At 33.0% G+C, this 128,289-nt stretch overlaps 10 protein-coding genes and 3 long non-coding RNA genes across 19 annotated transcripts in view; 10 read left to right on the forward strand and 3 right to left on the reverse strand.

Moving 5' to 3' along the window:
• LOC117691337 (uncharacterized) overlaps positions 1 to 2,124 on the reverse strand; it is a 4,741-nt gene extending 2,617 nt beyond the window's left edge. The window contains exon 1 of the long non-coding RNA XR_010710140.1: positions 1,766 to 2,124. This is a non-coding gene — a long non-coding RNA (uncharacterized lncRNA). The remainder of the gene's footprint in view (positions 1 to 1,765) is intronic.
• Positions 2,125 to 9,592: 7,468 nt separating this feature from the next.
• On the forward strand, positions 9,593 to 46,116 carry LOC105331234 (tripartite motif-containing protein 2-like). Of its 3 annotated transcripts, none has more exons than XM_066073476.1 (2): positions 9,593 to 9,689; positions 44,391 to 46,116. In XM_066073476.1, exon 2 carries the CDS (start codon positions 44,425 to 44,427, stop codon positions 46,087 to 46,089), a length of 1,665 nt encoding a protein of 554 aa, XP_065929548.1. In that variant the 5' UTR covers positions 9,593 to 9,689; positions 44,391 to 44,424; the 3' UTR covers positions 46,090 to 46,116. The 3 variants fall into 3 exon arrangements, with proteins under 3 accessions (XP_065929548.1, XP_065929549.1, XP_065929547.1); XM_066073477.1 differs by lacking the exon at positions 44,391 to 46,116 and adding an exon at positions 9,904 to 12,276 and having other exon boundaries at positions 9,599 to 9,689; XM_066073475.1 differs by lacking the exon at positions 9,593 to 9,689 and adding an exon at positions 44,049 to 44,172 and having other exon boundaries at positions 44,391 to 46,113.
• Positions 29,273 to 31,568, forward strand: LOC136269705 (tripartite motif-containing protein 3-like). The gene is made up of 2 exons (XM_066074101.1): positions 29,273 to 29,381; positions 29,606 to 31,568. Exon 2 carries the CDS (start codon positions 29,640 to 29,642, stop codon positions 31,302 to 31,304), a length of 1,665 nt encoding a protein of 554 aa, XP_065930173.1. The 5' UTR covers positions 29,273 to 29,381; positions 29,606 to 29,639; the 3' UTR covers positions 31,305 to 31,568.
• On the reverse strand, positions 35,191 to 37,608 carry LOC136272376 (uncharacterized). Its single transcript, XR_010710366.1, has 2 exons — positions 36,999 to 37,608; positions 35,191 to 35,700 (listed from the first exon to the last, which is right to left on the reverse strand). It is a non-coding gene; the product is annotated as an uncharacterized lncRNA (long non-coding RNA).
• A 4,012-nt stretch (positions 46,117 to 50,128) lies between the features above and the next one.
• Positions 50,129 to 52,370, forward strand: LOC136269730 (tripartite motif-containing protein 2-like). Its single transcript, XM_066073923.1, has 2 exons — positions 50,129 to 50,212; positions 50,418 to 52,370. Exon 2 carries the CDS (start codon positions 50,452 to 50,454, stop codon positions 52,105 to 52,107), a length of 1,656 nt encoding a protein of 551 aa, XP_065929995.1. The 5' UTR covers positions 50,129 to 50,212; positions 50,418 to 50,451; the 3' UTR covers positions 52,108 to 52,370.
• A 2,579-nt stretch (positions 52,371 to 54,949) lies between these two features.
• On the forward strand, positions 54,950 to 57,195 carry LOC136272309 (uncharacterized). Its single transcript, XM_066073721.1, has 2 exons — positions 54,950 to 55,095; positions 55,310 to 57,195. Exon 2 carries the CDS (start codon positions 55,647 to 55,649, stop codon positions 56,991 to 56,993), a length of 1,347 nt encoding a protein of 448 aa, XP_065929793.1. The 5' UTR covers positions 54,950 to 55,095; positions 55,310 to 55,646; the 3' UTR covers positions 56,994 to 57,195.
• A 4,289-nt stretch (positions 57,196 to 61,484) lies between these two features.
• LOC105330526 (uncharacterized) lies at positions 61,485 to 64,537 on the forward strand. Of its 3 annotated transcripts, XR_004599204.2 has the most exons (8): positions 61,485 to 61,747; positions 61,849 to 61,946; positions 62,048 to 62,172; positions 63,060 to 63,214; positions 63,346 to 63,458; positions 63,601 to 63,740; positions 63,891 to 64,106; positions 64,210 to 64,537. It is a non-coding gene; the product is annotated as an uncharacterized lncRNA (long non-coding RNA). The 3 variants fall into 3 exon arrangements; XR_010710211.1 differs by lacking the exons at positions 61,485 to 61,747; positions 61,849 to 61,946; positions 62,048 to 62,172 and adding an exon at positions 62,488 to 62,563; XR_010710210.1 differs by lacking the exons at positions 61,485 to 61,747; positions 61,849 to 61,946; positions 62,048 to 62,172 and adding an exon at positions 62,663 to 62,782.
• Positions 64,538 to 64,786: 249 nt separating this feature from the next.
• On the reverse strand, positions 64,787 to 68,011 carry LOC105330527 (uncharacterized). The gene is made up of 5 exons (XM_066073516.1): positions 67,814 to 68,011; positions 66,979 to 67,119; positions 66,353 to 66,503; positions 66,003 to 66,106; positions 64,787 to 65,682 (listed from the first exon to the last, which is right to left on the reverse strand). Exons 3-5 carry the CDS (start codon positions 66,386 to 66,388, stop codon positions 64,938 to 64,940), a joined length of 885 nt encoding a protein of 294 aa, XP_065929588.1. The 5' UTR covers positions 66,389 to 66,503; positions 66,979 to 67,119; positions 67,814 to 68,011; the 3' UTR covers positions 64,787 to 64,937.
• Positions 68,012 to 76,457: 8,446 nt separating this feature from the next.
• LOC117683830 (tripartite motif-containing protein 2-like) lies at positions 76,458 to 108,766 on the forward strand. Of its 3 annotated transcripts, none has more exons than XM_066073712.1 (2): positions 76,458 to 76,769; positions 106,661 to 108,766. In XM_066073712.1, exon 2 carries the CDS (start codon positions 106,695 to 106,697, stop codon positions 108,357 to 108,359), a length of 1,665 nt encoding a protein of 554 aa, XP_065929784.1. In that variant the 5' UTR covers positions 76,458 to 76,769; positions 106,661 to 106,694; the 3' UTR covers positions 108,360 to 108,766. The 3 variants fall into 3 exon arrangements, with proteins under 3 accessions (XP_065929784.1, XP_065929782.1, XP_065929783.1); XM_066073710.1 differs by lacking the exon at positions 106,661 to 108,766 and adding an exon at positions 76,991 to 79,605 and having other exon boundaries at positions 76,479 to 76,769; XM_066073711.1 differs by lacking the exon at positions 76,458 to 76,769 and adding an exon at positions 106,323 to 106,440 and having other exon boundaries at positions 106,661 to 108,765.
• On the forward strand, positions 85,025 to 87,936 carry LOC136272535 (E3 ubiquitin-protein ligase TRIM71-like). The gene is made up of 2 exons (XM_066074287.1): positions 85,025 to 85,106; positions 85,332 to 87,936. Exon 2 carries the CDS (start codon positions 85,366 to 85,368, stop codon positions 87,007 to 87,009), a length of 1,644 nt encoding a protein of 547 aa, XP_065930359.1. The 5' UTR covers positions 85,025 to 85,106; positions 85,332 to 85,365; the 3' UTR covers positions 87,010 to 87,936.
• Positions 89,169 to 91,845, forward strand: LOC105331244 (tripartite motif-containing protein 3-like). The gene is made up of 2 exons (XM_020068531.3): positions 89,169 to 89,251; positions 89,474 to 91,845. Exon 2 carries the CDS (start codon positions 89,508 to 89,510, stop codon positions 91,176 to 91,178), a length of 1,671 nt encoding a protein of 556 aa, XP_019924090.3. The 5' UTR covers positions 89,169 to 89,251; positions 89,474 to 89,507; the 3' UTR covers positions 91,179 to 91,845.
• Positions 94,855 to 102,930, forward strand: LOC136272003 (tripartite motif-containing protein 2-like). The gene is made up of 2 exons (XM_066072657.1): positions 94,855 to 96,435; positions 102,706 to 102,930. The coding sequence occupies exons 1-2, from the start codon at positions 94,855 to 94,857 to the stop codon at positions 102,928 to 102,930; spliced, it is 1,806 nt and encodes a 601-aa protein (XP_065928729.1).
• Positions 108,767 to 111,618: 2,852 nt separating the features above from the next.
• Positions 111,619 to 113,283, forward strand: LOC136272004 (tripartite motif-containing protein 3-like). The gene has a single exon (XM_066072658.1). It carries the CDS (start codon positions 111,619 to 111,621, stop codon positions 113,281 to 113,283), a length of 1,665 nt encoding a protein of 554 aa, XP_065928730.1.
• Positions 113,284 to 128,289: the final 15,006 nt, after the last annotated feature.

The raw sequence follows: 128,289 nt of genomic DNA on the forward strand, positions 1-128,289 counted from the left end.
TAAGATGTACATTCGGCGGGAATCTGGGCGCACACAAAGAATGAAAATTCCATCGATCAATTTTGCACATTTTCCGAATTAAAGCGGTTATTTGGTTTATGTTGGACGTGAAACGGGTAAAAAATGTTTGTAATGCAAAGGTTTCATCATAATATGGGTCTACATGTTAATATAGCAACGCGATTCAATTCATGCAAAATCCTACTTATTTATTGCTGTCTTTGAATAATTTTGTCGTCTATGGGTCTTCTCTTTTAGTAATAATAGTTATAGTTGTTTACGTGCTGAAAAGTTGCAATTCACGTGGCTTAATAGCTAAAGCTAATTTTTGAACTCATTAATCTTACTTTCACAAGGTCTGTGGATATGTTTGTACATGTACCATCGATATCTCAAGACAAGTTTTTATTTAAAATCCTCGTAATATCTCTAAAAACCGTTAACCGACCACTGAAAAAAGTAAGCTAAATTCACGTGCAGATCAAGCGTCGTCATTTATACGTGTGAACAAACTACAATACTTCACTTACATGTCAGTTATTTTGGCTAAGCGAACATAGTGGTTAAAATATAATGATTTAGTTTGATTGATTATTCCTGTCTTCTTTTTTTATTTTCCCATCTTTTCCCTGATTATTTTTGTTTCAAAGTATAGTAAATGAGAAAATAGTTTTAGGCATATTATATTTAAATTTCACTGCACTGAAACTATAGAAAAAATAGCTATGTATACTTACACTAGTGATTATATGAGCATATATTCTTTTTCAATGGAAATCCCTACATATTTTTTCCATTGGTCACCACTTTACATATGGTCAGTGAATTTAAATTGTACATAAATTTTATTTTTATAATTAAACTTCATATTCATTGAAACTTTTATCTCCTCTTTGATAACGTGTTGGATCCCGCAAGTGACATTCAGATGCTGAAATCATTCAATTATGTTTAAGGAAATTATCAAGGAGAGCATATCGCTGAATATATTTTTTGATATCATATATATCCAACCCAACCCATTTATTACGGCAGGCGAAGGGATAGATTAGTGCACCTTCTCGTTCGTTTCTCTTTGAAGAAAGGTGGTTTTGAGACATTATTATGTCATCTATATATAGGTCTAGTATTTATTTCGCGCGTGTTTTAAAAAAGACTTACATTTAGAACAAATAAAATCAAAAACACTTAATATTTTTAAAAAACCATTTTGACAGCAGTTACAGGCACGTATCATCGTTATTGAAAGTGTGTGGGGGCAAACTCATCCAAAAAATCTTGACAAGCAAAAAAAAGGAACTTTCAAAATCATAAAAATCCTAATCCGTGGGAAGGGGAAGGGGGGGGGGGGTCAGAACATAGCATACAAATGTATCTATAACTTCATATAACATCAACTTCCTTTCAATTAATTTTTTACATTCTCCCAAAAAGGGGGAGACAACTCCATTTTAATTTCCCTCTTTATATGTAGATTTAAAAAAATGTATACTACGCAAAAAAAGCAAAAAAGCAGGGAGGGGGGGGGGGTTGCTGCCACCCTCATCCCTACTCCACCCCCGATGCTACGTGCCTTAGCTACAAGGTACTTCTTTGAAGGCCAGGTCAATGATACAGATATAGCTGTTGAATTTGTAATGTTTACTTCCATAGCTTTAGCAATCGTCATAACTTCGCATTTTTTTCTGCAGTTAATTGTGGACACGGTTAAGTAACATATTCACAAACATTCCAAGTATTCATGTTGATGTAGTGTATAACTTACCATAACTAGGCAAACTTCATTTGTTGTCTTTATTTCTTTTTTTCTTTCTTCATTTATCCAACCATCGGCATCCATATATATAATTCTTTTCTTCTCTTTCACACACAATATCCAATATTTCGGTCATTATTCAAACAGATGAATCATTATATTTCGTGGTAATTCAAAATTCCGTTGTTGTTAATCCGTATGTCCTATTTTAGAATGTTGATCATTCGTACTGTAAACTGTTCTATGCATGCCCCATTCACCCAGCCTTCCATTGGTTGATGGTATAATGTTTCAGAGGAAGGCACAGCAGGAAGTCTTTATGCAACCGTTATTTGTTGACTTTGCCGTACATTTCAAATTCAAAATAAATAAAATACTATATCTAGCTACATGTGTACATTTAACTGTATTTATTTGTTGGATAGTGCTAAAAATAAGCGCAATATTTTTCAATTATGCGATCAATTGGTTCCTGTTTTACAAGTTTTTCCGACCCACTTTTATGAACCACGTTAGTCCATAATACATCATTCTATTCATAATGATAAACTACATGTAACTTTAAAGGGAAACTTGTTAATCTTAATTTAGGATTAAATCGTTACAAACAATTAATTGTCATAAATTTTCTAAACACTGTTCTCCTAGAATAAACAGAAATTTGATTAGATCAATACTCTCTCTCTCTCTCTCTCTCTCTCTCTCTCTCTCTTTTTTTTTTCTCTCTCTCTCTCTCTGCAAATTATCTATGCACTTTTTTTCTTTCTTTATCTCTCTCGCCAATCTTGCTGACTTTGACATGTGTCTATCTGGGAATTTTACGACATCCAAGAGCAGTGAAGAATTCTCTCTCTTTCTTTCTCTCTCTCTCTCTCTCTGGGGAGGGTTAACTATTACCATGACCTTACAAACAGACTCAGGGAAGCCGCCACTGTCTAATGTTGGCCGCCCCGAATACGACACCGAGTGCTGATTTTGAGGCGGAGAATTTCATCGGATAAAGTTCGATTTCTCTGCTTCACAGGCGGGTCCGATTTTTTAAAATAGTTTTCGCTTCGTTAAAATACATTTTGTTACCGTTCAAATGAAAACTTGTCAAATAGATAGAGTTGAATGACAAAGTCATCATATCGTACATAAATTGCTTTAAAAGCTTATCATGAATTAAGTGTCTGGTAACTGGAATGGGTTCTTTCATATCAATCGGATTGTTCATCTATTTTGAGTACAAAGTATCATAACAAAGAGACATGTTTAGAAGTGCACTGTTTAAATCAACATTTTTTGTATTTATTTGAATTAATCAGTTAGCAATGTTTCAGCGTTCCTTCGCTTTTTGTTGAGACACTCATATCACATTGCTGAAAAATGCCACTAAGAAAACATATGCATGTATATAACCAAAATATATACTTAGAATTCTTAGCACTTTCTTCAAATATCATTTTAAAAAACTTCAAGGTGGATTTAGGTCATATAATATTTTTCAAATTGTAAACACACAAGATAAGGTCGCTAGGATATACAGGATATTTTGAATTGACATAAGGAGACACAAAACGCGGTTCCTCTTGTCCTGCACAAGGTCAGCAAAGTTTATCCTCCCGCTGGTGTGAAGACCCAGCGAATTCAACAGAATGTAGCCTCCCGCTGTGCCGACCAAGAAAGTGATCTTACAGGTGTTTGTAATTATTTAATCAAAGACCTCCCTCTTTGCTGAGCTTCTAGCACGGAATTATTCTGAAATTCTCAGATATTGCTGAATTTTACGTAATTTACATTACGTTGCGATGTTCTAATGAAACATGCTCCTGGAAAGTGACTTATAACTCAATGAATATAAATATATATCTTTTCAGTTGAATAATTGGCAAATTTAGAAGCAATTATTAAAAGTTTTTACGTAAAAAAAGTATGTACCTTACAAAAATACGATTGAAATGAACTGACTGAGCACCCACAGGAATGTTTATGACGCTATATCTTATAAATAAGAAACTTTTGAGAGGCGGGTATGACGCATCTTACATGGAGGTCAATGTGCTGCTGAATGTTTGTCTATTCTTAGGACAACTTCTGATATTTTATGTACATGAATGATGTAGTTATTTCTTTTTTATTTATTCGCCGTCGCATCAAATCCAACAGTTTGAGTAAAATATCAAATTTGAGAATAAATCGATGGATTAATTTTTATTCATTTAATGAAAATGATGTTTATTTAAGATATGCATTAAACGGATGCATAATCTTTTCCCCACACAAAAAACAGAATTGTTTCTGATGCTTTTGATAAAGATTCGCACATACGAATGCGTTCTGTCCGCTGCCACTGTATTTTTCAGAGTTACATGTATATGTATGTCCGCTGGTACATACATGAACAGTGTATAGTATTGAATTAGAACCCCCCCCCCCCTCCTCCCATCATCCTTGGGAATATAGAAATATACCAGTATAGTATAAAACACTCTCTCCTACCGTTGCCACCCCAAATGTTTAGTTCTATGTACATGCACATTTTTCACATACATGTACATGTGTATTTCCCTTTTTAAAACCAAAAATCCTGCATTCGCGCCTGAATAGAGAGAGAGAGAGAGAGAGAGAGAGAGAAAGAGAGAGAGAGAGTTCACATAATTTTGTTACTTTCGCTGTTAGTTAACTACTGTATGACGTGCTGATCATTTATCTATACTTATTAATTGAGACTTTTTGCCAATAGCAAAAAAACAAAAAACAAAAAAAACAACAGCAAAAAAAAAACACCAGTTGCAATGTTCATGAAAGTATCTTAAAATCTATATTACGACATGTCCTAGATGTAGGATGTCGTAGGACATATCTTATGACCACTCTAAGACGAATCATAAGGAGTAAACCGAAGCTGTCTTATGTATACTAAATCAATTATTCTTAGATTGACCAAATCTCCTATTAAACAATGAAATATCAACAAAATATAATGTGAAAAAGTATTTGAGCATTGTGAATGTTTATCATAAGCATACTTGAATATTAAGCACTTTCATTTTCAAAGATTTCTAATGTGTTATTTTATTCACCAAGGACGATTAGAACCATTTTAACAACAGCTTGGACTTTGGGTAGCTGTGTCAAACGATAATGTGACGTAGGCCTGTTTATTTTAATGTAGGGCTCTTTGAAATTGACAAGATTTGCCTGGCTTTTCAGCTAAGACTACGCGATCGGTGTGTATTTCGCGTGAAACCATTATCATTTTTTAACTTGTTTTGACACAAGAAATAGATAGTTTCGTCCTACTGAAAGTCCAAGGCCTTAATAAAATGGTTCTGTTATCGTTTTTGGCTTGGTTTTTGATCACTCATTACATTTACAACGTTAATACGTTTAGTAAAATACGTGCCTTATATATTTTTATCATCGCTAATTTTAAATATCAGCGAGCCATGGTCACCTTACTTAGAATCAAATTCTCCGCGACAGAGAGTTTCCACCATCATAGAAGGTAATGGTACAAAATCGAACTCATGTAATTCCATCGTGGGGATCGGAGGGGATAGATAGGGGTTTTCAAAGCAGAAAAATAGGAATGGTTTCTGCATAGTGTATAAACTTTCAATTCTTCACGTGATCTGATATTTAAAATTATACTTGTTTCTTGCATTTCTTACCCAGGTAAATATAGACAATAGTGTGTACATGCATGTACATGTACATGTATATACATGTATGAATACATGTCATAATACTTATCATGTTTATATCAAATTTAAATTGCGTGTATTGTTTTCTCACACCATAAGATTATTTGGATCTATAAATGTTATTTTCGATCATATATAATTTTCCGCATATTAGTTTTTTTTTAATAAAATGGAAATTTGCAAAAGGCTTACTTCGATCTACATGTAAATATTAGACAGGTAATCTTCTTAAAATTTAGAAAACGGATTTTGTACTCAATGTATGTAACACAAGTTATGCGTGGATTGGGAAGAATGAATTTAATTTGAAGACAATCACACAGTAAAGTTACTGAAACTAGTGCTCGGAACCTCCACCCACCTTTTGCAGACATACAAATTTAGATATGATCAATAAAATTGTCCTTGTTACAAACCCTGAAACGTTATACTTTCCCATTTTTTGTGTGTTCACCGTGCGCTCATAGTGCGCTCAATGTGCGTTCACTTGCGCTCTCCGGTCCGCTCCGTTCGCGCTCACCGTTCACAATTAAAGCTCGCATAGTGCGTTCTCTGTGCGTTAACAAAGCGCTCACCGTTTGTTCTGAGTTCACTAATCGTTCAGTCAGTTTTCATTCGGAACTCCAAAATGAAAGAAACGGTCTTTGCATGCGAGACACAGCAAAATGCAGAGGTTGTTGAAAATAAATTCTAAAAAGTTCGTCTTCTGCCTCATATGACATTTTATACAGCTAAAATTGTCTTTATACGATAGAGAGCTCCACAATTATAAAAAGGCGAAGGCGAAAGTGCGAAGACGCGAAGGCGAGAGTGCGAAGTTTGTGAAGGCGAAGAGCGATAGTAGTATCGCTCCTTCGCCTTCGCAACTTCGCACTTTCGCCTTCGCATCTTCGGGCTTCGCCATCGCATCTTCGCACCTTTGCTCCTTCGCGATCGCAGCTTCGCACTTTCGCATACGCAACTTCGCACTCTCGCATCTTTGCCATATAGGCGAAAGTGCGAAGGTCCATGTGGCCCCATCGGAACACCATAATTTTGTCCTTATTACCGACGAAATACAATGTAAAGAAAATCTCCGAGGCACTCCAAATATATCGTTTCTTTTGCGTTCACAAAGCGTTCACATATCGTCCATCGTGCGTTCACCGCTCACTTTCCGCTCCGTTTGCGCTCTGCGTTAGCTCATCGATCATTAGCGTTCACCAAATTCCGTTCAGTGTGCGCTTACCGTTCGCTCAGAGTGCGTTCACCGTTCACGTGGGAAAGTAGAAAGTTTCAGGGACTGTAACACCCCCCCCCCAATCCAACCCCCCCCCCCCCCCCGCGCTATGAAAATATGTACCGCGCGACGGATTGGTTGTCCGCCTTATGCATAATTTGTAAACAATACACAAATGGTGTGATACGTCTTTATGCATATGGATAAATTATTTATGCACAAAACGGGGAAGATGAAGGGGAGGGGGTGACCCCCTATCCTGATTTTTTTTTTCGAAACAGTATTTTATCTGAAGTTCTTATTTGGTGAATGATAAAAATAAAAGGGACCTAAATCACAATATTTTGAGATACAATGCATAAAATATATACCCACTTACTGGTTTGATATAAAAAAAAAATATTTTTAAAAGTCAGCTGCATAAAAAGAATTATGGCCACGTACATTACATAAATCATGAATTGAGATTTTTCAACCCTATCCTCTCCTATAACTTTTCATTTTGCAATTGCGTTAATGTTATTTTAATTTTAAGAAATATGTTAAGAAAGTTATGAAAAAAAATTGGACACGATATGTACAAAATTAACTAAATATTCAAGAAATTAAAATATTACGCATTTCATCATATCAATGTGTAAGTGCTACATGTAATATTTGAGCTTGTGCGGGATATCATCTAGTTTTAATGCAGGGACTTAGTATCGGGGGGGGGGGGGGGTGTTTTTTCGCATCAATGATTTTTTTTAAAATTACATATAAAAAATAGAATTTTGGGACCATGTAAAAAATAGAATTGAAAATAAGGAAATGAACAGTAAAATCCACGGATTGGGATTTCACAGTTACAGCACCTCCTCAGTCTCCATCACCACAGAGGACGTAGCCACCGCCTCAGTTACCATCACAACAGAGGATGCCACAGCTATCAACTTCACCCCAGAGGACCCAGCCATCTAGACCCATGCCAGGCACTCCAACTCTAAGGCCACCAGCACCAAGGGCTCCGGCTCCTCCGGCTACATCTGGGATCCCTGCAGCTGGACGTCCTCCAGTACCTCCACGAGTGACAGTCCATCTGGCACCGTACAATGGACTGTCATCCGTTGTCCAGTGGTGGCTGAACTTCCTGTCGTATGTTCAGCTATATCAGCTAACAGACGACCAAGCTATTAACATATTACCATTCTACTTCACAGAGCCGGTAAAACATTGGTTTTACCAACTTGAAGCCAACGCTAGGAGCTCCCTATCCCAATTTAAACTGGCCTTCTTCTCCAGATTCAGGAAGAATGACAAAGACCTGGATCTGGATGACATCAAACAAGGTCAGGAAGAGGATATTGATTCCTTTCTCTTCAGGCTACAACAGGCAGCTTCTGACCTCAACATCACTGAAGTTGAACTGACCAAAAAAGCAGTCAAAGGGCTCCGGCAAAACATCAGGGGCCATGTATACATGAGAAAACCGAGGACCATGGAAGATCTACGACAGGAGGCCAAGCTGGTGGAGCGGGGACTCAACATGTCCAACCCCATAATCTAAGAGAAGAAGAGAGTACACAAAAAAGGATTTATATGTAGTATAATAAAAATCAAACTCATCGTGCTCCCAGTTGAGTTTTTTTTTAAAGAAAAAAATATTTAGATTAATATCAACTTATTCAAATCAATGTTTTGGATCTGCATGATTGGATTAATATACATATTCAAACAATTTATTTCAAACTGAATACTGTCAATCTGAACAAGTGGTTGCCTGTCTGGCTAATAATCTGCTATAAATGATTATCAATCACAGAATCTTCAGATTCATTCTAATCTAATTACTTTTTTTTCAATTTCTATTACCACTATCTTATGTACACAAAATTTCTCAAAAACTCCATTAACCAATAATACAACATGTAATCTTGTACATTCTATAATCTTCCTACTTTGTTTTCAGGAGAGGGTTCATACATTAAACTTTTCAATAAAATATGCTTTTAATAAATTCACTTTATTTCAAAAGCATCATTTGCAACACAAATACACTATCCTGTACGTGTAAATAAATCATCGTCCATTGCTCTGTTTACTATGTAGCCGATAGCTGACTATGTCATCTTTGACGAATAACGCACAGGGGTTTCTTATCTCATTAAAGATCGGCAAAACTCGGAGATCTGTTGCAGCTGGGATTTTCAGCCCATCGTATAATTAGCAAAGACTATTTTTCTGCATTTAGGAGACCAACGAAATCTTGCAATATTGCAAAAAATCTGTGTGTTCTTATCTGCTGCTAGTCAAATAGAAAAATTGTTATAAACTGATTTATATTTATCATAGAAAATGTTTTTAGAAGAAAATTATTTTGTGTCACCTGTCCTTTATGTACAAATTTATAAACATTAAACAGCCATATAAAACAAGCTTACAGGGATTCGAGAGTAAATTCATTAAATAGAGAAATTGAAATTTATTTTTCCAAATGAATATTTTTCAGATAATTTGTTCCACGACAAAGTGTATATTACTTCAGTCGTACATGTAGAAGTGTTGCACATTTATATATTCGAGGAATGAGCCCTGATAACAATGAAGGAAATGTGTAAATTGCGGTGTTTCAACACTCCTGATTATGGCAAAATATTAATAATATATGATCTGACAAAATATGTATAAAAAAAATCCCAACAGAAACTGTCTGAAGTAAAATGAATAATCAGGCACATTCTTAGGTTAAATGAAGAGGAAAAGGGGTGTTAAATACTTGCCATGGGACGTTGAAAAAAGTTGATCAATTCAGAGTCAAATAACTATTAATTTTGTGTAAAAATCGGAGATACATAAATTATAAGAGGTGTGATATAGTTGGAAAAAAGAAAAATAGAGCGCTCCCATAGATCCACCACTAGCCTTGGCATTAAATTGAACACGTGATAGTATCGATAGACCTGGAATAAATTCGACAGTCGCCATGTTACACCAGAGGTTTAATGCCATGTTTGTGATGAAGGAACTGATGGGAAAGAGATGAAACGTAAGAAATTTGTAAATATATTTAGTATCATAAAAATTAACAGTTTTATCAGTCGTCGAGTAAAACAACTAATCTACAAAAAAGGTCAGAATCAAAAACTTTAACACTATTTGTGTCCTACTTTCAGTTTACTGGATTTTGCTGAAGTTATATCAGTTATTTTGTGTAAAAAGTTTTGAAATCTTATTTTGATAATTTGATTTCTGTTTTGCAGAATCAATAAATATCCGTTACGGTACTTGACCATGGACCCTCGACGTACCGCCCAGGATGTGTTACGGTGTGATCTCTGTGAGACACCGGTTGCCCCTATGTACTGCGACATTTGCCTGATACATCTGTGTAAAGCATGTGTGGGGGAACATCTCTCCGAGTTTGACAAAGAACACAAAATTGTACCATTTGAAAAGCGGGGATCTTCAACTAAATGCCCAAATCATTCTTTAAAAATATGTGAACTTTACTGTGAACAATGCGACATTCCAATATGCGTGCAGTGCACTTCTTCCACACAACATCAAGGTCATACATTTGTCTACATAGTGAAAATTCTGGAAAAACAGAGGTCAGTTTTACAGAAAGATTTACTAGAATTAGAGAAGTTTATTTACCCCAAATATCAAGAGATTGCATTAAGTATTCCGGTTCAGAAAAGTACCCATAATACAACTTCACAGAAGATTGCCTCGGATATCAGCAAACATGGAGAAGAAATGCACAGACAAATAGATGTAATTATCAAGAAACTAAACTCTGATCTTGATGAAATGGACTCCAAATACTTGGCTGCCTTAAATAAACATGAAGATGAAATCAAACACATGCTATCGGATATCACACAGACAATTGCAGATCTGAAAAAAATGTTAAATTCCGATGACGTCGGCCTTGTCTCTGCCTACAAATCCAGAAACGCGGAATTCAGAAGATTACCACCTAAACTGACGGTAACTTTACCAAGCTTTTCTCCCCAGAAAATTGACAAACAACAAATATCTGCACACTTTGGCTCTCTATCAGAATTATCTATCGAAACAAAAGAACAAAACTACACAATGGATTCTTCGAGTACTGTGCACTCTACACCAAAGAGGTCCCTTATTGATGTGCCACAGATCATCACAGAGATAAAAACCGATTATAAATATGCTGAAAATGTGTCCTGTCTGAGTGATGAGGACATCTGGATTCGGGGTAACAGCAACATTTTGAAACTGTACAACCTCCAGAGAGGGCTACTGAAGTCTTTCAAACCCAAGTCAGGTCACTGTGCAGATGACATAGCAGTGACAGGAAACGGGGATCTCGTATATACTGATGAAAGAAATAGAACTGTGAACATTGTGAAGAAAAAAAAAATAGAGACAGTGATCACACTACAGGGATGGATACCTCGCGGTGTCTGTAGTACCTCCCGTGGTGATATCCTGGTTGCTATGAACAATGATAATTGGCAAACACCATCAAAAGTTGTGCGTTATTCTGACTTCACTGAAAAACAAAGTATACAGTACAATGACAATGGACAAGCTCTCTATTCATCATTTAATTTTGCTAAATACATCAGCGAAAACAGGAATCTAGATATATGTGTGTCTGATTGGGGAGCACGTGAAGTAGTGGTAGTCAACCAGGCAGGCAAATTCCGATTTACGTACACTGGTCTTCCCTCTTCTGCAAAGAAACCATTCTATCCATATGGCATCACTACAGACAGCCAAAGTCATATCCTGATAGCAGATCTTGGCAACCACGATATCCACATTGTCGATAGAGACGGCCAGTTTCTCCGATTTATTGACAACTGCCATTTGGAGAATCCTTCCGGTCTATGTGTAGACACACAAGACAATCTCTTTGTGGCTGATAGCAAAACATGTAAAGTAAAGAATATTCAATATTACAAGTAATCATAGTGTTCATATTTTCCAAAAGCATGTTAATTGACCAGGAATATACATATTGAACGCAAAAAACGACAATGAATATGTTTAAGTTTTAAACATGTCAGCACATAGTTATGCTAGTGTAAACGTACTAGTATACTAAACCGTATGATCAGGCTTGTTGTAATAACTAATGTGTTATCGTGTGCTTCTTTTCATCAGTTTAATTGACTAAACTATCCACCCATTTATGATTTATATATTACTAGTCAACATATTGTATAAAAAGAATAATATATTGAAAAATGAAAGTTTTTAATAAGTTATTAATTGTTTTATTACATAAGTTGTGGTTTGATGCTCTTAGCCATACATTTTTTTCAAGTAAGATAAAAATAAATAAGCTGAGTATAATTATCTCTAACCTAAGTACATGTAGTTTGATAAAAAAATTTCATGAAGCCTTGATATCATATCAATTATTTTCAAGATTAAATTTAACTGATTTACCTGTTAATTTTATAGTACTGCCATAAATAGTTCATTGAAACAACATTTTAAAAAGATTGTCATAATTTCTTCTCTTTCTTCAAAAGTCCAATTTTCTCTCTATGTGAAAAATGTAAATGAACTGAATATGTTTTATATAACTTTGTATAACATTCATGCATGCCTTAAATCTTATTTTCACGCATTACATCAATAAAACAGTTTCAATAAAGAATTGTGACAACCCCTGTGTTTTTGTATTTTTTGTACAATGAATGCTTAAAACATGTCAATGAGTATATTGGTTATACATGTAGAGGGTTGTTCTGCTTTTCGGTAGATATTTTTGGTCACCTGTACTTTAAAAGGTCTGCACATTCAACATATTTTGGATCATTTATCATACAGTGTGTTTAATAATTTGCAGAACATTTGTTTATTTTATGCGATATTCAAAATTTTAAAAATGACTAATAGTTTTAATTTTTTTTCTTCATTAATAAGATTTTTTAATCTTTAATTATTTGAGTAAAAATGTGAGACTTTTAAAAAATTATATTGCTGGTTGAATTTTTGTGCATGAAAACTACGTCGTATTAGGACAAAAAAGTCAACATTCAATTTTTTTTCTACCTTTATTTTTAATCATTTTTTTCCTATATGCTCGATTCGGAAGTAATACAATATCTCTGTAAGTTGCACTTTGAGGACAGAAACTTAAGGTCAATTTAAATGCTTAAGCTATGTGTGTAGATTACTAAAAATACTTTCGCAAAAAACCTTTTAGACTTTTTTAATGCAGGGAACAACCTTCAAATGTGAGTAGTAATAATAATCCACGGACTTGATAGTATTTTGCTTATATAATTTTTGTATCAAACTGAATGATTGTATTTCGTACGATCAAACCTTTATGATAATGAAACCAAATATTTTTATAAATGTTTTATATATTCATGTTTTCATTAATATCTTTATAATATATATATATATATATATATATATATATATATATATATATATATATATATATATATATATATATATATATATATATATATATATATATATTTATATATTTATATATATATATATATATATATTATTTAGTTCAAATGAATGCATATTTTCATCTTCAAACGTTTCGTTTATATACTGTTGAAATATGGAAGAAGAGCGTGAAGATTTCAGTCTCTTCTGTTTCTATATGAATTACAAACGCATTTTTTCAGAAAGGAGTAATAAATACCTATCTAGTGAATATCAATTTATTGTTGTTATATTAAATCCATATAATATCGTACTAATGAATATTTTATAGAATTTTTTTTCATTAAGCTATAGAGGTTTTTAATTTATGCAGGCAAATAAAAGTTAGTTCTCCTGTGTTTACACCAGGATATGGACAGATAAGGCATCACCATGTGATATCATAAGCTAAGTAGTGAAGTAGTTGGGGCTATATATGGACGCCGTACGGAGTATTATCAACTATTATAATCTAAAAACCATTAGAAAAGAGGGGGCTATTCACCTGATCCACATATTCCAACTATTATTTACAATTGCAAATATGTTTATTAATACCAAATTACAATATAATAATCAATTATGATAATTATTTATTTATCTACAATATATAAAGAAACTTTTTACAAATTTAATGCCTTATTATGCATTCTAATATTTTGAAACATGTAGCTTACACTGAAGCATATTACAACTATTAAAATAAGCGTGGTTGTTTCTCTTGTTATAAGCGGTGTGTTGTTGCAACGCTGTAATTGTCCGACATTATCATTTGTAGCAAAAACTCTGTAAAGAAATTCATTACAGAGACGTATATGAAGACACTGAATTAATAAAAACAACATGCCCCCTCAATATGTAGGGTATGAACAACAAACAGACACGAAAGCTTAAATAAAATCAAAAGTAAATTTACATAATAGAGAAATGTTCTTTTTCAGTAACTCTCAAAAAAGTGTCAATCCTTCAGCTGTGTTGTACCAGATCTATATATTCGCGGAGAGAGCGTATGATATGAAGAGAGGGGTGCCATTTGCGGGTATTGTCACACTTGATTGGAGAAAATATTAAATCACCTAACAAAATATGTCTATAAAGACAACTGAATAAATTAAAAAAACCTTATAAAAGACAATGGGCTACGTCAAGAAAAAGGAGTGTCAGTTTTTTAAGACGTTGAATAAACGCGAACAATTTACAGTTACATGTATAAAGATAACTATTTTTTTTTGTGTAGAAATCGGAAAAATTATCAGGGGTGCGACGCCATATCTTCCAACTTTGTAAAGTTGGCCATTTTAAAAGAGGAAGTGGGACACCTTAATGATCCACCCCTATCTTGGGCTTTTAAATTTAACACGTGATACTATCATTACCGTCTTTCTTGGAAGACGGTATAAAGAGTTGAAATAATTTACAGTCTCCGGGCTGTGCACTTCCTCTCCTTTGTGATTGGTAGAAAATACATGATGTGAAAATTTACATTTATTTCATTGGTTGATATACTGTTCGGCACAAGGGAGATAATTTTCTCATGATTGATTTTACGTACGACTTAACAATTTCGTAGATTTCAAATCTAAAAAAGTGAGAAAACGAAAGAACAAGAAAAATGGCTCTTAGTGAAATTCAGGCTTTCATTTTTCTGTTAACTATTTGAAAGCAATATTCTGTAACATCTCTTAAAATAATTTGTTCTTTTTGTTTTGATTATACAAATACCAATAAAATTTGATGCGGTATGGCTAATATCAGTAAACAAGTTTGTATATTAGATACGGTGGAACTAATATCAGTAAAAATGAATGATACTAAATGCAGTTGTATTAACTTTGGTTTTATTACAGTGATACAACCCTTCCTAAGATCTCATTTTACTTACTACAGTCTATTTCAAATAAATAACACGCTGTAAATAATTTTCAATTTTAAGCACGCACGCTTAAAAGGGACATGTTTTTAAAAAAAGTTCGGCACACTATTGCATGGAGAAGAAGGCGACATTTATATAAAAAATAATTAAATTGTCTTTGATATCTTATTGCTGTTAAGAGTTTGCTCTAAAGACGGTAAGCTTTTTAAAAAAAGCTAAACTTGTTAGATATGTCAGTCATGTAACAGTAGAAAGATTGCAGCCATGTTTGTGATTCAGGATCCGGAATTTGTGTGGAAGAGATAAAACGTAAGAATGTTGTATTAATTCATCACAAAATAGACCGTTTTATCAGTAAATAACACGTTAAGATAAAAATTGATCGATAAAAAAGGTCAAAATCGAGAACTTAAACATATTTGCGTCCTACTTTCATTTTACTGGTTTTTGCTGTAAGTTATATCAGCTTTTGGTATAAAATGTTCTGAATTCATAACTCGATAGTTCATGATTTCTGGGGTTTTTTGCAGAATTCTCAATAAACACCCGTTACAGTACTTGACCATGGACCCTCGTCGTAGCGCCCAGGATGTGTTACGGTGTGATCTCTGCGAGACACCTGTTCCCCCTATGTACTGCGACATTTGCCATATACATCTGTGTAAAGCATGTGTGGGGGAACATCTCTCCGGGTTTGCCAAAGAACACACAATTGTACCCTTTGAAAAGCGGAGATCTACAACTAAATGACCAAATCATTCTTCAAAAATATGTGAACTAAACTCGGAACAATGCGACATTCCAATCTGCGCGCAGTGCGCTTCTTCCACACAACATCAAGGGCATACATTTGTCTACATAGTGAGATATCTGGAAAAACAGAGGTCAGTATTGCAGAAAGATATACAAGAATTAGATAAGTTAATTTTTCCGAAATATCAAGAGATTGCATCAAGTATCCCGGTTCAGAAAGCTATCCTTAAAACATCTTCACAGAGGATTGCCTCGGATATCAGCAAACATGGAGAAGAAATGCATCGGGAAATAGACGTAATTACCAAGAAACTAAAATCTGATCTTGATGAAATGGACTCCAAATACTTGGCTGCCTTAAATAAACATGAAGATGAAATCAAACACATGCTATCTGAAAAAAATATTAAATTCCGATGACGTCGGCCTTGTCTCTGCCTACAAATCCAGAAATGGTGAATTCAGAAAATTGCCACCTAAAATGACGGTTACTCTACCAAGCTTTTCTCCTCATAAAATTGACAAACACCAAGTATATAAACAGTTTGGCTCTCTGTCAGAATTATCTATTGAAACAGAAGAACACAACTACACACTACGCACTGAGCACTCTCCAGTGCGAGAGAGGTCCCTTCTTGATGTTCCACAGATCGTCACAGAGATAATCACCGATTTTAAATATGCAAAAAATGTGTCCTGTCTGAGTGATGAGGACATCTGGATTCATGGTACCGACAACATTTTGAAACTGTACAATCTCCAGAGAGGGCTACTGAAGTCTATCAAAATCAAGTTAGGTCACTATGCATCGGACTTAGCAGTGACAAGAAGTGGGAATCTAGTATATATTGATGAACAAAATAAAACTGTAAACATAGTGAAGAATAAAGAAATACAGACAGTGATCACACCACTACAGGGATGGAGACCTCGAGGTGTCTGTAGTACCTTCTCTGGTGATATCCTGGTGGTAATGGCTAGTAATGAAAGAAAAACACCATCAAAAGTTGTGCGTTTTTCTGGCTCCACAGAGAAACAAAGTATCCAGTACGATGACAAAGAACAACCTCTCTATTCATCAGGTAGTTTTACTAAATACATCAGCGAAAACAGGAACCTAGATATATGTGTATCAGACTATGAGGCACATGCAGTAGTGGTGGTCAATCAGGCTGGCAAACTGCGGTTTACTTACAATGGCAACCCATCTACTACCAAGGTATCGTTCTATCCATATGGCATCACTACAGACAGCCAAATTCATATCCTGATTGCAGATCTTAACAACAACCGTATCCACATTATCGATAAAGACGGACAATTCCTCCGATTCATTGACAATTGTCATTTAATGAAACCATACGGTTTATGTGTAGACACCAGAGACAACCTCTTTATGGCTGAGAATAATACACGTAAACTAGAGCAGAGCTCGTGGCAAAGCCACGAGTAGGTCTTCCGTTGTTGCTGCGAGATGAAAATTTATGTGATTTGGTGTCAAACGATTATAATGACTAATGACTAAAATTTCACTTCTGCTTTTGTTATAAAAACATGCTGTGATTGAAAGCCTGTATAAAGACAGGAAGAAAATGTTTTAGGAAAACTATTTGTCGAACACAGTTTGTGTTATTGTTTTGAAAACTCTTTAAGGCCCTGTCACACAAAGTTGCGTTCCCAGTGCGTGTTCACGGCGTTATTAATGGATTAATGGAATCGCCGTAGGATCGCAAGAAAAATTCAGAAAGGCGTTCTTACAGAGCTCCCAACTACGTTTCCACAGAGTTCTACTTGGCGATTGACTGCCCTCTAGCTGGGTATCCGCCGAGCGCTCATGACGTGCTAGGAATTTTTACCGCGCATCCACAGCGTGCTCTGCGCGCTGACTGCGTGCACATGCGCTGTTGGAGACTTTACGGCGCTGTCATGGCGACCTTTCTCCACTTCTACGGCGTGTTTATCGGAACGCAGAGCCACGGCGCGTACTTTGTGCATGTTCAAAGTACGCGCCGTCGCATGGCGTTCTAAAATGTTCTAGGCTAGGATATCCCACCGCGGCGAACGAAGATGCCGTTGAGTTGTTACGGCGCTGTAGAAGACTCTAATTCGTTTACCATGGCGTTTTACATAATTCAATTACGCAGCGGGATCGCTGTGAGGACGCAGCTCCAGTGTGACAGGGGTTTAAACAATGAGAAGTTTAATGGCGAGTTAAATTTTTCAGGGTAGCATGGATTGTTATATGTTACACGTACTCATGATTCATGTAAGGAAATGTAATAAAAACGTGCATAAAAACACGTAACTTCTGTAAATAAATCTTTCTAATTTTTTGAAGACTCTGTGCAAGTTTGAATTTGTTTCGTGCTGTCAAAATTGGGTAAATAGCCAAAATTGATGGCATCTATGAAAATTTATTCAGGGCTGATATTATTTGATAATACGAGTAGACTTGAACATTTAAAATGATAATCAGCTATCTAAGATCATCGGGAGAATTTATGCATAAGTGAGCGTCTAAAATTTTCTTCTCATATACAGACACCGCTATGTAACGTAAAATTTGATATTAACATTATTTACAGAAATGAATATTACTTTTCCCTACAATGCAATAATATTCAAAATCCCTATTTTAAGTCAGTTTTTTCTCCTTTATCGGATCAACAGTTATTCTCTCGGAGAAAGTTTACGTATGTATTTAAAAAAAAAAAGGAGAAACTTCAATAAAAATAAGCGGAAAATAATGGTGTTACGGTTTTTATTTTCAGTTAATTTAATTAAATGTGACAAAGGCGCATATTCGGTCGGATTTTTGGTAACATGTACATGATGCAAGTTCCATGTTTGTTTTTTGTGGGTTTTTTTTTTTTTTTTTTTTTTTTTTTTTTTGCTTTTCTCTGCTTTATCATAAAGATATATTAAAAAAAAACTACGTACATGTCACAAGCAATATTTGCCTTCTCTATTTATCTTGTATTTTAATAGATTGGGTAATCATTGTCAGGGGCGGATTCAGGATTTGTAGTTAGGGCGGGGGGGGGGGCGGTGATAAAATTATTGAGGCAGGGGGTCTGGGGACCGCCTTGAGGCCCCCCGTGGGTCCCGGGCAAAGCCCTGGTGGGGGCCCAGGGGGCGAAGCCCCCGGAAGCTCCTGGGTTTTCATGTATTTTGAAGGTAAAACCAGGCTCAAAATAGTGGTATTTTTCAGTTATGTACACTTTACACAAAAGCCTTTTACATATATATAACAATTTGACACATATTGTTACTTATACTTAATACCTGTATTGGATTAAAAACAAAAAATGTTGGGCATTTATGAACTCCCAAAATTAACTAGGTTATCAAAGTTACAACATTGTAATGTCGTTACGGTATCCGACCCCCTATTAGCTGTTAGAAATATCTGATGCATCAAATCTTCAATATTCTTATATTAAAATAGTCTATTTACCTAGAAAAAAATTCAAAAAATATACAGTTATTCAGAAATGTCTGCTTGCGTCGCAATATGGAAATGACAGCGCAGTCTACACTTGAAACAAAACTGCTGGGATTTCCAGTCGTTTCTTGGTCGAAGCCCCAAGTTCAGGGCCCTGGGGAATTTGTTGCAGCCACCATAATGAAATGACCAACACTGCTTGTTTTAAACACAGTTTAATTGGTTTGTTATCAGAACCTGTCAACATGCATTAGGATTAGATGTTTATAGATGTTTATAGAGCAGCAGAATTACAGTCAGCATAGCACAGCTAATGTATCGATGAGGTGTAATATTGAGTCAGGCATAATTATAAATAAAGTGAAACACAAAATCTAACTTTTCTATGTAAAATTTATCAAAATCATCTACAGTCATGCATACTTTGAAAATTTTAGGGGGGGGGGGCGATGATTTCTATGGCGACCACCTGCATAGCATAATGTAGTCGTATTTCATAACATCTTATCCCAAGAAAACATTACATTTGACTTAAAACTTTTAATTATAATATATATTATTCTGTTCATAACTATATATAATAGAAGTTTAGCGTGTTCGACATGTTAATTTATTATAGCCACGTTCTCAGATTACGATCCCGCACCTTTAATGTGAAAATGAAAGTCTTGTTGTTTGAAAATTGACCACTTTGAAGAAAGCACCCTTCGAACTGTTGATGAATTACATAACAATTGATGATAAGCTTGGGCTATATATGTTCTGAGCTGTTTGCGCTGTTCAAAGTGACACAAGATTTTCGGTAGCACGTAGCGATTGAATTTACACAATAAAGAAAGTTGAAATTTACAAAGACTGTCCGAATAAAAAAACGGGTGGGAAAGAGAAACACGCTCAGGAGAAAATGTTACACATAAGAAGTCACTATCAAATGATTTTCGACAGATCTGGAATTTAAAAAAAAAGAGAGCACTTGGCAGCGGGACGGTGGGAGGGCAACACAGAAATAAGTTCGTTTTCACAATGAAACTAACGACCATGTAGAAACAATACAGAAGTTATTAATATGTGACCGATAGAATCTAAACAAAACTTGTTTCAAAACTCATGTGAATATTCTTTAAAATAATCACCGAATGCCTTAATTCAGGGCATTCTCTTATTGTGTCAGCACCTACCGCAAAATTTGATTTGATTTTTTCAATTACCTTGTACGCTGTCGTATAAGTCAATGCTAAATCAACTGTACGAGTAAAATAAATTTATCGGGTCCGGGTGCGAATCTTGTGTATTAGATAACCGTTTACCGCTAGGTAGTGCAGCCGTGGATGATTTCCTCGGCCGCGGGCGAAGGATAGATTACATAAAGGTTTAACGCATACACACGCACAGCTCAGAACCTAGGAAGATTTGAAAAGGTTGCAATTTAATGACTAAATTCTATCAAATAGAAATTCTTTTTTTACTTAAAACCCACAATTGATATATATGTCTGATATTGCATTAGATTTAGAATGGCATTGCTTTTATTAATTAACTGAACGATTTCTTAATTGACACCCTATCGTTTAATCCAATTGAAGAATAAACCTTTATGTGTAATCAAAACTGAAATAATTCTTCAGTTCGCAGCTAGATTAACTCATATATGAGAGACGCAACTCTCGTGTATTAGATAACCGCTGACCGCTAGGTAGTCCAGCCGCGACCATGGTGACCGATTTTCTCGGCCGTGGGCGAGGGATAGCTTACGTAATAATACACATCTCTGATTCAAGGTGGATTTTAAATGCATGCAGTATGATATCTAAAATGTAATGCACAGAATTTTTTTTCAATAAGTATTTTGTGTTTTACTAGAAAAGAAAAAGAATGTGTTGTTTTTCGATTCTCGTCTTTAAGGATTGTGCACTATAAGAACTAAACAACAATGACTTTAACTTCTATAAAAAAAAAAGCATGTGTTCTAATTTTTTTTCTCATGAATTGAAGCCTCCTGTATAAACCATCATACTTTCTGTGGTAACTTTTTGCCAGTTTTACGCGCAAAGACTTTCGTTAACTTGCCAAATGAAAGCAGGTACATGTTAACATGTAAAGCTTTTTACACTCACACTACGCAAATCACTTACAAAATAACATTGTAACGACCTTTATGAGATCCCAACAAACAACTTTTCCAGCGACAGCAATATCGAAATGCTAACCGTTTTTGAGTTATTAAGCAAAATCTTTTGAGGGCTACTGGCCCTTAATTTAAGGGACCAGCCCTTTTTTATTGGTGTCAAATGAAAGCCCTTAACATTATGCACAACTTTTGTTCTATATGTATTTAAGAAATATTTCAAACTAAAAAGGTACGAAGCTAAAACATGAGAAAAATTTCGCTATTTTAAAAACATAGATTTCGATTGATTAATTCGAGTGGAATAATTGGAAGAAACTAAAATAAAAAAATCAGAGGACAATATTCAAAGTGTCAATAATAAAGATTTTTAACTATAAATTATTTGCTACGGACCATTTCGGAGCCTTTGTCTGGAAACTAACGCCCCTAAAATTTTAGAAAAAGGGGAATAACTCAAAACCGGAAGTTGCGATTAACAGTAATTTTGCCGATTATTACTAGTTAATATATATTGTGTGTAAAATGAAATATACATACTGTGGTTTCATTAATATTCAAGGGTATCAATTTTCGTGGATGAAGTGAAAATCACATTTTCAAGGCTAGGAAAATTCGTGGCCAATCACCTTATCAGTACAAACTGTTAGTATAACTTGCGCTTTAATGAACATTTTATTTCATGGATTAACTTAACAACGAAATACATGAAAATTGGTATTCAACGAATATTGATGAAACCACAATATTAAAAAGTTTTAAAATGCTATTGTTTTTTTTAATTACATTATTCATAATCACGAAGGAAAATGTTCATTTGGAACAAAACACAATTAATCAAGATATAGTAATGCCCCTTCGACTGCATGAAAAAAAAACGCAGAACAAATCCAATGATGTATGCTACACGGACATATCCTTTTTCCCGAGGTAGATACAATGTAGTACGAATTAGCTCAAATTTATTTATTTTTACCTTAGATATTTTGATAAAATTTCTTGCATTTAGTCTTATTACAGTCTGAATTGTTTTAATTAAGATTTAAAATAATTTATTTACCATCCCAGTTATCGACATGATCAGGATCGTTGCAAAATTATTCAAATTGTACAACAAGACACGTTGTAAATATGTTGGTAAAGTGCTAAATTTCATCATATTTTCGTATTGTTTTATATTTCTGCCCTTTTTCTCAAAGAAACATTAGCCCTTTAGGTTGATCAAAGGATTATATTAAAGTTGATTTTTTTTTCAATATCAAATCCCTGTTTATTTGACATATTGCGGTTTACATATTGGTGTAAAAAAATAATTTTAAAACTTAAATAATTCAGAATGCTTATAGATTTCCTCTTCTGGTGCCCTTTTGATAAATTTCAACTCAAAAATTCACAGTCGTCTCAATTACAAGAGCAAGTTATACTTGTTACTCGGTTTGAAGCATAGTTTACATTTTGAGAATAAAGCTGTCAAAAGCGCGATTTTACATTTTACCAGCTGATAATTGTCGTAAATTAAAAATGTTAACTGACAAACGCCAATTTTACATTAAAACACAAGGTCAATTATTTAATAGGAAGAAAATCAAACTATTTAACTTTCGGATTCCCTAAGAATCAGTTTTCCAGAATTTGTACATTCACAGATAGGCGATATTAGGTTTATGATCGTTGTTTTTTTGGTTAATTTGTTAACCATCCAGCCTCCTTAGTTTAAGACGAAAGCACTACACCGGCTGATTGTAGCGTACGGTGTCCGTGCTACATTGGTCGCATGTAGTATCTATTATACGCATGCCCAATCTAGCTATGAGAGGAACATTGTACATGCACTGTACAATGTAAATCTATACTTATAAATTAAGACATTTTGTTAATAAACTACAAAAGCCTGCACCGTAGTACTTGGTTACACCTTTGGTATTTCAACACATGCGTGATGATGTCCTTAAGGAATAATTGAATATTATCTGATACATTATTTTTGTGAAATTAATCAAAAACCTACTTTCATTTTCGATAAAGAAGCTCGAAATAGCGTAAATGAGAGCAAGGTGGTGGACACGCTTAGGCGGATCAAAGTCAGGGGTAGTTTGCATCAAAATATTTTCTTGCAATGAAATATTGAATGATTACGTAAAGAGTGAATACATTTACTAAGGGCCTATTTAGAGAACACATAGAAGTTAAGATTTGACAAATGTTGAATAAATAAATTGAGTCAATTCGTTTCTTTAGATGGCGATTTTAGTTGTGATAAACATTCGCTTGCGAAGCATGACCTGGTCAGAGAATGGGATACAGCTTTTATGCTTCATGATTTTATGATGCAGTTTTCAGGTTTTTTTTAAATTCAATTTACTTAACATCTTTTATGCCGACTCTCAGGGAAGAAAAAATATAAACCATTATTTAAAAAAAAACAAAACAAAAAAAAAACTAAGTGCCTTGATTTTAAAATTAATCACTGTTATTTTCTGAACTATTTGATGTGGATGACTCTTAGTTTTTAATGCCCTTGTTTTCTTAATTTTAAGGGTCTCCAATTTGCATTTGTGTGTCATGATATGATGATTATTACCCATTTATTGTGTTGTGGGTCCTGCTCTAATATTAGTTGAAAAACTGTAATATTAGTATTGTTGTGGGATTTACAATGAAGAGAAAGTTATCTTCCTTGGGAGATAAATTGTTATTTTGATCTAGTGTTCAGTGTTTTTAATGTTTCATCTTTGTTTAAAATAAACAACATCAATCAACCAGACTTGATATTGAATTATTAGGACCCGACACTCTAAACCACACCTGATTGTTGCATCATGATAATATTGAAAAAATACATGTAGTTATAATGGTAGTTGTAGAGTGTTTCGGCGGTTAAGTGTTTAAAATAAACAACATCAATCAACCAGACTTGATATTGAATTATTAGGACCCTGTTTAAAATAAACAACATCAATCAACCAGACTTGATATTGAATTATTAGGACCCAATGTTTAAAATAAACAACATCAATCAACCAGACTTGATATTGAATTATTAGGACCCCGTTTAAAATAAACAACATCAATCAACCAGACTTGATATTGAATTATTAGGACCCGACACTCTAAACCACACCTGATTGTTGCATCATGATAATATTGAAAAAATACATGTAGTTATAATGGTAGTTGTAGAGTGTTTCGGCGGTTAAGTAAGCCTCATCAGGGGTCCAGATTTAATGTATCTACTGCAAGCGAGATTTTATCAAAAGATCTCCGATATTTTTGTGTTTGCTGTATGCAATGATAGGTTCCGTGTCAAATAACTGTTTGCAAGTTGAGTCCGTCTTCAAAATGTTCCAGTACTTTAATAAACGTTTTTTTAATCCTTTGATGCGGGGGTTGAATTGTGTAACCATGACGTGTGGATGCTTGAGTTTAATTTTTTCCTCTGTTTTACTCAGTAAGAGTTGCCTTTCTTTTCCTGAGATGTCGTCAATGATCGGATTTATTTCCTTTTCAGAGTAACCCCTCTTTAATAAGTGCCCTTTGAAGTCCTCTAAAGTTATATTGAGGGTGGATGGATCGTTTGTGTTTCTTGAATGCCTGATACATTCTCCTTTGATGAAACCTTTAAATACTGATGCGTTGTGAGCGCTATTTCTATGAAGGTATTGAAAATTATTCGTTGGTTTGATAAAGGATTTGATATCCAGTTTTTGACATTTGCTAAATCTTAGGCCTTTGTAGACCGTTGTATCAAGAAAATCCACGGATGTTTGAGAAATTTCAAATGTGAATTTAAGATGCCTGTGACAGTTGTTACTGATGTCAAAAAACTTAAGGATTTCTTCTTTCGATCCATCAAAAATGATAAATCCATCATCTCTAAATCTTCCGTGAAATAGTATTTTGTTAGAATACTGAAATTGAGATTCTATGTATCGAGTAATTTCGTACATTCTCATATCTGAAATTTCTGGCGAAGGTATTGCACCCATGCTACATCCTATAATTTGCTTGTAGTATTTCCCGTCAAATTCGAAGTAATTGTTTTCTAATACGCATCTGAGCAGGAAAATTAAATCTCCGACATCTGGATGCTGTATGTCTAAATTGCTCTTATTAGCGTTGGTGTACGCATGTTTAACAGCGTTAAGTAGTTCTTCAAATTCCATGTTTGTATACATACTGGTTACATCATAAGTGATCAGTAGCGCATCAGTAGGGAGTTGTAAAGATTCGATCTTATTGATAAAATCAGTTGTATCCTTGATATAGGTTGATTGTTTTTGTACAATTGGGATAAGAAAGTAATCACAATATGCCCCGATTTTTCTTGTTGGTGTATTGCATTGAGCAATAATTGGCCGTCCGGGGGGTAGCCGTCTGATGCTACATAGGTCATTAAGGAGGGCATTTCGGACGTTGTCCTGAATTTTGTGTATTTTAGGGAGCAGGTAGAAATTACCGCATTCAAGCAGCGGCTTTTGTTCCTTAAGAAATCGTAGAGTATCTTTATCTATGGAGCCCCTTGCGTGCATTTCAATAATTCTCTTTTGAATTAGGTCGTGCAAGTGTTGTAAGTCAGGTTTTTCTACTTGCATGTAATGTTTTGAAAGTAATTGACGCTCCGCCTCAGAGATATACTGATCTCTGTCCATTATAACTATAGTATTACTTTTGTCAGCTTTTTTTATGACAATATTGGAATTGTTCTTTAGCGAAGAGAGTGCGTTTCTTTCACTATTTACCAGATTATCTCTGAGTGTTTTGGTTGTGATAGACGACAATTCTAATTTCGTTTTGTCAATGTATTGTTCGAGCTCATTACAAGTTGTAGGGGGTTGATACCCATATCTGAAATTTCTGGCGAAGGTATTGCACCCATGCTACATCCTATAATTTGCTTGTAGTATTTCCCGTCAAATTCGAAGTAATTGTTTTCTAATACGCATCTGAGCAGGAAAATTAAATCTCCGACATCTGGATGCTGTATGTCTAAATTGCTCTTATTAGCGTTGGTGTACGTCTTGCCATTTTAATAGAGGAGTTTGAACTCCTCTATTAAAATGGCAAGACGTTTTAATAGGCGGAAAAAAGAATCTAAATCAAAACAACGAATCAAGCCTTACGCTGCAAACCTCAAAATTGACAAATCATGTCAAGATTTAGCAGAGGCACGCAAATTTGTCTTAAACCTATCCAGACATAAGCTCAATGACAACGAATACTCACTACTTGCCAAAGGGCTCAAATTTATTCCATCACCAAAACAGAAGAATATAAAGAGGCGTATTTTGAAAGATTTTGATGAGTTTGCAAGAAAATTAAGATGCAAATATCACTTTGATACCGGTGCGGTTTCAAAACTTCACCCATTTAGAAAATCGTCGGGGTATCAACCCCCTACAACTTGTAATGAGCTCGAACAATACATTGACAAAACGAAATTAGAATTGTCGTCTATCACAACCAAAACACTCAGAGATAATCTGGTAAATAGTGAAAGAAACGCACTCTCTTCGCTAAAGAACAATTCCAATATTGTCATAAAAAAAGCTGACAAAAGTAATACTATAGTTATAATGGACAGAGATCAGTATATCTCTGAGGCGGAGCGTCAATTACTTTCAAAACATTACATGCAAGTAGAAAAACCTGACTTACAACACTTGCACGACCTAATTCAAAAGAGAATTATTGAAATGCACGCAAGGGGCTCCATAGATAAAGATACTCTACGATTTCTTAAGGAACAAAAGCCGCTGCTTGAATGCGGTAATTTCTACCTGCTCCCTAAAATACACAAAATTCAGGACAACGTCCGAAATGCCCTCCTTAATGACCTATGTAGCATCAGACGGCTACCCCCCGGACGGCCAATTATTGCTCAATGCAATACACCAACAAGAAAAATCGGGGCATATTGTGATTACTTTCTTATCCCAATTGTACAAAAACAATCAACCTATATCAAGGATACAACTGATTTTATCAATAAGATCGAATCTTTACAACTCCCTACTGATGCGCTACTGATCACTTATGATGTAACCAGTATGTATACAAACATGGAATTTGAAGAACTACTTAACGCTGTTAAACATGCGTACACCAACGCTAATAAGAGCAATTTAGACATACAGCATCCAGATGTCGGAGATTTAATTTTCCTGCTCAGATGCGTATTAGAAAACAATTACTTCGAATTTGACGGGAAATACTACAAGCAAATTATAGGATGTAGCATGGGTGCAATACCTTCGCCAGAAATTTCAGATATGAGAATGTACGAAATTACTCGATACATAGAATCTCAATTTCAGTATTCTAACAAAATACTATTTCACGGAAGATTTAGAGATGATGGATTTATCATTTTTGATGGATCGAAAGAAGAAATCCTTAAGCTTTTTGACATCAGTAACAACTGTCACAGGCATCTTAAATTCACATTTGAAATTTCTCAAACATCCGTGGATTTTCTTGATACAACGGTCTACAAAGGCCTAAGATTTAGCAAATGTCAAAAACTGGATATCAAATCCTTTATCAAACCAACGAATAATTTTCAATACCTTCATAGAAATAGCGCTCACAACGCATCAGTATTTAAAGGTTTCATCAAAGGAGAATGTATCAGGCATTCAAGAAACACAAACGATCCATCCACCCTCAATATAACTTTAGAGGACTTCAAAGGGCACTTATTAAAGAGGGGTTACTCTGAAAAGGAAATAAATCCGATCATTGACGACATCTCAGGAAAAGAAAGGCAACTCTTACTGAGTAAAACAGAGGAAAAAATTAAACTCAAGCATCCACACGTCATGGTTACACAATTCAACCCCCGCGTCAAAGGATTAAAAAAACGTTTATTAAAGTACTGGAACATTTTGAAGACGGACTCAACTTGCAAACAGTTATTTGACACGGAACCTATCATTGCATACAGCAAACACAAAAATATCGGAGATCTTTTGATAAAATCTCGCTTGCAGTAGATACATTAAATCTGGACCCCTGATGAGGCTTACTTAACCGCCGAAACACTCTACAACTACCATTATAACTACATGTATTTTTTCAATATTATCATGATGCAACAATCAGGTGTGGTTTAGAGTGTCGGGTCCTAATAATTCAATATCAAGTCTGGTTGATTGATGTTGTTTATTTTAAACTATTGTTGTGGGATTTACAATGAAGAGAAAGTTATCTTCCTTGGGAGATAAATTGTTATTTTGATCTAGTGTTCAGTGTTTTTAATGTTTCATCTTTGTAATCAGACTGAATGAGGCAGCTGAATTATTTGGTGACGTGTATTGGCTTAATTTTGCAGAATTTGAGTTTTCATTGTTGTTTTGCTATATTCTATTATGTTGTTTTATTTTAGTGTTAAATCATATTTCCTCTTCATGCACAATGCATTTGAGTTTAATTTCGTGAAATGTCAGGAGCCGTTTCAATGAAGAGGGGGAATATAACCAGGTATATAATTTGTATATTAAATTACAGCGCTAGCGTGTTTGATTGGTATATGTGTCTAGAGTGAATGATTATGAATGAGAGTTTAATATCTGTAACGTGGACAATGACAAGTTCTCATTGCGTCAAGTATTTTTGGTGATGGCAGGAACATGCACGGATCTGGAGGCGCGGTAATTTACGTCACTCTTGACTTGGTGATTCCATGGCGGGGAAGGGTGCATGCAGAGTTAGTCGTGTGACCCTATTGTCCAGTCTTGTCATTGTCCACGTTACAGAAAAAAACTTTAAAAGGACAGTGGGTAATGTGAAGAAAAAAAGGTGGTGTCAATTTTTTGAGACGTTGAATAAAGGCGAACAATTTATAGTAAAAAAGATAATTAATATTCTTATGTGAAAATCGAACAAATTATTAGAGCTGGGATGCCTTATCTACCCATATTGTAAAGTTGGCCCTTTTAAAAAAGGAAGTGTGACGCCCTTAATGATCCACCCCTATCTTGGGCCTTTAAATTTGAACACGTGATACTATCGTTAGATACGTCAGTCGTCATGTAACAGTAGAAAGATTGCAGCCATGTTTCTGATTCAGGAATTGGTGTGGAGGAGATGAAACGTAAGAATTGAGTAGTAATTTATCACAAAATCGACCTTTTCACAAGTAAATAAAACGTTAAGATAAACATTTATAGACGAAAAAAGGTCAAAATCGAGAACTTAAACATATTTGCGTCCTACTTTCATTTTACTGGTTTTTGCTGCAAGTTATATCAGCATTTATTTGTAGAATGTTCTGAAATCATAATTCAATAGTTCATGAGTTCTTGGGGTTTTTTGCAGAATTCTCCATAAATACCCGTTACAGTACTTGACCATGGACCCTCGACGGTGCGTCCAGGATGTGTTACGGTGTGATCTCTGTGAGACACCGGTTCCTCCTATGTACTGCGACATTTGCCACATACATCTGTGTAAAGCATGTGTGGGAGAACATCTCTCCGAGTTTGCCAAAGAACACAAAATTGTACCCTTTGAAAAGCGAGGATCTACAACTAAATGTCCAAATCATTCTTCAAAAATATGTGAACTTTACTGTGAACAATGCGACATTCCAATTTGCGTGCAGTGCACTTCTTCCACAGAACATCAAGGTCATACATTTGTCTACATAGTGAACATTCTTGAAAAACAAAAATCTGTTTTACAAAAAGATTTACAGGAATTAGAGAGGTTAATTTTCCCCAAATATCAAGAGATTGCATCAATTATCCCGGTTCAGAGAGCTACCCTTAATGTATCTTCACAGAAAATTGCCTCGTATATCAGCAAACATGGAGAAGAAATGCACAGAGAAATAGATTCAATTATCAAGAAACTAAAATCTGATCTTGCTGATATGGACTCCAAATATTTTACTGTCCTAAATAAGCATGAAGATGACATCAAACATATGCTGTCTGATATCACACAGACAATTGCAGATCTGAGAAAATTGGTAAATTCCGATGACGTGGGTCTTGTCTCTGCCTACAAATCGAGAAATGCGGAATTCAGAAGGTTGCCACCTAAACTGACAGTCACTTTACCAACCTTTTCTCCCCAGAAAATTGACAAACAACAATTATCCGGACAATTTGGCTCTCTATCAGAGTTATCTATCGAAACAAAAGAACAAAACTACACACTGGATTCTTCAAGCACTGAGAGCTCTCCACCAGAGAGGTCCCTTATCGATGTGCCACGGATCATCACAGAGATAAACACCGAATATACATATGATAGAAATGTATCTTGTCTGAGTAATGAGGACATCTGGATTCTTAGTAATGACAACATTTTGAGACTTTACAACCTCCAGAGAGGGTTACTGAAATCATTCCAAACCAAGTCAGGTAACTGTGCAGCGGACATCACAGTAACAAGAAATGGGGATCTAGTATATACTGATGTAACAAATAGAACTGTCAACATAGTGAAGAATAAAGAAATACAGACAGTGATCACACTACAGAGATGGATACCTTGCGGTGTCTGTAGTACCTACTCTGGTGATATCCTAGTTGCTATGAACCAGATTGATTGGGGATTGCAATCAAAAGTTGTGCGTTATTCTGGGTCTACTGAGAAACAAAGTATACAGTACAATGACAATGGAAGAGCTCTCTATTCATCAGGTGGCTTTTCTAAATTCATCAGTGAGAACATGAACCAAGATATATGTGTTTCTGATTGGAAAGCACGTGCAGTAGTGGTGGTTAACCATTCTGGGAAATTCCGATTTACGTACACTGGTCTTCCCTCTTCAACAAAGAAACCATTCAATCCATATGGCATCACTACAGACAGCCAAAGTCGGATCCTGATAGCAGATCTTGACAACCACCATATTCACATTCTCGATAGAGATGGTCAGTTTCTCCGACTTATTGACAACTGCCATTTTAAAGAACCTCACGGTCTATGTGTAGACACAAGAGATAATCTCTTTGTGGCTGATAGCAAAACATGTAAAGTAAAGAAAATTCAATATTACAAGTAATCATAGAGTTCATATTTTCTAAATGCATGCCAATTAAATAACCAGGAAAATACATATTGAATGTAAGAAACGACAATGAATATGTTTATGTTTAAAACATGTCAGCACATACTTATGCTAGTGTTAATGTACTCGTGTACTAAACCTTATGATCAGGCTTGTTGTAATAACTGTGTTTTCGTGTGCTTCTTTTAATCAGTTTAATTGACTAAACTATCCACCCATTTATGATTTATATATCACTAGTATACATATCGTATAGAATTAATATCATATTGAAAAATGAAAGTTTTATAAAAGTTACTAATAGTTTTTATTACATAGGTTGTGGTTTTAGGCTTTTAGCCAAACTGCATGACATTTTTTTTAGGGTAAAATAAAAATAACGAAGCTGAGTCTAATTATTTCTAAACTAAGTACATGTACTTTGGTGGGTTTTCTTTTTACATGAAGCTTTGATATCATATCAATTATTTTCAAGATTAAATATAACTGATTTACCTCTTAATTTTATAGTACTGCCAAAAATAGTTCAATGAAACAACGTTTGAAAAATTTAGTCAGAATTTCTTCTCTTTCGCTAAAAGTCCAATTTTGTTTGAGGCTGAACTTTTTATGAAAAAAATCTGAATTAACTGAATAATTATGTTTTTATATACCTTTGTATAACATTCGTACATGCCTTAAATCTTATTTATACGCATTACTCATTTTAAAAAGAACATGTTCTGTCACCACGGAGCACGGTAACATTCAAAACATGACGTCAAGATGACGCACGCAAAACTTATAAAAATACCCAATCTTTATAGCTAGGTTAGTCTGTTGTGCCTTTCACCTTTAAATTGAAAATGGCACTACACCAGATCACACCTTATTCCCTCATATTTTCTCGAGAATCATAAATCAGTAAATCATAGTTTTAACTGTCTACCGTATCTATTTTCGTCTACAGTAAGACAAACCCTGGTCATAAGATGACATTCCTTATTCTTCTGACTAAATATTTAGGGATATTCTATTTTGTCGGACTCTTTCATGTCCAAAAGACAGCAACCACCAGGCCGACAAAATGTTTTAAAAGTTAACACAAATGAACGAAAACATTTGACATATTAGCTACACCTTTGATCATTTTTGCAGTTTCCTTAGGGTTTTGTATTTGTTTTAGTTGAATTAATTTTGTTTGTACTTCTCGTTGCGCCGTACTTTCGACATTATGTGATTTATTACTGACATAACTAATATTTTGTCCAGATACCATGATCTCAGATTTGCATGATTGAATTTTAAATAGTTCCTAATAATAAAGAAAGATATTTATTTTTTTTGATTTTAAATTATTAAGTACAGGTTCACGTAAGAATCAGGCAAACAGTGATAAGTCATATATTTCATATTGAGATGATAATTTACTTTGAGAACAGTATATAAAAGTGTTCTCAAAAAATGATAAAATTTTTAGTGAATCGTGCATAATTGTGAAGCTGTGTTACTAAAAATAGATCCACTCTGTCACAGTTTTTAAACACAATGAAAACACTATGGTATGAAGATCTGACAGGATTTTCAGAAATTCAGTGTCAATTCATTTATTCAAAAATGTTGGTATGAAGAGAAGACAATGCCCTCTTCTTTTTTCTAATGTTAAAGATGTAGTATCCCATTGGTTTCCATGGCAACCACGACAATAATGAGCCATACAGTCTTTAAAATTAGAGAAAAACGATCACTTTTATGTCTCTTTTTAAAAAAAACAGCAAACATATATGACTGTGTATTATAAATAAATGAATAAAGGATATTCTGAAATATTTTTTTACATAATAAAAAGTTTTGAAAAATTAACAGACGGTTTACATAATCTAAGCAATCATGTGGGATTCCTAACAAAATTTTAAAAATCTTTATCATTTTTACATGTATCTAAGAGTAATAATATAATTATATTGCATATTCATAGTTTCATTTTAAAACAAGGATTAGACTTTGATTTCATTGATGTGTAAATGTTATTGTTTTAACCCATTACCTGTGAAAATGTGATCTTACATCATTATTGATCGGGATCGGAATACCAAATATTGTGTTTCAAATTTATACCGAATTTTCTCAGACTTCTAAAAGATACGTTCATAAAGTTATCAAAAGTTTAGTTTTCAACAATATTTAATGATGTATCACAAGTCTTAAAACAATATATAAGTATGTCTATCAAAAAATAATGGAAGTAGCCAAAGTTAGCAAGTCTTACGATAACTAACAGGGAAAAGGAACAATATTAACTGTCCGACCTGCTGTATATCATGGTTATAGTGAGTAATATGTACAACCATTAAAACTTATATACAATATTGTTTGTCTCGGTGGTCAATAATACCTTAACCTACATGTACTTTTGAGGAATTCATATTATTCTTACGTAATTTGAAATGAGGTTGTTGGGGATGTTGATTTTAAAGAAAATAACACAATTCTTTTTTTAACAAAGACGTCTGCAGATTTGTTAAATACCATGTACACCATATTAAGCAATTAAAATGAATTTATCATATTATTTGGACCCTAAGCCCAGCCTTTCCAATCAAAAATAAATATATTTTATACTATTACAATGTACAGTAAAACAGGCTAGCTCATATCTGATATATAAATTTAGAATATGTTTGTAGACTATATGGGGGGGGGGGGTCCTCAGTAAGCATCAATTTATTGTAAGCGTAATTATTGTAACCCTGTATTAGTTTATGTAATGTGCATTGGATGCAGTTTAATCATTAAGGGCATGCTTTATATTCCAGAATTTAACAAAACATATAAGCATTTTTCACTCCCTTTATATATATAGATATAGATATACATTTTTAGATATTTATTCAAATATACTACAAGGTAGTATACTTAATAAAAACAACCATATGTAGAAAACAGGTGTGACACCATAACAAGTACTTTATTAAACTGACTTCCAGTCATACATATAATAAACAAGTTGTACATGAATAACTCAATATACATGACACCATACATGTCAAAATGTATCACGTGACACATCCTATAGATGTATATCAAACATCAACCAATAGATTATATATTGATTTTTTCCCCCTATTTGGACCCTGGAAAGGCTAAAAGTTTACAATTTTTAAAAAAGAAAATCCTAAGTGAACGATTGCACACAAACAAGACATGTTTGGGAAACAATTATGCCCCCTCATTTGGAAACATCTGAGAAGAAAATGCTAATAATTGGAATTTTTTTAAATTCCAAGGTCAAAAATTGCTCAATCATACCCAAAAAATAACTTTGCCTAGATCTTATTCAGATAAATCTGTATACCAAATTTCATTTCAAAATGTGGAACCCCTGCGTGCAGTGCATACAGTAATAGTGCATACATTTATATGAATGTGCAGCAGTTGGATAAATGCTGTGTATACAAATTTATGCTATTAGAATATTCCTATATACATGTATATGTAGTCCAAAAATGAAGCTACCATCATGGTAATTACATAAATACAAAATATGAATTTCATGAAAATGCATTAATTATAGTGCATATCATGCAGTACATTTCATCAGATGGTTATATTATTTTTACCCGAAGTGATTTTGCCCCGTTGTGGGCCCTTTAACGCTGCATCGTGCACCTACTCTGACAAATTTCCCCCCATGCATCAAAAATTTTCTGGGGAAAACACTGTATGTAGTCCAAATAATGTAGCTACCATCATGGTAATTACATAAATACAAATATTAGTAATTAAAGATGAAATCATGATATATCATGATAAGTACATAGTATTTCACTAGTTATCTTATTATATAAATATCATAGCATTCTGAGATTCTTTTTTTATATTAGAAATTCAATTAACTTAATCATAAGTTATTGTTCTGTCTTCCTTGGTTATTAACCATGCAGCTAAATTTGTCTTTCTTAATGCTAATTACACATAATTTTTCTTGAAGTAATGAGATATAAAATTTCTTTCTTCTTTCTATACATGTATAATGGACAATCAGTGAGAAAGGGACATACATATATGCACTTATCTTCTACATAAATTAGTTATACATGTACATCTTATTACTGTTATATATATTAACATAGTTTTTTTGACATTGAAAAAATTTGAGTGTGAAGTTCAAAGTTAGTTATTTCTTCATATACATGTAGTTTGTAAGCTCTTTATCTGTTGGAGTTGTTTTAGGTCCTAACATAATCAATTGTTTTAATTTCTCTGATTGCCCTGGTGCAATCAGATTAAGCACTGAGTCAACACATTCTTCGACTTTTCGCTTGTTGAAACATTCCGTAAGATATATTCTGCCTCATCAGTTCAGTTTGATGTTATATGACAGGGTCTATGATTGTCAAAGTTCTGAGCCCTGAAATAGAAAGATTTAAAAAGTAGAAATATTGTTACTTTTCATATGTAATGTAAAACAACATATAAATGTTAATACACCAGTCATGTCAATAAAGCCTAGATAAAACATTGATTCCTATTCCAGTCTGAAAAGAAAAAATCAGAAGATAGGGAAAGTTGATGGTTGGGTGGATTGGTCTATGTTAATAAAATTGAAGGTAGGGCCAATTGTGGAACCCTATTAGACACTATTAAATCAATGTAATCTTAAATGAATTAATCTAAGAAGATTTGAACTTCTGCAATGGGATCTCAATCCATGACCATTTATGATACACTGAATGGTTTGGAATAGGGAAAAACAACAGGGGATACTTGCCAAACCATTACATAGATTAAATAGATCTTCAAATACCAGCAACAAATATAATTGTTAAGGGTTGGGGTGTAAATTGACCAATGAATTATAAAAATATGGGATAAGAGATAACCCTCGGGCATTTGCATACCAAAGTAATCGCCACGTCTTATCATGAGCTGTATCAAAGAATTTACATGTACCCGTACATTTAGGGGTGGGGATCTCTACTGGAACACAGCGAATTACCAGTATATATTGAGGGGGTGGAAATGACCTAATCATTATTTTAACCTTTGCAATTATTTTATAAAATTATATTATTGGTCAAATATTGTTAAAAAGAAATTTCTAAAAGAGTGAAAGTGTTTTGATTATAATATACGTTTATCCACATCAATACCGACAGGTGTTCCATACCCCCAAGTTTAGTGAAGGAAAAAACCACACCTTATTTTGACCCCACAATGAAAACAGCTGTAAAAAAAAACCTACAATGTGGAACTTTTCATTCAAGATTGACTGGTGTTTTGTTTCAATTGTTGATTGAGGCATGAACATATATTAGTTTCTAATATACATGTACATGTAGGGATACATCATTTTTCAATGTATCTGAAAACAAAGGGCAGTGTAAGGCTACTGCAGTACATTTATTCAAATCAAGATATGAATATAAGTTATAACAACGCACCTTTTATAATTAGACTTGTAAATGAACAGATGAAAGCATACATTCGTAAAGTATGCAGTTATATTTGAGTGTCCGGATAATTGCCAAAATCAATCGCTTTGATGTTCTAAAAATAGATTCGGGGAAAACCAGTATGATCACCGATACATGTAGTGAAATATGCCAATAAAACGAAAACTTCACTGCAGATGTTAGTTAACTTATATCACTGTTTGAAAAAGCTTATTTCATTCAACATGTATAGCGTGGATATGCAATAATATACCTGTATATAATGTGGGGTATGACTTCCTTCGCTGTCCGCGGCTGGGTTGACAGGTTGTTTGTCGGCCATCACTAAGTTTTAAACTTTGCAGATGTCTTGTTATGTCTCTGCAACAATTACAAAGGGTCACTGGAGTTGTTTATTCTCGATCGGCTTTATACAGACTTGTGAAACTGTTTGCGTAGTGTCCCGAAACCGTGTAGTCTTCTCGAACTTCCATTTTCGCGCACAAGCGTACGTAGCAACGAGGCGCCATCTAGCGACGATATTGTGAATCAACCAAGAAAGACAACCAGATTTCACTCGAATTTGCTAATTTTAACGGCAATTTAAACTCAAAACTCAAACTTTTCAATACTTTTTAAAATTGGAAATCATTGTGCTGAGTGAGTTTAGTTACTATTTATAATCAATTTTTCTCGTAAGGTTTGCTGTTTTTAGTAAATTGATAAAAATATATGCTATTTTACTAAGACTTGCACGGCGTCAAAATTGAGCGCCTTGTCAATATATCGGGCCCGTATTCAAAAACGAAACGGAATATTTCAGAATAATTTGGCATATACATTCTAAACATCCCAGTTTCTTGCTGGGTAAAATTTCGTTTTATTTTGCGTCTTATCACTTAGCACAAAATTTCGATATTGCCTGATTCTTACGTGAACCTGTACTTAACAACTATTGCTAAATTTTGTCGATCAAATTTAGTTATAACATCAAGACGTTTGGTAAAATAGCAATTATAAAAGTCTTCGTATATTTTTAATTGCTTTCATTAGCATTGTAACCCCAGTACTTACCTGATTCCAAATATCTAACCGTAATTTACATTTACAACTACATTTCCTAATATAAAATTACACTGTTGTAGTCAATACTTAATTAATCATCTACAATATATAAAGGAAGAAAATTGTTTTTCACATCAAGTGACTTTCATCACCCTTCTTTGTGATCATTATGCTTACAAAAAGATTTCAAAACCAGTAGCTCACGCTGAGGTGTATATAATAAGCAGGGGTGTTCAAGCAGAGTTATGCCTCTTGTCAGTAGTTGGTGCGTTGTTGAGACTATATTGCGCCCCCGGCATTCTGCATTTCAAGGACGCAGCAGGTTAGCTTTGAGGACGTACCCCCAGTGTGACATGGATTTTAAACTATGAACGATGCTACATTTGTATATTTAATCAGAAATTAATTAACGGTCTAATTTTGATGGGGCAACGGTGAAAGATATAAACTTAATATAAAAATTCATTAAAAATAAGCAGCTAAAATAGACAGGCTTACAAGAATTTGAAAGTACATGTGTGAATAGAGAGATTGAAATTTATTTTTCCAAATAATTTTTTTTAATTATTTAATCCACGACAAAGTGTACATTACTTCAGTCGTAGAAGTGTTGCCCATTCATATATTCGAAAAGAGTGCACAGATTACAATGAAGCTAAAAATGTCAAATGGGTATCAAGACTCTTGATAAGTGGGAAAATATTATATGATCTAGCAAAATATGTTAAAAAGAAATATTCCAACAGAAACTATATCAAGTTAAAAAAAATAATTAAAGACTTCATACTCCATTTTTATCCGTTTATACTGCAGCTAATGCTAGTATTTATGTACGTGTACATGTATTATATGCATCAAATTAGGTTTATGAATATTAGTTAAGAATGGAGAAGAGTAAAACGGGTGTCAAATACTTGGGTCTTCAAATTCATGGTGTCAAATAATTGGGACTTCAGAGGTACGATGCCTAATCCACTCATATTGAGAAGTTGGCCTTATTAAAAGTGGAAATAGAGTAATATTATAGATCCACCACTAGCCTCGGTATTTAAATTTGAACACGTGACAGTACGTTAACAACATTTCTGTCCAACTTTCCATTTATTGTTTGGCTTAATATTATGTCGCATTTTTGTGTAAAAAGTTGTGAAATCATCATTTGATAGTTCATGATTTGCTTTTGCAGAATTCTCAATAAATACAAGTTACAGTACCTGACCATGGACCCTCGACGTAGCGCCCAGGATAGGTTACGGTGTGATCTCTGTTCCTCCTATTTACTGCGACATTTGCCACATACATCTGCGTAAAGCATGTGTGGGAGAACATCTCTCCGAATTCCCCAAAGAATACAAAATTGTACCCTTTGAAAAGCGGGGATCTACAACTAAATGCCCTAATCATTCTTCAAAAATATGTGAACTTTACTGTGAACAATCTGCGCGCAGTGCACTTCTTCTACACAACATCAAGGGCATGCATTTGTCTACATACCGAACATTCTGGGAGAACAAAAATCTGTTTTACAGAAAGATTTACAAGAATTAGAGAAATTAATTTTTCCCAAATATCAAGAGATTGCATCAAGTATCCCGGTTCAGAGAGCTTCCCTTAATACATCTTCACAGAAAATTGCCTCGGATATCAGCAAACACGGAGAAGAAATGCACAGAGAAATAGATGTAATTATCAAGAAATTAAAATCTGATCTTAATAAAACGGACTCTAAATATCTTACTGTCCTAAATAAGCATGAAGATGACATCAAACACATCATGTGTGATATCACACAGACAATTGCAGATCTGAGAAAATTAGTAAATTTTGATGACGTGGGCTTTTTTTGTGTCTACAAATCAAAATATGCGGAATTCAAAAGATTGCCACCTAAACTGACGGTTACTTTTCCACGCTTTTCTCCTCAGAAAATTAACAAACACCAACTATAAAAACAGTTTGGTTCTCTATCAGAATTATCTATCGAAATAAAGGAACACAACTAAACAATAGATTCTTCAAGCACTGAGAGCTCTTCCCCAGAAAGGCATTTTATTGATGCACCTCAGATCATCACAGAGATAAAAACCGATTACATTGTATACATATGCTAAAAATGTGTCCTGTCTGAGTGATGAGGACATCTGGATTCGGGATAACAGCAACATTTTGCAACTGTACAACCTCGAGAGAGGGCTACTGAAGTCTATCAAAACTAAGTCGGGGAACCGTGCAGAGGACGTAGCAGTGACTGAAAACGGGGATCTAGTATATAATGATAAAACAAATAGAACTGTAAACATAGTGAAGAATAAAAAAATAGAGACAGTGATCACACTACAGGGATGAAGACCTCGCGGTGTCTGTAGTACCTTCTCTGGTGATATCCTGGTGGTTATGCATAATGATGATAGGGAAACACCATCAAAAGTTGTGCGTTATTCTGGCTCCACTGAGAAACAAAGTATACAGTACAATGACATTGGAAAAGCTCTCTATTCATCGGGTGATTATACTAAATACATCAGCGAAAACAGGAATCTAGATATATGTGTGTCTGATTGGGATCCACGTGCAGTAGTGGTGGTCAACCAGGCAGGGAAATTCCGGTTTACGTACACTGGTATTCCCTCTTCCTCAAAGAAACCATTCGATCTATATGGCATCACTACAGATAGCCAAAGTCATATCCTGATAGCAGATCTTGAAATCACGGTATCCACATTGTCGATAGAGACGGCCAGTTTCTCCGATTCATTGACAACTGCCATTTTGAGAAACCTTTGGGTATATGTGTAGACACAAGAGACAATCTCTTTGTGGCTGAGAACCTTATGATCAGGCTTGTTGTAATAACTAATGTGTTATCTTGTACTTCTTTTGATCAATTAATTAACTAAACTATACAACCATTCATAATTTATATATCACTAGTAAACATATTGTATAAAGTAAATATTATATTGAAATATGAAAGTTTTTAAAAAAGTTTTTAATTTTTTTTATTACATAGGTTATTCTTTTAGTCATACTGAACATTTTTTTTTTCGAGTAAGATAAAATATCGAAGCTGAGTCTAATTATTTCTAAACTAAGTACATTTACTTTTTTACAAGAAGCTTTGATATCATATCAATTATTTTCAAGATTACATTTAACCGGTTTACCTGTTAATTTTATGGTATTGCCAAAAATAGTTCAATAAAACAACGTTTGAAAAATTTAGTCAGAATTTCTTCTCTTTAGCTAAAAGTCCAATTTTGTTTGAGCCTTAACTCTTTATGTGAAGAATGTAAATGAACTGAATAATTATGTTTTTACAGAGCTTTTTATAACATTCATGTACGCCTTAAATCTTATTATCACGCATTACATCAATAAACAGTTTCAGTAAAGAATTGTGACAACCCCTGTGTTTTTATATTTTTTGTACAGGTCTACTTACAACACGTCAATGAGTATATTGGTTATACATGTAGAGGGTTGTTCTGCTTTTCGGTAGACATTTTTGGTCACCTGTACTTTAAAAGTTCTGCACATTCAACATATTTTGGATCATTCAGCAGATAGTGTTTTTAATGATTTGCTCAAGATTAGTTTATTTAATGCGATTTTCAACACTTTAATAATGACTCATACAGTACCCGCAACGTTATTTTTTTACAATCATATCCTATCGTATCGTGTATCAATCCTATGGAATCGTGCGTGTATACTGTTCTATCGTGCGTTAATTCTATCCTATCGTGCGTTAATTCTATCCTATCGTGCGTTTATTCTATCAGGTTTATCGTTTAATTTCAACAATTCTTCCGTTTATCCTATCGTGTTTATCGTCTCGTGCCTTTTCATAAGCAAATAAATTTATTACTAAGTTGCAACTCGTTCGGTGCGCCGTATACAAATATTTATCGAACAAGAATTGTAAAATACTATTCAACATTCCGCCAGGATACTAATATTAAATTTTTTTTGATCAAAATTAACCAATATTATTTGTGAATCATATCTGTTAACATTGAAAATGAAACACGAAGTTCTTAGGAACAAGGTAATCATAAAAAGTTTAATATAACAACCATAAATTGATATTCAGTAGATAGGTATCTTTTACTCTATTTCTGAATAAATGCGTTTGTAATTAATAAAGAAACAGACAAGACTGAAATCTCCACACACATTTCCCATATTTTACCAGTATATAAACGAAACATTTGCATATAAAAATATGCATTCATTTTAACTTAATAATTTTTATATATATTAAAAAGATATTAATGAAAACATAAATATATAAAACATTAATAAAAATATTTGGTTTCATTATTATAAAGGTTTGATCGTACGAAATACAATCATTCAGTTTGATACAAAATTATATGAGCCCAATACTATCAAGTCCATAGATTATTATTGCTGCTCACATTTAAAAGGTTGTTCCCTGCATTAAAAAAGTCTATAAGGTTTTGGCGAACGTATTTTTAGTAATCTACACACATAGCTTAAGCATTTTAATTGACCTTAAGATTCTGTTCTCAAAGTGCAACTTACAGAGATATTGTATAACTTCCGAATCGAGCATATAGGGAAAATCCTATCATGCGTGAATCCTATCCTATCGTTTAACTTGTAAAACATAACGTTGCGGGTACTGTACTCATTAATAAGATTTTTCCGACAAGTCTTTAACAATTTGAGTAAAGGTTTGAGACTTATAACTAATTTCATTGCTGGATTTTTTTGCCATATGCTTCATTCGGAAAAAAAATATTTAAGGAAATGCAATATCTCTGTAAGTTGCACTTTAAAAACAGAAAATTGTATTTAAATGCTTAAGCTATGCGTGTAGATTACAAAAAGTACTTTCGCAAAAACCTTAAAAAAATCACAGTGACTGGCGTTTGTCATTTTTACCAATATGATTAAAATCAGCATATATAAAACGCTGCATTGCAATACGTAATGTATTTTTCAAGTGCGTAAAACTGTGCTGCTCCAGATTGGGGGTGATTAGAGGGGGATCCGAAGGATGATATTCGAGGCCTATGTTCAGTAACTTTACTATATGTGAAGTTAATAAGGTTGAGTTTCAAACATCCCGACCCCCTGCTAGATCCACGCATGAATTTTAAGACCCACGATTTATATGATTATCCGTTTTCAATTTTATAAACTATTTCTAAATCCAATTAAACATTTTGTAGCTTCTGCTTGTATTTAAGCCCGTAAATTATATGCGATGGATTATGTTGGAATATAATCCCAAATCAATGACAGAAATATTGGTGATTGTGAAAGAAAATGTATATTTTTTATTTTTGGAAAGCGTGCCTACACTGTTCTTTTTTTTAATAAATGGGTGCAAAAGCAGTTACTAAAATGCAATTTTAAATCAATGAACACAAAATAAATATTATGACTTGTACATACCATTGGCAAAACAGTTTTAAAGGCGTATACGTAGAAACGGTTTCTTTTCCTTTAGTTTTAAAAATTCTAATTTATCCTTTCTTGCCCTTACCTTGGAGTTATAAAGTTTGATTTTGATCTTATAACTAATGTTTTGAGTGTTTAAAACTCTCTCCCGAAAAATGTTGATTCTTTTTAATAAAACATATCATTTTGAAACATATTAATCCTCAATGGATGATCAAATACCACATTAGCAAGGCATTCACAAAGCTATTTAACATTTGTATTTGGGGAAAATAAGGCATCCTAAATAAGAAACGTCTGAAAGATTGAAATTTTTTTGTACAAATTTATAAACATTAAACAGCCACATAAAACAAGCTTACATGGATTCGAGGGTAAATTCATTGAATAGAGAAATCGAAATTTATTTTTCCAAATGAATATTTTCCAGATAATTTGTTCCACGACAAAGTGTAAATTACTTCAGTCGTACATGTAGAAGCGTTGCACATTTATATATTCGTGGAAAGAGCCTAGATAACAATGAAGGGAAAGGTGTAAATTGCCGGGTATCAACACTCCTGATTATGGCAAAATAATATATGATCTAACAAAATCCCAACAGAAACTTTCTGAAGTAAAATGAATAATCAGGGACATCCTTTGGTTAAATGAAGAGAATAAAAGGGTGTTTAATACTTGCCATGGGACGTTAAAAAAAATTGAACAATTCACAGTCAAATAACTATTATTTTTGTGTAAAAATAGGATGTACATAAATTATCAGAGGTGTTATATAGTTGGACAAAAGAAAAATAGAGCGCTCCCATAGATCCACCACTAGCCTTGGCATTTAAATTTGAACACGTGATAGTATCGATAGACCTGGAATAAATTCGACAGTCGCCATGTTACACTATAGGGTTAATGCCATGTTTGTGATGAAGGAATTGTGTGGAAAGAGATGAAATGTAAGAAATGTGTAAATATATTTAGTATCATAAAAATTACCAGTTTTATCAGTCGTTGAGTAAAACAAAACTGATCTACAAAAAAGGTCAGAATCAAGAACGTTTACAATATTTGTGTCCTACTTTCAGTTTACTGGATTTTGCTGTAGTTGTATCAGTTATTTTGTGTAAAAAGTTTTGTAATCTTAATTTGAAAATTTATGATTTCTGTTTTGCAGAACTCTCCATAAATACCCGTTATAGTACTTGACCATGGACCCTCGACGTACCGCCCAGGATGTGTTACGGTGTGATCTTTGTGAGACACCTGTTCCGCCTATGTACTGCGACATTTGCCTTATACATCTGTGTAAAGCATGTGTGGGGGAACATCTTTCCGAGTTTGCTAAAGAACACAAAATTGTACCATTTGAAAAGCGGGGATCGTCAACTAAATGCCCAAATCATTCTTCAAAAATATGTGAGCTTTACTGTGAACAATGCCACATTCCAATCTGCGTGCAGTGCACTTCTTCCACCCAACATCAAGGGCATACATTTGTCTACATAGTAAAAATTATGGAAAAGCAGAGGTCAGTTTTACAGAAAGATTTACAAGAATTAGAGAAGTTTATTTACCCCAAATATCAAGATATTGCATTAAGTATTCCGGTTCAGAAAGGTACCCTTAATACATCTTCACAGAAGATTGCCTCGGATATCAGCAAACATGGAGAAGAAATGCACAGACAAATAGATGTAATTATCAAGAAACTAAAATCTGATCTTGATGGAATGGACTCCAAATACTTGGCTGCCTTAAATAAACATGAAGAAGAAATCAAACACATGCTATCTGATATAACACAGACAATTGCAGATCTGAAAAAAATATTAAATTCCGATGACGTCGGCCTTGTCTCTGCCTACAAATCCAGAAATGCGGAATTCAGAAGATTGCCACCTAAACTAACGGTCACTTTACCACGCTTTTCTCCCCAGAAAATTGACAAACAACAAATATCCGCACTCTTTGGCTCTCTATCAGAATTATCTATCGAAACAATGGAGCAAAACTGCACAATGGATTCTTCTTGTACTGCGCACTCTACACCAGAGAGGTCCCTTATTGATGTGCCACAGATCATCACAGAGATAAAGACCGATTATAAATATGCTATAAATGTGTTCTGTCTGAGTAATGAGGACATCTGGATTCGGGGTAACAGCAAGATCTTGAAACTGTACAACCTCCAGAGAGGGCTACTGAAGTCTATCCAAACCAAGTCTGGTAAATGTGCAGAGGACATATCAGTGACAGGAAACGGGGATCTGGTATATGCTGATAAAACAAATAGAACTGTGAACATAGTGAAGAATAAAGAAATAGAGACAGTGGTCACACTACAGGGATGGAAACCTCGTGGTGTCTGTAGTACATCCTGTGGTGATATCCTGGTTGTTATGAACAATGATAATTTGAAAACACCATCAAAAGTTGTGTGTTACTCTGACTTCACTGAGAAACAAAGTATACAGTACAATGAGAATGGACAAGCTCTGTATTCATCAGGTGATTATACTAAATACATCAGCGAAAACAGGAATCTAGATATATGTGTGTCTGATTGGGAAGCACGTGCATTAGTGGTGGTCAATCAGGCAGGGAAATTCCGGTTTAGGTACACTGGTCTTTCGTCTTCTACAAAGGAACTATTCGATCCATATGGCATCGGTACAGACAGCCAAAGTCGGATCCTGATAGTTGATCTTTACCACCACCGTATCCACATTATCGATAAAAACGGCCAGTTTCTACGATATATTGACAATTGCGATTTGGAGAAACCGTTTGGTCTATGTGTAGACAAAAGAGACAATCTCTTTGTGACTGACAACAATTCACGTATAGTAAAGAAAATTCAATATCAAAAATAAACAAAGTGTTCATATTTTCCAATTGCATGCCTATTAAATGACCAGGAATATACATATTGAATGTAAAAAAGTGACAATGAATATGTTTATGTTTAAAACATATCAGCATTTACTGTAGATTCCTAATTAAACGCGAGGAATTAATATCCACATAATTTTGCGAGAGCTCCCTCGGCAGATTTTAAAATCTCGCCATTATATTCTGAGAGTTAAGATCAATTCTATGTAAGAATCAAAGATTTTTAAAAGGTCTGGCCACACATAGTCACCAATTTTCCTTGTATTTCATACATGGACACACAGAGGTGTAAAACGCAAAAAACCACTATAAGTTGGTTGCTAGGGGAAACTGTTGCCAAAGTAACCGAGGCTTAAGATGGAAAAATGGCAAAACTTACCTACTTTCAAGCCATATTAGAAGGTTTTGCCCACCAATGTATAGGCTACTATCAATAACATAAAACAACCTTTATCCTGATTTCAATTCTTTAAATATATCACAAAATTGACGGAGAAACCAAAACTTTTAAAATGTTACCATGGAAACCGTAAAAAGTATTTGAAATCAGTTTTTTGCGTTTTTTTAATAAGCCGAAATGGGAAACTGTTGAATTTTTACATCAATATCAGTGTCCATGCAATATATATTTTATCATGAAAATCACACAGAAATTCTTACTTTTTGAAAATTCCATAGCAACTGCAGTAATTTTTAGAAAATTTCAGATTTTTTTCAAGTGTCATTATATTAAGGACATACTTTATTTTTTCTTACAAATTGATTTTTTACATTTATTCATTTTATGTGAATAATATCCATTCAAAGATGCATAAATATATATTATAGTTTTCCTTATTTTTAAGCCTGTTACCATAGCAACGGTTCTCAATTTTCATATTTAAATTATTAATTGCACATTCATAATAGTGTTTACCAAAAAATCCAAAATTTGCACTTTTTATTCAAATTAAATGCAGAAAACAGATTTTAGAATTGCTGTTTTGTAACCATGGAAACGCTCTGAAAATATGCGTTTCTCCATGAATTTTTTTCTTTCCTTTGAAAAATCACAACTGCTTTAAATAGTTAATTCTACTCTGGTCACCCCAAGTTGTGCACATTACTAACAATATGTTCTCAAAAAAGCATGAAAATGCCATTTTTACATCTTTACCCTTGGTTACATGTACCATGTACCATAACAACAAATAAATGGTGTTTAGCTTTATTACTCACCAAAGTCTATCAAATTGTCAAGTATGAAGAAAATCTGTGACTATGCGTGGCCACCGAATTTTGATTCTTACATAGAATTGATCTTAAGAACCAGAAGAAATGGAGAAAAGAGTTCCACGTTCGCGACTTTATGTTCCCACGATATGATACAAACCAATGGGATCGCGGAATTAAGTACTCGCGAAATATTAGGAATTTACAGTAGTTATGCTAAGTGTTAACGTACTAGTATCCTATACTTTATGATCAGGCTTTTTGTAATAACTAATGTGTTATCGTATACTTCTTTTCATCAATTTAACTGACTAAACTATCCACTCATTAATAATTTATATATCACTAGTTAATACATCGTATAAATGAAGAAATTATTGAAATATAAAAGTTTTTAAAAAGTTATTGTTTTTGTTATATAGGTTGTAGTTATATGCTTTTAGCCATACTGAATTGTTTTGGGGTTTTTTTTGAGTAAGATATAAATAACGAAGCTGAGCCTTATTATCTCTAACCGAAGTACATGTACCTTGGTGATTTTTTTTACATGAAGCTTTGATATGATATCAATTATTTTCAAGATTAAATATGACTAATTTACCTGTTAATTTTAAGTACTGCCAAATATAGTTCAATGTAACAAGGTTTAAAAAATTTAGTCAGAATTTCTTCTCTTTAGCTAAAAGTCCAATTTTGTTTTAGCCATTTATGTGAAGAATGTAAATGAACTGAATATATTTTATTTCGGTTTGTATAACATTCATGCATATCTTAAATCTTATTTTCACGTATTAAATCAATAAACAAATTCAACAAAGAATTGTGATAACCCCTGTGATTTTATATTTTTGTAAAATGTCTGCTTTAAACATGTCAGTGAGTATATCTGTTATACTTGTAAAGGTTTGTTCTGCTTTTCGGTAGACACATTTTGTTACTTTTACTTTGAAAGGTTTGAACATACAAATATTTGTACCAAGTAGTGTTTTTAATAAATTGCACATAATTTTAAGAAGATGACTCATAATTTTTTCTTCATTGATAAGATTTTCCCGACAGGTCTTTAATAATTTGAGTAAAAGTTTGAGACTTTTAACTAATTTCATTGCTGGTTGAAATCGTGTGCATGAAAACTACGTCATATTAGGACAAAGAAGTCAACATTCAATTTTTTTACCTTTATTATTAATCAAATAAGGTTGTTTTGCCATATGCTTCATTCGGAAAAAATATTTAAGGAAATGCAATATCTCTGTAAGTTGCACTTTAAAAACAGAAAGTTTTATTAAAATGCTTAACCTCTGTGTGTGAATTAATTAAAGTACTTTCGCAAAAACTTGAATGCAGGGAATAACCTTCTTATATGTGAGTAGTATTAATAATCTACAGACTGGATAGTATTGGGCTCATATAAATTTTATATATTATATCAAACTGGATTATTGTATTTTGTACGATCAAATCTTTATAATATCTAAACCAATTTTTTATAATATAAATGAAAATTATAAAGTTAAAATGACTGCATATTTTCATCTTCAAAAGTTTCATATATATATACTGGTGAAATATTAAAGAAGGATCTCGAGATTTCAGTCTTGTCTGTTTCTATATGAATTACAAACGCATTTTTTTCGGAAATGGAGTAATAAAAACTTATCCACTGAATATCCATTTATTGTTGTTATATTAAAAAGTTGTAATATCGCACTAAATTAATATTTTATAGAAATCTTTTTTTTTTCATAAAGCTATAGAAGTTTTTAATTTATGAAGGCAAACAAAGGTAATATTTCCTGTGTTTTACACCAGGATATGGACAGGTAGGGCATCACCATGTGATGTCATAAGATAAGTAGTGAAGTAGATGGGGATATATGAATAGAGGGCCGCCGTACGGAGTATTATCCACCATTATAACTTAAAAACCATTAAAAAAGACCATTTACCTGATTCCTATATTCCAACTATTATTTACAATTGCAAATATGTTTATTAATATCAAATTACAATATGATATTCAATTATAACAATTAATTATTTATCTACAATATATAAAGAAACTTTTTACAAATTCAATGCCTTATTTTGCCTACTAATATTTTAAAACATGTAGCTTACTCTAAAGCATATTACATGTACAACTATTAAAATAAGCGTGGTTGTTCCTATTGTCATAAGCTTCTTTGTTGTTGCGACGCTGAATTGTCCTCCGAATATCATTTTTAAAAAACTCTCTAATTAAAGTAGTAACGGAGACGTAAAAGAAGACACTAATAATTAAAACACCATGCCCCCTCAATATGTAGGGTATGAACAAGAAACAGTCACAACAGAGATTAAATAAAATCAAAAGTAATTTTACATAATTGAGAAATTCATATTCTTTTCAAAACAAATTATATAATTTACAACAGAGTGTCAATCCTTCAGTTGTGTTGTAGCAGATCCATATATTCGCGGAGAGAACACTTGTTATGAAGAGAGGAGAGCCATTATCATCACACTTGATTAGAGGAAAATATTATATCACTTAACGAACAATGTTTGTAAAGGCAACTGAATAAATTCCTTAAAATTATAGAAGACAGTGGGTTACGTGAAAAACATTTTGAGACGTTGAATAAAGGCAAACAATTTACAGTAATAAAGATAACTATTATTCTTATGTAAAAATCGAACAATTTATTAGAGGTGGGATGCCTTATCTACCAATATTGTAAAGTTGGCCCTTTTAGAAAAGGAAGAGTGACGCCCTTATTGATCCACCCCTATCTTGGGCGTTTAAATTTGAACACGTGATACTATCGTTAGATACGTCAGTCGTCATGTAACAGGAAAAAGATTGCAGCCATGTTTGTGATTCAGGAATTGGTGTGGAGGAGATGAAACGTAAGAACTGTGTATTAATTCATCACAAAATCGACCTTAATAACACGTTAAGATAACAATTTATTGACGAAAAAGGTCAAAATCGAACATATTTTGCGTCCTACTTTCGTTTTACTGGTTTTTGCTGCAAGTTATATCAGCCTTTTTGTGTAAAATGTTCTGAATTCATAACTCGATGGTTCATGATTTCTAGGGTTTTTTTCAGAATTCTCAATAAATACCCGTTACAGTACTTGACCATGGACCCTCGACGTAGCGCCCAGGATGTGTTACGGTGTGATCTCTGTGAGACACCGGTTCCTCCTATGTACTGCGACATTTGCCACATACATCTGTGTAAAGCATGTGTGGGAGAACATCTTTCCGAGTTTGCCAAAGAACACAAAATTGTACCGTTTGAAAAGCGAGGATCTACAACTAAATGCCCAAATCATTCTTCAAAAATATGTGAACTTTACTGTGAACAATGCGATATTCCAATCTGCGCGGAATGCACTTCTTCCACAGAACATCAAGGTCATACATTTATCTACATAGTGAAAATTCTGGAAAAACAGAGGTCAGTATTACAGAAAGATTTACAAGAATTAGAGAAGTTAATTTTTCCCAAATATAAAGAGATTGCATCAGGTATTCCGGTTCAGAGAGCCACCCTTGATACATCTTCACAGAAAATTGCCTCGGATATCAGCAAACATGGAGAAGAAATGCACAGAGAAATAGATGTAATTATCAAGAAACTAAAATCTGATCTTGATGAAATGGACTCCAAATACTTGGCTGCCTTAAATAATCATGAAGATGAAATCAAACACATGCTATCTGATATCACACAGACAATTACTGATCTAAAAAAATTGATAAATTCTGATGACGTTGGCCTTCTCTCTGCCTACAAATCCAGAAATGCTAAATTCAGAAGATTGCCACCTAAACTGACTGTCACTTTACCAAGCTTTTCTCCTAAGAAAATTGACAAGCACCAAATATACGAACACTTTGGCTCTCTATTAGAATTATCTATTGAAACAGAAGAACACAACTTCACACTAAGAACTGAGCACTCTCCAGCAGAGAGGTCCCTTATTGATGTGCCACAGATCATCACGGAGATAAAAACCGATTATAAATATGCTGTAAATGTGTCCTGTCTGAGTGATGCGGACATCTGGACTCGGGGTAGCAGCAAAATTTTGAAACTGTACAGCCTCCAGAGAGGACTACTGAAGTCAATCCAAACCAAGTCAGGTAACCGTGCATACGACATAGCGGTGATAAGAAACGGGGATCTCGTATATACTGATGGAACAAATAGAACTGTAAACATAGTGAGGAATGAAGAAATACAGACAGTTATCACATTAAAGGGATGGAGACCTTTCGGTGTCTGTAGTACCTCCTCTGGTGATATCCTGATTGCTATGTGCAGTGATGATACGCAAACACCATCAAAAGTTGTGCGCTATTCTGGATCCACTGAGAAACAAAGCATACAGTACAATGACAATGGACAAGCTCTCTATTCATCAGGTGGTTGTAGTAAATTCATGAGTGAGAACAGGAATCTAGATATATGTGTATCAGATTTTGGAGCCCGTGCAGTAGTGGTGGTTAATCAGGCTGGTAAACTTCGGTTTACATACAATGGCAATCCGTCTAATACCGAGGAATCGTTCGATCCATATGGCATCACTACGGACAGTCAGAGTCGGATCCTGATAGCAGATCTTGACAACAACCGAATCCACATTATCGATAGAGACGGACAGTTCCTCCGATTCATTGACAATTGTCATTTAAAGAACCCATTAGGTTTATGTGTAGACACACGAGACAACCTCTTTATGACAGACAACAATTCATGTAGAGTAAAGAAAATTCAATATTGCACGTAAACAAACTGTTCGTAATTTTCAAATACATACCAATTAAATGTCCATGAGTATACATGTACATATTGAATGTATAGATACGACAATTAATATGTATAGTACAGAAGAAAACGTGTCAGCCCATAACAATGCTAATGTTTATGTATACTATACACTATGATCAAAGTTTTTTGTAAATATTAATGTGTTTTCGTGCACTTTTTATAAAACTGTCTAAACTATCCACCTATTTATACTTTATACATTAATAGTAAACATACTGTATAAAATTAACGAGGCCGGGTCTAATTTGTTCTGCCCTAGATTTTTTAATAAATTTTTTTACCTGAATTTCTACTGATATAATTATTATTTTAAGATTAAAAAATAAGACATTTACCACACCGTTTGTTTAGGGGGTCATCTCAAAGTTTGTTAATCTTTAACATAGGACCCTATGGGATTTCGCTTGAAATGTATCAATTTTGCACATTTTTTTAAACTTCTGCCCTAGGGATTTCTTTTTCTGTTCTACATATTAAAGTTATTGCTAAAAGGCATCAAATGGTCAAATAAAAAAAACCTTTTACCTCCTTGTTTGTTCCAGGGGTCTTATCAAAGTTAATTTTTGTATGCCCAATTTCCCAGATTTGTCAGATAATGGCTATTTTTTATTTGACAAAGGCTGAAAAGGTGCTCTTTATAGTATTATTAAAGCATTCAGACATATTTAAGTAATAAAAAAATATATAACATCACATATTAAGGGTAATTAATATAAAATACATGGTTACTGTCTTGAAATATATGAATTAAGCTATATTTAGGCGGGTTAAGAAAACGTGACAGAGGATTAGGCCTGATGAACCCTCTTCACGTTTTCGACCATAGCCCAAATATAGCTTATACTTCGAGACATTTATGTTAATTCCACAATATAACATTAATTTTACGCACTAAACGAGCCATTTTCATCAAATTTCGCTGAATATCTGCAGTTGAAACCGTCACGCCATGGCGTCAACCAAGCAAAAAGATGACGTCACAATACAAATGAAACGCTGCGCGAAAGCGTGCGTACTCGTTCTGTACTCGGCCTCGTTAATAATATTTAACTATTAAAATATTTTAAACAGTTTTTAATTTTTTGTTATTACTTTAAGTTAATGTTTTTTATGCTTTAAACTATACTGACATATTTTGCAAGCACGAAAAAATAACGACATTGAATCGAATTATCTCTACCTTAAACATTTAGATGAAATTTCTTACTTGAAGCTTAACTACCATATCAATTATATCAAGACTATTTGTCACTGATTTGGCAAAAATGATTTGGGAAAGGGGGAGGGGGTCGTCAACAAAACAAATTTTACTGCAGGGCCGTATGGAAATTTGCAGAAAGCGCAGTCACATTTTTTCCCCATAATTTTGGGATATTTCTGCCTTTGTTGTTTTTCATTTAGTTAACTTTAGCATTATTTTTTATACTACTTAGAGGTTACCAAAAAAGGTTATCAAAAATGTGAATTTTTCACAAAAGGTGACAACCTGTTTTAATGAAGCGATTTTTTCATATTAGCATTTCCTTCAAGACAGACTTAAGGACGCAGTCGTTGTGTGACAGAGTTAAAACTATGACTGATGCTACATTTTTAAGCAGAACGATAAGATTTTGATGTTGCAAAGCTGATAGGGTTTAACTCCACATCACCTCCTACAATCACTTAGACATACCGCTTCAACGATTTAAAACGAACATAAACACAAAAGTCTCGTGACACTTAAACAAGTTCAATACACACGATAAAAAATGACAATATTTCAATGAATGATATATACAAGTTTAGTTTCGGTTGTTAGTTGATTTTTTCAGGAGCTTCATCCTGATTTTTATTTTCATTCTAGTAATATATTCTATGCATTTGGATAAATGCATAGAATATATTACTAGAATGAAAATAAAAATCAGGAATAATACCCTGCTGATTCTAATGCATGATGATCGAGCTACATCAACTGCTTGCAGTGTCTATACATGTATTTTATACGTATGCCCAATCTAGCTATGAGAGCAACATTGTACATGTACATGTACATTGTACATGTATTTATTTAAACATATGTAATAACGCAGATGTTAATTAACAGTAATAACAGACATGTGACTACATGTATATATAAATGAACAATCTTTGTCCTTGCCAAATGAGATCATCCAAACTTATTTTTTTTATAAAACACATACTGAAGATGGAAACAATAATTAAATTAATTGTAATCCCTTGATAAAAATACTTTTTGACTCATCATTTTCAAAATATGTATCACAATGCCTTTTCTATAATCAACAGTTCATAGAAAGATAAAAAATTATATATATTCGTGTAGTGTATCTATGCCATGTCCGATATGAATTCAGTTATTCAAGTCAATATTTTTAGAATAAAAGGGGACGTATTTGAATGCCCTTAATGGCGGCTAAAATTGATACCTCTCAAATGTACATCTAGACAAACAATATCGGTGCTAGAGAAACAATTTATAATCATCAGATCTATCAAAATTTCAAAATATGATTTGTTTAACTTTAAAATATTATTAACTAAAGAAAGAACCCTGTGCATAAATTCTGACTGTAATTTTTTTTTGTATTTTTCTATATCTTTGTATGGAGCTTTTCTTCACATAAAAGGAGTTCGAAAAAAGGGAATGTCAATTTTTCATGGGACGATGAATAAAGGCGAGCCATTCACAGTAAGATAACGATTATATCTGTGTGATAATCGGACAAAAAATAATCAGAGGTGCTATGCTTTATCTACTCATATTGGGTAGTTGAACTTTTTAAAAGAGGAAATAAAGTGCTCTAATAAATCAACCACGAGCCTCGGTATTTAAATTTGAGCACGTGATAGTATCTATAGACCTGACGATTCAACACTCGCCATGTTACACTAGACGGTTAATGCCATGTTTGTGATTTAGAAATTGATATGGAAGAGATGAAACGTAAGTAATATGTAAATATGTTTAGTATCATAAATATTGACAGTTTTATCACTAAATAACATCTCAAGTAAAAAAAAGAAATTGATCTACCAAAAATGTCAGAATCAAGAACGTTAACAATATTTGTGTCCTACTTTCAGTAGTTATATCAGCTAATTTGTGTAAAAAGTTCTGAAATCATAATTTGTTAGTTTATGATTTCGGTCTTTTGCAGAATTCTCAATAAATTCCCGTTACGGTACCTGACTATGGATTCTGAGTACAGCCTGCAGGATGTGTTACGGTGTGATCTCTGTGAGACACCAGTTCCTCCTAAGTACTGCGACATTTGCCACATACATCTGTGTAAAGTATGTGTGGGGGAACATCACTCTGACTTTGCCAAATAACACAAAATTGTACCATTTGAAAAGCGGAGATCTACAACTAAATGTCCAGATCATTTTTCAAAAATATGTGAACTTTACTGTGAACAATGCAACATTCCAATTTGTGCGCAGTGCACTTCTTCAACAAAACATCAAGGTCATGCATTCGTCTACGTAGTGAAAATGCTGAAAAAACAAAAATTTATTTTACAGAAAGATTTACAAGAATTGGAGAAGTCTATTTATCCCAGATATCAAGAGATTGCATCAAACATTCCGGTTCAAAAAGCTAATCTTAATAAATCTTCACAGAAAATTGCCTCGGATATCAGCAAACATGGAGAAGACATGCACATGGAAATAGATGTGATTGTCATGAAACTAAAATCTGATCTTGATGAAATGGACTCCAAATACCTGACTGTCCTTAATAACCATGAAGATGAAATCAAACACATGCTTTCTGATATCACACAGATAATTGCAGATCTGCGAAAATTAATGAATTCCGATGACGTCGGTCTTGTCTCTGCCTACAAATCTAGAAATGCTGAATTCAGAAGATTACCTCCTAAAATAACGGTTACTTTACCAAGCTTTTCTCCCAAGAAAATTGACGAGCACCAAATATATAAACAGTTTGGCTCTCTATTAGAATTATCTATCGAAACAGAAAAACACAATTACACACTACGTACTGAGCACTCTTCAACAGAGAGGTCCCTTATTGATTATCCAAAGATCGTCACAGATATAAAAACCGATTATGAATATGCTGCAGCTGTGTGCTGTCTGAGTGATGAAGACATCTGGATTCGGGGTAACGACAACATTTTGAGACTGTACAACATCAAGAGAGGACTATTAAAGTCGAACAGAACCAAGTCAGGTTACTGTGCAGCAGACTTAGCAGTCACAAGCAGTGGGGATCAAGTTTATAGTGATGAAACAAATAGAACTGTGAACCTAGTAAAGAATAAAGAAATACAGACAGTGATTACATTGCATGGATGGAGACCTTGCGGTGTCTGTAATACCTCCTCTGGTGATATCCTGGTTGCTATGAACAATTATGATTGGGAAACATCATCAAAAGTTGTGCGTTATTCTGCCTTCATTGAGATACAACGTATACTGTACAATGAAGATGGACATGCCCTCTATTCATCAATTGGTTGTAAATACATCAGTGAGAACAGAAACCTAGATATATGTGTATCAGACTTTGGAGCCCGTGCAGTCGTGGTAGTCAGTCAGGCTGGTAAACTACGGTTTACCTACAAAGGCCACCCCTCTACTACCAAGGTATCGTTCTTTCCACATACCATCACTACGGAGAGTCAGAGTCGGATCCTGACAGCAGATCGTGACAATCATCGTATCCACATTATCGATCAGGACGGACAGTTCCTCCGATTCATTGACAACTGTCAATTAAACAAACCATTTGGTTTATGTGTTGACACGTATAGTAAAGAAAATTCAATATTACATGTAAACAAAGTGTACAAAATTTTCAAATGCATGTGATCAAATTGCCCGTGAGTATTTATATTCAATGTAGAAAATAACAACAAATATGTATATTATGAAAACATGCCAGAACATAATAATTCTATTGTTTATGTATATTATGCACTATGAGCAGGCTTGTTGCAAAAATTAATGTGTTATCGTGCATTTTTTACATCAGTTTAACTTACAAGACTGTCAACCCATTTATTATGTTATTATGCCGATTATTACTTGTAAATAAACATTCTGGAAAAATCTCTAGATTATTATAACTACAAACTCATAGGAAATTAGAAAGCAAGACAAATAGTTTAAAAATTAATAAAGAAAAAACTTAAAAGACCCATAGAGAAGTTTGCACGAAGATCAAAAAAGTATGGTTTGGTCCATCCAATAAAAAAAGCAGAATATATTTTTTTTCTTGGTCTCTTCTCATTTGTTAAATTTTGCACATAAAGCTAAAATAGATATAGGGTATAGGACATACCACTCTATTTTACTTATTGATATTGCTTTCTCACATTTTGTTAGAGGGAAGAGATTTTGGGAATTTAATAATTCTATGTTGAAAGATAAAGAATATGTAGTTGGGGTGAAAAAAGTTATAGTTTCTCTAAAACATTAGTATGCAGAAAAATCAAACTCACTGGAATTTATTAGTAAGAAATTATAGATAAAAGGTTGGTAAACATACTTGATAGTACTATGGGTGAAAACTAGAAGGAAAAATAACCTACACAGAAGCCTTAGAAGCGCTTAAAATTATAAAAACGATATATCACTAGGTTGAAATGGTTTTACCGCCGAATTTTTAAAATTTCTCTGGAAATATTTCTTTATTTAGTGCAATCACTTGAAATATGTTGACATACAACTTATTTATGTCAACATGCAACTTCTTTATGTCGGCATGCAACTTCTTTATATCAACATGCAACTTTCTTATGTTGACATGCGAGATAAATATGTTAACATGCAACTTATGTATATTTACATGCGAGATGAGTATGTTGACATGCAACTGTATGCCAACATAACTGAGTTGCATGTCGACATATATATGTTGCATGTCAACATATTTATCTTGCATGTTAACATAACTAAATTGCATGTCGACATAAATATTTTGCATGTCGACATTAAGAAGTCGCATGTTAACATAAATAAGTTACATGACGACATAAATATGTTGCATGTCAACATATTCATTTTGAATGTTAACATAAATAAGTTGCAGGTTGACATAGATAGGTAGCTTCTACCATCTTTGATGTCAGATGTGGGCGATATTTGATATTTTTTAAAGTTTTTTAAAAAATCAAATCAAATTTCATTTAAATCTTTTTTGATTGCAGTTTTCTTGCCTCCAAGAAATGTGAGAAAGCAATATCAATAAGTAAAATAGAGTGGTCTGTCCTATACCTTATATCTATTTTAGCTTTATGTACAAAATTTAACAAATGAGAAGAAACCAAGAAATAAATCTTTTCTGCTTTTTTTATTGGATGGACCAAACCATACTTGTTTTTGATCTTTGTGCAAATTTCTCCATGGGTCAGTTAAGTTTTTCTTTATTTATTCTTAAACTATTTTTCTTGCTTTAGGATTTCCTTTGAGTTTGTAGTTATAATAATCTAGAGATCTAGAGATGTTTCCAGAATGTTTATTTACAAGTAATAATCGGCATAAGAACATAATAAATGGGTTGACAGTTTTGTAAGTTAAACTGATGGAAAAAATGCACGATAACACATTAATTTTTGCAACAAGCCTGCCCAAAATGTATATTATACATAAACAATAGAATTATTATGTTCTGGCATGTTTTCAAAATATACATATTTGTTGTTATTTTCTACATTGAATATAAAAACTCATGGACAATTAGTTCACATGCATTTGAATATTTTAAACGCGTTGTTCACATGTACATGTAATACACAGTATTGAATTTTCTTTTTTTCTTCATTGATTTCAATATGTTATGCTATGGTGTATGTTTTAAAATATATGCTTGAACTGACTGTATACTACTTGCCAGAGATCCCAATTGTTTGCACATGAGAACGATAGGGATGTAATCTACACATAACATATAATGACTAGTAAACTTTGCATATTTGGAATATAAAAAATAAGAACAAAACATATGACACACCTGGAAAAAATCTGAAAAAGGGGCTTTAAATGCCCATGTTAACAAGCCAAATGGTAATTGTATGAATGATTATCAATTAACATAAGTGTACAAATATAGAATTGCTTGTTAAAGCCCTAATCATAAAAAAAATATGGAACAAAAAAGAACTGGTACAAAATGTGTTTTTGACCGCGATGAAATTATCAAATTGTACACACTATTTTAAGCCAGGACAATACAGCAAAACTCGTTTATAACGAATTTCAAGGGACCATAGAAAAAACTTCGTTATAGCCGTAATTCGCTATACGTTTATAACGAATTCGTAAAAAATATTATAGCGAATTCGTTATAAAAAAATTAAGGGTTTTTCCGGCTAACAGTTTTCTAAACTATCGTAAGTTATAAAATTAGTATTACCGTCATTTACAAAAAAATGTCAATATAACCATTTCATTTCAATTTTTTAAAAAATTCCGTATACCATTTGAATTTGAGTATTTTATATATGCATCTTAAAATTGCATGTTTCTTCAATGAAATTTGAAATGGAAAAAAATCGTTATAAAAATGATAAAATACGTTAAAATTTTGCCAGCGGGGGTCTTAAAATTACTTCGTTATAGCCGTAAATTCGTTATAACCGTGTTCGTTATATACATCAATTTTCTATAGGTTTATATAAGAAATTTGCCGGGACATGAATAATAATTCGTTATAGCCGTAAATTCGCTATATCCGTGTTCGTTATATTCGAGTTTTGCTGTACCAACATTAAATACATATGTTGAAAATGTGTCCTGTCTGAATGATGAAGACATCTGGATTCATGGTAACGACAACATTTTGAGACTGTACAACATCAAGAGAGGGCTACTGAAGTCAATCAAAACCAAGTCAGGGAAATGTGCTGAAGACGTAGCAATAACAGTAAGTGGGGATCTAGTATATACTGATAAAACAAATAAAAATTGAATAACCATAGTGAAGAATAAAGAAAAACAGACAGTAATCACACTACAGGGATGGAAACCTTGCGGTGTCTGTAGTACCTTCTCTGGTGATATCCTGGTTGCTATAAACAATGATGATAATAACACAACACGTAAAAATGAATTAAAATAACCCGTAAGGGTCATCATGAGTGTAATGAAGAATAAAGGGGTGTCAGTTACTAGGGACAGAAAATAAAGGATCACAATTTACATTAAGATAACTATTATTTTTTTGTGATCATGAGAAGAACGGACACCATTTATCAGAGGTGGGATACATTGTCTAACCTTAGTATAAAGTTGGCCTATTTTAAAAGAGAAAGTAGGACAACGGATTAGATCCACCACTAACCTGGGGGTTTAACCTTGAACACGTGATAGTATCGTACTTAGATACGACAGACGCCACGTAGCATGCCATGTTTGTGATTTAGAATTTGGTGCGGAATATACGAAACGTAAGAATTATGTACTATTTGTTCATCACAAATCGACTGTAATATCAGTAAATAACACTTTAAAAATTTCAAAAATTTCAAAATTGTTTGTTTACATTGACAACAGACGTTCACAGAGGAAAGAAATGTGCTGAATTATCAATGTTAAACAAATAGTAATCTCATTATGTTTAGTTAAAAATAGTGTTATATAGTTGCTCTTTTTTCATCAATTTCCTTTTTTATCAAACATTGGGTTCGTTCAGAATGTTTCCAGTGGTACCAATACCTGTTTGCCAATGGTCAAAATGTGCCATTGGACCCATATGCGGAACAATTTGTAGGAAATTTACCAGTGTTAAAAATGGTGAACAGTTAAGTATTTTTTCCTGACTTTTATTCTTCTCCTGCAAAACGTGCGAATAGATCTTTGAAAAACATATCTAGAGTGAGTCATTACTATGCGATTACTATAATACCATCATATATACACCCAATGTTTTTAATACCGTTTGTCCATGGACTTATTTGAAAGTCAATGCTATGGTTAATGCCAACAACCATCTAAAGGGCCCTACCCCTAATATTTAAAAGAAACTGTTGGTATTTTGTGGAAACTACTTTTGAGAGCTTTTGATGTATGTTTTAGAACAAATATAAAAGAAAAATTTTATAGAGTATATTCTTCTCCTTAAAAAATATTAAAGCCGGATAGACATCACAAGCAAAATGTTTTCAATTTCAAAATGTTTTGGTGCTTTAGATTCATATTCCAACCAATGCCTATAAAAACTTGCAACATGCCTACATTAACAGAAAGAAGTTTAATCAGTTGTATTTTGGTATTTTGGTATGTTACAATGCTTATAAAAAATTGTTCAGCTACAAGAATATTTAAGGTGGAAAACGCCGTTGTCTTCAATGCATACACAATAGGGCAGGAAAGCGGAAACGCGTCATAACACGAGATTTAACGAGAATTCAGCCGTTGGAGATAAACAAATACACGTGGTTTTGTAAATGGCTTTTTCGATTCTATATTGGCTGAACTATGTGTCCGGCACAAAAAAACTTCAACAAAAATCAGAGCTGGCGGTCAAAGCAGATCATGTTTTGAAGTTTTGTTTTGACCCCGAACTAAATCACGTCCAGGGAAGAGTCCAGGCGAGTATGAGAAATCGGAGTTACCATGTCAATGTAAGTTCACGACTTAATTCCTGAATCATTCCCACTCTAATAAAATCAGTAGAAATATTGTAGTAAGATTTTGTCTGAAAGTATTTAATTAATCAATGTAGATCACGCTGGGAGAAAATAACACAGTTGTTGACGGTATATGTGACTGTGTGAACGGCCAAGACAAGTGCCATCACAAGGCGTCTATTCTTTTATATGGGTATAGTGTTTTTAATTAAAGAAAATATATATGCACACCTTGTCTAGTTCATCTTTTCAGTTGAATAATATATGTAATGATCTTGATTGTATTTTACTTAGATATAAGAATGTTAGCAAAACAGACGTGAGAGCTTCTTGGATTCAGCATCCAAAGCGAGCTCCACCAAAACAGACACTACAATGGAGGAACTATTTCCACCCTCACCAAATATAGCCAATTACAGGTATGTATCAAGTCATGTTAAATTTAAAATAAATGAATTAGCAGGAATTATTAGTTTTCACAAAACGTGTTTCACATGGCATTACATGCAGTTGTATATCATAATACATGTACAATGTACATGTATACTGTGTACAGTACATGTAGCCATTGATAAATCTGATTATTGTATCCTCAAATCCTCAAATGTCCAGCCGTAAATAATATCTTTATTACAGATAATAACTAGTCATAAAAATTATTTTTTCTTATCTTATCCTAGATTAAACTTTGTGTTCAGGAGATATATTATTCTAAATAATCATATTCTGTTAGGGCAACAACAAGACCTGTAGATGAGACAGATGTAGCCTTCCTGTGCAATAAGCTTAATGCTCTTGGTCAATTTTCAGGTTAAAAGTTATGCTTAAAATTGAGGGTTTTTTTTTTTTTTTTTTTGAGTGATTTTCTTCAAATTTTATTAATGTTTGTGTTGGTAAAATATTTGAATGAATGTGCCTGACGCACACAGTGCAGGATTTTCAGCTCCAAGACTGTGACATTAGTGTTACGAGGAATTTTTATGTGCTGCTTAAAACTCATGAAAATATTGGCTTTTAGTGCAGCTTTGGGTACATATTCAAATACTAGCATTTTCTTATTGTTGTTATTTTAAGAAAAAAACGTTTTACTTAAAAGTTTCTTTGTTCTGAAGTTAGTTTTCTTTTTCTTTTTCAGATTTTCATGCACTAATACATATATAGAAACAAAATTAGATATATGAAAACATACTACTTGTAGTAACGTACATGTACATCTGGCATGTTTTGGCAATATCTTTCCTAGCATAGTAAAGTGTAGTAATGTTGTATCTAATTATTATAATTTATTTGATTTTACACATTTTAGCTATGCTATGGATTGTATCTAAAGAGCCTCCATCTCCAACACTGGATGTTCCAACTGTTGAAGATTTGCTGCTTGGGGAAGGCTACACAGGAGCTACAGACAAGATAAAGTGGCTGAAGACAAATCTTGCAATCTCCAAAGAGAAAATAGAGCAGGTTGATTTTACTTTGTTTATGACATAACGTGAGGTTTCGAAGTTGATTTGATCAAAATATTAATACATATATAATGTGTATATTTATATCTTATTAAGTCGAAAAGTTAATAAAATTATAATCAATTTTAGGTTGCACAGATGACCACAGGACAGAGGAATAACCACCTCTGGGCATTGGTTGGAAAAAACCGTTTGACTGCATCCAACTTTGGAAAAGTGCTAGCTGTCATCAGACGAAACAGGTTAAAAATTATGTATTAAATATTTTTTTCTCTCAGCACACTCAAATGTTTAATGTTGATCATCCCGTGTATTGATGTGTATGTAATACATATGACTTTTTACTTTAGTAAATTTTGTACATGTAATGAATCATTTTTTCAGGTTCCCACCCTCATTGTTTAAACAATTTCTTGCCTCGTATGACCTATCTATAAAAGATGCTATTGTATGGGGAGTTAGCAATGAGTCAGTTGCCAAAGCAAAGTATTGCTCTTATGGAGATGCAGTTGATGAAGACACAGGTAATATGCTACACCAGTATCATTTTCATATGATGATTATGTTGAGGTAATTTTTATACAAGTACTGCATAAATCACTAAATACACTAGCTGTTGGTATACATGTACTTTCAATAAAATAAAGCACTGTGTTTAACTTTTTTACACTTAGGTGTATGGTTGCATGAGAATGGTGTTTTAGGCGCAAGTCCTGATGGCCTCATTCGGCGGGCAGCAACCCACAACTATAACCATCAAGCAGCAGAGATGACTGATGTGCTAGAGGCAATGCAAGTGAGGCCTGAAATTTTGGAAGTGAAGTGCCCCTTCACTGCTAGAAATATGACAATCCCTGAAGCCATTAACTCAATCAAAGAGTTTTGTTTAGGTATTTGTATTTTTATATTACCTGCATTTGATTTCATTTAAAAAAAAACAATGTAAAAATGTTGAAATTTTGATAATAAGATATATATTTTTTGAATTGCTAGAGTACCAGGTTCATGATGGCAGACAGATGTACAAGCTTAAAGAAGATCATATCTACTACGACCAAGTATAGGGGCAGCTATACATCCTAAACAAATCAGCCTGTGATTTTTTGTGTGGACAACTCGAGACATTGCCATTGTTAGAGTTCTCCAGGACGGCTTGTGGGGCCAGAACATTGAGAAACTTACCAACTTCTATTTTGCTCATTTGATCTCTGTTATTCAAAAATGACTGTCACAATGTCTGGGTTCCTACCTTAAAACTGATAAATAAGCTTGTATCAGTTCAGCCAACCTTTTTCTTAAAATAAACAGACCTGGTACTCCTGACTTGACCCAATCAGTGTGGGTTTTTTTCAATGATAGTGTTATTTATTTTAGAAGATAAAAAAACAAAGGTTTGTATTGTAAAGTTAAATCAACAAATGACAAAGAGAAAAAAATGTTGCTGTTACATTTCTAAATTTAATAAATTTTAAAATTAGTTGACAAAAAAGGTAAAAAAAACAATCTATTATGGTTTGAATCAGACTTATTAAATAAAGAAAATCCATTAAGATTGATGGGGGTATTTATAAACATTTAATGACATATAAATTCACTGATCAAAACTGTAATTATTTGCAATTTCTGCAATCATGGGATTTTGAAAGTGTACAAGCATAGCACATACTTGAAAAATCTTAGTACTAATGTGGCGGAATTGCTGAGGAATGTGTGACAGAATTTCAAAGTTTTTTTATCCGCTCATTCACTCTCTCAACATGGATTCTTGACCGCGCTATCTTCCTGCAGACTTGGACTTCTGCTGGGGTGTACTGGCCTTTATCTTTAAGGAAGGGAGGGATGTTCGGACGAATACCCTGAGGGAGAATAGAATGGATCGTAAACCCTTTGTCTGCCAAAATCATGCCTCCTGGGGATAACTTGGCAAGCATGTTGCTATGCTTTACTATAGCAACATCTGAGGTGCTGCCAGGATATAGTTTGCTTGCGTACACAACGGCTCCATTAGGAGCAACACCAGTAACAGACTTCACAGTATGTCTATTTTTGTAGGAACTGTAGGTCTGTGACTGGGCTGTCATGTCTTGACCGGGAACATCCTGTGTAACCTCAGTGGCGTCAATCACAAGGCGACAACAGTTAAAATCTCCAAAACTTGCTGGCATTGAAGCCTTGCACTTAAGAAGGGAAGGAATGTTATTTTCCATCATACCTTCAAAAAAAACTTCATGCAGAGCAAAGACATGGGTAATGATGATATTATGAATGGTTGCTTTGCTGGTACAAAAGCGTTCTGCAAGGTCAAGGAAGGGACAGTTCAGCTTAAGTTTCATTAATGTCATGAAAAGTTGGTCCGTCCTTGAAAATGCACTTGGAGTCCAACCATCCACGTATACCAAAGGAAATCGCTGTAAGGTTGAGTCGATGATCCTAAACATCTGAGGTTTCAATGAGGTGTACATCAACATCTACAAATTTATAATAGGTCAACTTGATAATTGAAGCTGTTAAATGTTCTTGTAGAGAGTAAATTTAACTGTAGATTTAAAATCTATAATGTATTTTGGTACAAACATGATCAAAGAAATTTTAAATTCGCAAGAATTTTATTATCAAATCAGTCATTTACTTTGGATTAGACATTCAGTTTTAATTTAGCAAAAAAAAAAAAGGTTGAATTTGGCTTGACCAATGATTGACATATTCCAATTGCAATAGGTCTTCCAAAGTAAATCAAGTAATCTAAATATTGTCTTTAAAAATATGTAATTTATTTGATGTCTAATATCTTCTGCTCATTGTCGATGACATTTGCAACTGTTAAAGGGTGCTTCTGTGACTGTAGAGTTGCTATTTCTGTCTGCAAATATGCTATCTGCTTCTCCAGTTCCTACAATACAAACCATAATTGATGAATAAAATGATGACTACATGCTTCATTTTTTTAAAAATTTTGTTATACAATGTACCATTCATTATTTTGCTAGCACTGAATTTAAAATCCAATCTGCTTCTAAAGAATTTGGAATGGATGTACATGTGCCAATCCAATATCAATCAATATTAATTAATATAAATGTATATTGTTAGATACATGAAGAAAAAAATTCCTTCTGATACATTTGATTTTTATCACCTTGATTTCTAATGCTAGGGATGAATAAGACTGCATGTAATTATGCTCCTCATCAGCAACCTCATTTTCAACCACAGGCTCTGTGTCTGTAAGTATACTTTCATTTGTCTCGGGTTCTGCAGATTCACCAATCTCAGCTTGCCTGCACTGTCTAGAATACATAAAAATAGGATTAAACTTTAACAGTTAACAATTTCTTAAAAACAATATCTTCTAATCTACACAATAGTTTTGTCATTTAGTATTTTTTCTATCAGTTTTGAATGCACATTACATAAAAAAATATTGAAGAATACATTTTCACATTTTGACAAACAGCATTTAAATAAATGTACACCCTTGCATATATGTATGGCAACTTGGTATGTGTAATATCAAATGTACCAGCTCCCATTGTAACTTACTATGCTTAATTAACAGTAAAATATTTATATATTTCATCCATTATTTGTTATAATCATATTGTTTTAATACATATGACCCCCAAGGGCCATTGATTGGTGAATATCAAAAGAGTAACTGTTTTTGTTAAACTCTTCAAACATTTAGCAGTATACTGAACAGTAGTATACTGAACAGTGAGCACTGTGGAAATGTTCCATATTTCACATAAATACATTAGTTACCGTGAAATTTTATTTGGATTTGGAAAGTCAAAATAAGTGCCCTGGTTCCAAGGAAACAATGTAGGACCATTTTCCTTCCTGCCGTCTTTAAAGTGACAGCTACAAATTCTGTCTGAAGAGTTGACTCTTCTGTCTTTCCTCCTATGCATAAAATGGTTATTAGAATTAAACAAACAGTACAATTTTACTAACATGCAATTGCATATACTTCAAATCAATGATTACATTATTTATCAAATCTGTTAATCAGGTTTACTTGCACAAATGTTATAGATACTGTCATACAACTAAGTAAATAACAGCCTTTGGGATTTACAAACATGATAAGCTTTATGTATTTTATGTATGGCTTTTTTTTAAACTATGATCTATTGATAAAACTGTGTGTATTGTGAACTCCTGATCAACTAAATACAACAAAGTAGTTATAACATTACAAAATTAATACATTACAAAAATTTCACAAAAGTGGCATATAAACACCAACGAGGATAGAATATTATTTTCATAATATTTGTATATAATGATAAAGTTTTTATGCAAGTGCTATGTATATGTGTATGGATTGTATGAGAGAAAATTCGAGCTAGAGCTGTAAGCGTTTTACGTGTACCTTAAACATGTCAAAGGAATTTTATCAAATCAGCTGTATTATTTTTCTTTAAGACAAGTTTACTGTGTAATGCTATTTTACATAAATTTATGTTAAACCCATCTTACCCCCGTAAAATTAAAGTAGCATCAACCCATGGCTCGGTGTACAGTACGGTGTAGTTAATAGTTACAACATATAGCGAAATGCGAAATACCTGTTTACTATCAACATTTTACCAACCTGCACAGCTTTTCCCAATGTTTAAGATGAGTCTGGGGAAATCTGAAAAAAACTGCAGGCTTCCCTCAGTCCCTGGTGATTACAACCAGCAACAAAACAAAGCATACCGTAGGCTTTAACCTCAGCTGAACCACGTGGAGGTTTTGTTTATCTCCAGCGCGTAAATCGGAAATGACGTCAGAGCGAGACTTTCCTGCCCTATATCCGCCATTTTTGTGACGTCATAAAAAGTTACCATTGCTAACAGAGCTCTAAATCGTCTGCAAAAATGTCTACCTATGGTAAATTTTATCAGCAAACATTGGTATTGTTGGCATACCAATGGTAAAAAAAATTGACCAGTGGTTATTTTTGTCTGCCAACACAGGGCGAAAAACCATCTTTAAGCAAGTCCTTAAAGGTGGCTTAAAGGTGACTTAAAGGAGCTTAAAGGCTATACAACCTTTAAGCCGCCTTTAAGTCACCTTTAAGCAAGTGCGTATAGGTCCTTAATGTCCAAACTTCTTTAAGCTACCTTTAAGCCACCTTTAAGCCACCTATAAGCATCTTTAAGTGGCATTTACGCTCTCTTTACACTGCCTTTACACTGTCATTAAGTGGCCTTTAAGTCAATATTGATCAAGCTGAACAATAAAAACATATATTAAATGCAAAAGCTCTTTTATAGAGATGGGAGGGGGTCATTCGAGTGATAATATAATTTCCAAGGAAGGGGGGGGGGGGGGGTCCAGGTGGTTTTAATCGTCGCTCCATTAAACACAGATCGCTATCATCAGCACCGCTCCGATGGACACAGATTGCCGTTATAAAATTCTTTATAATTTTTTGGGGGTTTCAAAATTATTGTAGGGGTGAGCGCAGTCTCTGTATCTTAATATGTGCATAAAACTAATTAAAGTATGTTTGTTTCCTATTATAAATTAATCGGTGAAAAAACTCTCTCTCTCTCTCTCTCTCTCTCTCTCTCTCTCTCTCTCTCTCTCTCTCTCTCTCTCTCTCTCTCTCTCTCTCTCTCTCTCTCTCTCTCTCTCTCTCTCTCTCTCTGTTCATCTGGTTATTAAACAAAATAAAGATAATGAACCAAAAGTGCATGATTTAATTTGTTAATCGGTTTAAGGTTTGTATTTTTTTTTTCAATTTTCATTATTTCTAACTCTAGATCTGCTAGATACATGTTAAAGATGAAAAGACTCTCAACTGCCTTTGTTATATCGGGCAGGATATCACTGCTTTGTTTGTCTAGACATAGTTTTGTTCGTTTGTGTATATCTAATTAGAGTCTATTATTTGTCCAACTTAAGAAAACCCCTGGAACTAACACAGAATATACAAGATATACACAACAGTTGTGTCGTGTGCCCAGGTGCATGTTTGTGAATATCTAATTAAAGTCTATTGTTTGTCCAACTTAAGAAAACCCCTGGAACTAACACAGAATATACAAGATATACACAACAGATGTGTCGTGTGCCCAGGTGCACGTCAGGGTTTCTAAAGGCGTTGAATCTTAGTATGTACGAGTATACGATAAGTCTAGTGAATAAAAGTTAATTTACATTTGTAATTCATTTTCAAAGTATTATTTCCTAGCTCTGGGTTTCAAATATGTTACGTCTACAAATTAACGATACATGTATGTAAGAGTAAAATCTTGAGGCTAATTAATTAATGTACCGGTGATCATAAATAGGGGTTGATTATTTAAATATATGTATAAGGGTAAATATGTCAAATATACCCGCCTGGCACATCATACAATTGTATGTACAAGTCATTTGCAATTGCCACATGCAGTAAATACGTCACCGGTAATTGGTAATTTTGTTTGTTATAGAATTGATAGTTTAAAAATCATGTACATACAATTACATGTAAATATTTAAACATATTAGAACGGCGCCGCGATCATGAAAACCGGGAAATTGCGGGAAATTGAACAAATACCCTAATAGTATCAATGCATTTAATAAAAGAAATGATTTCATTTTCTTTCTTACATTTTTATAGCTATAAATTAGATGAATTACGTATATCTGCTCTGTTTAAATTTATTAACTAAGAAAGCCTACTATAGTGAACCTAACGGTTTCCATTTAGGTATAATATATTTTTGTTCACTGAAGACCAAGTTCCGTATTTCATTCTAAATACATGCATGCATGTAATTTATAAATTAGATATAATTGATTGTTACAAACTGAATGGTTTGTCAAAATCTTTTAAAGTAAACACATTCAATACAGTGATTCAATATCCACTGATATATAGGATATTAAAACGCTTATAAATATGTAAGTTGCCGTGGCCCAGAGGATTTGTGGTGATGCTTGTAAACTAAGGGTCCCGGGTTCAATTCTCACCGTGGCCTTTTTTTTTTTTTTTTTGTGTTTTTTTTTCATTTTTCTCTCTAGAACAAAAACCGTTTTAATACCTTTTCTTTCATAAAGTGAATACATTTTGTTGGAAATTTAGCACAATATTGAATTAAATTTTTTTTAATGGCTTAAAGGTGGCTTAAAGGTAGCTTAAAGGTGGCTTAAAGGTGGCTTAAAGAAGTTTGGACATTAAGGACCTATAAGTTGTCCTTAAAGGTGGCTTAAAGGTGGCTTAAAGATAGTCTTTAAGCTGCCTTTAAGCCATCTTTACGCTTTCTTTAAGCCACCTTTAAGCAATACATATAGCTTAAAGGTAGCTTAAAGGTGGCTTAAAGATAGTCTTTAAGCTGCCTTTAAGCCATCTTTACGCTTTCTTTAAGCCACCTTTAAGCAATACATATAGCTTAAAGGTAGCTTAAAGGTGGCTTAAAGATCGTCTTTAAGCTACCTTTAAACACCTTTAAGCTATCTTTAAGGAGGACTTAAAGATGGTCATTCATCCTGTGCAACGGCAAGACTCTGAACGCACCCATTGTCATAATCATGTAGAATTTTGAGCCTTTTTTCTGATGCGGACCTTAATTATTACTACTTAGATATTTCGATAAAGATTATTATTATTATTATTATTATTATTATTATTATTATTATTATTATTATTATTAAAAATGATTTGTTAGGGGGGTCGTCTAGAAAGTTTTCAAACTTTACTATTTACATGCATCTATTAAAGTTTCAGAATTAATTGAGGAATGTATAAAATACCGTAAACAAATTATATTCATGATAAAAATTAAATTATGAATCTACAACGATGTCACAGATCGAAAAGGCAATATAATAGGTGTAGGTAGAATGTGTAGCTTGTTTATATTTCTGATAATATTTATCGGGATCAATTTTGTTTGTTGATTTGTTTTCCTTTTTACCAGGGGGATAAAGAAAATTTTGTTGTTACATCGTAAAGTTACATATATATAATAAAATGTCCAGAGGTGGGATGACTCATCCACACACCTTGAATAATTGGCGATATTAAAAGAGGAGATAGTGCCTCATTAGATGAACCAATGGTCTAGACGATTAAATTTAAACACGTGATAGAAACGATAAACCAACAAGAAAAAATAGGACAGTCGCCATTTTGTCGTAAAGAGGTTTAATCGGTGGTTTTGTCTCAGGAAGTGGTGTGAAAGAAATGAAACGTAAAAAATGTGTTTATTTATCACAAAAATCGACCTTTGTATTAGTAAATGACAAAATTTAAGTCGAAAAAGGTGATCTAGAGGTCTAAAAGTCAAAATGCAGATCATGAATCAGCTTAGGTACACTTTATAAGATTTTTTTACGTTTTGTTACAGTACCATGTATTTCAGCTTATTATATATAAATCAATAAGTTGAATTAATATTTTGTTATTTAGCAACATCTGGCTATTTTTTTTTTAATTTGCAGAATTCTATTAAAATAACCATAAAGGTGTCTGACAATGGACCCCCGCCGCACCGCCCAGGATGTGTTACGCTGTGATCTCTGTGAGACACCGGTTCCCCCTATGTACTGCGATATTTGCCACACACATCTGTGTAAAGAATGTGTGGGGGAACATCTCTCTGACTTTTCCAAAGAACACAGAATGGTACCATTTGAAAAGCGGGGATCTTCAAGTAAATGTCCAAACCATTCTTCAAAAATATGTGAACTTTTCTGTGAGCAATGCGACATTCCTATTTGTGTGCAGTGTGTTTCTTCCACAAAACATCACAGTCATACATTTGTTGACATTGGAAAAGTTGTTGAAAAACAGAAGTCAGTTTTACAGAGAGATTTACAAGAATTAAAATATTCACTTTATCCTAGTTATAAAGAGATGAAATGCAACATCCTATATCAGAAAGGTAGGTTGATTGAAAACTCCGAAATAGTTACTACAGATATCAACAAACATGGCGAAGACTTGCACCAACAAATTGTGAAATAATCAAGAAACTAAGTTCTGACCTTTATGAAATGGACCGCAGACACCTGGCTTTATTAAATAATCGTGAAGATGAAATTAAACAAATGATTTCCGAAATAACATTGACAATTGCGCACCTGGAAGAAATAATGAATTCAGATAATGTTGTCCTGGTTTCTGCATACAAATCCAAAAATGTTGAATTCAGAAGAAAGCCTTCAAAGCTAACAATTACCTTACCAAAATTTATACCTCATAAGATTAACAAAGAACATGTTTACCAACAGTTTGGTTCTCTGACATCGTCATCAATTGGATCAGAAAAGCATGGTTACAAAATGGATGTTCCAGGTGTTGAGTCTTCTCCATCAAACAACGACCTTTTACATGAGCCATGGGTTATCACACAAATTAAAACTGAGAATGCATATACATGTAATTTGTCCTGTCTGACGGATGAAGATATCTGGGTGCGTGGTAACAGAAACATTTTGAAACTATACAACCTCCAGAGGGGAATAATGAAATCAATCCAAACCAAGTCAGAGAATTGGCCACAAGACATAGCAGTTACAAAGATTGGGAATCTAGTTTATACTGATTACAATGATGGCACTGTTAACATAGTGAAGAATACACATATACAGACAGTGATCAGACTACGGGGGTGGAAACCCTTTGGTGTTTGTAGTACCTCCTCTGGTGACCTCATGGTTGTGATGGACAGTTATGATCTTAAACAAACAAAAGTTGTGCGTTACTATGGCTTCACAGAAAAACAAATTATTCAGTATGATGACAATAGACAACCTCTTTTTTCATCAGGTGGAAGTTCTAAATACATCACACAAAACAGAAACTTAGATGTATGTGTGTCGGACTGGAAAGCCCGTGAAGTAGTTGTGGTCAACAAGGCCGGGAAACTCCGGTTTAAATACACTGGGCATCCCTCTGCAAACAAGCCATCATTTAGTCCATATGGCATTACTACAGATAGCCGAAGTCGGATCCTGATAGCCGATTTTAACAATCACCGTATCCACATCCTGGATAAGGACGGACAATTCATCCGCTACATTGATAATTGTCATTTAGATAGTCCATTTGGTTTATCTATGGACAGCAAAGATTACCTCCTTGTGGCTGAAAGTAAAACATGTAAAGTAAAGAAAATTCAATATTGCAAGTAAACAAAGTGTTTATAATTTTCCAGTGCCAGTTAAATGACTCTGTGTTAGTAGACATAGAAAATGTACATCACTGAATATGTTTATTCTTAGAATATGTCAGCATGTAGCAGTGCTAACTGTGATATAAACTTTTAGTAAGGACCATAACCAGATTATTTGTTTAATCAATTGAGGTTATCTAGCCATGTCTTTTATACGTTTGTTGTTTTCAATGAATTTATCGATAGATATGAAATAAGATACATATGTACATATATAATAAGCGTCAAAGATGTCAGTAAATATTTTTGTTTTACTGAATTATCTTTATATAATTTGCACCATTTTTAATGAAATGTCTTGAATACAAATAAACTACCGTATAGTTTATTTTAAGAATCACCTTTTTACCACACCTGATTGGCTAGTCTTACTCTTATACGTAAACAAATGTTACAGTAGGACTCATTTCAACTCGAAGAGGAAAGCGTCAAATAACCATTTTTTGTATACAATTTGGTATTTCAGTCCTATTTCTTTTATTTATAGTATATGTAAACTAGTCTAAAGTGTAACAAAACAATGAAAAAAGGTTGTCCTCCTGTCTGATCAAGAGATTGTGCCAAGTTAAATTTTTTCAATACCTACTTTTCTTTTAATTTGGCAAAAAGCGAGATACCTATTTGCTTGGAACAAATAGATTTAAGAAGTGAAATCGTATAAACTGCTTATATATTTCTTAGATATTAATGCTTTAGTTATTTGAACAAATTCATGGCCACCTCAATTACTACAGCTAGGTTTACAATTTTCTTCGTTTAAATGCATACAAAACAATACAAGAAAATATTTCTATCGATAGTGCCATTTTAGCATTTTATCTAATTAATTTAATGATTTAGATGTACCATTAAGTGAACGGTTTTGAAATGTGCCTGAATGGCAAAGATATGATATACATTCACCTTTTAACTACCTTTCAGTTAACTTTCAGTTGATGAATGGCAGATATTCATCCTGTGAATGTCATAGTTTAGACTTTAAAGAACACAATAAGATATCTAACACTTTTGCATCTTCGACTGCATAAGAATAAAATGCGCGCCAAGTCATATGCACTTCAACTGCACTCGGCCTGGTATTTGCAAGGTCTATTATTTATAGGAAAGAACGTGATCTGCTCATCGTCCTAATTCCCTAAAATTCAGTATTAAAGAATTTAACTGGATATTAAATGAAGTGATTGGTGGATTATTTTTTAACAACAATCATATATCATTTCAAAAATATCACAGCGACTGTCGTTTGTTATATTTACCAATCTGCAAAAAATCAGACACATATAAAACGCTGCCCTGCAATTCGTTATGTATCTTTTTAATTGCGTAAACCGGTGCTGATCCGGAAGTTAATAAGGTTGAGTTTCAAACATCCCAACCCCCTGCTAGATCCGCGCATGAATTTTGCAACCTTAAGTTTATATGATTATCCGTTTTAAATTTTATAAACTATTTCTAAATTCGATTGAACTTTTGTAGCTTCTGCTTGTATTTAATCCTGAAAATTATATGCGGTGGATTATATATGATCGGAATATAATGCCAAATCAATGATAAAAATATTGGTGATTGTGATAGAAAATGTATATTTTTTTTTTAAAACGTGCCTACACTTCTTTTGTTTTTAATAAATGGGGGCAATAGCAGTTGCTAAAATGCAATTGAAAATCAATGAACACAAAATAAATAGTATGACTTGTACATACCATTGGCAATACAGTTTTAAAGGCGTATATAAAACGATTCCTCTTTCCTTAGTTTTAAAAATTCCCATGTATTCTTTCTTGCCCTTACCTTGGAGTTATATGGTTTGATCTTATAACTGATGTTTTGAGTGTTTGAAGCTCTGTCCCAAAAAAATTGACTCTTTTTAAGGTGTTCATCGCTTACTAATATTTATTATTGGTGATAAAAATTGAGAAAATTTAATATAATTTTTAGACACGCATGTTAATCAAGTATAAAGATGTTATCGTCGATACGAAATCATCAGGATTATTGAAACATATCAATCCTCAATGGATGATCAAAGACAACATAAGTAACATAATGATACAATTACAATTATCTAAATATGTTTTTTTATAGGCATTCACATAGCTACTTCACATTTGTATTTGGGAAAATACGGCATCCTAACTAAGAAACGTCTGAGCTTAAGATAACATCTTAAGATATGTCTTATAGTGACCATAAGATATGTTTTATAGTGACCATAAGATATGTCTTATAGTGACCATAAGATATGTCTTATAGCGACCATAAGATATGTCTTATAGCGACCATAAGATATGTCTTATAGTGACCATAAGATATGTCTTATAGTGACCATAAGATATGTCTTATAGTGACCATAAGATATGTCTTATAGTGACCATAAGATATGTCTTTCAAGATATATCTCAGAATTGTCTAAATATTAATATTATTCTTAATAAATGTCTTAAAATAGATCTTAGATAATTTCACGAACATGGCCTCTGTAGCTTACACTTAAGCAATTATTGAGACCTTGAAAATATGCAGGGTTGTTCCTTTTGTCATAAGCTTGAGTGTTGGTTCGGTGCTGTAGGATACTTTATTGCGCCTACCCCGGCGTTCTGAATTTTCTTAGAGGACATAGCAGCACAGTCTTGAAGACGTCTCCCGATGTGACAGGGAGTGTTAACCATTAATAATGCTATATCTAATCGGAAATTTAGTAACTCTCAAATTTTGATGAGGCAATGGTGAAAGATTTAATTTTTTTGTACAAATTTATAAACATTAAACAGCCACATAAAACAAGCTTACAGGTATTTGAGAGTGAATTTATTGAAATGAGAAATCGAAATTTATTTTTCCAAATGAATATTTTTAGATAATTTAATCCACAACAAAGTATAAATTACTTCTGTCGTACATGTAGAAGTGTCGCACATTTATATATTCGAGGAAAGAGCCAAGATAACAATGAAGGGAAATGTGTAAGTTGCGGGGTATCAACACTCCGGATGATGGTAAAATATTATATGATCTAACAAAATATGTAAAAACAAATCCTAACAGAAACTTTTTGAAGTAAAATGAATAATCAAGGACATCCTTAGGTTAAATGAAGAGAAAAAAGGGTGTTAAATACTTGCCATGGGACGTTGAAAAAAGGTGAACAATTCAGAGTCAAATTACTATTATTTTTGTGCAAAAATAGGATGTACTTAAATTATCAGAGGTGTGATATAGTTGGAAAAAAGAAAAATAGAGCGCTCCCATAGATCCACCACTAGCCTTGGCATTTAAATTTGAACACGTGATAGTATCGATAGACCTGGAATAAATTCGACAATCGCCATGTTTCATTCGAGGTTTAATGCCATGTTTGTGATGAAGGAATTGTTGGGAAAGAGATGAAACGTAAGAAATTTGTAAATATATTAAGTATCATAAAAAATAACAGTTTTATCAGTCGTCGAGTAAAAAAAACTGATCTACAAAAAAAAGGTCAAAATCGAGAACGTTAACAATATTTGTGTCCTACTTTCAGTTTACTGGATTTTGCTTCAAGTTAAATCAGTTATTTTGTGTAAAAAGTTTTGAAATCTTAATTTGATAGTTCATGATTTTTTTTTTGGCAGAATTCTCAATAAATACCCGTTACAGTACTTGACCATGGACCCTCGACGTAGCGCCCAGGATGTGTTACGGTGTGATCTCTGTGAGACACCTGTTCCTCCTATGTACTGCGACATTTGCCACGTACATCTATGTAAAGCATGTGTGGGGGAACATCTTTCCGAGTTTGCCAAAGAACACAAAATTGTACCCTTTGAAAAGCGAGGATCTACAACTAAATGCCCAAATCATTCTTCAAAAATATGTGAAAATTACTGTGAACAATGCGACATTCCAATCTGTGCGCAGTGCATTTACTCCACAAAACATCAAGGTCATACATTTGTCTACATAGTGAAAATACTGGAAAAACAGAGGTCAGTTTTACAGAAAGATTTACAAGAATTAGAGAAGTTAATTTTTCCCAAATATCAAGAGATTGCATCAAGTATTCCGGTTCAGAAAGGTACCCTTAAAACATCTTCACAGAAAATTGCCTCGGATATCAGCAAACATGGAGAAGAAATGCACAGACAAATAGATGTAATTATCAAGAAACTAAAATCTGATCTTGAAGAAATGGACTCCAAATACTTGGCTGCCTTAAATAAACATGAAGAAGAAATCAAACACATGCTATCTGATATCACACAGACAATTGCAGATCTGAAAAAAATATTAAATTCTGATGACATCGGCCTTGTCTCTGCCTACAAATCCCGAAATGCAGAATTCAGAAGATTCCCACCTAAACTGACGGTCACTTTACCAAGCTTTTCTCCCCAGAAAATTGACAAACAACAAATATCCGCCCACTTTGGCTCTCTATCAGAATTATCTATCGAAACAAAAGAACAAAACTACACAATGGATTTTCCGAGTACTGAGTACTCTACACCAAAGAGGTTCCTTATTGATGTGCCACAGATCATCACAGAGATAAAGACCGATTATGAATATACTGCAAATGTGTCCTGTCTGAGTGATGAGGACATCTGGATTCAGGGCAACGACAACATTTTGAAACTGTACAACCTCCAGAGAGGACTATTAACGTCGATCAAAACCAAGTCAGGGAACCATGTAACCGACTTAGCAGTCACAAGAAGAGGGGATCTAGTATATACTGATGGAATAAATATAACTGTGAACATAGTAAAGAATAAAGAAATAGAAACATTGGTCACATTACAGGGATGGACACCTCTAGGTGTCTGTAGTACCTCCTGTGGTGATATCCTGGTTGCTATGTACAATGATGATTGGTACACACCATCAAAAGTTGTGCGTTATTCTGGCTCCACTGAGAAACAAAGCATACAGTACAATGAAAATGGACAAGCTCTCTATTCATCTGGTGGTAATTCTAAACACATCAGTGAGAACAGAAACCTAGACATATGTGTCTCTGATTGGAAAGCCTGTGCAGTAGTGGTGGTCAACCAGGCAGGGAAATTCCGATTTACGTACACTGGTCTTCCCTTTTATACAAAGAAAACATTCTATCCATATGGCATCACTACAGACAGCCAAAGTCATATCCTGATAGCAGATCCTGTCAACCACGGTATCCACATTGTCGATAGCGACGGTCAGTTTCTCCGTTTTATTGACAACTGCCATTTGGAGAAACCTTTCGGTCTATGTGTAGACACAAAGGACAATCTCTTTGTGGCTGATAACAAAACATGTCAAGTAAAGAAAATTCAATATTACAAGTAATGATATTTTTCATATTTTCCAAATGCATGTTGAATGACCAGAAATTTACATATGGAACGTAAAAAACGACAATGAATATGTTTATGTTTAAAACATGTCAGCACATAGTTATGCTAGTGTTAATGTACTAGTATACTAAACCTTATGATCAGGCTTGTTGTAACAACTAATGTGTTATCACGTACTTCTATAATCAATTTAACTGACTTAACTATCCACCCATTTATATTTTATATATTATTAGTAAACATATCGTATAAAATGAATAATATATTGAAAAATGAAAGTTTCAAAAAAGTTATTAATTGTTTTCATTACATAGGTTGTGGTTTTATGCTTTTAGCCATACTACCATTTCTTTTCCAGTAAGATAAAAATAAAGAAGCTGAGTCTAATTTTTTCTAAACTAATTACATGTACTTTGGTGTTCTTTTTTACATGAAGCTTTGATATTATATCAATTTGTTTTCAAGGTTAAATTTAACTGATTTACCTGTTAATTTTATAGTACTGCCAAAAAAAGTTCAATGAAACAACTTTTGAAAAATTTAGTAAGAATTTCTTCTCTTTCGCTGAAAGTCCAATTTTGTTTGAGCCTAAACTCTTTATGTGAAAAATCTAAATGAACTGAATGTTTAAGTTTTTATTTAGCTTATAACATTTATGTAAGCCTTAAATCTTATTTTCAAGCATTACATCAATAAACAGTTTCAAAAAAGAATTGTGACAACCCCTGTGTTTTTATATATTTTGTACAATGTCTGCTTAAACATGTCAATGAGTATATTGGTTATACATGTAGAGGATTGTTCTGCTTTTCGGTATACATTTTTGGTCACCTGTACTTTAAAAGGTCTGCACATTCAACATATTTTGGATCATTTAGCAAACAGTGTTTTTAATGATTTGCACAAAATTAGTTAATTTTATGCGATATTCAACATTTTTATAATGACTTATACTTTTAATTTTTTTTTTCAATAATAACATTTTTCCGACACGTCTTTAATAATTTTAGTAAAAATTTGAGACTTTTAACTACTTTCATTGCTGATTGAATTCTTGTGCATATAAACTACGGCGTATTAGGACAAAAAGTCAACATTGTAATTTTTTACCTTTATTTTTAATCAAATAAGGGTTTTTTGGCCATATGCTTCATTCGGAAAAAAATATTTAAGGAAATGCAATATCTCTGTAAGTTGCACTTTCTGAACAGAAAGGTCAATTAAAATGCTTGCGCTATGTGTGTAGATTACTAAACATACTTTCACAAAAACCTTATAGACTTTTTTTTAATGCAGGGAACAACCTTCTTAAATGTGAGTAGTAGTATTAATCTACGGACTTGATAGTATTGGGTTCACATAATTTTTTTTTATCAAACTGGATGTTGTAAATTGTACAATCAAACCTTTATAATAATGAAACCAAATATTTTTATAGATAGTTTATGTATCTATATTTTTATTAATATTTTTATTATATATATAAAAATTATTGAGTTAAAATGAATGTATATATAAACAATCATTTAGGAAAGAAATAATCTATATAGTGTAACTTTGGAATTTTTATATTTTGCATGCTTTATATTTTTATATTTTCATACAGAGCTCCAACTGACTTCTTGTACGGGAGTTTGATATCGTCCAAAAATGGCCACGCCATTAGGTCCTCTTTAATAATAATCCCTCTTTGAAATAGGAACGTTAAAATATTCTTTTGAGTCAACATTTAACAGTTTTACATTAATTAATTTAAGTTTGAACATGTCTATACAATCTTTTTAAATCTGACAGTGTGTAAATCTAATACAAAAATCATACCGTTAAGTGGTTTATGACTATTTATACAATACCGGTTTGCTACACTGAATCATCTTGTTCCTTCTTTCGGTTTCAATGAAACAATCAATAAAACAATTAATAAAATGTTATTCTACGAAATCATCCTGATTTTGTTTTTATATTTCGATAGGAATGTACTCCTATTGTGTAATCATGTTGTAAACCAGGATGTTTACAAGCTCTGCTTTTGTTCAATTATTTTTATTATAATATGAAAGGACATAATAATATTATTATTTGCTATTTTGATTCTTCGCCAGGTGTTTGATTGCCTTCTCGTTGTTCTACCATCTTTTAAAATTAATAAAATTGAACATGATATTAACGTATGTGTCATCTTTTCATTTTTTGTTTTTTCAACATCATACCAAATCTAGTCACTTATTTATTCACATAATTATAATTTTTTCCAGATTCTCAATGTTAATGCAAACTTTTTAACAAAGTTTTTAAAACAATCAAACGCTGTCTTATGTATCCGTTTTCATGGGTTGATATTTTGCTAAAAGCTTATTTTTATTTCATTTCTCCTTCGTTTTACGCCTCCAAAAAATAGAGAAAATACTGCCTAATTTATTAAAATCATAAGCGGACGATTTCTTCCGATTTGGTCCTGTGATTACAAATCACTTTAATTATATTAATTCAAATTGATTAGTTAGTTTTGTAGACATTCAAATGGCAAAAAACAATACACGTGTAACTTTTCTTTTTTTAAATTAATTTTTGTAGAAAAAAGAGTCAATCTTAGGTGTTTGGATACAAGGATCAAGGAATTCTGTAACGTTGCCATATTTGACAGACAATGGCGAACCTCTTTCTTATATAGGACCATCAGTTTATTTAGGTAGTGGTCTTACGTCTTTAGGAATGGTTTTCAGAAATGTTTGTTTCATGGGAAATATATGTTGCGCTTCATTTTATTTGTGAAATTTGATTTGCTGAAAATTGCAATAATTGTATTTAATTTCATACTGTATTGATATCATAATTAAATAAAAGTTAAAACTAAAAACATTTGCTTGATTCTTAAAATAATCATTTTTCATCCCAATTTTAGCAATCATTTCAGAAAAAATATCATATCTGTTTGGGGCCCAATATTTCAAAAAATGGCATATTGCATGTTTCATGGGTCCCAAATAAAAAAAATGAACATTTGAGGTCACCATAATCATATCCAAGAAGTTTTCCGATGATTAACATTACTTGTTTTTCAGGTGCAAAAGAATCTTATATGGGGGGAAATTATTCGAATAAAGTTGAGCTGAATGTGTAAATTTTTTAAGTCTTATTTCTGGTAAAGCTGTGGGAATCTCAGGAAGTAAATAAAACAGTTAAGGAATCATTGTATCCCCACGGTATTGCTACAGACAGCCAGAGTCGGATTCTGACAGCAGACCATGACAATAATCGTATCCACATCCTTGATCAGGACGGAAAGTTCCTCCCCTACATTGAGATTTGTAATTTACGGAGTGTATATGGTTTCTGTGTGGAAATCAAAGACAACCTCTTTGTGGCTGAGTTCAAAACAAGTAAATTGAAAAAAAATCCAATATTACTTTTTAAGTGAAAAATGTAAATAACTGAATAAATTTCTACATAGCTGTCTATAATATGCATGCATGCCTTATCATTTATTTTCACACATTCTGTTTATAAACTCAATAAATTAATAAATATATAAATAAACATAAATATAAATAAATGTGACAACCCGTGTGTTTATAAATAATTTGTACAATGTCTCCACAAAAAAAAAAACATGTCAGTGTGTATCGACTGTAGAGTTTTTTTTTTTCGTCTGTGATCCGATAGACATTATGGGTCACCTTTAGTTCGAAAAGTCTGCATATTCAACATATTTCGGAATATTTTGCAAATAGTTTTTTGATCATTTGCCTAAAATTAGAGTTTTTATGCATTATTTAAAATTTGAATTATTGACTCATTTTTTTATTTTTTCTTTAAATATACGGGTTTTCTATTGTTGTTTTATTAAACTCATATAAAGTCGTATAGAATATTCCCTAACTCTCTACAAAATCGCTAGTACGAACAAATTAATATCTCCGCTACTAGTTACAACTTCTAGCATAAAGTAAACATAACTAGTACTGAACTAGTAAATATGAATTAAATTAGCACTATAACTAGAAATAACAATTAAATAAACCCTATTAATATAAATGTACTTCAGTCACGTACATGTACAATGTAGGTACAGAAACACTACAAACCTTAGCACACAACAATAAGGAGAGAGCACATGTTTCTCAGCGTCTGGGTATTTATAGAGTATCAAAAGCACACGTTAAATTATGACCAATAAAATACGTTAATCTCATCCCGTTAAAAAGATTATCCAATCATAATCCCGTTTTCGTATCAATTTACATGAAATTGCAAAAAATATTTCTGTTCAGTAAATAAATAAAACAATTTTAAAATAATTGAATGCAAGCTAAAAAATAATAACTTATAAGTATTTTATAATAGATGTAGACAAGTAAATCAAATGCATCCACCAAAATGCACTTCGTTATAAAAATAGAATACGGAGCTATGGGTAATTTCAAGAAAAAGCAAAATGGCCGCAACGTAAACAACCAAAGCATGTGTGGAAAGAACTACGGGACGACCCCTGTCAATCATTACTAACTACTTTAAGTTAGAGATAACACCAGACTGGTAAGGGTACCAATACTAAAGATTGTTATTAATATAAAAATATATAAATAATAAAGCATAACAGTCAATTCAAGTGTTACGTCACAGAAATCATACCGATACACATGTAAATCACTAAGACAGCGAAAACATTCATGAAGAATTAAAAATGAATTAAGGGAATTATAATGTTACATGAAAAATGGTCATCGTAGTAGGGCACGTGTACTAATCGCCTCACAATCAATTTCAGATCCGCCAAAAATTTAAATTTTAGATTCTAGACTAGATCTCTCTTTTGTGGTTTCAGTTAATTGTAATAAATAGTGGCAACTTTTCTCTAAATTTATGAACAAAATGTCAAAAACTATTAATACTTCATGGAAATTTTCTTTTTTTGCATCACATTTCTGGTATATCTGTCCTCAAACGATTTAGTGATTCAGTCATAATACTTGTCATTTATTATAGATTTTTTTGCAAATTTATTATGTAATTGTGATTTTGAAACACATTTAAAATATTTTTTAAGTCTCCTAAAATATCTTGTTGGTATTAATTTCATACATATAGATACACTAAATTGATGCTTATAACAAAATGATGAGAAAAATATTTTGTACATACATTAATCTTATTTAAAATCACCTGCATTTATATTCATACTCTGAATAAAGTATTTATTAATCGTATTTAAAAATATCATGCTTCATCAATTTAGTATAAAGAATTCATTGCGTTCACCAAATAATGAAGAGAAAACAGATATCAATTTTTTAAAAGAATTACTCTATAAACTTTGGTCTTAACAAAAAACTTTTGAACCGGTCCAAAAAAGGTTAAAAACATCAAAACTTCGTTGAAAATTTATTATATCAAGTACTGGAATAAGAATATCTCATGTTAAATAAAGAGATAAGTGGACACCATTACTCACCTGATCCATAAAATCCAGCCGTTACTTACAATTGTAAATATGTTTACTAATATAAAATAATATAATAATCAATGATGATAATTATTTATCTACGTAACATAAAATGTTTTTCATATTAAATCTCTTATATTCATACTGTAACATTTTGAAACCTGTAGCTTATTCTAAAGTATATTAAAACATTTAAAATAAGCATAGTTGTTCCTCTTGTTATAAGCTGGTGTGTTGTTGCGGCGCTGAAATGGTCCTCTAATTATCTTTTTTTTAAAAATTCTGTTATTAAAGTAATTACAGAGACGTACATGAGGACACTGAAATAATAAAAACAACATGCCCCCTCAATATGTAGGGTGCAAACATTAAACAGACAAAAGAGAGCTTTAATGAAATCAAATGGTTTTATATATTGGAGAAATTCATATTCTTTACTTTTCAAAGAATATTTCTAAAATGTTTAATCAACAACAGAATGTGAATCCTTCAGATGTGTTGTAGAAGATCTATATATTCCCGGAGAGCCCATATATCATTATGCAGGTACGTCATTTATGGATATTATCACACTTGATTAGGGGAACATTTTATATCACCTTACAAAATATGTTTAAAAAGGCAAATGAATAAATTTTTTAAAAAAATAATAAACAACCGTGGGGTGCGTGAAGAAAAGGGATGTCAATTTTTTGAGACGTTGAATAAAGGCGAACAATTTACAGTAAGATAGCTATTATTTTTGTGTGAAAATTGGACAAAAGTCGGAGGTGCAACGCCATATCTACCCATATTTTAAAGTTGGCACTTTTAAAAGAGAAAGTAGGACGCCCCAATGATCCACCCCTAACCTAGGCGTTTTAATTTGAACACGTGATAGTGTCGTTAGATACGACAGTCGTCGTGTGACAGTCGAAAGATTTCAGCCATGTTAGTGATTTGGGAATTGGTTTGAAAGAGGTGAAAGTAAGAATTTTGTATTTTTGTATCACAAGTCAACCGTTTTTTTCAGTTAATAACCCGTTAAGATAAAAAAAAAAGTGATCTACAAAAAATATCAATATCGAAAATTTTAACTATTTACGTGTCCTACTTTCAATTTACTTGTTATTAACTTAAAAATATATCAGCTTTTTGTGTAAAAAGTTCTAAAATTATAATTTGATAGTTCATGATTTCGGTATTTTGCAGAATCCTCAACAAATACCCGTTACGGTACCTGACAATGGATCCTGAGTACAGCCTGCAGGATGTGTTACGGTGTGATCTATGTGAGACACCTGTTCCCTCTATGCACTGCGACATTTGCCACATACATCTGTGTAAAGCATGTGTGGGGGAACATCACTCTGACTTTGCCAAAGAACACAAAATTGTACAATTTCAAATGCGGGGATCTACACCTAAATGCCCAAATCACTCTTCAAAAATATGTGAACTTCACTGTGAACAATGCGACATTCCAATCTGTGCGCAGTGCATTTCTTCCACAAAACATCAAGGTCATACATTTGTCTACATAGAGAACATTCTGGAAAAACAAACATCTGTCTTACAGAAAGATTTACAAGAATTAGAGATGTCTATTTTGCCCAAATATCAAGAGATTGCATCAAACATTCCGGTTCAGAAAGCTAATCTTAAAAAAAACTCACAGAAAATTGCCTCGGATATTAGCAAACATGGAGAAGAAATGCACAGGGAAATAGATATAATTATCAAGAAACTAAAATCTGATCTTGATGATATGGACTCCAAATATCTGACTGCCTTAAATAAACTTGAAGATGAAATCAAACAAATGCTTTCTGATATCACAAGGACAATTACAGATCTGAAAAAATTTATCATTTTCGAAGAAGCCGGCTTTGTCTCTGACTACAAATCTAGAAATGCAGAATTCAGAAGATTGCCACCTAAACTGATGGTTACTCTACCAAGCTTTTCTCCTCAGACAATTGACAAACATCAGATGTTTGAACAGTTTGGCTCTCTGTCTGAATTATCTATCGAAACAGAAGAATACAACTACAAACTAGGTACTGAGCACTCTCCAGCAGAGAGGTCCCTTATTGATGTGCCACAGATAGTCACAGAGATAAAAACCGATTATACATATGCTGAAAATGTGTCCTGTCTGAATGATGAGGACATCTGGATTCAGGGTAACAACAACATTTTGAGACTGTACAACATCAAAATAGGGCTACTGAAGTCAATCAAAACCAAGTCAGGGAAGCGTGCAGAGGACGTAGCAGTAAAAAGAAGTGGGGATTTAGTATATACTGATAAAACAAATAAAACTGTAAACATAGTGAGGAATGAAGAAATAGAGACAGTGATCACACTACATGGATGGAAACCTCGCGGTGTCTGTAGTACCTCCTCTGGTGATATCCTAGTTGTTTTGGACAGTGATGATTGGCAAACACCATCAAAAGTTGTGTGTTATTCTGACTTCATTGAGAAACAAAGCATACAATACAATGAAAATGGACAAGCTCTCTATTCATCAGGTGATTTTACTAAATACATCAGTGAGAACAGGAACCAAGATATCTGTGTATCAGATTATGGATTCCATGCAGTTGTTGTGGTCAACCAGGCAGGGAAACTCCGGTTTGTGTATACTGGTCTTCCGGAATCATTCGATCCATATGGCATCACTACAGACAGCCAAAGTCGGATCCTGATAGCAGATCTTGAGAATCACCGTATCCACATTATCGATAAAGACGGCCAGTTTCTCCGATTAATTGACAACTGCCATTTAAAGGAACCATTTGGTCTATGTGTAGACACAAAGGACAATCTCTTTGTGGCTGATAGCAAAACATGTAAAGTAAAGAAAATTCAATATTACAAGTAATCATAGAGTTCATAGTTTCCAAATGCATGCCAATTAAATGACCAAGAATATACATATTGAATGTAAAATACGACATTGAATATGTTTATGTTTAAAACATGTAAGCATATACTATAGATTCCTGATTAAACGCAAGGAATTAATAATCGCGTAATTTTGCGCGCGTGAAGCACCCTTCGCGGATTTTAAAATCTCGCCATTATTTTCTGAGAGTTAAGACTAAAAGCAATGGAGAAAAGTACGTTCGTGATTTCATATTCCTGCGATTTAATGCAAACCAGTGGTATCGCGGAATGAAGTACTCGCGTAATATAAGGAATTTAAAATAGTTACGCTAATGTAAATGTACTAGTATCCTATATCTCATGATCAAGCTTGTTGTAATAACAAATATATTATCGTGTGCCTTTTTAATCAGTTTAACTGACTAAACTATCTACCTATTTATAATTCATATATCACTTGTAAACATATCGTATAAAACGAATGATACATTGAAATATGATAGTTTTTAAAAATTTATTAATTGTTTCTATCACATATGTTGTGTTTTTATGCTTTGAGCCATACTGACATTAATTTCGAGTAAGACAAAAAAAACGAAGCTGAGTCTAGTTATCTCTAACATAAGTACATGTACTTTGATTATTTTTTCATGAAGCTTCGATATCATATCAAATATTTTCAAGATAGAATACAACTGATTTATCTGTTAATTTTTTAGTACTGCCAAAAATAGTTCAATGAAACAACGTTGATAAAAATTTAATCAGAATATCTACTCTTTCGCTAAAAGTCCTAAACTCTTTATGTGAAGAATGTAAATGAACTGAATAATCATGTTTTTATATAGCTTTGTATAACATTCATGTACGCATTAAATCTTATTTTCACGCATTAAATCAATAAACAGTTTCAATCAAGAATAGTGACAACCCCTGTGTTTTTATATTTTTTGTACAATGTCTGCTTAAAACAAGTCAATGAGTATATTGGTTATCGTTGGAGAGGGTGGTTCTGCTTCTCGGTAGACAATTTTGGTCACCTGTACTTTATAAAGTTTGCACATTCAACATATTTTGGATTATTTAGTAAATATTGTTTTTAATGATTTGCACAAAATTAATTTATTTTATGCGATATTGAACATTTCAATAATGATTCGTACTTACATGTATAATTTCTTTTTTCATTAAAAAGAACTTTCTGACAATTCTTTAATAATTAAGTAAACATTTGAGACTTTTAAATAATTTCATTGCTGGTTGAATTTTTGTGCATGAAAACTTTGTCGTATTAGGACAAAAAAGTCAACATTCTAATTTTTACCTTTCTTTTTAATCAAATAAGTTTATATTGTCATATGCTTCATTCGGAAAAAAATAATTAAGGAAAATGCAAAATCTCTGTAAGTTGCACTTAGAACAGAAAGGTCAATTAAAATGCTTACGCTATGTGTGAAGATAACTAAAAATACTTTCGCAAAAACCTCAAAGTCTTTTTTCAAAAGCAGGGAACAACTTTCTTAAATGTGAGTAGTATTACTTCTGTACAGACTTGATAGTACTGGGTTCATATAAGTTTTATATCAAACTGAATGATTGTATTTCAGTTTATAACACCATGTCCCTCATTATGTAGGGTATGAACATTAAACAGTCACAACAGAGATTAAATAAAATCAAAAGTAATTTTACATAATTGAGAAATTCATATTCTTTTCAAAAAATATTTGTATAATTTACAACAGAGTGTCAATCCTTCAGTTGTGTTTTTGCAGATCTATATATTCGCGGAGAGAACATTTGTTATGAAGAGAGGAGTGCAATTTGCGGGTATCATCACATTTGATTAAAGGTAAATATTATATCACTTAACAAACAATGTTTGTATAGGCAACTGAATAAATTTCTTTAAAAACCATAAAAGACAATGGGTTACGTGAAAAACATATTTTGAGACGTTGAATAAAGGCAAACAATTTACAGAAATAAAGATAACTATTATTCTTATGTAAAAATCGAACAATTTATTAGAAGTGGGATGCCTTATCTACCAATATTGTAAAGTTGGTCCTTTTTAAAAAGGAAGTGTGAAGCCCTTATTGATCCACCCCTATCTTGGGCATTTAAATTTGAACACGTGATACTATCGTTAGATACGTGTACGTCAGTCGTCATGTAACAGGAAAAACATTGCAGACATGTTTGAGATTCAGGAATTGGTGTGGAGGAGATGAAACGTAAGAACTGTGTATTAATTCATCACAAAATCGACCTTTTCATCACTTAATCACACGTTAAGATAACAATTTATTGACAAAAAAGGTCAAAATCGAGAACTTAAACATATTTGCGTCCAACTTTCGTTTTACTGGTTTTTGCTGCAAGTTATATCAGCCTTTTTGTGTAAAATGTTCTGAATTCATAACTCGATAGTTCATGATTTCTTGGGTTTTTTGCAGAATTCTCAATAAATACCCTTTACAGTACTTGACCATGGACCCTCGACGTAGCGCCCAGGATGTGTTACGGTGTGATCTCTGTGAGACACCTGTTCCTCCTATGTACTGCGACATTTGCCACATTCATCTGTGTAAAGCATGTGTGGGAGAACATCTTTCCGAGTTTGCCAAAGAACACAAAATTGTACCATTTGAAAAGCGAGGATCTTCAACTAAATGCCCAAATCATTCTTCAAAAATATGTGAACTTTACTGTGAACAATGCGACATTCCAGTTTGCGTGCAGTGCACTTCTTCTACGGAACATCAAGGCCATACATTTGTCTACATAGTGAACATTCTGGAAAAACAGAGGGCAGCTGTACAACAAGATTTACAAGAATTAGAGAAGTTTATTTTCCCCAAATATCAAGCGATTTCATCAAACATTCCGGTTCAAAAAGCTAATCTTAATAAATCCTCACAGAAAGTTACCTCGGATATCAGCAAACATGGAGAAAAAATGCACAGAGAAATAGATAAAATTATTAAGAAACTAAAATTTGATCTTGATGAAATGGACTCAAAATATCTGACGGTGCTAAATAAGCATGAAGATGATATCAAACATATGGTGTCTGATATTACACAGATAATTGCAGATCTGAGAAAATTAGTAAATTCTGATGACGCGGGCCTTATGTTTGCCTACAAATCCAGAAATGCAGAACTCAGAAGATTGCCACCTAAACTGACGGTAACTTTACCAAGCTTTTCTCCCCAGAAAATTGACAAGCACCAAATATACGAACACTTTGGCTCTCTATCAGAATTATCTATCGACACAGAAGAACACAACTACACAATGGATTCTGCGAGTACTGAGCACTCTACACCAGAGAGGTCCCTTATTGATGTGCCACAGATCATCACAGAGATAAAGACCGATTATACATCTATTGCAACTGTGTCCTGTCTGAGTGATGAGGACATCTGGATTCGGGGTAGCAGCAATATTTTGAAACTGTATAACCTCCAGAGAGGACTACTAAAGTATATACAAACCAAGTCAGGTAACTGGGCAGACGACACAGCGGTGATAGGAAACGGGGATCTTGTATATACTGATGAAAAAAATAGAACTGTGAACATAGTAAAGAAAAAAGAAATAGAGACAGTGATATTGATCACACTAAAGGGGTGGAAACCTCGCGGTGTCTGTAGTACCTCCTCTGGTGATATCCTGGTTGTAATGGAAAGTAATGAAAGAGAAACACAAGCAAAAGTAGTGCGTTATTCCGGCTCCACAGAGAAACAAAGAATCCAGTACGATGACAAAGGACAACCTCTCTATTCATCAGGTGGTTGTACTAAATATATCAGTGAGAACAGGAACCTAGATATATGTGTGTCTGATTGGAGAGCCCATGCAGTAGTGGTGGTCAATCAGGCTGGCAAACTGCGGTTTACTTACAATGGCATATCAGCTACTACCAATGTATCATTTGACCCATATGGCATCACTACAGACAGCCAAAGTCATATCCTGATTGCAGATCGTGACAACAACCGTATCCACATAATCGATAAAGACGGACAATTCCTCCGGTTCATTGACAACTGTCATTTAAAGAACCCATACGGTTTATGTGTAGACACCAGAGACAACCTCTTTGTGGCTGAGAATGATACACGTAAATTAAAGAAAATTCAATATTACATGTAATCAAAGTGTTTATAATTTTCAAATGCATGTGAACTAAATGACCATGAGTAATTTATATTGAATGTAAAAAATAGCAATGAATGTTTATTTTGAAAACATGTCAGAGCATAAAAATTCTATTGTTTATGTATACTATGCATCATGGTAATGCTTCTTGCAATAATTAATGTGTTATCGTGCTCTTTTTTTCATGAGTTTAACTGACAAAACTATCCACCCATTTATAGTTATTATGCCTATTATTACTAGTAAATAAATTATATTGTGTGTTAAATGAAATATATATACTGTGGTTTCATTAATATTCAAGGGTATCATTTTTCGTGGATTAAGTGAAAATCACATTTTCAAGGCTACGAAAATTCGTGGCCAATCACCCTATCAGTACAAACTGTTAGTAGAACTTGCACTTCAATTACATTTAATTTCATGGATCAACTTAACAACGAAATCCATGAGAATTGGTATTCAACGAATATTAATGAAACCACTATATTAAAAAGTTTTAAAATGTTATTGTTTTTCTAATTACATTATTCATAATCACTAAGGAAAATGTTGATTTGGAATAAAACACAATTAATCAAGTTATAGTAATGCCCCTACGACTGCATGAAAAAAAGCAGAACAAATCCAATGATTTATGCTTCACTGACATATCCTTTTTTCCGAGTTAGATACAATGTAGCATGATTTATGCTACACTGACATATCCTTTTTTCCGAGGTAGATACAATGTAGTATGAATTAGCTCAAGTCTAATTATTTCTGCCCTAGACATTTTGATAAAATTTGTTGCATTCAGTCTTATTACAGTCTGAATTATTTTAATTCAGATTTGAAATAATTTATTTACCATCACAGTTATCGACATGATCAGGATCGTTGCAAAATTATTCAAATTGTACTTCAAGACACGTTGGAAATATGTTGGAAAAGTGCTAATTTTCATCCTTTTTTGTATTGTTTTATATTTCTGCCCTTTTTCTCAAAGAAAGATTAGACCTTTAGGTTGATCAGATGGTCATATTAAAGTTGATTTTTTTTAATGTCCAATCCCAGTTTAATAGACGTATTGCAGTATACATATTGGTGTACAAAAATAATTAAAAACATAAAATAATTTAGAGTGCTTAATATATTTCCTCTTCTGGTGCCCTTTTGATAAATTACAAGTGAAAAATTCACAGTCGTCTCAATTACAAGAGCATGTTATACTTGTTACTCAGTTTGATGCATAGTTTACATTTTGAGAATAATGCTGTCAAAAGCGCGATTTTAAACTTTACCAGCTGATCATTGTCGTAAATTAAAACTTTAAACCTATAAACGCCAATTTGCATTAAAACACAAGGTTAATTATTTAATAGGAAGGAAATTAAACTGTTTATCTATCGGATTCCCTAAGAATCAGTTTTCCAGAATTTGTACATGCACAGATAGGCGATATTAGGTTTATGATCGTTATTTTTGTTAATTTGTTAACCATCCAGCCTCCTTAGTTTAAGACGAAAGCTCTACACCGGCTGATTGTAGCGTACGGTGTCCGAGCTACATTGGTCGCATGGAGTATCTATTGTATGCATGCCAAATCTAGCTATGAGGGGAACATTGTACATGTACTGTACATTGTAAATCTATATATTTACATCTACTAAGTATTATTCCCTCTATTTCTTACGGAAACTTATAGTTAATTCATAGCTCTATAGAAACTCAATAGATTGAAATCTACACGCCTCGTTTATTGATTGGTCGAAATCCAAAGCGGCTGAAACTGACAAGAAAGTGACAGGACCAAACTTAACACGCCCATTTTATCGATTGGTCGAGACCTACAACTACCTAGGAAAAATCACTGACTGCACGAAATAATCATGACGACGTCAGACTTATAGTCTCACAGGAGACGATTTGGCTGTTTCTTTTAGTTAACGTACTTACGTACATTAACAGTTATTTAGTGAATTTTACTTACTTTTCATAATAAAAGAAAGATGTTAATATAAACAATAAAATGCTTTCTTTGATGATTCATTCGGGTAATGAAGGTAGCGATCATTGCAGAAAAAATTTACATAATCTGCTAACGCGGGTTATGTATTTTTTTCTGCAATGTCGCTACCTTCATATCCCGAATGAATCGCCAAAGAAAGCATTTTATTGTTTAAATTTATAAATTAAGGCATTTTGCTAATAAACTACAAATGCCTGTACCGTAGTACTTGCTTACACCTTTGGTATTTCAACACATTCGTGATGATGTCTGTAAGGTATAATTGAACTTTAACTGATAAGTTGTATTATTGTGAAATTAATCAAAAACCTACTTTCATTTTCAAATAGCAAAAATGAGAGCAAGTTTATTACTGGTTTATTGGTTTAACATCCTCCACAAATTATATATTAGGGTTATATAAAGTCATATTTCGTTTTGTAGGTATAAGAAAATACACGAAATTACGTCCCCATGAACCTATAAAATTCCAGCAATCCACGAAAATTGACCCCCACGAAATATGATGATTCTACAGAATGAATGCAAATGGATAATAATACATAACCTAGTGTGTTTTAACTTCATACTTTTTATACCACGACTGGTTGGTTGTAAACATAAGACATTAATTTGTAAACACTAATGGACTTTAGAGAGAGGTACACTAAATACCCATTCACTGGTTTGAAATAGATGTAGATACAGTAAAACTAAAGTTTATCTTTTTCGGTCATCTGCAACAAAGACACAATGTACATGAACATATTATCCATTTCATTTTGGATAATTCATCCCTACCCGCTCCTCTTAATATCCAACAACCCGTAGTTCAAGCTGAAGTACATGTAGCAACCTTGAAAATAAGTAGGGTTGTTTCTCTTGTCAGTAGTTGGTGCGTTTTGTAGCGCTGTTGGAGAATCCATTGCGCCCACCTCGTCATTGTGCATTTCAATGATGCAACGGGTCAGCCTCGGTGTGACATGGAGTTTAAACTATAAACGACGATGCAATTTGGATGGGGCAACGGTGAAAGATTTATGTTTAATATACAAATTCATTAACATTAAACAGTCACATAAGACAGGCTTACAGAGATTTGAAAGTAAATTTGTATAATAAAGAAATGGAAATCAATTTTTCCAAAGGAATATTTTTAAGATAATTTAATCCAAGACAAAGTGTACATAAGATTACTTCAGTCGTAGAAGTGTTGCACATTTATATACTCTAGGAGAGCGCACAGATTACAATGAAATGGAAATACCAATTGCATTCTTGATAGATGTTGAAATATTACTATCAAAATATGTAATCAAAAACCCAACAGAAACTGTATCAAATAAAAATAAAATTAGAACCATCGTGAGTTAAGTGAAGAGAAAAGCTGGTGCTAAATACTTGAAACTTCGAATGAAGGTGAACAATTCACAATCAGATAACTATAATTTTTGTGTAAAAATCGGACACAAATTATCAGATGTGCGATGCCTTATCTTCTCATATTGTGTAGTTGGCTTTATCAAAAAGAGAAATAGAGCGCTCCCATAGATCCACCACTGCCCTCGGCATTTAAATTTGAACACGTGATAGTATCGATAGACCAGCACTAAAAAATTCGACGGTCGCCATATTACATTAGAGAGTTAATCCAAATAATACCCGTTACAGTACCTGACCATGGACCCTCGACGTAATGCCCAGGATGTGTTACGGTGTGATCTCTGTGAGACACCTGTTCCTCCTATGTACTGCGACATTTGCCTCATACATCTGTGTAAAGCATGTGTGGGGGAACATCTCTCCAAGTTTACCAAAGAACAAAAAATTGTACCATTTGAAAAGCGGGGATCTACAACTAAATGTCCTAATCATTCTTCAAAAATATGTGAACTTTACTGTGAACAATGCGACATTCCAATTTGCGCGCAGTGCACCTCTTCCACAAAACATCAAGGTCATACATTTGTCTACATAATGAACATTCTAGAAAAACAAAAATCTGTTTTACAAAAAGATTTACAAGAATTAGAGAAGTCTATTTATCCCAAATATCAAAAGACTGCATCAAGTATTCCGGTTCAGAAAACTACCTCGGATATCAGTAAACATGGTGAAGAAATGCACAAAGAAATAGATCTAATTATCAAGAAACTAAAATCTGATCTTGATGAAATAGACTCCAAAACCCTGGCTGCCTTAAATAAACATGAAGATGAAATCAAATGCATGCTTTCTAATATCACACAGACAATTGAAAATCTGAGAAAATTGATACAGTTCGATGACGTCTGCCTTGTCTCTGCCTACAAATCCAGAAATGCGGAATTCAGAAGATTACAATCTAAACTGATGATTACTTTACCAAGTTTTTATCCTCAGAAAGTTGACAAACACCAAGTATATAAACAGTGTGGCTCTTTTTCAGAATCATCTATCGAAACAAAAAAACACAACTACACACTAGGAACTGAGCACTCTCCAGTAGAGGGGTCCCTTATTGATGTTCCACGGATCGTCACAGAGATGAACATCGATTTTGAATTTTCTAAAAATGTGTCCTGTCTGAATGATGAGGACATCTGGATTCATGGTAACGACAACATTTTGAAACTGTACAACCGCCAGAGAGGACTAATAAAGTCAATGAAAACCAAGTCAGGTCACTATGCAGCAGACTTAGCAGTGACAAGAAGTGGGGATCTAGTATATACTGAAGAAACAAATAGAAATAGAATAGACATAGTGAAGAATAAAGAAATACAGACAGTGATCACACTACAGGGATGGAAACCTTGCGGTGTCTGTAGTACCTTCTCTGGTGATATCCTGGTTGCTATGAACAATGCTGATTGGGAAACACCATCAAAAGTTGTGCGTTATTCTGGCTCCACTGAGATACAAAGTATACAGTACAATGAAAATGGAAAAGCTCTCTTTTCATCAAATAGTTGTACTAAATACATTAGTGAGAACAGAAACCTACATATATGTGTATCAGACTTTGGAGCCCGTGCAGTCGTGGTGGTCAATCAGGTTGGTAAACTACGGTTTACCTACAAAGGCCACCCCTCTACTACCAAGGTATCGTTCTTTCCATATGGCATCACTACATACAGTCCGAGTCGGACCCTGACAGCAGATCGTGACAATCATCGTATCCACATTATCGATCAGAACGGACAGTTCCTTCGATTCATTGACAACTGTCAATTCAACAAACCATTTGGTTTATGTGTTGACACAAGTGACAACCTTTTTGTGAGTGAGATGGATACATGTATAGTAAAGAAAATTCAATACTGTGTATTACATGTAAATGTAAACAACGCGTTTAAAATATTCAAATGCATGTGAACTAATTGTCCATGAGTTTTTATATTCAATGTAGAAAATAACAACAAATATGTATATTTTGAAAACATGCCAGAACATAATAATTCTATTGTTTATGTATAATATGCATTTTGAGCAGGCTTGTTGCAAAAATTAATGTGTTATCGTGCATTTTTTCCATCAGTTTAACTTACAAAACTGTCAACCCATTTATTATGTTCTTACGCCGATTATTACTTGTAAATAAACATTCTGGAAACATCTCTAGATTATTATAACTACAAACTCACAGGAAATCCTAAAGCAAGAAAAATAGTTTAAGAATAAATAAAGAAAAACTTAACTTAAAAGACCCATGGAGGAATTTGCACAAAGATCAAAAACAAGTATGGTTTGGTCCATCCAATAAAAAAAGCAGAATAGATTTTTTTCTTGGTCTCTTCTCATTTGTTAAATTTTGTACATAAAGCTAAAATAGATATAGGGTATAGGATAGACCACTCTATTTTACTTATTGATATTGAGTTGGGGAAAAAGTTATAGTTTCTCTAAAACATTAGTATGCAGAAAAATCAGACTCACTGGAAGCTATTCTAAAAAAAATTATAGATAAAAGCTTGGTAAACATACTTGATAGTAATATGGGTGAAAAACTAGGAGGAAAAATAACCTACACAGAAGCCTTAGAAGCTCTTAAAAATATGAAAAACGATAAATCACCAGGTTCAAATGGCTTTACCGCCGCGTTTTATTAAAAGTTCTCTGGAAATATTTCTTTATTTAGTGCAATCACTTGAAATATGTTGACATACAACTAATTTATGTCAACATGCAACTTCTTATGTCGACATGCAACTTATTTATATCAACATGCAATTTCCCTTTGTTGACATGCGAGATACATATGATAACTTGCAACTTACCGATGTGTATATTTACATGCGAGATAAATATGTTAACATGTAACTTATAAGGTTTATGTCAACATAACTAAGTTGCATGTCGACATACATATGTTGCATGTCAACATATTTATCTTGCATGTTAACATAACTAAGTTGCATGTCGACATAAATATGTTGAATGTCAACATATTTATTTTGAATGTTAACATAAATAAGTTGGAGGTTGACATAGATAGGTAGCTTCTACCACCTCTGATGTCAGATGTGGGCGATATTTGATATTTTTAAAGATTTTTTTAAAAATCAAATCAAATTTCATATAAATCCTATTTGATTGCAGTTTTCTTGCATGTCAACAAAGTTAATGGACAAGCTCTCTGTGCATCAAGTGATTGCACTAAATGCATCAATGAAAACAGGAACCTAGATTTATGTAACAGACTGGACAGCCCATGCGATAGTTGTGTTAAATCAGGCAGGGCAATATCGATCAAAGTACTCTGGACTTTCATCTCTACAAAGGAAACATTCTATCCATACAGTCAGTCATATCTTGATAACAGACTGTGAAAGCACCTGTATCCACATTTTGGATTAGTAGGGACAATTCTTCCGCTATATTGACAACTGTGGTTTAATTAATCCATATGGTGTTTGCGTAGACACTAAAGACACTCTTTGTGGCTAAGGATGAAAATGTAAAGAAGAGAAAATTTAGCATTACATGTAAACAAACTGTAGATTGTAAATGCCAAATAATTAACTGTTTTTGACAGCAGACATATTGAATTAGAACTAAAAAACTCAAAAAACCTGAGTATTTTATTTTAGAATATGGCGGCGCATCGTATTGCTAGCTATTATATATATACGTGTCTGCCTTTACCTTATAAATAATGACACCCTTTCAAGTGTAGAATAGGTCATTTATTGCAACATAGAATAAATGACAGGAAATAAAACATAGTATAAAGATTCACATATTGTAAAATTTATATTCATGTGAGAGTACAGACAATGTAGTACAGTCATTTCAAACATATCTTTTACTTTATGCTATGCTATGGTATGCGATTTTGATGATATGCTATGGGATTTGTATGCTATGCTATGAGATTTGTATGCTATGCTATGAGAAAATGAAATGAAGGGCATAATGATATGATATGCTATGGTATGGTATGGAATGAGATTTGAACAAAAATGCCTCCATACACAGAAGAGTTCCTTGATTTCGAAGTAAAATATCTGCAATGTGTACATTTAGTTTTTAAGATAAAAACATTTAAAACCGAGTTTAAATTATATTGTATGCTATGCTATGGTATGCTATGGTATGATATGACAAATGAGATTCTATGAAATTGTTTGCTATGGTATGAGATTCCAGTGCTATGCTATGAGATTTCAATGCTATGCTATGAGATTTCAATGATATGCTATGCTATGGTGTATGTTGTAAAATATATGCTTGAACTGACTGTATACTGCTTGCCAGAGATCCCAATTGTTTGCACCTGAGAATGATAGGGATGTAATCTACACATAAAATATTATGACGAGTAAACTTTGCATATTTGGAATATTAAAAAAAAAGAACAAAACATTTGACACACCTGGAAAAAATCTGAAAAAGGGGCTTTAAATGCCCATGTTAACAAGCCAGATGGTAATTGTATGAATGATTATCAATTAACATAAGTGTACAAATATAGAATTGCTTGTTAAAGACCTAATCATAAAAAAAAATGGAACAAAAAAGAACTGGTACAAAATGTGTTATTTGACCGCGATGAATTTATCCAATTGTATACACTATTTTAAGCCAGGACAATACCAACATTAAATACATATGCTGAAAATGTGTCCTGTCTGAATGATGAAGACATCTGGATTCATGGTAACGACAACATTTTGAGACTGTAAAACATCAAGAGAGGGCTACTGAAGTCAATCAAAACCAAGTCAGGGAAACGTGCAGAAGACGTAGCAGTAACAGGAAGTGGAGATCTAGTATAAACTGATAAAAAAAAATAAAAATAGAATAACCATAGTGAAGAGTAAAGAAATACAGACAGTGATCACACTACAGGGGTGGAGACCTTGCGGTGTCTGTAGTACCTTCTCTGGTGATATCCTGGTTGCTATAAACAATGATGATAATAACATAACACGAAAAAATGAATTAAAATAACCCGTAAGGGTCATCATGAGTGTAATGAAGAATAAAGGGGTGTCAGTTACTAGGGACGGAAAATAAAGGATCACAATTTACATTAAGATAACTATTATTTTTTTGTGAGAAGAACGTACACCATTTATCAGAGGTGGGATACATTGTCTAACCTTAGTGTAAAGTTGGCCTATTTTAACAGAGAAAGTAGGACACCGGATTAGATCCACCACTAACCTTGGGGTTTAACCTTGAACACGTGATAGTATCGTACTTAGATACGACAGACGCCACGTAGCATGCCGTGTTTGTGATTTAGAATTTGGTGCGGAATATACGAAACGTAAGAATTATGTACCATTTGTTCATCACAAAATCGACTATAATATCAGTAGATAACGCTTTAAATTATACACCGTACAACCGCTTTGAATCATTTCATTCGAGTGTCGTGTGATACATTCAAAATTGTTTGTTTACATTGACAGCAGACGTTCACAGAGGAAAGAAATGTGCTGAATTATCAATGTTAAACAACTAGTAATCTCATAATATTTAGTTAAAAATAGTATTACATAGTTTCTCTTTTTTCATCAATATCTTTTTTTATCAAACATTGGGTTCGTTCAGAGTGTTTCCAGTGGTACCAATACATGTTTGCCAATGGTAAAAAATTGTGCCATTGGACCCATATGCGGAACAATTTGTAGGAAATTTACCAGTGTTAAAAATGGTGTACAGTTAAGTATTTTTTCCTGACTTTTATTCTTCTCCTGCAAAACATGCGAATATAACTTTGAAAAACATATCTAGAGCGAGTCTTTACTATGCGATTACTATAATACCATCATATATACACCCTATGTTTTTAATACCGTTTGTCCATGGACTTATTTGAAAGTCAATGCTATGGTTAATGCCAACAACAATCTAAAGGGCCCTACCCCTAATATTTAAAAGAAACTGTTGGTATTTTGTGGAAACTACTTTTGAGAGCTTTTGATGTATGTTTTAGAACAAATATAAAAGAAAAATTTTATAGAGTATATTCTTCTCCTTAAAAAAATATTAAAGCCGGATAGACATCACAAGCAAAATATTTTCAATTTCAAAATGTTTTGGTGCTTAAGATGGCAGTCATATTCCAACCAATGCCTATAAAAACTTGCAACATGCCTACATAAACAGAAAGAAGTTTAATCAGTTGTATTTTGGTATGTTACAATGCTTATCAAAAATTGTTCAGCTACAAGAAGATTTAAGGTGGAAAACGCTGTGAAATTAATCTTTGTCTTCAACATACACAATTTCCGCCATTTTTGTGACGTCATAAAAAAAGTTACCATTGCTAACATAGATTTAGATCGTCTGCTAAAATGTCTACCTATGGTAAATTTTATCGGCAAACAATGGTATCGTTGGCATACCAATGGTAAAAAAAATACCCAGTCACTGTGGTAATTTTTGTCTGCCAACGGCAGGACTCTGAGCGCACCCATTGTCATATGAAGAATTTTGAGCCATTTCTCTGATGCGGATCTTAGTATATTACTACTTAGATATTTCGATAAAAGATTATTATTATTATTAAAAAAAATGATTCGTTAGTGGGGTCGTCTAGAAAGTTTTCAAACTTTACTATTTACATGCATGTATTGAAGTTTCAGCATCAATTGAGGAAATGTATAAAATACCGTTAAAAAATTATAATCATGTTAAAAGTTAAATTATGAATCTACAACGATGACAAAGATCGACAAGGCAATATTATGGGTGTAGGTTGAATGTGTAGCTTGTTTTAGAGGTTTATATTTCTGATAATATTTATCGGGATCAATTTTGTTTGTTGATTTGTTTATATATATATATATATAATAAAATGTGGGATGACTCATTCACACACCTTGAATAATTGGCGAAATTAAAAGAGGAGACAGTGCCTCATTAGATGAACTAATGGTCTAGACGAGTAAATTAAAACACGTGATAGAAACGATAAACCAACAAGAAAAAATAGAACAGTCGCCATTTTGTCGTAAAGATGTTTAATCGGTGGTTTTGTCTCAGGTAGTGGTGTGAAAGAAATGAAACGCAAAAATGTGTTTATTTATCACAAAAATCGACATGATAAAATTTAAGTCGTAAAAGGTAATCTAGAGGTCTAAAGGTCAAAATCCAGATCATGAATCAGCTCACGTGAACTTTACAAGATTTTTCTACGTTTTGTTGCAGTACCATTTATTTCAGCTTATTATATATAAATCAATAAGTTGAAATAATCTTTTGTTATTTAGCAACATCTGGCTATTTTTTTAATTTGCAGAATTCTATTAAAATGACCATAAAGGTGTCTGCCAATGGACCCCCGCCGTAGCGCCCAGGATGTGTTAGGGTGTGATCTCTGTGAGACACCGGTTCCTCCTATGTACTATGACATTTGCCACTGACATCTGTGTGAAGCATATATTTGGGGGAACATCTCTCTGACTTTTCCAAAGAACACAGAATTGTACCATTTGAAAAGCGAGGATCTTCAAGTAAATGTCCAAACCATTCTTCAAAATTATGTGAACTTTACTGTGAGCAATGCGACATTCCTATTTGTGTGCAGTGTGCTTCTTCCACAAAACATCACAGTCATACATTTGTTGACATTGGAAAAGTTGTTGAAAAACAGAAGTCAGTTTTACAGAGAGATTTACAAGAATTAAAATATTCACTTTATCCTAGTTATAAAGAGATTAAATGCAACATCCTATATCAGAAAGGTCGGTTGATTGAAAATTCCGAAATATTTACTACAGATATCAACAAACATGGCGAAGACTTGCACCAACAAATAGATGAGATCATTAAGAAACTAAGTTCTGACCTCCATGAAATGGACCGCAGACACCGGGCTTTATTAAATAATCGTGAAGATGAAATTAAACAAATGATTTCCGAAATAACATGGACAATTGCGCACCTGGAAGAAATAATAAATTCAGATGATGTTGTCCTGCTTTCTGTATACAAATCCAAAAATGTTGAATTCAGAAGAAAGCATCCTAACCTAACGATTACCTTACCAAAATTATACCTCATAAGATTAACAAAGAACATGTTTACCAACAGTTTGGTTCTCTGACATCGTCATTAATTGAATCAGAAAAGCATGGTTACAAAATGGATGATCCAGGTGTGGAGTCTTCTCCATCAAACAAGGACCTTTTACATGAGCCACGGGTCATCACACAAATTAAAACTGAGTACGCATATACATGTAATTTGTCCTGTCTGACGGTTGAAGATATCTGGGTGCGTGGTAACAGCAACATTTTGAAACTATACAACCTCTAGAGGGGAATAATGAAATCAATCCATACCAAGTCAGAGAATTGGCCACAAGACATAGTAGTTACAAAGATTGGGAATCTAGTTTATACTGATTACAATGATGGCACTGTTAACATAGTAAAGAATACACATATACAGACAGTGATCAGACTACGGGGGTGGAAACCTTATGGTGTTTGTAGTACCTCCTCTGGTGACCTCATGGTTGTGATGGACAGTTATGATCTTAAACAAACAAAAGTTGTGCGTTACTATGGCTTCACAGAAAAACAAATTATTTAGTATGATGACAATAGACAACCTCTTTATTCATCAGGTGGAAGTTCTAAATACATCACACAAAACAGAAACTTAGATGTATGTGTGTCAGACTGGAAGGCCCGAGAAATAGTTGTGGTCAACAGGGCCGGAAAACGCCGGTTTAAATACACTGGGCATCCCTCTGCAAACAAGCCATCTTTTAGTCTATATGGCATTACTACAGACAGTCGAAGTCGGATTCTAACAGCTGATTTTAACAATCACCGTATCCACATCATGGATGAGGACGGACAGTTTATCCGCTACAGTGATAGTTGTCATTTATATAGTCCATTTGGTTTATCTATAGACACTAAAGAAAACCTCCTCGTGGCTGAAAGTAAAACATGTAAAGTAAAGAAAATTCAATATTGCAAGTAAACAAAGTGTTTATAATTTTTCAGAGCCAGTTAAATGACTGTCTGTGTTAGTAGACATAGAAAATGTAATAAAATAACATCACTGAATATGTTTATTCTTAGAATATGTCAATATGTAGCGGTGCTAACTGTAATATTAACTTTATATTTGAGTAGGGACCATAACCAGATTAGTTGTTTAATCAATTGATGTTATCTAGCCATGCCTTTTATACGTCTACGTCTGTTGTTTTAAATGAATTTATAGATAGATATGAAATAAGATAACATATGAACATAGATAATGAGCATCAAAGATGTCAGTAAATATTTTCGTTTTACTGTATTATCTATATATAATATGCACCATTTTAAATGAAATGTCTTGAATACAAATTAACAACCGTATAGTTTATTTTAAGAATCACCTTTTTACCACCCCTGAATGGCTAGTCTAATACGTAAATAAATTTTACCGTAAGACCCCTTTCTACTCTAGGGAATAGCACCGATATAATTTGGTATCTTTTGTTTTTAGTATATGTAAACTATTCAAAGTATAACAAAAAGGTGATCAAAGGTTGTTCTGTCTGATCAAGGGATTATGTCAAGTTAAATTTTTAATACCTACATGTACTTTCTATCAATTAAATTTGGCAAATTACAATAAACCTATTTTCTTGAAACAAATGGTTTTAAGAAGTGAAACAATTTAAACTGTTAATATATTTCTGAGATAATTATTATTAAATAAATGCTTTAGTTATTTAGCCACCTCAATTACTACAGCTAAGTTTTTTATTTTCTTCATTATATGCATACAAAACAATACAAGACCTTGTTCGTAGCGATAGTGCCATTTTAGCATTTTATCTGTTTAATCTAATGATTAAGATGTACGATTCAGTGAACTAAATGTTAACTGGAAGGTCTTGAAAAGTGGCTGAATGGCAAAGATATGATATACATTCACCTTAGAGTTCACTTTCAGTTGATGAATAGTCATATGCACTTGAACTGCACTCGGCCTGTTATCTGCAAGGTCTATTATTTTATAGGAAAGAACTTGGTCTGTTCACCATCCTAATTCCCTAAAATTCAGTATTGAAGAATTCGAGAAAATGGAGTGATTGGTAGGTTTTTTTTTTAACAACAATCATATATCTATCAAAAAAATCACAGTGACTGGTGTTTGTCATTTTTACCAATATGATTAAAATCAGCATATATAAAACGCTGCCCTGCAATACGTAATGTATTTTTCAAGTGCGTAAACCTGTGCTGCTCCAGATTGGGGGTGTTTAGAGGGGGCTCCGAAGGATGATATTCAAGGCCTATGTTCAGTAACTTTACTACATGTGAAGTTAATAAGGTTGAGTTTCAAACATCCCGACCCCCTGCTAAATCTGCGCAGGAATTTTGAAACCCACAGTTTATATGATTCTCCGTTTTAAATTCTATAAACTATTTCTAAATCCAATTGAACTTTTTGTAGCTTCTGCTTGTATTTAATCCCGTAAATTATATGCGGTGGATTACATTAGAATATAATGCCAAATCAATGATAGAACTATTGGTGATTGTGAAAGAAAATGTATATTATTTATTTTTGGAAAGCGTGCCTACACTGGTTATTTTTTTAATAAATGGGGGCAATAGCAGTTTCAAAAATGCAATTTAAAATCAATGAATACAAAATAAATATTATGACTTGTACATACCATTGGCAGTACAGTATTAAAGGCGTATACGTAGAAACGGTTTCTTTTCCTTTAGTTTTAAAAATTCTCATGTATCTTTTCTTGCCCTTACCTTGGAGTTATATAGCTTGATTTTGATCTTATAACTAATGTTTAAAGTGTTTGAAACTCGGTCCCTATAAATATTGATTCTATTTAAGGTGTTCATCGCTTACTGATATTTAGAATGGGTGATTTAAGAATTTAAGAAAATTTAATATTAATAATTTTTAGACACGCACATTAATGAAGTATGAAGATGTTATCGACGATACGAAATCATCACGATTATTGAAACATATCAATCCTCAATGGATGATCAAAAACCACATTAGTAATATAATCATACAATCACAATTATTTAAATATGTTTTTATAGGCATTCACAAAGGTTTTTCACATTGTATTTTGGGAAAATAAGGCATCCTTGATAAGAAACGTCTGAAAGATTGAAATTTTTTTGTACAAATTTATAAACATTAAACAACCCCATTAAACAAGATTACAGGGATTCGAGAGTGAATTTATTGAATAGAGAAATAATCGAAATTTATTTTTCCAAATGAATATTTTTCAGATAATTTGTTCCACGACAAAGTGTAAATTACTTCAGTCGTACATGTAGAAGTTTTGCACATTTATATATTCGAGGAAAGAGCCGAGATAACAATGAAGGGAAATGTGTAAACTGCGGGGTATCAACACTCCGGATTATGGTAAAATATTATATGATCTAACAAAATATGTAAAAAAAAAAAAAATCCAAACAAAAACTGTCTGAAGTAATATGAATAATCAGGGACATCCTTGAGTTAAATGAAGAGAAAAAAGGGTGTTAAATACTTGCCATGGGACGTTGAAAAAAGGCAAAGAATTCAGAGTAAAATAACTATTATTTTTGTGTAAAAATCGGATATACATAAACTATCAGATGTGTGATATAGTTGGAAAAAAGAAAAATAGAGCGCTCCCATAGATCCACCACTAGCCTTGGCATTTAGATTTGAACACGTGATAGTATCGATCGACCTGGAATAAATTCGACAGTCGCCATGTTATAGGACAGGTTTAATGCAATGTTTGTGATGAAGGAATTGTTGGGAAAGACATGAAACGTAAGAAATTTGTAAATATATTTAGTATCATAAAAATTGACACTTTTATCAGTCGTTGAGTAAAAAACTGATCGACAAAAAGGGTTAAAATCAAGAACGTCAACAATATTTGTGTTCTACTTTCAGTTTACTGGATTTTGCTGTAGTTATATCAGCCATTTCTGCAAAATGTTCTCAAGTCATAATTCAATAATTCATGATTTCTGGGTTTTCTTGGCAGAATTCTCAATCAATACCCGTTACGGTATCTGACCATGGACCCTCGACGTAGCGCCCAGGATGTGTTACGGTGTGATCTCTGTGAAACACCGGTTCCCCCTATGTACTGCGACATTTGCCACATTCATCTGTGTAAAGCATGTGTGGGAGAACATCTTTCCGAGTTTGCCAAAGAACACAAAATTGTACCCTTTGGAAAGCGAGGATCTACAACGAAATGCCCAAATCATTCTTCAAAAATAAGTGAACTTTACTGTGAACAATGCGACATTCCAATCTGCGCGCAGTGCACTTCTTCCACACAACATCAAGGGCATACATTTGTCTACATAGTGGACATTCTGGAAAAACAGAGGTCAGTTTTGCAGAAAGATTTACAAGAATTAGAGAAGTTTATCTTCCCCAAATATCAAGAGATTGCATTAAGTATTCCGGTCCAGAAAGGTACCCTTAAGACATCTTCACAGAAGATTGCCTCGGATATCAGCAAACATGGGGAGGAAATGCACAGACAAATAGATGTAATTATCAAGAACCTAAAATCTGATCTTGATGGAATGGACTCCAAATACTTGACTGCCTTAAATAAACATGAAGATGAAATCAAACACATGCTATCTCATATCATACAGACAATTGCAGATCTGAAAAAAATGTTAAATTCCGATGACGTGGGCCTTGTCTCTGCCTACAAATCCAGAAATGCGGAATTCAGAAGATTACCACCTAAACTGACGATTACTTTACCAAGCTTTTCTCCTCAGAAAATTAACAAGCACCAAATATACGAACACTTTGGTTCTCTATCAGAATTATCTATCGAAACAGAAGAACACAACTACACAATGGATTCTGCTAGTACTGAGCACTCTACATCAGAGAGGTCCCTTATTGATGTGCCACAAATCGTCACAGAGATAAACACCGATTATGAATATGTTGCAGCTGTGTGCTGTCTGAGTGATGATGACATCTGGATTCGGGGTAACAGCAACATTTTGAAACTGTACAACATCCAGAGAGGACTACTGAAGTCAATCCAAACCAAGTCAGGTAACTGTGCAGACAACATAGCGGTGATAGGAAACGGGGATCTCGTATATACTGATGTAACAAATAGAACTGTGAACATAGTAAAGAATAAAGAAATAGAGACAGTGATCACATTACACGGATGGATACCTAAAGGTGTCTATAGTACCCCCTGTGGTGATATCCTGGTTGCTATGAACAATGATGATTGGAAAACACCATCAAAAGTTGTGCGTTATTCTGACTTCACTGAGAAACAAAGTATACAGTACAATGACAATGGACAAGCTCTTTATTCACCATATGGTTTTGCTAAATACATCAGCGAAAACAGGAATCTAGATATATGTGTGTCTGATTGGGGAGCACGTGCAGTAGTGGTAGTCAACCAGGAAGGGAAATTCCGATTTTCGTACACTGGTCTTCCTTCTTCTACAAAGAAACCATTCGGTCCTTATGGCATCACTGTAGACAGTCAAAGTCATATCCTGATAGCAGATCTTGGCAACCACGGTATCCACATTGTCGATAGAGACGGCCAGTTTCTACGCTTCATTGACAATTGCCATTTAAAGAAACCTTTTGGTCTATGTGTAGACACAAGAGACAATCTCTTTGTGACTGACAACAATTCATGTATAGTAAAGAAAATTCAATATCAAAAATAAACAAAGTGTTCATAGTGTCCAAATGCATGCCAATTAAATGACCAGGAAAATACATACTGAATGTAAAAAAGCGACATTGAATATGTTTATGTTTAAAAAATATCAGCATTTACTGTAGATTCCTAATTAAACGCAAGGAATTAATATCCGCGCAATTTTGCGAGAAGCACCCTTTGCGGATTTTAAAATCTCGCCATTATATTCTGAGAGTTAAGAACCAGTAGAAATGGAGAAAAGAGTTCCACGTTCGCGACTTTATATTCCCGCGATTTGATACAAACCAGTGGGATCGCGGAATTAAGTACTCGCGAAATATTAGGAATTTACAGTAGTTATACTAAGTGTTAACGTACTAGTTTCATATACTTTATGACCAGGCTTGTTGTAATAGCTAGTGTGTTATCGTATAATTCTTTTCATTAATTTAATTGACTAAACTATCCACCCATTTATAATTTAGATATCTTTAGTTAACACATCGTATAAAATGAAGAAAATATTGAAATATGAAAGTTTTTTTAAAAGTTATTGTTGTTGTTATATAGGTTGTAGTTATATGCTTTTAGCCATACGGAATTTTTTTCTAGTAAGATGAAAATAACGAAGCTGAGCCTAATTATCTCTAACCGAAGTACATGTACTTTGGTGATTTTTATACATGAAGCTTTGATATCATATCAATTATTTTCAAGATTAAATATAACTGATTTACCTGTTAATTTTAGTACTGCCAAAAATAGTTCAATTAAACAAGGTTTAAACAATTTAGTCAGAATTTCTTCTCTTTCGCTAAAAGTCCAATTCTGTTTGAGCCTAAACTCTTTATGTGAAGAATGTAAATAAATTGAATAATTATGTTTTTATATTGTTTTGTATAACATTCATGCATGCATTAAATCTTATTATCACGCATTACACCAACAAAACAGTCTCAATAAAGAATTGTGACAACCCCTGATTTTTTTATATTTTTTGTACAATGTCTGCTTAAAACATGTCAATAAGTATATTGGTTATACATGAAAAGGGTTGTTCTGCTTTTAGGTAGACATTTTTGGCAAATAGTGTTTTTAATGATTTGCACAAAAATAGTTTATTTTATGTGATATTCAACATTTCAATAATGCCTTGTAATTATAATTTCTTTTTTTCATTAAAAAGAATTTTCTGACAATTCTTTAATAATTAAGTAAAAATTTGAGACTTTTAACTAATTTTATTGCTGGTTGAATTTTTGTGCATGAAAACTACGTCGTAATAGGACGAAAAAGTCAACATTCTCAATTTTTTACCTTTATTTTTAATCAAATAATGTGTTTTTTGGTCATATGCTTCATTCAGAAAAAATAATAAAGGGAAATGCAATATCTTTGTCAGTTGCAATTTGAGAACAGAAAGGTCAATAAAAATGCTTTCGCAAAAACCTTAAAGACTTTTTTTTAATGCAGGGAACAATTTTCTTAAATGTGAGTAGTATTAATAATATTTTGATAGTACTGCGCTCATATAATTTTCATATATAAACGGGATGATTGTATTTTGAACGATCAATTTAACCTTTAAAATAATGAAACCAAGTATTTTTATAAATATTTTGTATAGTATTATATTTCTTAAAATTTTCTATAATATATATAAAAATTATTAAGTTAAAATGAAGGCATATTTTCATCTGCAAATGTTTCGTTTACATACTGTTGAAACATGGAAGAAGGGCATGAAGATTTCAGTCTCTTCTGTTTCTACATGAATTACAAACGCATTTATACAGAAATGGAGTAGTATTAATAGTACCTATTTACTGAATATAAATTTATTGTCGTTATATAAAACCCTTATAATATCGTACTAAATGAATATCTTTATAGAATTTTTTTTCATAAAGCTATAGAAGTTTTTAATTTATGCAGGAAACAAAGATAAGTTCTCCTGTGTTTTACACCATGATATGGAAAGGTAAGGCATCACCATGTGATGTCATAAGCTGAGTAGTGAAGTAGTTGGGGCTATATGAGTAGAGGGACACCGTACGGAGTATTATCGACCATTATAATTTAAAAACCATTAGAAAAGACTATTCACCTGATTCACATATTCCAACTATTATTTACAATTGCAAATATGTTTATTAATATCAAATTACAATATAATAATCAATTATAATAATTAATTATTTATCTACAATATATAAATATTTTGAAACATGTAGCTTACACTGAAGAATATTACAACCTTTAAAATTAGCATGGTTGTTCTTCTCGATATAAGCCGGTGTGTTGTTGCGCCGCTGAAATGCTCCTCTAATTATCATTTCAAAAACTTTGTAATTTAAGTAATTACAGAGACGTATTCATAACGACACTGATATAATAAAAACATATTGCCCCCTGAATATGTAGGGGTATGCACATTAAACAGACACAAGAGAGCTTGAATAAAATTAAAATTAATTTTATATAGAGGAGAAATATTATCCTTTTTTAAGGAATCTTTCTAAAACGTTTAGCCCACAACAGAGTGTCAGTCTTTCAGTTGTATCGTGCATTTATTCGCGGAGAGAGCACATGTTATGATGAAGATTGGAATGTCAATTGCAGGGTATCAACACGCTTGATTAAGGGGAAATCAATATCTAACAAAATATGTTTTAAAAGAGCAATTGAATAATTTTAATAAAAACACTGATAAAAGCGAGTGGGTTAAGTAAAGAAAAGAAGGAGGTGTCAATTTCTTGAGATTTTAAAATAAAGGCGAAAAATTAACATTAAGATATATAACTATTATTTTTATGTGAAAATCGAATAAATTATGTGGGATGCCTTATCTACCCATATTGTAAAGTTAGCCCTTTTAAAAGAGGAGGTGGGGCGCCATATGATCCACCTCTATCTTGTGCCTTTAAATTTGAACACGTGATACTATCGTTAGATACGTCAGTCGTCATGTAACAGTAGAAAGATTGCAGCCATGTTTGTGATTCAGGAATTGGTCTGGAAGAGATGAAAGGTAAGAAATGTGTATTAATTCATCACAAAATCGACCCTTTCATCAGTTAATTAAACGTTAAGACAAAAACTGATAGACGAAAATGGTCAAAATCGAGAACTGAACCGTATTTGCGTCTTACTTTCATTTTACTGGTTTTTCCTGCAAGTTATATCAGCCTTTTAGTGTAAAATGTTCTGAAATCAGAATTCGATAGTTCATTATTTCTGGGGTTTTTTGGCAGAATTCTCAATAAATACCCGTTTACCTGACCATGGACCCTCGACGTAGCGCCCAGGATGTGTTACGGTGTGATCTCTGTGAGACACCGGTTCCTCCTATGTACTGCGACATTTGCCACATTCATCTGTGTAAAGCGTGTGTGGGAGAACATCTTTCCGAGTTTGCCAAAGAACACAAAATTGTACCGTTTGAAAAGCGAGGATCTACAACTAAATGCCAAAATCATTCTTCAAAAATAAGTGAACTTTACTGTGAACAATGCGACATTCCAATCTGCGCGCAGTGCACTTCTTCCACACAACATCAAGGGCATACATTTGTCTACATAGTGAAAACTCTGGAAAAACAGAGGTCAGTTTTACAGAAAGATTTACAAGAATTAGAGCAGTTAATTTTCCCCAAATATCAAGAGATTGCATCAAGTATTCCGGTTCAGAAAGCTAATCTTAATAAAACCTCACAGAAAATTGCCTTGGATATCACCAAACATGGAGAAGAAATGTACAGGGAAATAGATATAATTATCAGGAAACTAAGATCTGATCTTGATAAAATGGACTCCAAATATCTTACTGTCCTAAATAAGCATGAAGATGACATCAAACATATGCTCTCTGATATCACACAGACACTCGCCGATCTAAGAAAATTGATAAATTCCGATGACGTTGGCCTTGTCTCTGCCTACAAATCCAGAAATGCTAAATTCAGAAGATTGCCACCTAAACTGACGGTCACTTTACCAAGCTTTTCTCCTAAGAAAATTGACAAACACCAAATATATGAACACTTTGGCTCTCTGTCAGAATTATCTATCGAAACAGAAGAACACAACGACACAATGGATTCTACGAGTACTGAGCACTCTTCACTAGAGAGGTCCCTTATTGATGTTCCACAAATCATCACAAAGATAAAGACCAATCATAAATATGCTACAATTGTGTCATTTCTGAGTGATGATGACATCTGGATTCGGGGTAACAACAACATTTTGAAACTGTACAACCTCCAGAGAGGGCTACTGAAGTCTATCCAAACCAAGTCAGGTAACTGTGCATATGACATAGCAGTGACAAGAAGTGGGGATTTGGTTTATACTGACGAAATAAAAAGAACTGTAAACATAGTGAAGAATAAAGAAATACAGACAGTGATCACACCACAGGGATGGAGACCTCGTGGTGTCTGTAGTACATCCTCTGGTGATATCCTGGTTGTTATGTACAATGTTAATTGGACAACACCATCAAAAGTCGTGTGTTATTCTGGCTCCATTAAGAAACAAAGTATACAGTACAATGACAATGGACAAGCTCTCTATTCATCAGGTGGTTATACTAAATACATCAGTGAGAACAGGAACCTTGATATATGTGTGTCTGATAGGGAAGCACGTGCAGTAGTGGTAGTCAACCAGGCAGGGAAATTCCGATTTACGTACACTGGTCTTTCCTCTTCTACAAAGGAACTATTCAATCCATATGGCATCACTACAGACAGCCAGAGTCATATCCTGATAGCGGATCTTGACAACCACGGTATCCACATTGTCGATAAAGACGGCCAGTTTCTCCGATTTATTGACAACTGCCATTTGGAAAATCCTTTGGGTCTATGTGTAGACACAAGAGACTATCTTTTTGTGGCTGATAGCAAAACATGTAAAGTAAAGAAAATTCAATATTACAAGTAATGATAGTGTTCATATTATCCAAATGCATGTTAAATGACCAGGAATATACATATTGAATGTAATAAACGACAATGAATATGTTTATGTTTAAAACATATCAGCACATAGTTATGCTAGTGTTAACGTACTAGTATACTATACCTTTTGATCAGGCTTGTTGTAATAACTTATGTGTTATCTTGTACTTCTTTTGATCAATTAACTAACTAAACTATACATCTATTTATAATTTATATATCACTAGTAAACATATCGTATAAAATGAATGTTATATTGAAATATGAAAGTTTTATAAAAGTTATTGTTTTCATTACATAGATTGTAGTTTTTTGCTTTTAGCCATACTGACATTTTTTTCGAGCAATATAAAAAAAACGAAGCTGAGTCTAATTATCTCTAACCTAAGTACATGTACTTTGATTATTTATTTACCTGAAGATTTGATATCATAACAATTATTCTTAAGATTAAATATAACTGATTTACCTGTTATTTTTATAGTATTGCCAAAATTACATCAATGAAACAACGTTTGAAAAATTTAGTAAGAATTTCTTCTCTTTCGCTAAACGTCCAATTTTGTTCGAGTCTAAACTCTTTATGTAAAGAATGTAAATGAACTGAACAACTCTGTTCTTATATAGCTTTGTATAACATTTATGCATGCCTTAAATCTTATTTTCACCCATAACATCGAAAACAGTTTCAATAAAAAATTGTGACAACCCCTGTGTTTTTATATTTTTTGTACAGTGTCTGCTTAATACATGTCAATTAGTATATTGGTTATACATGTACGGGGTTGTTCTGCTTTTCGGTAGACATTTGTGGTCACCTGTACTTTATAAGGTCTGCACATTCAACATATTTTGGATCGTTTATCATACAATGTTTTTAATGGTTTGCACAAAATTAGTTAATTTTATGCGATATTCAACGTTTTCATAATGCTCATACTTGTAATTTTTTTTCATTAATAAGATTTATAATGGGAAATGTTCACATCTTTTCTCCCTTCGGAAGTACTTGGGATGTGTATTGAAACCTGAAGCGGTAGAGGGGGCGTTTCAAAACGGATAATCTGGACATTTTTCATATAAATGGATGAACATAGTTTGAGAATAAAGGTATTCACGATTATCGAAATATCAAGCAAAAAGTTGTGGAAGCAAAAACTCGGGACAGAGTATATATAATAAAGAGAAAGAAAGAGACAGAGGAAAAAGAGAGAGAGAGAAAGCAATCATGTCAAATTAAACTTACCAAGTGTAACTTTTGAATTGATATCAAAGGCACCTTTACTGTTTCTTTTTCCCGTGGAAACTGTGTTAATAAATCCACAAGTAGTGCTATCACATTTGATGTATAGCAAGCTACCGAGCCCGTAACGCTTTTCACTTTCAATGTTCGACAAATGCAGCCGATTGTTACAGTGTACACATACAAGCTGATCAGCAAGGTGCTTAAGTTCCACAACCCTTCGGCCTTCATTCCACTGAATACCGTCCATACTTTGAACACACACGTTTTCCAGTACATCGAAATCGTCAAGATTGACAGATGTGTCGTCTGCCTGGGAATGTGGCGCCGAGTCGTTTGCATGTGGATGTTCAATGTTAGTGGGGATATTATCGTTGTCGATCTTATGAACGCTATTAAATTGTTTCATACGCGATGCTTTTTTATATTTACCTCTACTACAAAATTTCCCTTTGACTTTTAGCGGCAAATGTTGACAGTCCGCCATATTGATTACTGCATTTCCGGATTAAATAGACCGAGAAGTTCTTTTTTTAGAATTCACATGCTTTGTCACGTGATCGCTATCCATAGCTGCCTTAATAATTTGAGTAAAAATTTGAGACTTTTACCGAATTTCATTGCTGATCGAATTCTTGTGCATAAAAACTACGGCGTATTAGGACAAAAAGTCAACATTGTAATTGTTTACCTTTATTTTTAATCAAATAAGGGTTTTTTGCCATATGATTCATTCGGAAAAAATATTTAAGGAAATGCAATATTTCTGTAAGTTGCACTTTCTGAACAGAAAGGTCAATTAAAATGCTTGCGCTATGTGTGTAGATTACTAAAAATACTTTCACAAAAACCTTATAGACTTTTTTTTAATACAGGGAACAACCTTCTTAAATGTGAGTAGTAGTATTAATCTACGGACTTGATAGTATTGGGTTCACATAATTTTTTTTATCAAACTGGATGTTGTAAATTGTACAATCAAACCTTTATAAAAATGAAACCAAATATTTTTATAGATATTTTATGTATCTATATTTTTATTAATATCTTTATTATATATATATAAATTATTAAGTTAAAACGAATGTATCGTATAACGGGTATTTTCTGCGGCTTGAAATTTTTGCGGTTTAACCCCTAAAACGTATCAAATTATATTCTGCGTTTTCAATTTCTGCGGTTACATTAGACCGCTAAGGGAACGTAAACTAGAGAACTAAACTTACATATCTTAAAATCGACGTTCTTACCGTGTTCACGGTGAATGAGAACTAACTCTCAAATGTTTTACAAGTCTACTAAATACTGCTTGTGAACTTTTCTCAGATCATTTTTATTTCATACTCGACTAAACACACAGTCCTTATATCTGTTTAGCTATAATTGATATCGCACAGGTAACATGAGATAATTAGGTGTGAAATACGACGCAGAGCCCCCTAACAACGGACCGATCACGTTTGAAAATTATAGCTTGTATTTTAAATAATGTCAAAATTAGTGATTTTTTTAAAAGAATATTTTGCGTTTTGAATTTTTGCGGATTTTTCTTATCCGCAAAATACCGCAGAAAATAAACAACCGCAGAAAATACCCGTTATACGGTATATATAAACAATCATTTAGGAAAGAAATAATCTATATAGTGTAACTTTGGAATTTTTATATTTTGCATGTTTTATATTTTTACATCTTCATACAGAGCTCAAAATGACTTCTTGTACGGAAGTTTGATATCGTCCGAAAATGGCCACGCCATTAGGTCCTCTTTAATAATTCCTCTTTGAAATAGGAACGTTAAAATATTCTTTTGAGTCAACATTTAACAGTTTTAACTCTATAAAAAAAATAATTAGGGAAGTAAAAAGACAATATGTTTGTCCTATATACAATATAGATAATTTAGATAATATAAGAAATGAAGATATCCAATTTATAATTGATGATCAACTTTTTATAGATATTCTTCTTACTGAAATAAGGGGTAAATCCATTTCATACTCTGCTTTTAAGAAAAAAAAATCCAATGAAAGAGAAAAGGAATTAGAAAATGAGATTACATGTCTTGAGCAGAACTTCACGGAAAACTCCTTAGATTTATTATCAAACAAACAAGATGAGCTTCTCAACATAAGAAAAAATAGATTAAAAGGTCAATGTATCAGGTCAAAGTCTAAATGGATTGACGAGGGAGAAAAGCCGTCCAAATATTTCATTAACCTAGAGACTAGGAACTACATAAGTAAACAAATACCAAATATTGAAAAAGATGATGGGTCGGTTATTTTCGATCAAATGAAAATATTAAAAGAAACTAAATCTTTTTATGAACACTTGTATAAGAAAAGAGAAATTATAAATGAAGAAAGTTTCCATGAAAAGTTAAATAAAATTAAGTGTCCTAAACTTAATAGAGAAGAGTCAAATACCCTTGAAGGTCCTTTAACTGATACAGAAATTCTGAATTTCCTTAAGAAAATGAAAAATGAAAAAAGTCCTGGCCCTGATGGTTTTACAAGTGAGTTCTTTAAATTCTTCTGGAGAGACTTAGGAATATTTATCACAAGAGCAATTAACCACTCTTTTCAAATAGGAAACTTTTCAGAAATAAATAAACTAGGTGTTATTACATGCATTCCCAAATCTGGAAAACCTAAACAATTTCTGAAAAATTGGCGTCCCATTACTTTACTAAATGTTATTTACAAGCTAGCTTCAGGAAGCTTAGCTGAACGCATGAAAACTATTCTAGATAAATTGATAAATAATGATCAGACTGGATTTTTGAAGGGAAGATTTATTGGGGAAAATATAAGACTTATATATGACCTTATGTATTATACAGAGCATTACAACATACCCGGCCTTTTAATGTTAATTGATTTCGAAAAGGCTTTTGACACCATCTCATGGAGTTTTATCTCAAAAACACTAGACTTTTTTAATTTTGGACCCTCCTTCAAAAATTGGATAAAAACATTCTATAACGGAATTAAGGCATGTGTGATTCAAAATGGTATAATTTCAGAATACTTTTATCCAGAAAGGGGCTGTAGACAAGGTGACCCAATATCTCCATATCTCTTTCTTCTCTGCGCTGAGATTTTAGGAATATTAATAAGAAATGAAAAAGACATCAAAGGTATAATTATTGATGGAGAAGAATACAAAATATCTCAATATGCAGACGACACATCAATTATAATGGATGGTACACCACAATCATATGATGGCATTCTTAGGGTTTTAGACTTTTTCGCACAAGTATCAGGCTTAAAAATAAATTTTACAAAAACAAAAATGGTTTGGATTGGTAGCAAAAAATTTTCAAAGGATGTATTTCATCATTCACGATGGAAACTTAGTTGGAACAATTTAAATTTTGAGCTTCTAGGTATCAAATTTTCAGTTAAATTAGATGAAATGGAAGAATTAAATTATTTACCAAAATTGTCTGAAATTAGAAGATTGATAAATCAGTGGAAGTTAAGAAAATTAACACCAATTGGTCGAATTACGATAATCAAGACACTAATAACACCAAAGCTAAATCATTTGATACTAGCATTACCCAACCCAAAAACTGAATACCTAAAAACTTTTGAACATGATATTTTTCATTTCCTATGGGGCTGTAAAGTTCATAAAGTAAAGAAAAGTACAATTATACAAGATTATAATCATGGGGGTCTCAAAATGGTTGATTATGGAAATTTTATCACAGCACTCAAAGCTACTTGGATGAGAAGGCTAATTAAAACTGATACAAAATGGGTAAAGCTTTTAGAATCAATTTTGAAAATTAGTATCTCTGAAATATGGAGAAATGGTCCTAATTATTCGTACCTTCTATGTAAAAAATTAGAAAATTCTTTTTGGAAAGAAGTGCTCCTCAGCTGGTTAAAAATAATTGAACAAACGCCACTTAGTAGACCCCAAATTATAAATGATAATATATGGCACAATCCCCAAATCACCATAGACAATAAATCAATATTTATCAAAAGTTATGTTAATAAAGGATTTATTTTTGTTAGTGATCTGCTTAATATAGATGGAACATTTAGAAACTTTGATGAATTGAAACACATTAATCCAAAGACAAATTTCATAGAGTATGCAAGTTTAAGAACTGCAGTTACAACCAGACTACATACACAAGATATACACTTACCAAACCTACAGAACACATTACAATATGGACCAATTGTCCCTAATCATATTCTATTGTTTATTAATACTTGTAAAGGTTGTAAACCCATGTACAACATACTATTAGACAAAAAAAGAGAAATATGTACATCGATATCAAAATGGAGAGAAAAGGGTTATAACTATTCACAAACTTCTTGGAGTAGAATTTTTGAACTCCCTTTTAAGTGTACACAGGAATCAAAACTACATTGGCTGCAATATCAAATACTTCATAGGATTGTCCCTACAAATAAATATCTTTTTAATATAAAAAAAGCAGAATCTGCTGTTTGCACCTTTTGTAAAAAAGATGAAGAAAGTATTGGTCATTTATTTTATGAATGTAATATAGTAAAAGAATTGTGGTGTGATGTTGAAGAGTGGATTTTTACACAGTTTGAAATCTCGATTACATCTGATATTCAATCAGTTCTTTTTGGAAAATACAAAAATAAAGAAAGTTATAAATTTTTTAACCTGATAGCTCTTATTGTGAAGCAATATATTTTTTCATGTAAATATAAAAGTAATCCGACACCAAATATACATGCCTTGAAAAAGGTCATAACAGAAAGAATCTTAACTGAAAAATATTTGCTGTTGAAAAGATGTAATTATAAGGAATACGAAAGCCACTGGCAGAATATCTGTGAAAAATTGTAGTTATAGAGATAAGTTTGTTTTTTTTGATCGATGTGAACCCTCATATCATTTCATTTGTTTCCAGTATAGCATAGTCTATACTTGTATTGTAATCCACCTGCATAATCTCTCTCTCTCTCTCTCTCTCTCTCTCTCTCTCTCTCTCTCTCTCTCTCTCTCTCTCTCTCTCAAAATCAGCTTCACTTCATATGAAATATACAAAACTGTACTATTAAGTAGAAATAGTATAAAGACTATGTAATATGTTTATAAAAATGTTACAATCAGTATTATGTTACATATGTACATGTGTTGTGAAATGAAAAACCCAATAAAAAAAAAAAAAAAAAAAAAAAAAAAAAAAAAAACATTTAACAGTTTTACATTAATTAATTCAAGTTTGAACATGTCTATACATTCTTTTTACATATGACAGTGTGTAAATCTAATACAAAAATCATACCGTTAAGTGGTTCATGACTATTTTTACAATACCGGTTTGCTACACTGAGTCATCTTGTTCCTTCTTTCGGTTTCAATGAAACAATCAATAAAAAAGTTCATAAAATGTAATTCTACGAAATCATCCTGATTTTGTTTTTATGTTTCGATAGGAATGTACTCCTATTGTGTTATCATGTTGTAAATCACGATGTTTACAATCTCTGCTTTTACTCAATTATTATTATCTTAATATGGAAGGACATAATATTTCCCCATATCATTTGCTATTTTGATTCTTAGACAGGCATTGATTGCCTCCTTATTGTTCTACCAACTTTTGAAATTAATAAAAATGAACATGGTATTAGTACGTTTGTGTCTCCTTTTCATTTTTTGTTATTTCAACATCATACCCAATCTAGTCACTTATTTATTCACATAATTATAATTTTTTCCAGATTCTCAATTTTAATACAAACTTTTTAACAAAGTCTTTAAAAAAATCAAACGCTATCTTATTTATCCGTTTTCATGGGTTGATATTTTACTAAAAGCTTATTTTGATTTAATTTCTCCTTTGTTTTACGCCTCCAAACAATAGAACAAAACTGCCTAATTTATTAAAATCATAAGCGGACGATTTCTTCCGATTTGGTCCGGTGATTACGAATCGCTCTAATTTTATGAATTCAAATTAATTTGTTAGTTTTGTAGACATTCAAATGGTAAAAAACAATACACGTGTAACTTTTCTTTTTTTTTTTAAATAAATGTTTGTAGAAAAAGAGTCAATCTTAGGTGTTTGGATACAAGGATCAAGCAATTCTGTAACATCGCCATATTTGACAGACAATGGCGAACCTCTTCCTTATATAGGACCATCAGTTTATTTAGGTAGTGGTCCTACGTCTTTAGGAATGGTTTTTAGATACGATGAAATGTTTGTTACAGGGGAAATATATGTTGTGCTTCATTTTATTTGTGAAATTTGATTTGCTAAAAATTGTAATTGTATTTAACTTCATACTGTATTGATATCATAATTCAATAAAAGTTAAAACTAAAAACATTTGCTTGATTCTTACAATAATCATTTTTCAAGCCAAATTTTAGCAATCATTTCAGAAAAAAATATTATATCTGTTTGGGGCCCAATATTTTAAAAAAATGCCATTTTGCATGTGACATGGGTCCCAAATAAATAAATGAACATTTGAGGTCACCATAATTATATCCAAAAGGTTTTCGGATGATTGACATGACTTGTGTTTCAGGTGCAAACCTCCTTAAGTATCATATATGGGGGAAAATCATTCGTATAAGTATAATTAGGAATCATGGTAATTTTTTATTCACTATTTTATATGTAGTACTTCAATAGCATGGTACTTCTTTTAGAATGTAAAATTTAAATGCTTTTAATATTGTAATTTCGACAAGCAGATAGGGATGGACACATCAACGATAGAATTTACAGCTGCCATTTTCAAGATGTAATTCAACAAAGAATAATGCTGTCGGCAGTTTTAATTGCCATTAGAATATTGACTTAATTAATGTCATTTTTGACATAATCAGACTATTTTTTCAGACTACGCAGACTTTAACAATGCAAATTGCTGGACTGAATTATTATTATTTTTTTATTCATACGTTTTCCTAATTTTAGAAACATTTGGGAGAAAAATATGGATTCTGACTGTTCCCCATTTTGACCCAATTAACTCGGCACACTGTTGGTATAATACAATACTATGCTGCTACTCCTTATCGTTGTTTGTCAATAAGGAAGAGACTTTAAGAGAAATTTATGTTGTTTGTCCGCTATTTTGAATCCCCATTTTAATGTATAAATTGACATTTTCATGAAGACTAGCGTATTGTTTTGGATTCAGCACACTTTAATTATGATTTTTGAAAAATCATGCTTGGTCAAAAAATAATTTTTTCACTTTTTTAATTTTTAATTATTGCACAGTGTAGGAACGAAAACGTACAGTTTAATGAGTAAACAAATTAAATACCTAACTCTGCGGAGTATATATAGTATAAAACGTGTACATATTCTTAATGCAATACGATTTTTAATTTAACATTTGATAATCAACATCCAAGGTCATACTTGGAGATTAAAATCATTATCATGTACAAAATACAATCATTATCTCTAAATCGAGGACATGTAACGGAAGGTATACTGTGGATTCATTTAAATTTGTGGGGTCAAATTTGGGGATGTAATTTCGTGGATGCGTTGGTTTCTGCTAAATAACAAAGATAATTCTCTCTAAAATTGTTTTCATTGAGGATTTCATTTTGGGAGGGGGGGGGGGGGCTATTTACGAATACCACGAAAATTGATCCACTACGAATTATAATGATTTCACAGTATATCTCAAGAGAAAAACCTGACCCTGCCTCTGATGCTATTGCATATAAAGAAAAAAAATACCAGAATATCATGAGCTGTGATTATTTCATACTGTACGCGTAGCGCAATCATGTTGGAATTCTACGGTACGAGAAGTGCTGTTACAAACATTGTGAAGTTTTGGAGAAGTATTTCTCTTTACAAACATACGAAACTATAAAAGCAATTCATTATACGTCTTAAAGTTGAGCTGAATGTGTACAATTGTTTAAGTTTTATTTCTGGTAAAGCTTTGGGAATCTCAGGAAGTAAATAAAACAGAGAAAAAAAAAAAGTTTGCGTTAAACTTCTAGCAAATTCTGCGAAGTTTGCCAAACGTTTGCCGCTATTGGCGAAGTATCTGCAAACATAACCTAGTGTCTGGTAGAATTCTGGCAAAATAAAGGAGGTTTATCAGAAGTTTGCCACTACTGGCAATGATTGGCAAACAATTTCAAATGTTTTCTAATAAACAAATCAGTTTGGCGAAAATTTGCTGGAAAGTTGCCGCAAACAATTCATTTTGGTAAGGCTTGTTGGGTCAATTAGGAAATGAAACTACTGTTTACCTACACTGGTACTTCCTCTACAATTAAGGAATCATTGTATCCCCACGGTATTGCTACATACAGCAATAGTTCTAGTCAGATTCTGATAGCAGACCATGACAATAACCGGTATACAAATCGTGGACCAAGACGGACAGTTCCTCCCCTACATTGAGATTTGTAATTTACAGAGTCTATATGGTTTATGTGTGGAAATCAAAGACAACCTCTTTGTGAATGAGTTCAAGACAAGTAAAGTGAAAAAAATCCAATATTACTTTTTAAGGGAAGAATGTAAATAACTGAATAAATTTGTAAATAGCTATCTATAATATGCATGCATGCCTTATAATTGATTTTCACACATTTTGTTCATAAACTCAATAAATAAATAAATGTGACAACCCGTGTGTTTTTAAATAATTTCTACAATGTTTGCACAAAAAAACATGTCAATGTGTGTATCGACTGTAGAGTTTTTTTCGTCTGTGATCCGATATTATGGGTCACCTTAATTCGAAAAGTCTGCATATTTAACATAATTTTGAATATTTTGCAAATACTTTTTTCATAATTTGACTAAAATTAGGTTTTTTATGCAATATTTTAAATTTGAATTATTGACTCATATTTTTATTTTTTCTTTAAATATACGGTTTTTTTAATTGTTGTTTTATTAAACTCATATAATATCGTATATAATATTCCCTAACTCTCAACAAAATCGCTAGTACGAACAAATTAATGTCTCCGCTACTAGTTACAACTTCTAGCATACAGCAAAAATAACTAGTACTGAACTAGTAAAAATGAATTAAATTAGCACTATAACTTGAAATAACAATTAACTAAACCCTATTACTATAAATGTACTTCAGTCACGTGTATGTAGGTACAGAAACACTACACACCTTAGCACACAACAATAAGGAGAGAGCACACGTTTCTCAGCGTCTGGGTATTTATAGAGTATCAAAAACACATGTTAAACTATGACCAATAAAATACGTTAATTTCATCCCGTTAAAAAGACTATCCAATCATAATCCCGTTTTCGTATCAATTTACATTAAATTGCAAAAAAATATTACAGTTCAGTAAATAAGTAAAACAATTTTAAAACAATTGCATGCAAGCACAATAAAATAACTTACAAGTATTTCATAATCGATATAGACAAGTAAATCAAATTTATTCACCAAAATATACTTCGTTATAAACATAGAATACGGAGCTATGGGTAATTCCAAGAAAAAGGCAAATGGCCGCAACGTATACAACCAAAGCATGTGTGGGAAGAAATACGGGACGACTACTAACTCCTTTAAGTTAGAGATTACACCAGACTGGTAAGGGTGCCAATACTAAAGATTGTTATTGATATAAAAAAAATACTAAAGCATAACAGTCAATTCAAGTGTTACGTCACATGAGTCATACCGATACACAGGTAAATCACTAAGACAGCCAAAACATTCATGAAGAATGAATTAAGGACCATCGTAGTAGGGCACGTGTATTAATCGCCTCATAATCAATTTCAGATCCGCCAAATATTTACATTTTAGATTCTAGGGTTTATTTATCTTTTGTGGTTTCAGTTAATTGTAATAACTAGTGGCTACTTTACTCAAAAATGAAAAAAATGTCTAAATCTATACTTCATGGCAATTTATCGTGAAATGTTTTGCAAATTTATTATGTAATTGTGATTTTGAAACACATTTAAAATATTTTTAAAGTCTCCTAAAATATCTTGTTGTTATTAATTTCATACATGTAGATATACTAAATTGATGCTTATAACAAAATGGTGAGAAAAATATTTTGTACATACATTTATTTCATTCAAAATCATCTGCATTTATCTTCATTCTCTGAATAAAGAATTATTATATTTAAAAATAACATGCTTCATCAATTTAGTATAAAGAATTCTTTGCTTTCACCAAATAATGAAGAGAAAACAGTTATCAAAAGTCAAAAGTTGACACAGTCCATAAAAGTTGCAAAACTTCAAAACTTCGTTGAAAATTTATTATATCAAGTACTGGAATAGGAATAGTTCATGTTATATAAAGAAATAAGTGGACACCATTACTGACCTGATCCATATAATTCAACCGTTACTTACAATTGTAAATATGTTTACTAATATAATATAATATAATAATCAATGATGATAATTATTAATTATTTATCTACGTAACATCAAATGTTTTTCATATTAAATCCCTAACATTCATACTGTTACATTTTGAAACCTGTAGCTTATACTGGAGTATATTAAAACCTTTAAAATAAGCGTGGTTGTTCCTCTTGTAATAAGCTGGTGTGTTATTGCGGCGCTGAAATGGTCCTGTAATTATCATTTTAAAAAAAAACTCTGTTATTAAAGTAATTACAGAGACGTACATGAAGACACTGAAATAATAAAACAATATGCCCCCGCAATATGTAGCGTATGAACATTAAACAGACACAAGAGACTTAAATATAATCAAAAGTAATCTTATATATTGGAAAAATTCATATTCTTTTCAAAGAATATTTCTAAAATGTTTTATCAACAACAGAATGTGAATCCCTCAGATGTGTAGTAGAAGATCGATATATTCCCGGAGAGCGCATATATCATTATGCAGATGATGCCATTTACAGATATTATCACACTTGATTAATGGAACATTTTATATCACCTGACAAAATATGTTTTAAAGGGCAAATGAATAAATTTTTAAAAAAAATTATAAACAACGTAACGCAACGCCATATCTACCCATATTTTAAAGTTGGCCCTTTTAAAAGAGAAAGTGGGACGCCCTAATGATCCACCCCTAACTTAGGTGTTTTAATTTGAGCACGTGATAGTATCGCTAGATACGACAGTCGTCATGTGACAGTCGAGAGATTTCAGCCATGTTGGTGATTTAGGAATTGGTTTGAAAGAGATGAAGGTAAGAATTTTGTATTTTTTCATCACAAATCAACCGGTTTTTTCAGTTCATAACACGTTAAGATAAAAAATTGATCTACAAAAAATGTCAATATCAAAAATTTTAACTATATTCGTGTCTTACTTTCTATTTACTTGTTGTTAACTTAAAGTTATATCATTTTTTTGTGTAAAAAGCTCTCAAATCATAATTTGATATTTCATGATTTTTTTTTGCAGAATTATCAATAAAGACCCATTGCGATACCTGACTATGGACCCTCGACGTAGTGCCCAGGATGTGTTACGATGTGATTTCTGTGAGACACCTGTTCCCCCTATGTACTGCGACATTTGCCAATTTCATATGTGTAAAGCTTGTGTGGGAGAACATCTCTCTGACTTTTCCAAAGAACACAAAATTGTACCATTTGAAAAGCGGGGGTTTTCAACTAAATGCCCAAATCATTCTTCAAAAATATGTGAACTTTACTGTGAACAATGCAACATTCCTATCTGCGCGCAGTGCACATCTTCCACACAACATCAAGGGCATACATTTGCCTACATAGTGGCAATTCTGGAAAAACAGAGGTCAGTTTTACAGAAAGATTTACAAGAATTAGAAAAGTTTTTTTCCCCAAATATCAAGAGATTGCATCAAGTATTCCGGTTTAGAAAGGAATCCTTAATACATCGTCACAGAAGATTGCCTCGGATATCAGCAAACATGGAGAAGAAATGCACAGACAAATAGATGTATTAATCAAGAAACTAAAATCTGATCTTGATGAAATGGACTCCAAATACTTGGCTGCCTTAAATAAACATGAAGATGACATCAAACACATGTTATCTGATATCACAAAGACAATTGCAGATCTGAAAAAAATGTTAAATTCCGATGACGTGGGCCTTGTCTCTGCCTACAAATCCAGAAATGCGGAATTCAGAAGAATGCCACCTAAACTGACGATTACTTTACCAAGCTTTTCTCCTCAGAAAATTGACAAGCACCAAATATACGAACACTTTGGCTCTCTATCAGAATTATCTATCGAAACAAAAGAACACAACTACACAATGAATTCTGCGAGTACTGAGCACTCTCCACCAGAGAGGTCCCTTATTGATGTGCCACGGATCATCACAGAGATAAAGACCAATTATAAATATGTTGCAACTGTGTCCTGTCTGAGTGATGATGACATCTGGATTCGGGGTAACAGCAACTTTTTGAAACTGTACAATCTCCAGAGTGGGCTATTGAAATCTATCTAACCCAAGCCAGGGAACTGTGCAGAGGACTTAGCAGTGACAAGAACTGGGGATTTAGTATATACTGAAAATACAACTAGAACTGTGAACATAGTAAAGAATAAAGAAATAGAGACAGTGATCACACTACAGGGATGGAAACCTCGAGGTGTCTGGAGTACCTTCTCTGGTGATCTCCTTGTGGTTATGAACAATGACGATTGGAAAACACCATCAAAAGTTGTGCGTTATTCTGGCTCCATTGAGAAATATACAGTACAGTGACAATGGACAAGCTCTCTATTCATTAGATGAGTTTACTAAATACATCAGCGAACACAGGAATCTAGATATATGTGTGTCTGATTGGGAAGCACGTGCAGTAGTTGTGGTCACTCAGGCAGGGAAATTCCGGTTTACGTACACTCGTCTTCCCTATTCTACAAAGAAACCATTCAGTCCATATGGCATCACTACAGACAGCCAAAGTCACATTTTGATAGCAGATCTTGCCAACCACTGTTTCCACATTATCGATAAAGACGGTTAGTTTCTCCGATTCATTGACAACTGCCATTTGGAGAAACCTTTGGGTCTATGTGTAGACACAAGAGACAATCTCTATGTGGCTGATAGTGAAACATGTATAGTAAAGAAAATTCAATATTACAAGTAATCATAGTGTTCATATTTTCCAAATGCATGTTAAATGACCAGGAATATACATATATGTAAAAAGGACAATGAAAATGTTTATGTTTAAAACATGTCAGCACATAGTTATGCTAGTATAAACGTACTAGTATACTATACCTTATGATCAGTCTTGTTGGTATTACTAATGTGTTATCGTGACCTTCTGTTAATCAATTTAACTTACTTAACTATCCACCATTTATAATTTATATATTACAAGTAAACATATCGTATAAAATGAATAATATATTGAAATATGAAAGTTTTTAAAAAGTTATTGTTTTTATTACATAGGTTGTGGTTTTATTTTTTTTATCCATACTGATCTGTTTTTTTCTTTTTGAGTAAGAGAAAAATAACGAAGCTTTGTCTAATTATCTCTTAACTAGGTACATGTACTTTGGTGATTATTTTTTTCATGAAGCTTTGACATCATATCAATTATTTTCAAGATTAAATATAACTGATTTACTAGTTAATTTTATAGTTCTGCCAAAAATAGTTCAATGAAACAAGGTTTGAAAAATTTAGTCAGAATTTCTTCTATTTCGCTAAAAGTCCAATTTTGTTTGAGCCTAAACTCTTTATGTGAGGAATGTGAATGAACTGAATACTTTTGG

The sequence above is a fragment of the Magallana gigas genome, chromosome 10, assembly GCF_963853765.1.
Source record: "Magallana gigas chromosome 10, xbMagGiga1.1, whole genome shotgun sequence".
NCBI classification, from domain to species: Eukaryota; Metazoa; Mollusca; class Bivalvia; order Ostreida; family Ostreidae; genus Magallana; species Magallana gigas.

Excerpts from the sequence above, each read along its gene's own strand:
- LOC136269705 (XM_066074101.1), top strand. The coding sequence starts at position 29,640 with ATGGACCCTCGACGGTGCGTCCAGGATGTGTTACGGTGTGATCTCTGT.
- LOC105331234 (XM_066073476.1), top strand. The coding sequence starts at position 44,425 with ATGGACCCTCGACGTACCGCCCAGGATGTGTTACGGTGTGATCTTTGT.
- LOC136269730 (XM_066073923.1), top strand. The coding sequence starts at position 50,452 with ATGGACCCTCGACGTAGCGCCCAGGATGTGTTACGGTGTGATCTCTGT.
- LOC136272309 (XM_066073721.1), top strand. The coding sequence starts at position 55,647 with ATGCTGAAAAAACAAAAATTTATTTTACAGAAAGATTTACAAGAATTG.
- LOC105330527 (XM_066073516.1), bottom strand. The coding sequence starts at position 66,388 with ATGCAGTCTTATTCATCCCTAGCATTAGAAATCAAG. Across the intron at positions 66,107-66,352 it reads CCCTAGCATTAGAAATCAAG|GAACTGGAGAAGCAGATAGC; the intron begins GTGATAAAAATC and ends TTTGTATTGTAG. Across the intron at positions 65,683-66,002 it reads ATCGACAATGAGCAGAAGAT|GTTGATGTACACCTCATTGA; the intron begins ATTAGACATCAA and ends AAATTTGTAGAT.
- LOC136272535 (XM_066074287.1), top strand. The coding sequence starts at position 85,366 with ATGGATCCTGAGTACAGCCTGCAGGATGTGTTACGGTGTGATCTATGT.
- LOC105331244 (XM_020068531.3), top strand. The coding sequence starts at position 89,508 with ATGGACCCTCGACGTAGCGCCCAGGATGTGTTACGGTGTGATCTCTGT.
- LOC136272003 (XM_066072657.1), top strand. The coding sequence starts at position 94,855 with ATGGACCCTCGACGTAATGCCCAGGATGTGTTACGGTGTGATCTCTGT. Across the intron at positions 96,436-102,705 it reads ACACAAGTGACAACCTTTTT|TTTGGTTCTCTGACATCGTC; the intron begins GTGAGTGAGATG and ends GTTTACCAACAG.
- LOC117683830 (XM_066073712.1), top strand. The coding sequence starts at position 106,695 with ATGGACCCTCGACGTAGCGCCCAGGATGTGTTACGGTGTGATCTCTGT.
- LOC136272004 (XM_066072658.1), top strand. The coding sequence starts at position 111,619 with ATGGACCCTCGACGTAGCGCCCAGGATGTGTTACGGTGTGATCTCTGT.